The following is a 133,062-nucleotide window of genomic DNA, read 5'->3' as shown; positions in this document are numbered from 1 at the left end:
TTGGACCTGCGTAGAAATGGACCAAATGACGAACAATTGCTACGGTCCAGCGCTTGGCCCAGCGCTGGAAAAGGGGCCCCCGACAGCTGGGCCTCAGCAGACGTGGCCGTGTATCTAGGGTGTCCTGGCTCGCCGAGCTCACCGGAGGGCACCAAACTCACATGCACCCTTCAGCTCAGCCCCATGATCCGTTGTCGAATCATTCCCCCAGCGGAGAGAGGGAAGGGTGGGAGCCAGGGGTTGGGGTGGGGAGAGGAGACCGCGCCACTGCCCAGGGCAAAGGGACTGCTTGTGGCGCAAGGCACAGTTCACCTGCGGGACTCCACGCTGCAGGAGGCCACCGAGGCCTCAGCACCTCCAGGAGATGGCACCATGCAGCGGGGTTGTACAGCCCTGGGGGGAGCAGGGGTGCACGGCCCCAGGTGAGCATCTCACGCCCTCACTAGGGGCTGGCCCCATTGCAGCTGACTGGGAACAGGGGCAGCAACAACAGGGGCTCTGGACTGCCAGGGTTCGGGGCTGGCGTCAGGAGGGAACGTTTCCCCCACACACCATCAGGGCAGGAGCTGGGGGGTGAAGTCTTCATCAGGGCAGCATTGACAATCTCCATGGGCCAGTTGGCTGCTGGGGGTGACCCCCTGGTTTGATGTGGGGTAAGTCCCACAGCCCCTGCCCATAGGGCAGGGGGGAGCACCCTGGATGTGCTGCTAACCAAGCCCCGGCCCCTGGATCCTCCCCCACTGAGGCTTCCCCTGACCCTAGGCCTCTGGGGCTGGGGGAGCTTCCCTGGGTCCCATCCAGCCGTGGTTTTCTGGAGGCCGGGGGCTTAGCAGGGGCGGGGCTGTCGGATGAAATTCTCCGCTGGCATTGGGGCTGGTGCCGTCACATCGCAAAGGCAGCTGGGGGCTTGGACCTGGGCCCCGGCCTTGCTGCGCCAGGGCTGGGCAGACACCAAGCGAGATGCAGCCCTCACCCCTGGGAACCAGGCCCCCAGCTGAGATGGGGACGCTGGCCCCATCCAGCCAGAGTCCCGGCAGCAGCCCCCCATGCATGGGCACTGGGCAGGGGGTGCAGGGGCTCTCTGCAGATCCAGTCCCCACAGCTGGGTTCCCCTAAACCCTTCCAGGGCGACGTTCCCAAGCCAGGGCACTCAGGGCAGGGGGGATTGGCTGGGCCCTCTGTGAGCCCCCCGGCTCCCTCCCCAGCTATGTCCCAGCCCCTCAGAGGAGCGTAGTTTTCTCATGGTATATGGTGCCGACACTCCCACCCAGCCCTGGCCCCCGGGGAGCGCGAGGTCACCGGGATCTGGGCCTCCCCCACACCCATCTGGGAATCTCCAGAATTTCACTTCTCTGCCTGCAACTCTTGCCCTGGGAACATCTCAGGGTGTGTGTGTGGTGGGGGGGTTGACATCAGCCCAGCCTCCCCCACCCCCGCCCCTGCCCCAGAGCGCCCGGCCCTCTGCCCCTTGGCCAGACCCCAGCCAGGGGGCTGAAGGGACAGGACACTTCCCCCCGTCTGGGCTGGGTGGAGCAGGGTTTGGCTGGTGGGCCTGTTCCCACTCCCACGGGGGTGTTGGGGGGGGCTCCTCAGGCCAGTCCCCTGCTCTTGGGAAGAACTTGAGGGGTGAGGGCCTTTTGAGGGGGGACCTCGTTGGCAGGGGCAGGTGGGGGGACGCCCCACCATTTGCACAGACCCGGGGCCCATCCAGGTGGTGCTCAGAGGCACCCTCAGCCCCCCCCAACCCCCATCGCTGGGGCCTAGCTCAGGCTGCTGCCGCGGGCACTTGCTCGTGGGGCAGGCCCCTCGCTGGGGGAGGCTTTGGGGGGGTTTCCCTGGTGTCCCAGACCACGGGGGGCAGGCCTGATAGTGGGGAAGGGGGAACAATTGTCCTGGGCCCCAAGCTCAGGGCCCCCGATGTGCTGGGGCCCCACATCTCTTGCTGGGCTGGTGGAGTTTTATCAGCAAACAAATGTTCTGGTAACCCCCGGTGCCCCCCTCAGGTGTGGGGGGGGGCACAGATCGGGGGAGGTGGGGTCTGAGGTTGGGTCAGTGACTGTTTTAAGGAAGATGCAGGGCCGAGACTCAGGTAAGTCAGGCAAAGGATGTGAAAATCCCCCCCCCACCTCCCCCAGGTCTGCTGGTGCCCCTCACTCCCAACCCGCAGCCCCTGCTAGCCCAGCCCTGGGCTCCCCCCGGCTCTGCCGGTGCCCCTCACTCCCAACCCGCAGCCCCTGCTAGCCCAGCCCTGGGCTCTCCCTGGCTCTGCCGGTGCCCCTCACTCCCAACCCGCAGCCCCTGCTAGCCCAGCCCTGGGCTCCCCCCGGCTCTGCCGGTGCCCCTCACTCCCAACCCGCAGCCCCTGCTAGCCCAGCCCTGGGCTCTCCCTGGCTCTGCCGGTGCCCCTCACTCCCAACCCGCAGCCCCTGCTAGCCCAGCCCTGGGCTCCCCCCAGCTCTGCCGGTGCCCCTCACTCCCAACCCGCAGCCCCTGCTAGCCCAGCCCTGGGCTCTCCCTGGCTCTGCCGGTGCCCCTCACTCCCAACCCGCAGCCCCTGCTAGCCCAGCCCTGGGCTCCCCCCAGCTCTGCCGGTGCCCCTCACTCCCGACCCGCAGCCCCCGCTAGCCCAGCCCTGGGCTCCCCCCGGCTCTGCCGGTGCCCCTCACTCCCAACCCGCAGCCCCTGCTAGCCCAGCCCTGGGCTCTCCCTGGCTCTGCTGGTGCCCCTCACTCCCAACCTGCAGCCCCTGCTAGCCCAGCCCTGGGCTCCCCCCGGCTCTGCCGGTGCCCCTCCCTCCCGACCCGCAGCCCCTGCTAGCCCAGCCCTGGGCTCCCCCCGGCTCTGCCGGTGCCCCTCACTCCCAACCCGCAGCCCCTGCTAGCCCAGCCCTGGGCTCCCCCTGGCTCTGCTGGTGCCCCTCACTCCCAACCTGCAGCCCCCCCTTAGTCCATGCCGGGACATTGCTGCTGGACGGGCGGAGTGTTGATGACACAGAGAAACACCCACTGGTGACTCATGTCCCTGGTGCAGGATTTTCACCCCACTCACCCCCATTTCCCGCTCTTAAAGCGGCAGCTGGACTCTCCCCGCTCGACCCCACCCCCACGCCAGACACTCCGTCTAGAAGCTGCCCCCCAGTGCGGCGTAGGGGGAGGCTGTCCCTGGGGCAGCAGGGTGGGGTGGGGGGAACTGGAGGGTCCCTCGCTAGGACGGTGCCTGGCTGGCTTCCTGGCCCTGCTCTGGGCTGGAAAGTCCCAGTAATGGGAAGATTGCTGAGCCCCCAGCCTGTGCCAGCCGCGTCCCGAAAGCATCACCCCCTCTCCTACAGGTGGGGGAACCGAGCCACACGTCCAGGGTCACGCAGGGAGCCAGTGGCAGAGGGAGGGTTAGAACCCAGGTGTCCGGGGGCTCCCGGGACTGGTGGGGTGGGGCCAGAGGGCAAAGCAGCCCAAGTGAGGGGTGAGGCATTCCCCAAAGCCCATGTGGGGGGAGGGCATCTGGAAGAAACAGGCTGAGTTCCCGGGGGAGGGGGGAATGTGCCCACGGGTAGGTCCCTCCTCCCACGATGCCCGTGCCATGGTCCCCAGAGCTCTCAGAGCGACCCCCAGGCCAGGCATGGGCACCCCAGGCCCAGCTAACGCCAGCCCGGCCTAGGAGCGCCAGGGGGCAGCAGAGCGAGCTAACAGCTGAGAGAAAGGGAGGGGCGCCTGCTCTGATGTCATGGGCGGGGATGATGTCATAGCCCTGAGGATGATGTCACGGCCTGACTGAGCTGCAGCAAACTCGCCACCACACCCTTCACGGCTTCTTAGCCAATAGGCTCCCGGGATGAAGATTAACCCCGTCAGCTCTGCCCTACTTCCGTCTCCTGCCATCCCCACTTGGGCCCAGGGCCGAAGAACCAACCTGCCCCGGTGAGCGAGGCAGCGGGAGGGGGTCCAAGGGGGCTGGCTTCAGGGCAAGCAGGGCCTGGGGCTCCAGGCTGCTGCCCATTTCACAGCAGGAGGAAACTGAGGCAGCGAGAGGGGAAGTGACACACCTGAGATCACCGCAAGGGCGGCCCTGCCAGGGGCTATGTGAGTGGCTAGTGGACTCTGTTCTGGCCGTGCGGGGGGTGGGGGGGATCCAGAGGGCTGGGGGCAGGGGTGTGCCCTGTCCTGGCTTTCCTCCCCTCCACTGCCTGCACCCCTGGGGTGCCCAGGCCCCTCCCCCTACTGCCTGCTCCCCTGGGGTGTCCCAGGCCCCTCCCCCCACTGCCTGTACTCCTGGGGTGCTCCCTGCCCCCCAATGCCTGAATGGGGTGATCCCCCACTGCCCCTGGGGTAACCCCAGCGCCCCCCCCTTACTGCCCCCCGGCTCCTCTGCGGGTAGCGGATACCCCCGGGCCGCTCCCTCCCCGCCCCGCCCGAATCCCGCCGTCGGGGCGGGTCCGGGCAGCGGCCCGGGGCTCCCCGCACTCAGCCAGCGGAGCCGGTAGCAGCCCCGCACCGTGGCCCCGGAGCCCCGCGGGAGACGCCGTGAGGAAGCGGCCGGGCTCTGCCCCCCGGGGCTGGGTGGCAGGAGTTGGGCTGGGGCTCGGTGGCGATTTGTGGGGCAGAGATCGGAGCATGGGGGCTGGGAGTGGAGTCGGGGGCTGGGATCAGAGGGGGCTCCCTGGGGAGCTGGGAGTGGAGTGGGGGGCTGGCTGGGGGGCTGGCGGTTGGGAGTGGAGTGGGAGGCTGGTTCGGGGGTGGGGATCAGAGGGGAAATTGGCTGGGGGCTGGGAGTGGAGTCGGGGACTGGGATCAGAGGGGGCTCCCTGGGGAGCTGGGAGTGGAGTGGGGGGCTGGCTGGGGGGCTGGCGGTTGGGAGTGGAGTGGGGGGCTGGCTGGGGGGCTGGCGGTTGGGAGTGGAGTGGGAGGCTGGTTCGGGGGTGGGGATCAGAGGGGGAATTGGCTGGGGGCTGGGAGTGGAGTGGGGGGATGGCTGGGATCAGAGGGGGGACCGGCTGGGGGGCTGGGATCACAGGGGGCTGGCTGGGGAGCTGGGAGTGGAGTGGGGGGCTGGCTGGGGGGCTGGGATCACAGGGGGCTGGCTGGGGAGCTGGGAGTGGAGTGGGAGGCTGGTTCGGGGGTGGGGATCAGAGGGGAAATTGGCTGGGGGCTGGGAGTGGAGTGGGAGGCTGGCTGGGATCAGAGGGGGGACCGGCTGGGATCACAGGGGGCTGGCTGGGGAGCTGGGAGTGGAGTGGGGGGCTGGCTGGGGGGCTGGCGGTTGGGAGTGGAGTGGGGGGATGGCTGGGGGGCTGGGATCACAGGGGGCTGGCTGGGGAGCTGGGAGTGGAGTGGGAGGCTGGTTCGGGGGTGGGGATCAGAGGGGGAACTGGCTGGGGGCTGGGAGTGGAGTGGGGGGATGGCTGGGATCAGAGGGGGGACCGGCTGGGATCACAGGGGGCTGGCTGGGGAGCTGGGAGCTGGCTCGGGGGCGGGGAGTGACGTGGGGGACTGGCTGGCTTTGCTGATTGTGTTTATTAATTAGCAAATTAATTAGTGATGTGGGGGGAAGCAGAGTCAGATTCCTCCTTCACTCTGAGGGGCACAGGGTTGGTGACCCTGGGGCTGGGTCGGGGTCGCTCACTGGGGGAGTTTTACCCCGGTCCAGGTGCCTGCTGGGGGGGAGTGCGGGGGGGAGGGGTGTATGGTGTGCACAGTGTGTGTGTGTGTGTGTGTGTGTGTGTGTGTCAGGGTTATGTGTGGTGTGTATACATCAGGTGGTTGTGCATGAGGTGTGTGTCAGGGCTGTGCACGGTGTGTGTGTGTCAGGTGGTTGTGCATGGCAGTTGTGTGAGGTGTGTCAGGCGGTTGTGCACGGTGTTTGTGTGTCAGGGTTGCTGTACACGCTCTTGGCCAGCAGTTGCTCTTTGGTGGTAGTTTCTTGCCTGGGGGGTGTTATCCCCTTGCTCCCGGGGGCCCTGGGGAGGTGTATCCCGGTCTCTGGGCTCCTGGGCCCAACCCCCTTTTGGAGGTGGGGTGGGGGGCAGGGCAGCGTACCAGGGGCCCAACTCGTGTCCCCAGAGCAGTATGGCCCTGGTGGGCTGGACGGTCCAAGGGCCCTGGGGTGGGATATTGGGCTTCTGGGTGACTGGACCACTAGCCCCCTGCCTGCGGCTCTGCCACGCCCGGTGATTTTCCACCCTCTGCTCTGGGTCCTCCCAGCCCCAATCGCTGGCCTCTGGCTACAGATGGGGAAACTGAGGCCCAGAAAGGCATGAGGGAGTCACACAGGTCACACAGCAAGTCGGGGGCAGAGCTGGGGCTAGAACCCAGGAGTCCTGACTTTCCCTTCCCCCTCTCCCACTCTAGCCCAGCTCCCTCCCCTCCAGAGCTGGGGATAGAACCCAGGCGTCCTGGGCCCAGCCACTCTCATTCCTTGGCGTGAGATTTAACATGCTGCCAAGTGTCTGTCACATCCGACTTCCTGGGCGCCCTGCCCAGCCCGGCTGCCTGGGGCCCGGGGAAGCTGGTGGCGCCTGGGCTGCGTGATGGACGGGGCTGGGCTGCTGAGCCGGGGTGGAGGCTGCGGCTGGTATCTCAGCGGGTACCTGCCTCGTACAGGTACCATCCTGCACGCATCTTCAAAGGCAACTGATGGAGTGGGGCTGGCCCGGGGGTGCCAGGCTGGGCCGTGTGCCCGGGAGCCCTGCTGCATGGCTGCCCTGGGCACCTGGCTTGGGGAGGGAAGCCTGCACTGAGCCGGGCCTTGCTGGGAAGGAGCGCCGGGGACCCCAGGCAGCAGGACCTGGGGGCTGGAGAGGGAGGGACACTGGGTCCCTGCTCCCCTCCTGCCCCACTCGGGGCAACACCCCTACTTGATGGCCCCATCCCCCACTGTCCCCAGTAGACGGTGCCCCCAGGGCCGGGCTAGCAGGGGCTGCAGGTTGGGAGTGAGGGGCACTGGCAGAGCTGGAGGGAGCCCAGGGCTGGGCTAGCAGGGGCTGCGGGTCGGGAGTGAGGGGCACCGGCAGGACTGGGGGAGCCCAGGGCTGGGCTAGCAGGGGCTGAGGGTCGGGAGTGAGGGGCACTGGCAGGATTGGGGGAGCCCAGGGCTGGGCTAGCAGGGGCTGCGGGTCGGAACTGAGGGGCACCAGCAGGACTTGGGGAAGCCCAGGGCTGGGCTAGCAGGGGCTGTGGGTCGGGAGTGAGGGGCACCGGCAGGACTGGGGGAGCCCAGGGCTGGGCTAGCAGGGGCTGCGGGTTGGGAGTGAGGGGCACCGGCAGGGCTGGGGGAGCCCAGGGCTGGGCTAGCAGGGGCTGTGGGTCGGGAGTGAGGGGCACCGGCAGGATTGGGGGAGCCCAGGGCTGGGCTAGCAGGGGCTGCGGGTCGGGAGTGAGGGGCACCGGCAGGATTGGGGGAGCCCAGGGCTGGGCTAGCAGGGGCTGCGGGTCGGGAGTGAGGGGCACCGGCAGAGCTGGAGGGAGCTCAGGGCTGGGCTAGCAGGGGCTGCGGGTCGGGAGTGAGGGGCACCGGCAGGACTGGGGGAGCCCAGGGCTGGGCTAGCAGGGGCTGCGGGTCGGGAGTGAGGGGCACCGGCAGGGCTTGGGGTGGGGAGCCCAGGGCTGGACTAGCAGGGGGCTGCAGATCGGGAGTGAGGGGCACCGGCAGAGCTGGGGGTGGGGAGCTCAGGGCTGGGCTAGCAGGGGCTGCGGGTCGGGAGTGAGGGGCACCGGCAGAGCTGGGGGTGGGGAGCCAGGGCTGGGCTAGCAGGGGCTGCGGGTCGGGAGTGAGGGGCACCGGCAGAGCTGGGGGGGAAGCCCAGGGCTGGGCTAGCAGGGGCTGCGGGTCGGGAGTGAGGGGCACCGGCAGGGCTGGGGGAAGCCCAGGGCTGGGCTAGCAGGGGCTGCGGGTCGGGAGTGAGGGGCACCGGCAGGGCTGGGGGAAGCCCAGGGCTGGGCTAGCAGGGGCTGCGGGTCGGGAGTGAGGGGCACCGGCAGGGCTGGGGGAAGCCCAGGGCTGGGCTAGCAGGGGCTGCGGGTCGGGAGTGAGGGGCACCGGCAGGACTTGGGGAAGCCCAGGGCTGGGCTAGCAGGGGCTGCGGGTCGGGAGTGAGGGGCACCGGCAGGACTGGGGGAGCCAGGGCTGGGCTAGCAGGGGCTGCGGGTCGGGAGTGAGGGGCACCGGCAGAGCTGGGGGTGGGGAGCCCAGGGCTGGGCTAGCAGGGGCTGCGGGTCGGGAGTGAGGGGCACCGGCAGGGCTGGGGGAAGCCCAGGGCTGGGCTAGCAGGGGCTGCGGGTCGGGAGTGAGGGGCACCGGCAGGACTGGGGGAGCCCAGGGCTGGGCTAGCAGGGGCTGCGGGTCGGGAGTGAGGGGCACCGGCAGGATTGGGGGAGCCCAGGGCTGGGCTAGCAGGGGCTGCGGGTCGGGAGTGAGGGGCACCGGCAGAGCTGGGGGTGGGGAGCCCAGGGCTGGGCTAGCAGGGGCTGTGGGTCGGGAGTGAGGGGCACCGGCAGAGCTGGGGGGGAAGCCCAGGGCTGGGCTAGCAGGGGCTGCGGGTCGGGAGTGAAGGGCACCGGCAGGGCTGGGGGAAGCCCAGGGCTGGGCTAGCAGGGGCTGCGGGTCGGGAGTGAGGGGCACCGGCAGGGCTGGGGGAAGCCCAGGGCTGGGCTAGCAGGGGCTGCGGGTCGGGAGTGAGGGGCACCGGCAGGACTGGGGGAGCCCAGGGCTGGGCTAGCAGGGGCTGCGGGTCGGGAGTGAGGGGCACCGGCAGGGCTGGGGGAGGGGTGCGGAGTTTGCACACTCCCTGGCTGTCCAAGACTCCGACTAGAGTTACCCCGATGCCCAGGCGGGTACCTGGGTTTGGCAGCTGCCTCTGACTTCCCCCATGTGAGTGTGTGAAACCACAGCCCAGCGCTGTCCCCCTGCTCCGGCACAGCGCCTGCGTCTGTGTGTGTTATTGTGCATTTGGGCCTCTGACTGCGTGTGTGTGACTGCATGTGGTGTGCATATGTGTGTGTGTGTTGTGTATCCGTGTGTGCCTGCGTGTGACGGCGTGTCTGTGCGTGTGGGACTGCAGGGCCCCGTGTCTTCTGCCCTCCCCTCAGCTCATCTCTCACGTTGTCCCGTCCCTGGTGCCCCTCCCCCCGGGCTGTTCCCCGGGGTTCTCCCCCATTCTTGGGCCGGTAGGAGCTCTGGCCATAGGGCCAGGCCTGGGCAGGGCCCTTCGTCTGGGACCCGCTGCCTGGGGGGTCGGGGCCAGGACACCAGATTGGTTCCAAGGAAGCTGCCCCCCCCAGGCTGGTGTGCGCGCAGGGGGGGCAGCGAGGGCACCTGCACATGCAGTCCAGACGCCCATATGATGGGCTGGCTCCGGCTCGCTGCTCCCCTCCAGCTCTGGCTGCCTGGGCTCTGGGGGCACGGGAAAGGCGCTGAACCTCCCACCCCACCTGGGACAGGCAGCCCCCAGCCTGAGGGGAAAGCGGTGGTGATGGGGAGGATATTTACCCCATCCTGGCTGGTGTCAGTGCCGGGGGACGAGCCTGCCCCATGCTGCCCCCTGAGCCAGCCTGTTCCCTGCCCCACCCCTGGGCACTGATGTGGGGCTGGGAGGCCAGCTCAGGGTTTCCACAACCCCTCCCCTCCCCGGGGCTGCGTCAGAGCCAGGCCTGGGAACATTCGGCTCCCACCCACTGCCCGCCCTGGGGTGCCCATCTGTTCTCACGGGGTCCCCGGCGGGCTGGGCTGGGGCGGGAACTGAGTCCGTGAGCAGGAAAGGAAATGGCCCCTTCTCTGCGCGCCAGCGTGCACCCGCTGGGGATGTGCAGCCTGCGTGTGCTGCGGCCACGTCTCCGGCTGCTGGCCCGGCCCGGCTCCGTGTGCTCAGCACCTGCTAGGGACCCGCCTGCCCTCGGCCCCTCCTGGGGGCACCTGGCCTGGCTGGGCCCCACGCGCTGATGTAGCCCCAACCCCAGGGCAGGGAAGCCGCTGGGATCCAGAGCGTAAGGAACCCATGAGGCAAGGACTGGCCCAGCTTCTGGTGCCCCTCACTCCTGACCCGCAGCCCCTGCCAGCCCAGCCCTGGGCTCCTCACCCCCAGCTCTGCTGGTGCCCCTCACTCCTGACCCGCAGCCCCTGCTAGCCCAGCCCTGGGTTCCTCACCCCCCACCTCTGCTGGTGCCCCTCACTCCTGACCCGCAGCCCCTGCCAGCCCAGCCCTGGGTTCCTCACCCCCAAGCTCTGCTGGTGCCCCTCACTCCCGACCCGCCTGGGCTCTCCACCCCCAGCTCCGCCGGTGCCCCTCACTCCCAACCCACAGCCCCAGTCGGAGGTGAGGGTGAGGCAAGGTTCTCTCCAGCATGGAGAGTCTCTGCCCCAAATGGAGAGCGTGGGCAGGGGGGGCTGCAGCTCCCCGCCCCCTCAGCCTCCTCAGGCAGGAAGTGAAACAGCTTCTCCTGGAAACCTCCTGTCACACCTCCCGTCCCCCAGCTCCCAGCATGACGGGGTAGGGGCAGCCCCAGAGAAGCTGAGGGGGGAGGGGAGGGTCCATCTAAGGAAAGCAAAACTCCTGCAAGGTGGAGAACAGGGAGGTGAAGCTGGGTTCTAGGGGAGCCCCCAGCCCAGCTCTGCCGGTGCCCCTCCCTCCCGACCCGCAGTCCCTGCTAGCCCAGCCCTGGGCTTCCCCACCCCCAGCTCTGCCGGTGCCCCTCACTCCTGACCTGCAGCCCCTGCTAGCCCAGCCCTGGGCTCCCAACCCCCAGCTCTGCCGGTGCCCCTCACTCCCGACCTGCAGCCCCTGCTAGCCCAGCCCTGGGCTCCCCAACCCAGCTCTGCCGGTGCCCCTCACTCCTGACCTGCAGCCCCTGCTAGCCCAGCCCTGGGCTCCCCACCCTCAGCTCTGCCGGTGACCCTCACTCCCGACCTGCAGCCCCTGCTAACCCAGCCCTGGGCTCCCCACCCCCAGCTCTGCCGGTGCCCCTCCCTCCCGACCCGCAGCCCCTGCTGGCCCAGCCCTGGGCTCCCCCCATCAGCCCCTGGGTGCCGGGGCAGGTTCTGGATCCGCAGGCCAGGCTCGGGGGAGGAGCACGTGGTGACGAGGGGGCCTGTGCCGGAGGTGCTAACCCCGTCCCTAGCTGTCTCCCCGCCCCGCACTCCTGGCACCCTGGCGAAGATGGATCATGGCTGCAGCGAGGGACTGCCAGCTCCCTGCCCCCGCGCTCCCTGCCTTGCTGGGCCCTGGGGAGTTTCCAGGCCTCGCTCTTCCCCCCGGCCCCTAAGGGCTCCGCAGGGCCCGGCTCCCCCGGCTGCCCGCAGATCTTGCTTGTGGTGAGTCTGACTCAGAACAGAACAGGCTACGGCAGCCCCTGCCCCTGCCCCCGGCCCGGGGAGACTTGGCCAGCAGCCGCCAGGTTCCCTGCTCCCCCTCCCCCCGGCTGCCTGAGCATGCAGCCTCGTGCGCCGGAGACCCTACAAAAACAAACCAGGGCGAGTGGCCCCGTGCACCGCAGACCCTACAAAAACAAACCAGGGCGAGTGGCCCCGTGCGCCGGAGACCCTACAAAAACAAACCAGGGCAAGTGGCCCCGTGCACTGCAGACCCTACAAAAACAAACCAGGGCGAGCATGTGATGGGGCGGTGGGAATCAGCTTCGAGCCTCCTCAAGGTTATTGTAAGGAATTGTGTGTGCACGTCTGTGTGTGTGCGCGTGTTTGCTTGTGTGCGTGTCTGTGTGCACGTGTGTGTGCGTGCGCGTTTGCGTGTGCGGTGAATGGGGTGTGTGTGTGTCTCGCATGTGCCCATGTACTGGAAGGGGGTTCAGGGCTCTGCAGCCGTGTGTGCTGGCAGGTTTAACCCTCGCCAGCCTGGCTCTCTCTGGCTGGCTGGTATTTCTGGGCCTGTCCCAGGCGCAGGTGCTCGGTGGTTGCCCAGGCCCTGGCACGGTGCCCGCGGGGCGGCGGGAGTTCTCCAGAACCCCCGACGCTGTCAGGGGAATTCCCGGGGCTGCTGGGAACCAAAGACCTTTCGCCTGGCCAGGGCCCCTCCAGCCAGGCACAGTGTGGGGGGGCTGCAGGACACAGCCCAGGCCCCAGCGAGGGATTCCAGGGCTACCCTGCCCCACAGCTTGGCGGGAGGGACACACACCTGTCAGGGATGGCCTCGGTAATACTTGGTCCTGGCACGAGTGGCCTAGACGTCTCGAGGTCCCTTCCAGTCCTGTGATTCTGTGCCATGAGACCCCACCAGCTGCTCTGGCGGGATCTCCACCCTGCGACCCCCTGCAGCAGCGCAGTGCAGTGGCCACACCCTCGCCTGGGCCCATTTCCTCCCCCGCTCCCCGTGGGGGGCTGCTCGGCCTCCGTGCAGGCCAGGGCTGGGCCTTGGGCGTTCTCACACCTGTTCCTGCAGCGCCTGGCTGAGGCTGGGGCCGGATGTGCAAGGGGAGCTCCGCCCGTGCTGCCTGGGCCACAGGGCGGGTGGCTAGTGGAGAGTCCCCCCAGAGCCTGCCCGGTGCTTCACAAGGCTGGGTGGGGCTGGAGCTGCTGGGCCAGGCAGGTGATGTAGGGGGGGATTCGGGGCAGAGGGGATTCAGGGTGCAGGCCCCAGAGAGGCTGCCCGAGTTTCTCTCCCCGTCCCTGACTGTCTCCTGTCACTCCTGCTGCAGCGCTGGCTTTCAAGGGGGGCAGGGACCCCCCGGAGACCGAGCTGAGCCAGGACCCCAGCCCCACGGCTGCCCTCCTGCCGGCGCCTGGAGACCAAGGCAGAGCAGTGGGCGAAATGCACTAGAGACACAGCCACCCGGACCCCAACCAAGGTAAGTCCTCGCGGCAAACTCCACCTTCAGCACAAGCCTGGCCCCCTCCAAGGGGTGTCCCAGCCTGGGTCTGCCCCACAGCTCTGCTGGTGCCCCTCACTCCCAACCCGCAGCTCCTGCTAGCCCAGCCCTGGGCTCCCCACTCCCAGCTCTGCCGGTGCCCCTCACTCCTGACCCACAGCCCCTGCTAGCCCAGCCCTGGGCTGCCCACTCCCAGCTCTGCCGGTGCCCCTCACTCCTGACCCGCAGCCCCTGCTAGCCCAGCCCTGGGCTCCCCTCTCCCAGCTCTGCCGGTGCCCCTCACTCCTGACCCGCAACCCCTGCTAGCCCAGCCCTGGGCTCCCCACTCCCAGCTCTGCCGGTGCCCCTCACTCCTGACCTGCAGCCCCCCGCTAGCCCAGCCCTGGGCTCCCCCCTCCCAACTCTGCCCATGCCCCTCACTCCCAACCTGCAGCCCCCCCCAACCAGCCCTGGCTGCTGCTGTGGCTGGCGACACTGCTCTCTCTCCCCAGGTTGGACTCTGGAGCCCCCCAAAGCGCCAGCACCGTGGCCGGGTGCCCCGTCCTGCAAGTGCGGATCTCACGCCTTTGACTGCCTGAGGCAGCGTGCCCGGCTCCGGCTCCAGGGGGTCCTGGGGGGCATGGCCCAGCTCAGCCAGCATGAGGCCACTCACTGCCGGCCCCCAGCCCGCCCCACCCCCAGCCAGGTGCGGTGCAGCCGGTGCTGGGGGGCGGGGGGACCCCTGGGGCCTGGGCGCCGCAGGGAAGGTGGGGGAGGCTGAGCCCCGAGAGGAGCTGGGGGGCAGGGGGAGCCAAGGGGAAGCTGGGGTTGGGGTGCAGGGAGCTCTGGGGAGCACGGGCGGGAGGGGGAGCTCTGCCCAGGCCCTAACGATGGGGGTTTGTCTCGGGGCAGGCGGAGACGCGGCAGTTCAGGTGCCCGGCCTGTGGGAAGGGCTTCAAATACAAACACCACCTGAAAGAGCATGAACGAATCCACAGCGGTGAGACCCCCCCTGCTCCCCCCAACCCCCCCAACAACCCCCCCGCTGACAGAGCATCCACAGCGGTGAGACCCCTCCCTGCTCCCCCCAACACCCCCAACAACCCCCCCGCTGACAGAGCATCCACAGCGGTGAGACCGCCCCCCACTCTCCTCCGCCCCCCCAACCCCCAATAACCCCCCCACTGTCAGTGCATCCACAGTAGTGAGACCCCCCCTGCTCCCCTCCGTCCCCCCAACAACCCCCCGCTGACAGAGCATCCACAGTGGTGAGACCCCCCCTGCTCCCCCCAACACCCCCAACAACCCCCCGCTGACAGAGCATCCACAGTGGTGAGACCCCTCCCTGCTCCCCTCCGTCCCCCCAACCTCCTCAACAACCCCCCCGCTGTCAGTGCATCCACAGCAGTGAGACCCCCCTGCTCCCCCTCAACCCCCCAATAACCCCCCTGCTGTCAGAGCATCCACAGCGGTGAGACCCCCCCCCGCTCCCCCCAACCCCCCCCAGCAACCTCCCCACTGTCAGAGCATCCACAGTGGTGAGACTGCCCCCCACTCTCCTCCGCCCCCCCAAGCCCCCAATAACCCCCCCACTGTCAGAGCATCCACAGCAGCGAGACCCCCCCTGCTCCCCCTCAACCCCCCCACTGTCAGTGCATCCACAGCGGTGAGACCGCCCCCCGCTCTCCTCCGTCCCCCCAACAACTCCTCCGCTGTCAGAGCATCCACAGTGGTGAGACTCATAGACTCTAGGACTGGAAGGGACCTCGAGAGGTCATCCAGTCCAGTCCCCTGCCCTCGTGGCAGGACCAAATACTGTCTAGACCATCCCTGATAGACATTTATCTAACCTACTCTTAAATATCTCCAGAGATGGAGATTCCACAACTTCCCTAGGCAATCTATTCCAGTGTTTAACTACCCTGACAGTTAGGAACTTTTTTCCTAATGTCCAACCTAAATCTCCCTTGCTGCAGTTTAAGCCCATTGCTTCTTGTTCTATCATTGGAGGCTAAGGTGAACAAGTTTTCTCCCTCCTCCTGATGACACCCTTTTAGATACCTGAAAACTGCTATCAGGTCCCCTCTCAGTCTTCTCTTTTCCAAACTAAACAAACCCAATTCCTTCAGCCTTCCTTCATAGGTCATGTTCTCAAGACCTTTAATCATTCTTGTTGCTCTTCTCTGGACCCTCTCCAATTTCTCCACATCTTTCTTGAAATGCGGTGCCCAGAACTGGACACAATACTCCAGCTGAGGCCTGACCAGCGCAGAGTAGAGCGGAAGAATGACTTCTCGTGTCTTGTTTACAACACACCTGTTAATGCATCCCAGAATCACGTTTGCTTTTTTTGCAACAGTATCACACTGTTGACTCATATTAAGCTTGTGGTCCACTATGACCCCTAGATCTCTTTCTGCCATACTCCTTCCTAGACAGTCTCTTCCCATTCTGTATGTGTGAAACTGATTGTTCCTTCCTAAGTGGAGCACTTTGCATTTATCTTTATTGAACTTCATCCTGTTTACCTCAGACCATTTCTCCAATTTGGCCAGATCATTTTGAATTTTGACCCTGTCCTCCAAAGCAGTTGCAATCCCTCCCAGTTTGGTATCGTCCACAAACTTAATAAGCGTACTTTCTATGCCAACATCTAAATCGTTGATGAAGATATTGAACAGAACCGGTCCCAAAACAGACCCCTGCGGAACCCCACTTGTTATACCTTTCCAGCAGGATTGGGAGCCATTAACAACTACTCTCTGAGTACGGTTATCCAGCCAGTTGTGCACCCACCTTATAGTAGCCCCATCTAAATTGTACTTTCCTAGCTTATCTATAAGAATATCATGCGAGACTGTATCAAATGCCTTACTAAAGTCTAGGTATATCACATCCACCGCTTCTCCCTTATCCACAAGGCTCGTTAGCCTATCAAAGAACGCTATCAGATTAGTTTGACACGATTTGTTCTTTACAAATCCATGCTGGGCTATTCCCTATCACCTTACCACCTTCCAAGTGTTTGCAGATGATTTCTTTGATTACCTGCTCCATTATCTTCCCTGGCCCAGAAGTTAAACTAACTGGTCTGTAGTTTCCTGGGTTGTTTTTATTTCCCTTTTTATAGCTGGGCACTATATTTGCCCCCTTCCAGTCTTCTGGAATCTTCCCCGTCTCCCATGATTTCCCAAAGATAATAGCTAGAGGCTCAGATACCTCTTCCATTAACTCCTTGAGTATTCTAGGATGCATTTCATCAGGCCCTGGTGACTTGCAGGCATCTAACTTTTCTAAGTGATTTTTTACTTGCTCTTTCGTTATTTTCTCTTCTAAACCTACCCTCTTCCCGTAAGCATTCACTATACTAGACATTCCTTCAGACTTCTCAGTGAAGACCGAAACAAAGGAGTCATTAAGCATCTCTGCCATTTCCAAGTCTCCCGTTACTGTTCCCCCCTCCTCATTGAGCAGTGGGCCTACCCTGTCCTTGGTCTTCCTCTTGCTTCTAATGTATTGATAAAAAGTCTTCTTGTTTCCCTTTATTCCCATAGCTAGTTTGAGTTCATTTTGTGCCTTTGCTTTTCTAATTTTGCCTCTGCATTCCTGTGTTATTTGCCTATATTCATCCTTCGTGATCTGACCTAGTTTCCATTTTTTATATGACGCCTTTTTATTTTGTAGGCCCCCCCTGCTCCCCCTCAACCCCCCCAGCAACCTCCCCACTGTCCATGCATCCACAGCAGTGAGACCCCCCCGGTCTCCCCGTCCCCCAACCCCCCCCAACAACCCCCCTGCTGTCAGAGCATCCACAGCAGTGAGACCCCCTGCTCCCCTTTGTCCCCCAACCCCCCAATAATTCCTCCGCTGTCAACTGCATCCACAGCAGTGAGACCCCCCCTCCCCTCCGTCCCCCCAACCCCCCCAAACCCTCCCCCGCTGTCAGTGCATCCACAGCAGTGAGACCCCCCCTGCTCCCCCTCAACCCCCCCACTGTCAGTGCATTCACAGCAGTGAGACCCCCCCTGCTCCCCCTCAACCCCCCCACTGTCAGTGCATCCACAGCAGTGAGACGCCCCCCCGCTCTCCCCGTCCCCCAACCCCCCCAGCAGCCCCCCCGCTGACAGAGCATCCACAGCGGTGAGACCCCCTGTCCCCTCCGTCCCCCCAACCCCCCAATAACTCCCCCGCTGTCAACTGCATCCACAGCGGTGAGACCCCCTGTCCCTCCACTCTCCTCCCTCCCCCCACCACTGTCAGCGCATCCACAGAGCTGAGGGCCCCCCAGCCTCCCACGCAGCCGATGCCCCCCATGTCCCAGCGCTCGGGTGAAAGTAGGGGGCTGGGAACTCGGGGGGGGGGGGATGGGATGGGCCCCACGTCTGCGCGTCTTTTCTCACACCCTGCAGCTCTGAGTTCGTGTCCCTGTCCCCCCCCCACAGCACTGACCCCTGTCTCCGTCCCCCCAGGCGAGAAGCCCTACGAATGTGCCACCTGCCAGAAACGCTTCTCCCATTCCGGCTCCTACAGCTCCCACCTCAGCTCCCGCCGCTGCCTGCCCCCTGCCCCCCTGGCCCCATGGGAGAGCCGCCCGTGTGCTGCCAGGCTCCGGGGGGGCAGCACTGGGGGCTGTGGGGCCTACGGCAGAGACCTCCGCTCCCCGCACAGCCCTGGCCCAGCCTGGCCCCTTCTGGGCCCCCCTGACCTGAGAATGGAGGGACCCAGAGATGCCAATGTGCCAGGGCCTGGCCCTGACCGGGGCCCCCCCGAACCCCCCACCATGGAGCAGCCCTTGGACCTGTCTCTGCCCAAGCCAGGCAAGGAGCCAGAGCCCCTCTACCTGCCCACCTCCCTCTGCCCCGTCTTCCCAGCCTTCCTGCCCAGCACCCTCAGCCATCTCCTCCCGCACGGGGCCCCTTGGCTGCACGGGAACCCGGACCTGCCGGCCCCCCAGTTCCTGCCCTTTTTGTTGTGGCCGTACGGGGCGGAGTCAGAGCCAGCACTGCCCACGGGCCACTGGGAGCAACATGGGCCTCCGGTGAGAAACTGCCCTGGGAAGGTGGGGCTGCGGGTCGGGAGTGAGGGGCACCGGCAGAGCTGGGGGGGGGGAGCCCAGGGCTGGGCTAGCAGGGGCTGTGGGTCGGGAGTGAGGGGCACCGGCAGAGCTGGGGGTGGGGAGCCCAGGGCTGGGCTAGCAGGGGCTGCGGGTCGGGAGTGAGGGGCACTGGCAGAGCTGGCGGGGGGGGAGCCCAGGGCTGGGCTAGCAGGGGCTGCAGGTCGGGAGTGAGGGGCACCGGCAGAGCTGGGGGTGGGGAGCCCAGGGCTGGGCTAGCAGGGGCTGTGGGTCGGGAGTGAGGGCCACCGGCAGAGCTCGGGATGGGGAGCCCAGGGCTGGGTTAGCAGGGGGCTGCAGGTCGGGAGTGAGGGGCACCGGCAGAGCTGGGGGTGGGGAGCCCAGGGCTGGGCTAGCAGGGGCTGCGGGTCGGGAGTGAGGGGCACCGGCAGAGCTGGAGGTGGGGAGCCCAGGGTTGGGCTAGCAGGGGCTGCGGGTCGGGAGTGAGGGGCACCGGCAGGGCTGGGGGTGGGGAGCCCAGGGCTGGGCTAGCAGGGGCTGCAGGTCGGGAGTGAGGGGCACCGGCAGAGCTGGGGGTGGGGAGCCAGGGCTGGGCTAGCAGGGGCTGCGGGTCGGGAGTGAGAGGCACTGGCAGAGCTGGGGGTGGGGAGCCCAGGGCTGGGCTAGCAGGGGCTGCGGGTCGGGAGTGAGGGCCACCGGCAGAGCTCGGGATGGGGAGCCCAGGGCTGGGTTAGCAGGGGGCTGCAGGTCGGGAGTGAGGGGCACCGGCAGGGCTGGGGGTGGGGAGCCCAGGGCTGGGCTAGCAGGGGCTGCAGGTCGGGAGTGAGGGGCACCGGCAGAGCTGGGGGTGGGGAGCCAGGGCTGGGCAAGCAGGGGCTGCAGGTCGGGAGTGAGGGGCACCGGCAGAGCTGGAGGTGGGGAGCCCAGGGCTGGGCAAGCAGGGGCTGCAGGTCGGGAGTGAGGGGCACCGGCAGGGCTGGGGGGTGTTGCATTCCCTGGTTTGGCCTGTGCCGGCGGGGGTGGGGGCTGCAGAGCTCCCTGCCTCAGCCCCACTGATGGCCCCATTCCTGCCCCAGGGAGCTGGCGGGGCCGGGTGGCACCCCCTGCAGGCGGGCAGGGAGCCGGGGGCTGGCCGGAGGCGGTTACGCAGGACCCCCGACGGGCTGTATCTCTGCGAACTCTGCCCCAAAACCTTCCGGAAGAGCAGCTCCCTCCTGCGGCACCAGTACGAGCACACGGGTGAGCTGGGGGGCCCAGTGCTGGGGGTCCTGACTGGTGGGGATAGCAGGGGGGATCCTGGGGCCAGGGAGATGATGGGAGCCCAGTGGGGGGGGCTGGTGTTGGGGAGCTGGGTGGATCCGGAAGGATCCCGGCGGGGGCGCCCCAGGATTGGGGGGAGGGGGCTGGGGAGATGGGGGGGAGGGGTGGGATTGGGGAGCCAGGGGGATCCCAACAGGGAAGGTGAGGAGATCCCAGTGGGGGGCTGGGGGACCCCGTACTGACATGCCCGTGCCCGCAGGGAGGCGCCCGCACCGCTGCCCGCTCTGCCCCAAGGCCTTCAAGCACAAGCACCACCTGGCGGAACACGCCCGGCTGCATTCGGGGGAGCGCCCGTTCCGGTGCGCCCACTGCGCCCGCCGCTTCGCCCACTCCGGCTCCTACTCGCAGCACGTCAACCACCGGCAGGGCTGCTGCCGGGCCCGGGGCGCCCCCGCCCCCCGTGGGGAGACCCCCACCCCCAGCCACACGCCCCAGGGGGAGAGCCCTGCCCCCCATGGGGAGAGCCCTGCCCCCCACAGGGAGATCCTGGCCCCCGCCTCCCATGGGGAGACCCCCACCCTCAGCCACACACCCCAGGGGGAGAGCCCTGCCCCCCGCGGGGAGATCCTGGCCCCCGCCTCCCATGGGGAGACCCCCGCCCCCAGCCACACGCCCCAGGGGGAGAGCCCTGCCCCCCATGGGGAGAGCCCTGCCCCCCACAGGGAGATCCTGGCCCCCGCCTCCCATGGGGAGACCCCCACCCTCAGCCACACACCCCAGGGGGAGAGCCCTGCCCCCCGCGGGGAGATCCTGGCCCCCGCCTCCCATGGGGAGACCCCTGCCCCCCACAGGGAGAGCCCTGCCCCCCGCAGGGAGATCCTGGCCCCCGCCTCCCATGGGGAGACCCCCACCCTCAGCCACACACCCCAGGGGGAGAGCCCTGCCCCCCGCAGGGAGATCCTGGCCCCCGCCTCCCATGGGGAGACCCCCGCCCCCAGCCACACGCCCCAGGGGGAGAGCCCTGCCCCCCACAGGGAGATCCTGGCCCCCGCCTCCCATGGGGAGACCCCCACCCTCAGCCACACACCCCAGGGGAAGACTCCTGCCCCCCATGGGGAGACCCCCACCCTCAGCCACGCCCACCACAGGGAGACTCCTGCCCCCCAAGGGGGAAATCCTGGCTCCCTGTCACCAGGGCGACACCGCAGCCCCCATCCCTCCCAGGGAGATCCTGGCCCCCACCCACTGTCACCAGGGTGACACACCAGCCCCCATCTCCCATGGGGAGACCCCAGGCACCCCCATCCCTGTAGGGAGACCCCACCCCCCACTCCAGGAACCAGGACCTCAAGGGAGCCCCCACTGGGCTCCCACCCCCTGCGACTCTCCCGTCAGGCCCGGCCCCCCAGCGTCGGGGTGGGCAGCTGGCAGGCGCGTCCTGGGGCTAGCTGTGGCTCCCTCCCCCCCACCCATGGCGACGGCCCTGGCCTGCCACTCCTGGGCAGGCAGCGCGGGCACCCGCCCCAGAGCCCGCAGTTACTGCTGCTCGGCAGAGCCTGCAGCCACAAAGCTTCCCTGCCCTCCCGGTGCCCTCGCAGCCAGGCCCCAGTGCGAGTCCTGGCCCCCCCCAGACCCCGTTCCCGGCGCACCCAGGGAGTTTCGCTCTGCGGCCCCCGAAGGAGCCAGCCAGGACCCTGGCAGCACGTGGCACAACCTCTGGCTCGGGGGGGGAGTTGTTCTGATTGTAAACTGGGGAGAGAAATCAATAAATAAATAACCCCCCCCCCGGCATGGCTGGGTCCTTCGCAGAGTGGGGCTGATGCCCTCAGGACAGTGGGGAGTCGGGTGGGGGGCACTCATTGCGGGGGGCAATGGGGTTGGTGCCCCCATGGGACTCCTGGCTTCTATCCTCGGGGGGAGGAGTGGGTTAGAGGGGAAGCAATTGGGGGAGGGACTAGCAGCCTAACTGACCCCCCTCCACTGGCCCGTTGGCCCCCCCCAGCTCACAGTAATTAGGGTGACCCCTCCTCCCCCACCACGAATCACAGCACAGAGACGGGGGGCTCCCTGAGCAGCCATTTACTGCCTGGCTCCGGGCTCGAGAGTCCAGATCGAGGGTGCACTGGGCACGACAGACTCGGCAGGGCAGAGGGCACCGGGCACAGGCTGGCTCGGGGAACGGGGCCTTTCCCCTCCAGGGGCACCGGCGCCCACCTGGCGTATGGCCCAAGGGAGGGCTCCATTGTCTGAAGCCCGGGGGTGGGACGGGGCCCCAGGGCCATTGTCCTTGGCTGGCGCCGAGGCCAGGGTGTTCCAGATGGCGGCACTGTCCTGGTCTGGGGCAGGGGTGGGGGGCTCAGCTGGCGCCGAGGCCGGGGTGTTCCAGACGGTGCCCTGGTCCTGGTCTGGGGCAGGGGTGGGGGGCTCAGCTGGCGCTGGGGGCCGGGAAGATGCGCTGGAACTCGGCGAGCAGCAGCTCCACGGCCTGGTTCTGGTGGACCATGTCCACGGCCATGCTGGCCAGCTCCTTCTCGGGCCGCAGCAGCGTGGGGCCGAAGACGATGCCGATGTTCTGCCGGGTCATGCGGTTAGCGTCGGCGTACTCCATCACCCTGGGGGGCGGCAGAGAGGGGCCTCTCAATCCCAACCTGCAGCCCCCCATGTCCACTGGGGCCCAGTCCTGACCCGCTGCCCCCCCAGCCACTGGTACCCCTCAATCCTGACCTGCAGACCCCCAATCCTGACCTGCAGCCCCCCTGGCCACTGGGGTTCCCCAGTCCTGACCTGCAGTTCTCCCATGCCACCGGGGCCCCCCCGATCCTGACCTGCAGCCCCCCCGGCCACTGGGGCCCCTCAATCCCAACCTGCAGCCCCCCAAGGCCGCTGGTGCCCCTCAAGCCCAACCCTCTGCCTCTGCCGGCCGCTGGAACCCCCCCAATCCCAACCTGCAGCCCCCTCATGTCCACCAGGGCCCCTCAATCCCGACCTTCTGCTCTCCATGTCCGCCAGGGCCCCTCAATCCCAACCTGCAGCCCCTGGCTCTGTTCCCCACCCCAGGGATATTTGCCCCCCTAGATTTCCCAGCCCCCCCTTACTTGCGGAGGTGGGCCAGGATGTAGCGCAGGGTGGCATAGTTGGGTGGGGGCAGGCACTGGACCAGCTCGGCCAGGCACTGCACCCGCTCGTCGTAGGCCGGGAGCTCTGTGGGGAGAAGCGACGTGACTCTGCAGCTGGACGAGATGGGGGTCCAGGGCTGCCCCCCACCCCACCCACTGGAGTCTGTGGGCACTGGCCGCGCGAGGCAGCCTGGGCCCCTGGGGTTGGGTGGCCCACGGGGCATCAACCAGCACCCGCCTCTTCTGCCCCTAGCTGGGATTGGGGGACAGGACATGCGGCACAGGGGAGACCCCATGGTGGGGGGACTGGGCACTGTCTGGGCCCTGGGGGGGGGAGGCCCTGGGGGGGCATGTCCTTACTGACGGCAGCCACGAAGGCGTCGAAGAGGGCGAAGGGCACCAGGGGCTCGGGCAGCTCGCGGAAGAAGAGCTTGAGGGCGCCGGTCACAACGTGGACGTCGTCCCACTCGGGGTCAGCCAGGCTCAGCCGCTCCTCTGGGGGACATGAGCGGGTCAGCCTGGGGGGGCAGCGTGAGGAGCGCAGGGGGCACCACGAGGGGCGCAGGGCCAGCCCGGCTGCACTGGAGAGACCGAGCCAGCCCCATGGCGAGCGCCCAGGGTATGGACTACGGGGGCCATTGCACCCCCTCACCCAGTGCACCCTGAGGTCATGGACATCCCCATGATGAACACCCCCGCACCCCCTGAGTGCCGCGTGCCCTGCTGGTGATGCCAAGCGCCCCCACGTCGAACACCCCTGCGCCCCCCCCGAGCGCCGCATGTCCCGCCTGTGACGCCGGGCACCCCACGGGGCTCTGCGCACAGGCCCAGCCGCGGGCCCAGCACAGGGGGAGGGGACGCGCACACGATGCCCACCCGGCACGGCTCTACCTTGGCACGGCTGCTCTGGGAAGACGTAGCGCCCGTCTGAGGTCACTGCCCGCTCTGCAAAACAACGCACCCTGTCACTGCCCCACCTGGCTGCCCAAGGGGCAGGGCTTACGGGGAGGCCGGCTGGGTGGGGCCACTGCAGCCCCGGGGCAAAGGCCAAGGGCCACGGTGAGGGGCGGCCACCCCCCTGCAGGGAGCAGCTCCTGGGGCAACTGCCCCCTCTCGCCCCCCAGGCACAGACGCTCACCTCGGTCGACGGCAAAGCGCAGCTTCTGGATCACAGCCAGGTTCCCGCTCACTCGGTAGATCCCGTCCACGTCTAGGCCTGCGGCGTGGGGTGGGGGGGAAGAGAGGGTGAGACTCTGCTTGGGGCAGTTATGACTCCTGTCCCCCTCCTGCAGAACCCCATGTGCCCTCCACCTGCTCCCAGCGCCGTGGGACCTCGCCCAGCCCTTAGACCCTGCTCAGAGCTCCATGTGGCTCCTGCCCCTGCTTGGAGCCCCCCCCCGTGTGCCCCCTTGCCATCCCCCAGCCCCACTTGGAAGTCCCACGGGGGAGCATGTCTGCCCTCTGTGTCTCTTTCCCCTCCCTGGGTGCTGGTGGCGCTGGCTGGGCATGGGTGGAACGACCTGTGGGCTGGGGCACGAGGGGCTTTGGGACTCCCCCATATGTGGGGCCCATGCAGAAAGACACCCGCGAATGGCAGGCAGGGCCCCAGGGAGGGAGGGGCTCCACGCTGGGGGTGGGGGCCTGGCACACCGGCTCCTACCTCTCTTCTCCACGGCCTCCACGCAGAGCCGAACGAAGCGGGGCACCGTGTCATTCTCCCGCTGGCACAGGGCGTCCAGCCGGCAGCCGAAGACCTGGTCTGGAGAGAGGGCAGCGGTGGGTGCCAGGCCGGGACAGGGGCCCTCAGGGGTGCAGAAACAGACTGGGGGGGGCGCTCTCACCCCAAGGGCTGCCCAGCCCGTCCCCTCGCCCCACCAGCTGCAATCCCAACAGCTGCCACTGGGGGGTGCTGTGGGCACCAAGTTTCGGGTGACGGAAAAGGGGAGGCTGGGGGGTGGGGGGGCGCTGAGAACAGTGCCCAGCGGAGGAGGGGAGGCAGGGCTGAGTGGGGGCAGGGGGCAGTTTTTACAAATATGCAAGTTTCCTTATTAAATCATTTGCATCAAATATCCCCTAAGGCCATGCAGTCCTGTATCAGCGGGAGGGGGGAGGGGGGCAGGACATATGGGGTCCCCTCCTTGATTGAACCCCTTCTTCTACAGCTTCTGAAGTGTTGGGGGGCAGGGGGTGGGTTACAGAGGAGCTGGGGGAGATGAGGAGCAAGGGGTGCGGGTGTTGTGGGGGTGCAGGGGACTGGGGTGCAGAGGATGGGGAAGGAGTACATGCAATGGGGGACGGGGATGTGGTGGGGGCAGGGGGTGCGACGGTGAAGGGGGTCCCCACATCGAATGAGCCCCTTCTCCTGCAGGCTCTGCAGCGGTGGGGCAGGGGGCACAGGGGGAATGGGGCACAGGGGATGGGCTGCAGAGGGGTGGGGTGTGACGTTATTGACATGAACAGGGACCGTATAGCTCATGGTTGCAACCAAGGTGCTGTTAGCAAAAGGTTGGGGGAGGGGTCTCGGGAGGGGTCCGGGTACGCGTGTCTCGTTGTAGCTGACGTTAGGAGTATTGGCTCCGGACTGTCCGTATTTCAAACGTTCGCTCTGCTTCTGGGGGACACCCCAGACAAGTAGGTGTTAGTTCTGCCAAGCCTGCTTGATAGCCCATTAAGGACCATCAGCTACACAACTGACCCAAGTACCAGAGGGGTCCCCGTGATAGTCTGGATCTGTAAAAGCAGCAGAGAGTCCTGTGGCGCCTTATAGACTAACAGACGTTTTGGAGCATGAGCTTTCCTGGGTGAATACAGCAGATACGCCTTGTAACGCAGCAAAGTATGCAGGGACTGGCCCATGTGACTCCAGACTCCATTTTGCTATAATTTTCCACAGTAAAAACAAAGAGGTTCTTACACCTGGAAAAGACTATAAAGGCTGATGCCTCGTCTCCATCTGGTCTTCAATCCTGCTTCTTACCCCTAGAGGAACTTTGCTACAAACTGAAGCTCTGAACAAAGGACTGATGACCCATCCCAGCTGGGGATGTTCCAGAGACTTGATTTGAACCTGCAGTTTATTCCATCACTGCTACAAGCCTGAACTAAGAACTTTGCCATTGCTGTATGTAATTGTTTCCATTTAACCAATTCTAGCTCTCAGCTCTATCTTTTTCCCTTTATGAATAAACCTTTAGATTTTAAATTCTAAAGGATTGGCAACAGCGTGATTTGTGGTTAAGATCTAACTTGTATATTGACCTGGGTCTGGGGCTTGGGCCTTTGGGATCAGGAGAACTTTTTTCTTTTATTGGGGTGTTGGTTTTCATAACCATTCATCCCCAGGACGAGTGGCACTGGTGGTGATACTGGGAGACTGGAGTGTCTAAGGGAATTGCTTGTAACTTGTAGTTAGTTAGTCAGTGGGGTGAGACCGAAGTCCTCTTTGTCTGGCTGGTTTGGTTTGCCTTAGAGGTGGAAAAACCCCAGCCTTGGGCTGTAACTGCCCTGTTTGAGCAATTGGTCCTGAATTGGCACTCTCAGCTGGGTCCCACCAGAACCGCATCGTCACACCCCTGCAGGAACTTTGCTACCCGGAAGCCTGACAAAGACCTGATGACCTATCCGGGCTGGGGATGTGCCAGGGACTTGATTTGAACCTGCCGTTTAGCCCATCACTGCTACAGGCCTGAACCAAGAACTTGGCCATCATGGTACGTGACTGATTCCATTTCACCAAGTCTAGCTCGCACCTGTAGCTTTTCTCTTTTATGAATAAACCTTTCGATTTTAGATTCTAAAGACTTGGCAGCAGCGTGATTAGTGGGTAAGATCTGATCTGTGTATTGACCTGGGTCTGGGGCTTGGTCCTTTGGGATTGGAAGAACCTTTTTTCTTTGACTGGGGCATTGGTTTTCATAACCATTCGTCCCCATAGCAAGTGGCACTGGTGGTGATACTGGGAAACTGGAGCGTCTGAGGGAATTGCTGGGGTGACGGGTGGTTAGCCAGTGGGGTGAGAACGAAGTCCTCTCTGGCTGGCTGGTCTGGTGCCTTTGAGGTGGAAAACCCCCAGCCTGGGGCTGTAACTGCCCTGCTCTGAGCAATCTGTCCTGAGTTGGCTCTCTCAGTTGGGTCCCCGGAACCAGCATCGTTATGGGGGGGCAGGGAGAGCGATGGGAGAGAGGGTCCCATCCTCGGATTAGCCCCGTCTCCTGCAGACTCTGCAGCAGCGGTGGGATAGGGGATGGGATGCAGGGGGATGGGGGCAGGGGGAGTGACGGGGGAGGGGCGAGTGACGGGGGGTCCCTGCCTCGGATGAGCCCCATTTCCTGCAGGCTGTGGGGCGGGGGGAGCGATGGGGGGGGTCCCCACATCAGATGAGCCCCTTCTCCTGCAGGCTCCACAGTGGGGGGCAGCAGGGGGATGGGATGCAGGGGGTGGGGGGCAGTGGGGGTGGGGGGGTTCCCACCTTGGATGAGCCCCTTCTCCTGCAGGCTCTGCAGCGGGGGGTGGCAGGGGGATGAGATGCAGGGGGTGGGGGCAGTGGGGGTGGGGGGATGAGCCCCTTCTCCTACAGGCTCTGCAGCGGGGGGCGGCAGGGGGATGGGATGCAGGGGGTGGGGGTCAGTGGGGGTGGGGGGTCCCCACCTCGGATAAGCCCCTTCTCCTGCAGGCTCTGCAGCGGGGGGCAGCAGGGGGATGGGATGCAGGGGGTGGGGGGCAGTGCGGGTGGGGGGGTTCCCACCTCGGATGAGCACCTTCTCCTGCAGGCTCTGCAGTGGGGGGCGGCAGGGGGATGGGATGCAAGGGGTGGGGGGTAGTGGGGGTGGGAGGATGAGCCCCTTTTCCTGCAGGCTCTGAAGCGAGGGGCAGCAGGGGGACGGGATGCAGGGGGTGGGGAGCAGTGGGGGTGGGGGGATGAGCCCCTTCTCCTGCAGGCTCTGCAGTGGTGGGGTAGGGGATGGGATGCAGGGGGATGGGGGCAGGGGGAGTAACGGGGGAGGGGGGTGTGACGGGGGGGTCCCCGCCTCGGATGAGCCCCATTTCCTGCAGGCTGTGGGGCGGGGGGAGGGATGGGAGGTTCTCACCTTGGATGAGCCCCTTCTCCTGCAGGCTCTGCAGCGGGGGGCAGCAGGGGGATGGGATGCAGCGGGTGGGGGGGTTCCCACCTTGGATGAGCCCCTTCTCCTGCAGGCTCTGCAGCGGGGGGCGGCAGGGGGATGGGATGCAGGGGGTGGAGGGCAGTGGGGGGGGTTCCCACCTCGGATGAGCCCCTTCTCCTGCAGGCTCTGCAGCGGGGGGCGGCAGGGGGATGGGATGCAGGGGGTGGGGGGCAGTGGGGGGGGTGAGCCCCTTCTCCTGCAGGCTCTGCAGTGGGGGGCAGCAGGGGGATGGGATGCAGGGGGTGGGAGGCAGTGGGGGGGTTCCCACCTCGGATGAGCCCCTTCTCCTGCAGGCTCTGCAGCGGGGGGCGGCAGGGGGATGGGATGCAGGGGGTGGGGGGCAGTGGGGGGGGTTCCCACCTCGGATGAGCCCCTTCTCCTGCAGGCTCTGCAGCGGGGGGCGGCAGGGGGATGGGAAGCAGAGGGTGGGGGGCAGTGGGGCGGTTCCCACCTCGGATGAGCCCCTTCTCCTGCAGGCTCTGCAGCAGGGGGCAGCAGGGGGATGGGATGCAGGGGGTGGGAGGCAGTGGGGGGGTTCCCACCTCGGATGAGCCCCTTCTCCTGGAGGCTCTGCAGTGGGGGCCGCTTGACGATGAAGCGCCTGAGTTTGCTCTTGACTCGCTTCCTCTCGCTGCTGTCCGGGCCGCGGAGGGAGCCTGGAGGGGGGCACAGGGGTTGAAGCAGCCACAGACCCCCCAGGCCCGTTGCCCCCTCCCCTCCCCCAAGCCCAAGGCCAGCCCCCGCCCCCCATACAGAGGGCACCTACCGGAGGATTTCCAGCTGTCCTTCGGCCTCACTCCCTCGTCCTCCTCATCCCCACTCAGGTCCCCCAGCTCGGAGCTGCCCGCCCGGCGCAGCACGTAGCCCGGCTCGTCCAGAGGGTTCTCCTGGTCCTGGGGTGCAGGGGGACGCGTCAGCCCAGGCAGCAGCCAGTTGGGGATGGGAACTGCTCCCAGCCACGCAAGGGGACAGAGGGGGAGGGGCAGAGTGCTGGGCATTCCCCACGTTCGGGGCAACCCAGGGCTGGGCTGACAGGGGCTGCGGGTCGGGAGTGAGGGGCAGCAGCAGAGCTGGAGGGAGCCCAGGGGGCTGCGGGTCAGGAGTGAGGGGCACCAGCAGAGCTGGGGGTGGGGAGCCCAGGGCTGGGCTAGCAGGGGCTGCAGGTCGGGAGTGAGGGGCACCGGCAGAGCTGGGGGTGGGGAGCCCAGGGCTGGGCTAGCAGGGGCTGCGGGTCGGGAGTGAGGGGCACTGGCAGAGCTGGGGGTGGAGAGGCAGGGCTGGGCTAGCAGGGGCTGCGGGTTGGGAGTGAGGGGCACTGGCAAGGCTGGGTTTAGGGAGCCCAGGGCTGGGCTAGCAGGGGCTGCAGGTCAGGAGTGAGGGGCACCGGCAGGGCTGGGGGTGGGGAGCCCAGGGCTGGACTGGCAGGGGCTGCGGGTCGGGAATGAGGGGCACCGGCAGGGCTGGGGTTGGGGAGCCCAGGGCTGGGCTAGCAGGGGCTGCAGGTCGGGAGTGAGGGGCACCGGCAGGGCTGGGGGTGGGGAGCCCAGGGATGGGCTAGCAGGGGCTGCAGGTCGGGAGTGAGGGGCACCAGCAGAGCTAGGGGTGGGGAGCCCAGGGCTGGGCTGGCAGGGGCTGCGGGTCGGGAGTGAGGGGCACCGGCAGGGCTGGGGTTGGGGAGCCCAGGGCTGGGCTGGCAGAGGCTGCGGGTCGGGAGTGAGGGGCAGCAGCAGAGCTGGAGGGAGCTCAGGGGGCTGTGGGTCGGGAGTGAGGGGGACCGGCAGGGCGGGGGGGGGAGTTGGTGGGGGGCAGCTCCCTTATCCCCTCCCGTCCCCAGCTCTCCCATGGGTGGGGGCCCCCAATACCCAGGCATGGGCCGCGTTAACCCTCTGCCCGCCGGCACTCACCAGCCTACGGATGACGCCCTTGATAGTCTGGTGCCAGTCCTGGATCTCGGCCTCGCTGTCCGACTGCAGCAGGAACTCATTGCCAGTTACTGTGCGGAGCTGCCGGGGCGGCACGGGCAGGTCAGGGGGCCGGGCAGGGGCAGCCCCCTCCCCGCACGGCCCCCAAGGAAGAGGGGGGCTGGTCTCCAGGCAGAGCCCAGCAGGTCAGGGGGCCGGGCAGGGGCAGCCTCCTCCCTGCAGGGCCCCCCATGGGCAGTTGAGGGGAGCATCTCCCAGGCTGCTCTGGGGGCAGGGACAGTGGGGTGCTGGGGTTCAGGAGCCCCGGATTTCGGCAGTGGTGCCAGGAAAGGACACTGTGTACCAGGGGAGGTTCTGGGTCCCTGGGGGCGCCATTGCTGGGAGCCGGGGGGAGCTCTGGGTTCCTCGGGGGGATGGCTGGGAGCTGGGTGGGTTCTGGATCCCTGGGAGGGCATTGCTGGGAGCCGGGGGGGGCTCTGTGTTCCTGGGGGGGGTTGCTGGGAGTCCAGGAGGTTCTGGGTCCCTGGGAGGGCATGGCTGGGAGCTGAGGGGGGGCCTCTGGATACCTTGGCGGGGTTGCTGGAAGCAGGAGGGGGTTCTGGGTCCCTGGGGGGGGGTGGCTGGGAGCTGGAGGGGGTTGGGTCCCTGGGGGGGGCATTGCTGGGAGTCGGGCTCCCCACACACTCACATGAATGACGTTCTTCTTGCTGGACATGTCTCGTGCCCGCTCCAGCACGGCGCCCCGCAGGTCCACGCTGCTCTCGGGCCTGCTGCTGGCGGGTCTCTGGGGGGCAGTGGAGGGGGCGTCAGGGCAGCACCCACGGGCATCGCTCAGCCTCGGGGCTGCTGGGGGGTCTCTGGGGGCCAGGGGAGGGGGCATCAGGGCAGCACCCACGAGCATCGCTCAGCCTCAGGGCTGCTGGGGGGTCTCTGGGGGCCAGGGGAGGGGGCATCAGGGCAGCACCCACGGGCATCGCTCAGCCTTGGGGCTGCTGGCAGGTCTCTGGGGGGCAGTGGAGAGGGCGTCAGGGCAGCACCCACGAGCATCGCTCAGCCTCGGGGCTGCTGGGGGGTCTCTGGGGGGCAGTGGAGGGGGCGTCAGGGCAGCACCCACGAGCATCGCTCAGCCTCGGGGCTGCTGGGGGGTCTCTGGGGGCCAGGGGAGGGGGCGTCAGGGCAGCACCCACGGGCATCGCTCAGCCTCGGGGCTGCTGGGGGGTCTCTGGGGGCCAGGGGAGGGGGCGTCAGGGCAGCACCCACGGGCATCGCTCAGCCTCGGGGCTGCTGGGGGGTCTCTGGGGGGCAGTGGAGAGGGCGTCAGGGCAGCACCTACGGGCATCGCTCAGCCTCGGGGCTGCTGGGGGGTCTCTGGGGGGCCAGGGGAGGGGGCGTCAGGGCAGCACCCACAAGCATCGCTCAGCCTCGGGGCTGCTGGGGGGTCTCTGGGGGCCAGGGGAGGGGGCGTCAGGGCAGCACCCACGGGCATCGCTCAGCCTCGGGGCTGCTGGGGGGTCTCTGGGGGGCAGTGGAGGGGGCGTCAGGGCAGCACCCACGAGCATCGCTCAGCCTCGGGGCTGCTGGGGGGTCTCTGGGGGCCAGGGGAGGGGGCGTCAGGGCAGCACCCACGGGCATCGCTCAGCCTCGGGGCTGCTGGGGGGTCTCTGGGGGGCAGTGGAGAGGGCGTCAGGGCAGCACCAACGCGCATCGCTCAGCCTCGGGGCTGCTGGGGGGTCTCTGGGGGGCCAGGGGAGGGGGCGTCAGGGCAGCACCCACGAGCATCGCTCAGCCTCGGGGCTGAGGGGGGTCTCTGGGGGCCAGGGGAGGGGGCGTCAGGGCAGCACCCACGGGCATCGCTCAGCCTCGGGGCTGCTGGGGGGTCTCTGGGGGGCAGTGGAGGGGGCGTCAGGGCAGCACCCACGGGCATCGCTCAGCCTCAGGGCTGCTGGGGGGTCTCTGGGGGGCCAGGGGAGGGGGCGTCAGGGCAGCACCCACGAGCATTGCTCAGCCTTGGGGCTGAGGGGGGTCTCTGGGGGGCAGTGGAGGGGGCGTCAGGGCAGCACCTACGGGCATCGCTCAGCCTCAGGGCTGCTGGGGGGTCTCTGGGGGGCCAGGGGAGGGGGCGTCAGGGCAGCACCCACGAGCATCGCTCAGCCTCGGGGCTGCTGGGGGGTCTCTGGGGGGCAGTGGAGGGGGGTCAGGGCAGCACCCACGAGCATCGCTCAGCCTCAGGGCTGCTGGGGGGTCTCTGGGGGCCAGGGGAGGGGGCATCAGGGCAGCACCCACGGGCATCGCTCAGCCTCGGGGCTGCTGGGGGGTCTCTGGGGGGCCAGGGGAGGGGGCATAAGGGCAGCACCCACGGGCATCGCTCAGCCTCAGGGCTGCTGGGGGGTCTCTGGGGGGCCAGGGGAGGGGGCGTCAGGGCAGCACCCACGAGCATCGCTCAGCCTCGGGGCTGCTGGAGGGTCTCTGGGGGGCAGGGGAGGGGGCATCAGGGCAGCACCCACGGGCATCGCTCAGCCTCGGGGCTGCTGGGGGGTCTCTGGGGGGCCAGGGGAGGAGGCATCAGGGCAGCACCCATGGGCATCGCTCAGCCTTGGGGCTGAGGGGGGTCTCTGGGGGGCCAGGGGAGGGGGCGTCAGGGCAGCACCCACGGGCATCGCTCAGCCTCAGGGCTGCTGGGGGGTCTCTGGGGGGCCAGGGGAGGGGGTGTCAGGGCAGCACCCACGGGCATCGCTCAGCCTCAGGGCTACTGGGGGGGGCTCAGCCCAAAGTACCCCCTGGACTGCAGGGTGGGCTGCACGGGGGGGCATGGGGGCAGGCGGCCCCTTCTGAGGTGGCTCCCAGCCCCTGGGGTCTGGGACAGGTGTGACCCCCTCCCCGCTCACTCTCCCCACCCCCCAGCTCCCCACTCACCCAGCTGGCGGGGGCCGGACCCTTGAGATCCTTGTAGAAGACGAGGCTGTTCCCAGCCAGCACCACCCAGGAGACACCCCAGCTCTTCCTGCCAGAGAGAGGGGGCTGAGCCCAGCTGGGACAGCCCCCCCCTGCCCCTTGCTGCCCTGGAACCCCCCCCGGGAGCCTCAGCTCCCCCCCACGCCATGCCCTGAGCTCCCCCCTCCCTGGGCCCCGAGCTCCCCCACACACACGTGCTCAGGGCAGCTGAGAAAGGCCCCTTTGTCCGTTCATGCCCAGGACGTCCCTTGTCCAAACCCCCTGGGCTGTGAGAGGCCGAGTGGCTCCCCGCGCCCCACCACGGGGTCCCCCCTCCTGGGCCCCCAGGTGCCTCCCCCACCACAGGGAGCCCCCCTCCTGCCTCCCTCGCACCTCCCACACTACAGCTCCCTCCCTCCTGGCCCCCCAGGTGCCTCCCCCACCACAGGGAGCCCCCCTCCTGGCCCCCTCCCCCAGCCACAGGGACCCCCCCTCCTGCCTCCCTCGCACCTCCCACACTACAGCTCCCTCCCTCCTGGCCCCCCAGGTGCCTCCCCCACCACAGGGAGCCCCCCTCCTGGCCCCCCAGGTGCCTCCCCCACCACAGGGAGCCTCCCTCCTGCCCCCCTCCCCCACCACAGGGACCCCCCCTGACCTCCCAGGACACCTCCCCCCACCACAGAGACCCCCCTCCTGGCCCCCCAGGTGCCTCCCCCACCACAGGGAGCCCCCCTCCTGGCCCCCCAGGTGCCTCCCCCACCACAGGGAGCCTCCCTCCTGCCCCCCTCCCCCACCACAGGGACCCCCCCTGACCTCCCAGGACACCTCCCCCCGCCACAGAGACCCCCCCTCCTGCCCCCCCAGGTGCCTCCCCACCACAGGGACCCTCCCTCCTGCCTCCCTCGCACCTCCCACACTACAGCTCCCTCCCTCCTGGCCCCCCAGGTGCCTCCCCCACCACAGGGACCCCCCCTCCTGCCTCCCTCGCACCTCCCACACTACAGCTCCCTCCCTCCTGGCCCCCCAGGTGCCTCCCCCACCACAGGGAGCCCCCCTCCTGCCCCCCTCCCCCACCACAGGGACCCCCCCTGACCTCCCAGGACACCTCCCCCCGCCACAGGGACCCCCCTCCAGCCCCCCAGGTGCCTCCCCCACCACAGGGACCCTCCCTCCTGCCCCCCAGGATGCCTCCCCCCACCACAAGGACCCCCCATCCTGCTCCCCCAAGATGCCTCCCTCCCCGCCACAGGGACCCTTCTTTCTGCCCCCCCGGACGCCTCCCCCCATCACAGGGACCCCCCCTTCTGCCCCCAGGACGCCTCCCCCTGTCACAGGGACCCTCCCTCCTGCCCCCAGGACGCCTCCCCCTGTCACAGGGACCCTCCCTCCTGCCCCCCAGGAAGCCTTCCCCTGTCACAGGGACCCCCCCCCCCTGGATGCCTGCCACCTGCTGCAGGGACACCCCCCGACACACGTACCTGAGTTTCCGACCACCCTCTGCAATCTTGGTTTTGTTCAGCTGCCCGGCCTTCTCCACCTCCTGCCGCGGGGAGAGTCGTCAGCCCCCCGACCCCTCACAGCCCTGCCCCCCACTCTCTCCCTCTCCTCCACAGCCCCCTGGTCAACCCCACCCCTCACCCCCCACAGCCCTGCCTCCCGCTCCCTCCCCCCAACCTGAACCACCCAGCGGGGGCCCCAGGCTGCAGCCAACTCTTGAGAATTGAATCAATTTGGGGGTGACCAAGGGGATGGGGGCAGGGCCCATTTACCCCCCTCCCCCAGCCCTGGGAGCTGCTGGCTCAGAGCTTCCTGTGCAGTAACCGGGGTGGGGGGCACGGAAGCAGGAGGGGGCTGGGGGGTAACTCACATGGGGTAAGTCAGAGGGGTGAGGGGGGGAGCCCCCAGGGGAGGTGGAGGGCGGCCCGGTCCCCACCCAGTCCTCAAAGTTGTGCTGGGAGCGATTCCTGCGGTGAGACACCTGCGGAGAGAGTGAGAGAGCAGGGGAGATGAGGCACTGCCCCCCAACACCCTGCCCCCCACCCAGCCACTCAAAATCCACCCCCCCACCCTGCCCCCACCATGTCCCCCAACACCCAGCCCCCACCATGCTCCCCCCAATGCCCACCCCCCATGCACCCTGCAGTCCCAGAGACCGAACAGTCCGGACACCCCTCTCCTGACACGTGCCCCCCTGCCCCCCAGATGTGGCCCAAGGACCAGCCCTGCCCCCAACACACCGACCCCAGAGAAACAACAGAGCGCTGCCCCCAGCCCCCCCACGCGACCCCAGTTCCCTGTGGGCATCTCACCTTGGGTACGCGGGACTCTGGCAAGATCATGGATTTGGTGTAGCCGAGCCGAGCGGCCCAGACACTGCCCCCGCCCTGCGCCAGCGTCTCCCCCAGGTCAGCGGCTGCCGGGGACTCGGGGCTCAGGGCCTCCATGGGGAGCAAACTCTGCATGGGAGAGGGGAGCGAGTCAGGGAGTGCCCCCATCCCGCAGCATGGTGGTGCCCCTCACTCCCGACCCACAGCCCCTGCTCGCCCAGCCCTGGGCTCCCCCTCGCCAGCTCTGCCAGTGTCCCTCACTCCCGAACCGCAGCCCCTGCTAGCCCAACCCTGGGCTCCCCCCAGCTCTGCTGGTGCCCCTCACTCCCAATCCACAGCCCTGCTAGCCCAACCCTGGGCTCCCCCCAACTCTGCTGGTGCCCCTCACTCCCGAACCGCAGCCCCTGCTCTGGGCTGCCCCCAGCTCTGCTGCTGCCCCTCACTCCCGACCTGCAGCCCTGCTAGCCCAGTCCTGGGCTCCCCATCCCCAGCTCTGCTGGTGCCCCTCACTCCCGACCTGCAGCCCCCTGCTAGCCCAACCCTGGGCTCCCCACCCCCAGCTCTGCTGCTGACCCTCACTCCCGACCCGCAGCCCCTGCTAGCCCAGCCCTGGGCTCCCCCCAGCTCTGCTGCTGCCCCTCACTCCTGAACCGCAGCCCCTGCTCGCCCAGCTCTGGGCTCCCCCCAGCTCTGCTGCTGCCCCTCACTCCCGACCCACAGCCCTGCTAGCCCAGCCCTGGGCTCCCCCCAGCTCTGCTGCTGCCCCTCACTCCCGAACCGCAGCCCCTGCTAGCCCAGCCCTGGGCTCCCCCCTCCCACCCAGCTCTGCCAGGGCCCATCACTCCCGACACGCAGCCCGTGCTAGCCCATCCCTGGGCTCCCCCCAGCTCTTCCGGTGCCCCTCACTCCCGACCCACAGCCCCCTGCTAGCCCAGCCCTGGGCTCCCCCCAGCTCTGCCGGGGCCCCTCCTGACCTGCTCTGCTCTTGGTACCGCGCTCCTGGGACACTGTCGCAGCAGGAGACTCCTGGGTTTTGCCCATGGCCCCCCCAGCTCCCTTCCCTGCCTGGGGTGCTTCGTTAGAGCAATTAGTGCTGAGCCTTCTCAGGCACCTGGCGGGCAGCCCGGGTGCTTGGCTCAGCCAGGCTAGGGCATAGGAGGCCGGGCAGCACACCCAGCCCAGGGGGACAATGAGGCAGCCCCCCCTACCATCTCCCGGTGGCGCCGTGGAGGTTTCCAAGATTTGTCGCCTGTCTCCGGGTTGTAGAAGTAGCTGCGGCCAGTGCTGGGGTCGAGGTGGCGCTCCCAGGTGTCCAGCACCTGCAGCGGGGAGCCGCTGGGGTCGGGGGGCTCCCCCCTCACCCGCTTTATCTCCTCCAGGTTGCAGTAAATCGGGGTCTCCTCCATGGTGGTTCCAGGGGGCGGAACCTGCAGGGCATGCGGGGGGATGGTTACTGTCAGGGCTGCTGCCCCCAGGGGCTACAGAGGACCCCCCACCCCAATGTCAGGGTCGGGGGTGCACAGTCAGAGAGAATCCAGGATGCGTGGGAGCGGAGGGTCCAAAGTTCCTCACAGAGCTCCAAGGAGGGGCTGCGGGTCGGGAGTGAGGGACACCGGCAGAGATGGGGGGGGGCTGGCAGCTGGAAGGGGTCAGTCTCCTGGGCTGGGACTCAGGGGGAGCCCCCTGGGCTCTGCCCCCCCCCACCCAGATACACTTTGCTGATTGTCCCTGGTGGGTGCTAACCAGCCCTGTCCTATGCTGGGTTCCCGGCGACTAACAACCCACCTGTCACCCGCTGCCTGGGAGTCCCTGCCGGCCGCGGGGGGCGGGGGGGGCAGGGCCCTTGGGGGGAATGTCAGGTTCCCCCAGGGGAGCTCACGGCATGACTGAGGTCAGACCCATGAAGCGCCAAAGCCAAGCCGGTTCCTTGCCCAGGGGGAGTGAGCCCCAAGGGGGACCCCACCCCAGAGTCCTGGCTGGCTGCATCCGGAGCAGGTGCTGAGCACCGGGGCTGGGACACCCGCCCCCCTCTCCCTCCCGGCCCTGGGCGAAGCAGATAAACTTTTGCCTTAGCCAAGGTTGGGAACGGTTTCCCCAGAGCGGCTTGGAACAATGCCAGGGGCCCTGAGCCGCCTGTCAGCTGGTGCCCCCCGGCTCCCGCCCCCCCTCCTGAGCCCCCTGCTCCCCTCCATCCCGAGCCCTCTGTCCCCTACCCCTCGCTCTGCCCACTCCGCCCTACCACTTCCTGTGCCCCCCATCATCCCCACCCGCATACCCCCGGCCCCCTTGTCCCTGCTCAGCCCCTCTGTCCCCTACCCTGTGCCTCTCTGCACCTGGTTCCCTCGCTGCAGTGCCCTACCTCCCTCCCCATGACCCTCTCCTCTCCCTCCTGCCACCCAAGCCCCACTGCCCGCCCTCCCCTCAGGTCCCAAGCAGACACTCACAGCGTGGCGCTGCTGGTCAGCCTGTCAGTTCCCCCCCCGAGCACTCAACCCTGGCCCCCCGCAGCAGCTGGGCCTGCAGCTCTTGGGGAGCTGAGTCTGTAGTGTTGCTCCAGGCCGCACCCCGTGGGGCAGCCCCTCCCACAGCTCACCCCACATCCTGTGGGTTAGCACAGCCCTTGCACCTACACTTCCCTCTCTGTGGTCAGAGGAAGAAAGAGGAAGGCGGGTGGATGGGAGGGGGGAGGCTCCTAAATGAACCCAAGGCCAGAGCCAGGCACCAGGGAGCCCAGGGCAGAGCTAGCAGGGGGCTGCGGGTCAGGAGTGAGGGGCACCGGCAGAGCTGAGGGGGGAGCCCAGGGCTGGGCTAGCAGGGGCTGCAGGTCGGGAGTGAGGGGCACCGGCAGAGCTGGGGGGGGAGCCCAGGGCTGGGCTAGCAGGGGCTGCAGGTCGGGAGTGAGGGGCACCGGCAGAGCTGGGGGGCTGCCCATGCGCTGTGGGACTGCTCCACCCCTGCCTGTCGGCTCTGAGTGGGTGATGTGGAGAAGGGCAAGGCGGGATGGGGCGGGGAGCCAGATGCACACACCCCTGCCCCTCCCCCCGGAGGCCATACTCACTCCAGGGGGGCTGACCCCCTGCCCCACCGGCTCCGGGCACCGCTCCTGCTGGCATCTGGGGGCGAGCGCGTCCCTGCCGGGGCTCTGGGCCACGCCGGTGGTGCTGATGCTCCGGCTGACGGGGTGGGCAGGGCCGAGCTGGGGGCCGGGGTCCCAGGCTGGCAGGCTCAGGCTGTGGCAGGAGTGGTGGCCAGGCTCGGCAGGCTGGGCTGGGGGGCTGGACAGGTCCTGGAGGGATCGGTACCGCGGCTGCAGCCCTGGCAAGGGGGAGAGAACAGCTGGGTCAGAGCCCCTGGTGCGCCAGGGGGCAGCGGGGGGAGGGGAGGCGGCGCCTCGGCTTATGAACAGCACCTGGGCCGACAGAGGATCCCCCACTGCTCAGCTCAGAGCCTGGGACCCCCCCCCAGCTCTGGGCATGACCCCTCTGTCCCCCCGACTTCACAGCTCATTCGACAGAAGCCTCCTCTAGCGCCCCTGGCTGAGCCCCCCACCCAGCTCCCTGCAGCCCAGAGCCCCCTGCTGAGCCCCCCACCCAGCTCCCTGCAGCTCAGCACCCCCCGCTGAGCCCCCCACCCACTCCCTGCAGCCCAGCGCCCCCCGCTGAGCCCCCCACCCAGCTCCCTGCAGCCCAGCGCCCCCTGCTGAGCCCCCCACCCAGCTCCCTGCAGCCCAGAGCCCCCTGCTAAGCCCCCCACCCACTCCCTGCAGCCCAGGACCCCCTGCTGAGCCCCCCACCCACTCCCTGCAGCCCAGCGCCCCCTGCTGAGCCCCCCACCCAGCTCCCTGCAACCCAGCGCCCCCCGCTGAGCCCCCCACCCACTCCCTGCAGCCCAGCGCCCCCCGCTGAGCCCCCCACCCAGCTCCCTGCAGCCCAGCGCCCCCCGCTGAGCCCCCCACCCAGCTCCCTGCAGCCCAGCGCCCCCCGCTGAGCCCCCCACCCAGCTCCCTGCAGCCCAGAGCCCCCTGCTGAGCCCCCCGCCCAGCTCCCTGCAGCCCAGCGCCCCCCGCTGAGCCCCCCACCCAGCTCCCTGCAGCCCAGAGCCCCCTGCTGAGCCCCCCACCCAGCTCCCTGCAGCCCAGAGCCCCCCGCTGAGCCCCCCACCCCGCTCCCTGCAGCCCAGAGCCCCCCGCTGAGCCCCCACCCAGCTCCCTGCAGCCCAGCGCCCCCCGCTGAGCCCCCCACCCACTCCCTGCAGCCCAGAGCCCCCTGCTGAGCCCCCCACCCAGCTCCCTGCAGCCCAGCGCCCCCCGCTGAGACCCCCACCCAGCTCCCTGCAGCCCAGAGCCCCCCGCTGAGCCCCCACCCAGCTCCCTGCAGCCCAGCGCCCCCCGCTGAGCCCCCCACCCACTCCCTGCAGCCCAGAGCCCCCTGCTGAGCCCCCCACCCACTCCCTGCAGCCCAGAGCCCCCTGCTGAGCCCCCCACCCAGCTCGCTGCAGCCCAGAGCCCCCTGCTGAGCCCCCCACCCAGCTCCCTGCAGCCCAGAGCCCCCCGCTGAGCCCCCCACCCAGCACCCTGCAGCCCAGAGCCCCCCGCTGAGCCCCCCACCCCGCTCCCTGCAGCCCAGCGCCCCCCGCTGAGCCCCCCACCCAGCTCCCTGCAGCCCAGCGCCCCCTGCTGCCCCCCCGACCCACTCCCCACAGCCCAGCGCCCCCTGCTGACCCCGACCCACTCCCTGCAGCCCAGCGCCCCCTGCTGAGCCCCCCCAGCTCCCTGCAGCCCAGAGCCCCCTGCTGAGCCCCCCACCCACTCCCTGCAGCCCAGCGCCCCCCGCTGAGCCCCCCACCCAGCTCCCTGCAGCCCAGCGCCCCCCGCTGAGCCCCCCACCCGCTCCCTGCAGCCCAGCAGCCCCGCTGAGCCCCCCACCCACTCCCTGCAGCCCAGCGCCCCCCGCTGAGCCCTCCACCCAGCTCCCTGCAACCCAGCGCCCCCGCTGAGCCCCCCACCCAGCTCCCTGCAGCCCAGCGCCCCCCGCTGAGCCCCCCACCCAGCTCCCTGCAGCCCAGCGCCCCCTGCTGAGCCCCCCACCCAGCTCCCTGCAGCCCAGCGCCCCCTGCTGAGCCCCCCACCCAGCTCCCTGCAGCCCAGAGCCCCCTGCTGAGCCCCCCACCCAGCTCCCTGCAGCCCAGAGCCCCCCGCTGAGCCCCCCACCCGCTCCCTGCAGTCCAGAGCCCCCCGCTGAGCCCCACACCCCGCTCCCTGCAGCCCAGCGCCCCCTGCTGAGCCCCCCACCCAGCTCCCTGCAGCCCAGCGCCCCCCGCTGAGCCCTCCACCCAGCTCCCTGCAGCCCAGCGCCCCCCGCTGAGCCCCCCACCCAGCTCCCTGCAGCCCAGCGCCCCCTGCTGAGCCCCCCACCCAGCTCCCTGCAGCCCAGCGCCCCCTGCTGAGCCCCCCACCCAGCTCCCTGCAGCCCAGAGCCCCCTGCTGAGCCCCCCACCCACTCCCTGCAGCCCAGCAGCCCCTGCTGAGCCCCCCACCCAGCTCCCTGCAGCCCAGGACCCCCTGCTGAGCCCCCCACCCACTCCCTACAGCCCAGCGCCCCCTGCTGAGCCCCCCACCCAGCTCCCTGCAGCCCAGAGCCCCCTGCTGAGCCCCCCACCCAGCTCCCTGCAGCCCAGCGCCCCCCGCTGAGCCCCCCACCCAGCTCCCTGCAGCCCAGCGCCCCCTGCTGAGCCCCCCACCCAGCTCCCTGCAACCCAGCGCCCCCCGCTGAGCCCCCCACCCAGCTCCCTGCAGCCCAGCGCCCCCCGCTGAGCCCCCCACCCAGCTCCCTGCAGCCCAGCGCCCCCCGCTGAGCCCCCCACCCAGCTCCCTGCAGCCCAGCGCCCCCTGCTGAGCCCCCCCCCAGCTCCCTGCAGCCCAGCGCCCCCTGCTGAGCCCCCCACCCACTCCCTGCAGCCCAGAGCCCCCTGCTGAGCCCCCCACCCAGCTCCCTGCAGCCTAGTGCCCCCTGCTGAGCCCCCCACCCAGCTCCCTGCAGCCCAGAGCCCCCTGCTGAGCCCCCCACCCAGCTCCCTGCAGCCTAGTGCCCCCTGCTGAGCCCCCCACCCAGCTCCCTGCAGCCCAGCGCCCCCTGCTGAGCCCCCCACCCAGGTCCCTGCAGCCCAGCGCCCCCTGCTGAGCCCCCCACCCAGGTCCCTGCAGCCCAGTGCCCCCTGCTGAGCCCCCCACCCAGCTCCCTGCAGCCTAGTGCCCCCTGCTGAGCCCCCCACCCAGGTCCCTGCAGCCCAGTGCCCCTGCTGAGCCCCCTACCCAGGTCCCTGCAGCCTAGTGCCCCCTGCTGAGCCCCCTACCCAGGTCCCTGCAGCCTAGTGCCCCCTGCTGAGCCCCCTACCCAGGTCCCTGCAGCCTAGTGCCCCCTGCTGAGCCCCCCACCCGCTCCCTGCAGCACAGAGACCCCCAGCACCACACTGGGGCCAGCATCCCCTGCTGAACCCCCTGCGACAAAGCAGGAATTTTGTAACATTTCCAGGAAGCCTGTGCGTGCCTCAGTTTCCGCCCTGTTCCCCGGGGTGGCAAAGGGCCATTTGCTCCCAGGGCAGGCGAAGAGGTGGAGGTGCGGGTGGCGACCGGTTGGCCTGGTCTTAATCCCAGGAGCGGCTGCGAATACAATGGCCACCCCAATTGCCCAGACACTGATACCTAGCAACCCAGGACAGAGATCTGTTCCCCGCCTCTCCGCAGGGGGGCTGAGCGGGCGAGGGGCTGGAGAAGGGCTGGCTATTGCGGAGGAGGTGGGCTCTGAGCAAGGGGACGGAGTGTCAGAGCTGGAACAAGGGGGTTCCCCACAGCCGAGTGCTGGGGTGCCCAGAGCCTTCGTCCCTCGGCGCTAGCCCAGGGCTTCCCGGGCCAGGGTCCCGCTGACATACCCGCTGTGGGAGTGCCCCTGCAGCTGGCGGGCGAGGGGCACAGAGCGGACTAGTCACCCTCAGGGGTCTGTCTCAGTGAGACTCACTGGCCGAGCTCCTGGTGGGACACGGGGGCTGATGGCCAGGGGGCCAGTCTAAGGAGGCAGGGAAGCCACGTTGGAGACCCTGGATGGAGAGCGACACCCCGAGGGGGTCTGGCTTCTCCCAGAGACCAGACCTGATCCTGTGGATCTGTGACACCCTCAGGCCAGTCCCTGCAGCCCAGTACCCGCTCGTGCCAAGTTGGGAGGGGAGCCCTCACGCCGATCCCTGGCAGACACTCACCCGGGGACGGGTGCTGCCCAGTGCCAGTGGCTGCCAGCAGCGAGGCGCTCAGCCATGGGCCACCCTGCACGTGAGGGGCCACCTCCGCCACGTAGGTGGCCGGCACGAAGATGGGCCGTGCCCTCCGGGGATCGCTGAGCCGCCGCACCTGCCACCAGTCCTCGTTGGACTTGTGCAGCAGCAGGAAGCGCTCGCCCTCCGCGATGGCCACCTGGCGCCCGTCCTCCGCCTCGTACTGGTAGTCGTAGAGGGCTCGCAGTGCCACGGCCGAGGAGGAGCCTGATGAGGGGCCAGCCCGGCGCCAGGACCGGCCTTCCAGCCGCCACCGCCCTGACAGCATCTCAGCGAGGGGGAGAGCGGCTGGCCGCTCAGTGTGCGCCGCGAGCCCAGCCCAGCCACGGCCCAGCACCGTCATCTGGAAGGAGAAGGCAGGGGACCAGGCTGAGACACGGGGTGTCGGCCCCAATGGCACAGGGAAAGGGGGACCAGCTGGCTCAGGGTGCGGGGAATGGGGGCTTCCCCCTCTGGGACGCACGGTGCCGGTGTGTGCCCAGGCGGCCTGACCCACTCCTCCCCCTAGTCCCAGACCTCCTGGCCTCAGGCCTGCTGCTGGACCAGCCGGGAGGGAGACGGGGGGGCACTGCACAGACTGGGACATGGCTGCTTGCCCTACCCCCCCCAGAGGACATGTCCAAGCCAGTGCTCAATGCCCTGGTAGCGGCCAGCGGGTGAGGCCACATGGCTACAGGAAGCCCAGACGCTGCTACAACAGGAAGCCAGCCAGCTCTGCGGCTTTCCAGCCAGTGGCTCATTGCAGGCGGCCATGTACAGCTCGAGGTGACTGGTTCTGGGGGGTGGGGGGGGCAGGGCCCTGGCATGTCCTCCCCTCCCTGGACCAGGCAGCCTTGGGCAGAGGAGAGCAGAAGCGGCTCTTGCCCAGGGCCCGAACCAGCAACTGTATGGTGGAGACACAGCCCTGGGGATCCTCTCTCCTCCCCTGGGTGACCCCAATATTTCCCCCAGAGGCGGGACCCTGGGGGGCATCTTCCAGGCCCCTTCCTCCACCCGTGCGCCCTGGGCCGTGGGGATGGAGGTGGAGCCGAGAACCGGCATGGCAAGGGGGCTTGGCCCATGCTCTGTGCCCATGTGTCCGTTGCATGTGCCCAGAGCCACAGGGGCAGGCATCTGCATGGGGCTGGGCAGAGGAGGGGGCCAGCTGCCCTGAACCCAAGGCGAGGACGTGGCCAGGAGGGACCTCAGGCTCCGGGACGGGCTAGGCTGGAGGTTTTGGCGCGGCGCGCAGGGACTCACCACTGCCGGGGTGCTGCCATGGGGGTGGCCTGCAGAACCTGGGGGAAAAGGAGAAAAGCAGGCACTGAAGGGTACCAGGGTGCTGAGCTGGGTGCATCCATTACCAAGGGCAAAGGCCGGGGCTGTGCTTACAAAACTGGCGCCCCTGGGACGAAGTGGGAATTGACCTGGGAAGGTTGCAGAGGAGTTTTGCTGGGACTGGCTGCATTGGGGATGGGAGAATTTCCCTGAGGGAGGATACCTGAGCAGGTAACAGGAGAACCCAGGAGGGGGGTTGGAGGCCAGGTGACACCCTCTGCCTGGGACACTGGACAAAGGGTGGGGAGGAGCCGGGGGGAGGCTGAGATGGCTGGAGGAGGTTTCATTTGGGAGTTGGCTGGGGAAATGGAGGGGAGCTCAGATGGGCTCTGGCTTCCCAACGGGGCTCTGGCCTCCCTGCCACCCCCCTCCCAAGATGGACCTAACTGAGGGGTCCTGTTGTCTGTACCTACAAGACCCGTGTTGGACTGAGTTCCTGTCATCCAATAAACCTTCTGTGTTACTGGCTGGCTCAGAGTCACGGTGAATCGCAGGAAGATGGGGGTGCAGGGCCCTGACTCCTCCACACTCTGTGATACCCCTGCCAGCCCAGGCTCTCAAAGCCCAGTCAGCAGGTCAGCCTCGCCCCACTGACAGAGCGGGAACCTGGGGCACGGCAGGGAGATACCCCCAAGGCAGAGTTACCAGCAGAGCCAGGCATGGAACCCAGGAGTCCTGACTCCCAGCCCTCTGCTCTAACCACTAGATCCCCTCTCAGAGCTGGGGATGGAACCCAGGAGTCCTGGCTCCTGACTGCCCATTCTGCATGTCACTATAGGAAGGGGGAGCCAGACACAGCGTGCCTGTCGGGATCTCCAGCGGCGGGACTGGTGTTTGCTCTGCGCTGCGTGGGGCCAGTCCACGCCCTACCCTGTGCAGCCAAGAACCCAGGTGCCAGTTGGCACCAAGGAAGGCTATTAAGGCCTGGAATGACTGGCCAAGGACCAGGTGGGGGTATGTGTGTGTTCTTGGTGTCCGTCTCTGAGATGCTTCAGCTGGGTGGAGGAGCGGCTGGGGGTCTTGAAGTCAGGGACCCCGAAAAGGCAGCCGCTGGCCCAGCCTCACTCCCCTCCCCCCACCCTCGAGGCAGCACAAAGGACCTGGTTTTAATTGTTTTCGTACAGTCACACACACACACACCCCGACGTGCAGAGCGCAGGTACCGCATTTCCGCTCGGCGAGGGGCACCGGCTTCCTGTGAGCTGAGCTGCGGCGTGAGCAGAGTGAGTCTCTGTCTCCAGCGCCCTGGGGCTCAGCCCATGCTCAGCCCAGATGGGAAGGAGAGAACTGGGTCAGGGGAAGACCCATGTGAGAGGAGAGTCCTGTTCCCTCTAACCCACCTCCCTGCCGGGGCCTCATCAGACTCCACCCCACCCCCCAGGACAAACCTCAATTTGACGGGATGCAGCTAGCTCTGGGTGGTGCCTACATTGCAGCCAGCAATGAGGATTAACAGCCCTTCAAGACTCTAAATCCCCCAGGCCCTTTCTGCTTCTTTATCACTGATTCCAAAATATGCCATGCCCCCCTTTGGCCAGGGGGCTATTCCCTGGGGACCCCTTCAATCTAGTCACTCTGGGGGACTGCATCTGACAGCCGAGCCTCATCAATTACCCCTGCCTCTGTCCAGTTCTGTCCCTTCCCCTCGCCCCGAAGCTGCTAGTTCAGAAATGGACTGTCCTTGACCAGTGATCAGTTAAACAGGACCCTCGGCCCTGCACGAAACCAACGGCAGTCCATCGAAAATGCAGCCCCGCAGCTGAGGAGCTGAGCAAACGTTAGCCAAATCCAACAGGAGCCGCAGGGAGGCGTGATGCCTTGGGCAATCAGAGACATGCCCACTGAGACGGAGGGAGGCTGCTGTGGGGATGGGATACAGGGCAGGGATCTAGGAGATCAGGGTTCCTCTGCCGCTGACTTGCTGGTGATCTTGGGCAAGTCATTTCATCTACCCCTGGCCTCAGTTTCTCCATCTGGAAAATGGGGATCTGCATCTCCCACAAACAACACACCTGGATTTTCCTCCTTCTCTCTCTTACCAATCGCGTGCCCCCCTCGTGGGCGTTGGGAAGCCTGGGGGCCTCGTCCTAGAGCAGCCACTTCTGAGGTACAAAAACATAGGATAGGTGGGGTCATCCTGAGCCTCTAAAACTGGACAGCCGGCATTTCCCAGGACAGCTACCTCCAGAAACGGCCCATCCTGGGAAAATCTGGACAGGCAGCAGCCCTGCCTAGTCCGCCCCTTTTGACCATTCCTAGGAGTAAAGAGTCCCACCTACCACCCCTCTGTTTTATTCTCCATCCCTGCAGCCCGGACAGCCTGGGTGCCCGGACAGCCCGGCTTAGCCTGGGTGGCTCCCTCAGATGTTGTTCTGAAAGCTGCACTTCCTTGCGTGCGGGGGGCAGTGTGGAGACAGACATGTGGTTTGAATCGCCGGCTCAGCACTTTTCCTCTTGCAAAGTTGTGCCTCAGACAACCTGCAGCCATGCGTGGCACCAGCCCGGCGGTGGCTATGTGTGGCTCCTGCCCAATCATGGCTGTGCATGGTTCCAGCCGGACGATGCCCATGCGTGGCCATAGTAGTAGGATTTAGCCCGGCAGTGGCTCTCTGGACCTGTATGGGATGCCCAGGCAGCACCACCCGTGTTGCGTTGACAGGGTTTTTCCCAGGGTTTTTCCCACTGGTGCATGATCTCGGAGGGAGCCTTGCAGAGATGCCCCCCTCCCTACGTATCTTTCTAGGGAGCCCCATGGCTCTGAGCAGCATCTCACGAGGGCTTCAGTGCCAGGAGTGTGGGTACCTTCTCCCTGGCTAAGAGGCTGGGCAAAAAAGTTCTTCCCTCTCCCATTAGGCCCCTTACCTGGCCGCTCACTGTCCAGTCGCTCCCCTCACTGCGGGACCTCCTGCAACTTTGCTGACAGCTTCTCAGCAGCGGCTGCCAAAGGAGGAGGGTCCTGGGACAGCACAGGCCCACGTCAGCAGCTGTAGTGACACCTCCCCAGCCATGTGACAGGCAGCCAGGGCTGGCCCTGGGCACAGAGCTTGGCTGCTGCTGGGGGCACCAGGACTCCTGGGTTCTATTCCTGGCTGTGGGAAGGGAGCAGGGCCTAGTGGATGAGAGTGGTGGGAGGGACTGGGGCTCAGGACTCCTGGATTGTGTTCCTGGTTGTGGGGTCTGGTGGTTAGAGCAGGGGGAGGGGCGCCAGATCTCCTGGGTTCTGTTCCCAGTTCTGGAAGGAGGTGTGCTCTAGCAGCAAGAACAGAGGACTGGATTCGGGATTCCTGGGTCCCATCTGTTGCTCTGTCACTGACTCGCAGGGTGAGCGGTGGGCGCTCTCCACTCAGGCTGTGCCAGGGAAGGTGATGCTATCCAGCGGCGCCAGGCTGACACTGAGCCGAGTGTGCATCCGGCAGTGGAGTCCGGTGCGTATTGTCGCTCGTTGCTCTCTTGTGCCATGCTGCTGTGGTTGGTCTGTGCGGTGGCTGAGCTCTGGAGCACACGCTGGCCTCCTCACAACCCCAGTGAGCATGCTGGGGTGCGCCCAAGCGCTGCAAGTCCGAGGGTTTGGAGGTCTCCATCCTCGTCTTGTCTGTTACGAAGGAAGCTGGTAGCCCCAATCTGAACTTTCCTGGATTTTCCCAGCAAACTCCACAGCCCACACCGAAAGGAAGGGTGGGCCAGCGGTGGGGCACATACATAACCTGGGTTCAAGGCCCTGCTCTGGCAGCTTCACTGGGTGACTATGGGCACATCACGTTGTGTCTTTGTGCCTCAGTTTCCCTTCTGTGTAACAATGGGGCCAGAGAAGGGTTAAACCCTAGACAGATCAATCCAGCCCAGGTCCCTGGGAACGCTGTGAGGTCTTGACGTCATGACATCGTCTCCTACATCAGACGTGCTATGACATCACCAGAGGCGGCACGCGAAGGTGAGGGCGAAGGCGGGTGTGAGGTCAGAAATGGCGTGAGTGTCACGCGTGATGTGGGGTGCAATCCCGTGACGTCATGGCTTTCCGTCAGGCCGCCCCGCCCCCCGTGACAATGCTCCCATGATGTCATGGCGTGTGCTGGTGACATCACAGCATGGTGCTGTGACGTTCCCACGGCCATTCTGCATGGGGTAATAAGGTGTGTGTGTGTGAAATGAGATTAATGGTGGGGGGGGGTCTGCCCCGTCCCATGGTAACCATAGTAACCTTGGCCATCCGAGCCCAGTTTCCTGGTAACCATAGCAACCATGGCCAGGACCCCTCTCCTTGGTAACCACCAGCCTAGCGGCCCTTTCACGACACTTCCGCGCTGCGCCGCGGTGCATTGTGGGGCTCGTAGTCCCGCCGCGGCCGGCGGGACTACAGGCCCCAGGCGCCCCGGGGCGGCCCGGCGGCCCCGTTGCATCAGCGGGCGGCGGGGAGCGTGGCCGGGCGAGGATGCGGCTCTACCTGAGCGAGGGCAGCACCCAGGGCCTCAAGGTGCTGGCGGCGGCCGGGGCCAGCGGGGCCCGCGTGCGGCTGGAGCGGGTCCCCCCGGACGGTGAGTGGGGCGGGGCCCCCCGGCAACCCCCCACCCCCCACTGCGCCCCCCACCCCGGCCCCCCCTGCGCCCCCCTCCCCGGCGCCCCCAGCAACCCCCCACCTCCCCCTGCGCCCCCCACCCCGGCCCCCCCGCCTCCTCCCCAGCGCCCCCCCAGCGCCCCAGGCAACCTCCCACCCCCCACTGCGCCCCCCACCCCGGCCCCCCCTGCGCCCCCTGCTCGCCCTCTTGGCCCCCAAACTCCCTCCTGCCCCTTGACCCCCCAGCGCCCCCCTCCCTACCCCCACCATCTCCCCAGCAACCCCCATCTCCAGCCCCACCTGCCTCCTCCTCGGCACCCCCGTCCTGCCCCTCGCCCCCTGCGCGTTGGCACCCCTGCGTGCCCCTTGGCCCCCCCAATCCCTCCTGTCCCTTTCCTGCCCCAGCCTCTCTGCCCGCCCCCCCTACTTCCTTCCCAAGCCCCACCTGCCTCCTCCCCGGCCCCCCCGCACCCCCATCTCAACATGCCCCAATGCCCCCCTCACAAGCCCACCTGCCTGCCCCTTGGTCCCCCCCAGATTCCCCTTCCCTGGTGCAGATCCCTGAACCGCCACATGCTCGACCTGCTGTCCTGTCCCTGGGACCCCCCTGGCTCAGCACCCCCCCAGTCCCCATCTGCCCCAGTGCCCTGCCTCCCAATTCCCCTTCCCCTCCAACCCCAGCCTTCTAGTGCTCCACTCCCTTGGTGGTCGTCCCCCTTTTCTCCCCCTCTGCCCCCCCCTTCCAGCCTGGGCCCCCCCGGGCTTCTTCCTCCTCCTCCTCTCCCCATGGCCCCCAGGACCCCTCCCGTCCAACCTCCCCCTGTTCTCCCAGGGAACTGTGCCTCCCACTCCCCCAGGATTACTCCTGACGGTGCCCCTGTGCCCCCTCCCCATGTCATCCCCCCTTTCTGCCCAGGGCACGTCCCCTGTGTCCCCTCAGGAGACCTCCCCACCTGCCCATGGCTCCCTCACAGTGCTCCCCTCCCACCTGGAGCCCCCACAGGTCCTGGCCAGATGTGTCCTCCCACATGTGTAAAGACCCCCCCACCTGCATCATGGACCATCTTCTATGACCCCCTTCCTGGTGTCATCTCGCCCTTCTCAGGGACCCGTCTCTACTGCCCCTTTTTCCCTAGCCCAGGGGCTCTCAAACTTTTCCACTGGTGACCCCTTTCACACAGCAAGTCTCTGAGTGCGACCCCCCCCTTATAAATTAGGAACACATTTTTGTATATTTAACACCATTATAAATGCTGGAAACAAAGCGGGGTTTGGGGTGGAGGTTGACAGCTTGCGACCCCCCATGTAATAATTTCACGGCCCCTTGAGGGGTCCCGACCCCCAGTTTGAGAACCCCTGCCCTAGCTCCTTTTTGTCTGGGGTCACCTCCCTCAGGGCCCCTCAATCCCCCCGGTTGTGCCTTAGCTCCCCCAGGGCCCATGCCCCTCAATCCTCCCCTCTCCCTAGGCCCCGGTCTCCTTGGCTTAGGCTCCAGTGCCCTAATGCCACATGCTTTCCCCTCTGCAGGTCACGTGGTCCCTTTTCTCACCCACCCGCGGGTGCCAGCCCTGCACCTGGACAGCGGCACTGTCCTCTTCTCCCCAAATGCCATCTGTCAGTAAGTGTCCCCTGCTGGTTTCTGGGCTGGCGGGTCTCCCCGGCCCGGTGCAAGGTCGTGCCAGTGCTCTCTGAGGACACGCTGTCCTGCGGCTGGGAACGGGCCCCAAAAGCGACTCCCCGGTGCCTGCTGCAGTCGGACGAGGAACTTGGCATCGTGCTGTTCTCGGGTCCTGGCCGGTTCTTGGGCATTCAGCGTTCAGGGCTGGGTCCCGCCCCAGGATCTCATGCCTGGCAATCCTCTGGTTTTGCTGAAGTATTTCCTGCAGCTTTTAGGGCCGGGGGGGAATGGTTCCTGGCCGCAGCTGGGGAGTGGGTCTGGTGCAGAGTTTCTCAAATGCGGGGTCTGGCCACCGGGGGGCAGAACAGACCCAGAGGGGGATCGGCAGGGGTGGGTTGCAAAGTATCAATCTGTTCCCCTTCCTCCCCGTTGCTCCAGGATGTGCCTCTGGAGACAGGTGGGGCACAACATTGCAGGAGCAAGGTGAGCTCTCCACCCACCTTGGGCAGGAGGGGGGCAGGTGGGGCTTCTGCTGCCACCCCAGGCCCCCGTTGCATCCCCCCCATGGCCCCTGGCTCCCGCTTTCTCCCCCTCTCGCTTTCCCCCAGGCTTAATCTGTCCTGGGGCTTGCTGAAAAAAGGGATATTAAACAGGCAAGTATCACTTTTCCAGGAGACTTACTACATGAAGAAATGACCAGGATTTGGGGGTGTGGATGTGCAAGTTTGTTTCTCCTGACGTTAATGAAGTGTTTTAGGAAAATGTGTCAGTGCGGCCACCAGCGAGAGTGGGAGGCCACCAAAAAATATGCTAAGTCCCCTGCCTAGTGGTTAGAGCAAAGGGATGTTGGAACTCCTGGGTCTGTTCCCAGCTGTGCCAGTGACGTGCTGTGTGAGTGAGGGGAAGTCAACGCTCCGGTGATGGGCGCTGAGTGGAGTTACCTGGGCTGCCAAATCCCTTGGGCTGGATCTGCCACATGCGTTCAGCCCTGCCCTTCCTTCCTGCCCTGCAGGTACTTCTTCCTCTTAGCTGGAGAGGAGCCCAACGATCTCACCAATCAGTGGCTTGAATGGGAAGCAACGGAGCTGCAGGTGGGTCACCTGGAGAAGCGCAACTTGGCAGCAACACGCGTGTCCGATGCACAGGCTTTCTCCGACGAGGCTAAACCTTTGTCTCTGTCCTTAGCCGGCCGTGTCCACAGCCCTATATTGCCACCTGGTGCAAGGAAAGAAAGGAGGAGAGGTTCTGGGGGCCATCAGGAAAACGTTAACCTACATTGATCAAAGCTTGACCAGCAAAGCCACTCCTTACCTGGCCGGGGTGAGTAATATATGGACCGAGGCCTGCTGAGCTGAAGTGCCTTGTCTCTCCCACAGGAAGGGCATGGCCGGGTTGGGAATAGAACCCAGGAGTCCTGGCTTTTGGTCCCCTGATCTTTGGAATCGCTTAAATCGTTAGCCCAGGGAGCCCCGACTTCACCCTCGAAAGGGCAGCTGGCCAGGTGCTCAAAGTCACGTGAAGGAAGCAGCTTGTAGCTTCTGTCTCTGATGTGGTGAGCTCATCCCAGCATGCAATGCTAGCGTCTCACTCGGAGCTGCAGGGGCGTACCGCTCTCCTGCAATAAACATGGTTCTACAAAGACCCCCGGCGTCCGGCTCCCCGCTGCTCTCGCCTTCACGCGCTCTGCTTTCTTCTAGGAGGCAGAATCAGTAGCCGACATTGTCCTCTGGGCTACCCTGTTCCCTGTGCTGCGGGATGAATCCTGCCTGCCAGGTAAGAGCTGCTGCTGGGGGCTGTGGTGCTGGCACCCCGAGGGTCTGCTCAGGACCGGGTGCCTGCGCCCACCTGGGGTGACGCCTTTCTCCTCTTTTGAAGACGAGCTGCAGGCTCTGAGGAGCTGGTTCCAGACCATGAACCTCTCGGAGCCCTGCAGAAGTGCCGCGGTGTCCGTGCTGACACCCAAGGGAGCCCAGGCATTCAAAGTCTATCTGCAGAAACAGCCAGGGCCCACCCTGCACTGGGAGAAGCCAGCAGCTAATGAGCCAGAGGTACTGTCCCCCCTTAGCTCTGGCACGGCTGCCCCTCGGCCCGGCCTGGGGCTGGCTGCGCTTGGTGGACCTGGGGGCTGAGCTAGGCTGGGGATTCTTGCAGTTCTTCAGAGCATGGAAACCCTCTTGAGAGAGGTGCTATACGGAGCCTCTCTGGCCCTGCCCGCTCAGCCATGGACCGATGCTGCTGCCGTTCTGTGCCCGGCCCAGGGGATCAGGCTGCAGCCTGACCCTGGGGGGTAAGGTGGGGGGTATCACTGCTGATCAGAGAAACCCACAGGCCTTTAAACAGCGGCTGTTCTGAGCTCTGGGCCCCGAACCCAAGTGTGTGTCATATAACCAGCCCCCGGGGACAGCTGAACTGAAACACGACTGGGAACAGCAAGACTTATGGTGGGTGTGCGGACGCCTGCTTTGCAGGAGGAGAAACTCCGAGCCCCCTGCCTTGGAGCAGTGCCCGTCCTTCCCCTGGGTGTGGGGATACTCTCCAGTCCCACACTGGGGTGCAGGGCTCCAGCTGGCAGCTTTCTCTGCTGGTGGCGTTGCCTTGAGCGTCTGCGGCCCTAGCGCCAAGCGCAGCTACTGCCCCACCTTGCTCACTCAGCGTCCCTCCCGCTAGGAAGAGGAATTGGCCGAGCGCTCGTTGTCGGAGGAAGAAATCGCAGCTGCCGCGGAAGCCTGGGCCAGAGGCCCGGCAACCCTGCCCGAACGCTGGCAGCCGCCGAGCCCTGTGTGAGTGCCGCGGGGTGTGGAGAAGGGAGCTGAGCCGGGGGCTGGAGGGTGCGGGACTGGCTGCTGAGCTCACCCATGGCGGGTGGTGTTGCTGTGTAAGGGTCCGGCTCTGTCGCCCGTGAAAGTTGTCATGGACTTTGGGGCAGACAAGGCCCTGCACCCCCGGCTTCCTGCGATTCACCGTGACTCTCAACCTGCCAGTAAAACAGAAGGTTTATTTAGCCGACAGGAACACAGTTCAAGACCGGCCTTGCAGGTACAGAGAACAGGACCCCCTCAGTCAGGTCCATCTTGGGGGCCAGGGGAGGCCAGGAGGTCTGTCTGGGCTCCCCTCTATTTTCCCAGCCAGCTCCAAACTGAAACTCTCCAGCCCACACCCCTCCCCCCCCCACTACTCGCCTTTGTCTCTTTCCTGGGCCAGGAGGTCACTGACCTCTTTGTTCTCCAACACCTTCAGTTGTCGCCTTGCAAAGGAGGGGCCCAGGCCATCAGGAGACAGGGTATCGGCCATTTTCTGTGCAGACACCATCACACTGGTCCCCTAGAGCTCTGCAACAATCATACACCCCATGACACTCGGGAAATGTATAGGGGAAACTGAGGCACCCACACAGCACTCAGAGAAAACATTAACAATATTCCCACTTCGTCACAAAAGGCCCTTTGGCTGGCCCGTGATCGCTAGGGGAGTGATGAGAGGGGGTCCCTCGTCCTGTTCTCTCCCTGGGCAGCATACCCAGCCCCTGCTGGTTTGGGGGCAAGGGCCCAGCCATCTGCCCCCAGCCTGCAGGCCAGGATCCCCCTCCCTGGGCGGCTCATGGCCCTTCTCTCCCCAGGCTGCCTGTGGAGGGCAGAAGGAACGTCCTGATTACCAGTGCCTTGCCCTACGTCAACAACGTGCCCCACCTGGGGAACATCATCGGCTGCGTCCTCAGTGCCGACGTCTTCGCCAGGTATGGCGGCCTGGGGCAGGTCCCAGCGGTTTGGCAGTTTTGGCCGGGAGTCTTGGCCAGCCCCCAGCGCAGCCCTGCTGGGCTCCCAGAGAAAGGGGAATGCAGGGTCTTCCCAGTTGGAGCAGCTGTGTCCCAGCCTGGAGGAGGACGAGGGCTGGGCTGGCAGAGGGGGGCCACGCTGCTGTGTAGGCATAACTGGCACCCATGGGCCTGGGTATGGCAGGCACTTGGGGTACCGGGGACTGGTAGGTCTGTCTGTCCCCTTGGGTCAGTGGGAGAGAAGGGTGCCCAAGGACAGAGCTTAGAGGCCACTTCCCAGAGCCTGCCCCACCATCCCCCACCCCAGGGGTCCAGCGCAGCAGCCCTCAAACCCCATGGGCCTCTGCAGCCCCCAAGGGCAGCGGGGCGCAAGGCCCCTCCAGGGGATCTAAGGCTCCCCCCTTCGGCCAGGTACTGCCGCCTGCGGAACTGGAACACACTGTACGTGTGCGGCACGGACGAGTACGGCACAGCCACGGAGACCAAGGCCCTGGAGGAGGGGCTGACGCCCCAGCAGATCTGCGACAAGTACAACGCCATCCACGTCCAGATCTACCGCTGGTTCGACATCTCCTTTGACTACTTTGGCCGGACCACCACGACCCACCAGACCACGTAGGTGTCGCGCCGGCCGGGGGTGTCACCAGGGCGGGGCCCAGGAGAGCGGGGCTGGACTGGGGCGGGCGTGCGGGAGCGGCAAGACCCAGGGAGGGAGGAGGATGCGGAGTGGGGGACGTTCCCCATGGGGCTGCCATGGCTCCGTCAGGACACTGCAGTTGTCTCCCGGGCCTGGTGTGTTGGGCATTGTTCCCCCTCCAGACCAAGGTGCGAGCTGCCCCCCGCATTCCTTGAGCAGCTGTTGCGGTCTGGGGGCGATGACTGGCAGGCGGCGGGGCCCCAGTGTAGCCCTTGCTGTTCTCCCATCATCCCCTGGCTTGTCTCAGAATAGCCCAGGACATCTTCCAGCGCCTGCTGGCGTGCAACATGCTGCTGACGGACACCGTGGACCAGCTGCGGTGCGAGCGCTGCCAGCGCTTCTTGGCCGACCGCTTTGTGGAGGGCACCTGCCCCTTCTGCAACTATGAGGAGGCCCGGGGCGACCAGTGCGACAAGTGCGGGAAACTCATCAATGCGGTGGAGCTCAAGGTACCGCGGTCAGCGGGGGGCCAGGCAGGGCTGGCGTGGGGGAGTCGGGCATGGCAGGAGACGGGCAGCAAGCGCTTGGCCGCTGTCTGGCCCCCCAGCGTGACGCTCCCCAAGGACCCTGGGAAGGCGGCTCTTTGATTGTGCCCATCGGCCCATGAACCCCTGCCTCGTGCGCTGCGGTCTCTGCATTCTCCCCCTCCCCCTCCCCCGTGCTTCACAGGCCGTGTGCTTCCTCCCCCCAGAAACCTCAGTGCAAAGTGTGCAAAGACTCCCCGGTGGTGAAATCCTCGCAGCATCTCTTCCTGAACCTGCCCCAGGTGAGTGCTGGGAGGGGATGGGAAGGAGTCTGGAGCAGGGGGTGGAGGAACCCGCCCCCCCCCCCCCCCCCCAAAATAAAAAAATCTGCGACAGCGAGTTCTAGCTCCAGCTTGTTTCTCGTCCCCCGGCAGCTGGAGGAGCGCCTGGAGAAGTGGCTGGAGCAGTCGTGGGCCACGGGCAACTGGACGGCCAACTCCCGCTTCATCACCCGCTCCTGGATCCGCGATGGCCTCAAGCCCCGCTGCATCACCCGTGACCTGAAATGGGGGACGCCCGTCCCCCTGGACGGCTTCCGTGACAAGGTGAGCTGGGCCGCTGGGCGGACGGGGCTGGAGCAGCTCAGCCTGGGACCCCCTGCTGCCTGCTCTGTCACCGGGAGCATCCTCTGCCCTGGCGCTCCACCGGGGCGTCTGCCTTGCAGCTGTGGGCCTGCTCTGGGGCGGGCCAGCCTGGGATGTGCTGCCCCTGAGGAACCGCCCTGCTTCATCCCACATATATGCCCTGGGCAAGGGCAGCGGGCTCTGCCTCAGAGACTGACCTGACCAAAGGTGAGTGAGCCCCTGTGCCGCTCTGTCCCTGTCCCCCCAGGTGTTCTACGTCTGGTTCGATGCCCCAATCGGCTATCTGTCCATCACGGCCAACTACACAGACCAGTGGGAGAGATGGTGGAAGAACCCGCAGCAGGTGAGGTGCCGTCGAGCCCGGGCCCCTCGGAGGGTTGGGATCTGGCCCCACCTTGTGGGGGGGGGGTCAGGACTCTTGGGTTCTGCTCCGGATCTGCAGCCTGTCCCCTCCCCCACTTGTGGTGCCATGGCTAGAAAATGCTCTAGGACGGGGGTGGGGACGTTGTGGCCCAAGGGCCACATCTGGGTAGGGAAATCGTATGGGGGGCTATGAATGCTCACGAAATTGGAGTTGGGGTGTGGGCTCTGGGGTGGGGTCAGAAATGAGTTCAGGGTGCAGGAGGGGGCTCCGGGCTGGGACTGAGGGGTTCGGAGGGTAGGAGGGGGATCAGGGCTGGGGAAGGGAGTTGGAGCATGGGGAGAGGCAATGGGGTGCAGGCTCCGGGCGGCACTTATCTCAAGCAGCTCCCAGAAGCCGCGGCATGTCTTCTCTCCAGCTCCTACGCAGAGGCACAGCCAGGCGGCTGTGCGCTGCCCCATCTGCAGGCACCACCCTCTAGTTCCCATTGATCGCGGTTCCCAGCCAATGGGAGCTGCAGGGGCAGCGTGCAGAGCGGAGCCCCTTGGGTGCCCATACGCGTAGGAGCCGGAGGGGGGACATGCCCCTGCTTCTGGGAGCCGCACGGAGTGGGAAGCTCCGGACCCCACTCCCTGGCGGGAGCTCGAGGCCAGATGAAAACAGCTGGAGGGCCGGCCAGGCCATAGTTTGCCCACCCCTGCTCTAGGAGGCGGAGTGGGAGCCCATCCGGGACTCATTAGGTCTGGAATGGGCAGAACTTGCCAATGAGATGAGATGGGGCAAGGGAGGGGCAGCGCCCACGGTGCCACCTAGCTCCAGGGTGCATGGGGGCCGGGGGCCAGGCTGCCTCTGAGGGTGGGACTGAGCCCCCCCCCCCCCCAAGCCGTGCCACTGGGCTCAGCACCGCTAGGACTGACACCCCCCGACCCCCCACATCTTCAGGTCCAGCTCTACAACTTCATGGCCAAGGACAACGTCCCCTTCCACAGCGTCATCTTCCCCTGCACGCTGCTCGGTGCTGAGGATAACTACACGCTGGTCAACCACCTTGTCGCCACGGGTACCGTGGGGCGGGAGGTGGCTGATTACTAGGGGGCAGTGCAGGGCAGGCCAGGGAGGGACTGGGGACAGTGCCGGGAGGGGGCGGGAGGCAGGGCAGGGTTGGTTGCTAGGGGGCAGTGCTGGGTGGGCCAGAGCAGGGTTGGTTGCTAGGGGGCAGTGCGGGGGGAGGCAGAGCAGGGTTGGTTGCTAGGGGGCAGTGCGGGGGGAGGCAGAGCAGGGTTGGTTGCTAGGGGGCAGTGTGGGGAGGCAGAGCAGGGTTGGTTGCTAGGGGGCAGTGATGGGTGGGCCAGGGCGGGTTTGGTTGCTAGGGGGCAGTGCAGGGGGAGGCAGAGCAGGGTTGGTTGCTAGGGGGCAGTGTGGGGAGGCAGAGCAGGGTTGGTTGCTAGGAGGCAGTGATGGGTGGGCCAGGGCGGGTTTGGTTGCTAGGAGGCAGTGCGGGGGGCAGAGCAGGGTTGGTTGCTAGGGGGCAGTGCTGGGTGGGCCAGAGCAGGGTTGGTTGCTAGGGGGCAGTGCAGGGTGGGTAGAGCAGGGTTGGTTGCTAGGGGGCACTGTGGGGGGGCAGAGCAGGGTTGGTTGCTAGGAGGCAGTGTGGGTTGGCCAGAGCAGGGTTGGTTGCTAGGAGGCAGTGTGGGTGGGCCAGAGCAGGGTTGGTTGCTAGGGGGCAGTGCAGGGTGGGTAGAGCAGGGTTGGTTGCTAGGAGGCAGTGCGGGGGGAGGCAGAGCAGGGTTGGTTGCTAGGAGGCAGTGTGGGGGGAGGCAGAGCAGGGTTGGTTGCTAGGGGGCAGTGATGGGTGGGCCAGGGCGGGTTTGGTTGCTAGGGGGCAGTGCAGGGGGGGCAGAGCAGGGTTGGTTGCTAGGAGGCAGTGCGGGGGGGGCAGAGCAGGGTTGGTTGCTAGGGGGCAGTGTGGGGGGGGCAGAGCAGGGTTGGTTGCTAGGGGGCAGTATGGGGGGGCAGAGCAGGGTTGGTTGCTAGGGGGCAGTGCAGGGTGGGTAGAGCAGGGTTGGTTGCTAGGGGGCAGTGCGGGGGGAGGCAGAGCAGGGTTGGTTGCTAGGAGGCAGTGTGGGGGGAGGCAGAGCAGGGTTGGTTGCTAGGGGGCAGTGATGGGTGGGCCAGGGCGGGTTTGGTTGCTAGGGGGCAGTGCAGGGGGGGCAGAGCAGGGTTGGTTGCTAGGAGGCAGTGCGGGGGGGGCAGAGCAGGGTTGGTTGCTAGGAGGCAGTGTGGGGTGGGCAGAGCAGGGTTGGTTGCTAGGGGGCAGTATGGGGGGGCAGAGCAGGGTTGGTTGCTAGGGGGCAGTGTGGGGGGGGCGAGGGAGGAGTTAGGCCATGGGGGCTGCAGGCTGGGGGGCAGGCTCGGGGAGGATGACGTGCAGACTCCAGTCTCTCGCGCTGTCCCCAGAGTACCTGAACTACGAGGACGGGAAGTTCTCCAAGAGCCGCGGCGTGGGGGTGTTTGGGGACATGGCCCAGGACACGGGGATCCCCGCTGACATCTGGCGCTTCTACCTGCTCTTCCTGCGCCCCGAGGGGCAGGACAGCGCCTTCTCCTGGACCGACCTCATGCTGAAGAACAACTCAGAGCTGCTCAACAACCTGGGCAATTTCGTCAACAGGTACCAGGCGGGCCTCGCGGGGGGCGCCGGGGCAGGCTGTGGATGTGGAAGGAGATGGGCCAGGCTTGGCGTGGGTGGGATGTGGCTCACACTCTCTCCCCCCTCAGGGCCGGGATGTTCGTCTGTAAGTTCTTCGGTGGGCGCGTCCCCCCCATGGAGCTGGGCGCGGACGACAAGCGGCTGCTGGCTCATGTCACCCTGGAGCTGCGCCAGTACAACCAGCTGCTGGAGAAGATCCGGTGCGTCCCGGGGGCTGAGGGGCACCGGCAGGCTGGCTCTGGCCATGCCCTGCCCAGCTGTGGTCAGCGTGGGGGGGCCGGGGGGGGCACAGAGTGGCCAGCCCCCAGAGGCCCTGTGTTGGTTTGCTCCAGGAGGGTGTGGCCTGGGGGGTATATGGGGCAGTAGCTGGCAGAAGAGGCGTCCATGCCCCATGCAGCCAGGGACAGCGAGCTGGTGAGATTCCTTCCCCCAGCTCATCACGGTGTGTGGCTGGCAGGTCTCACCCACATGCTCAGGTTCCAGCTGGTCACCATAAGTGGGGTCGGGAAGGAATTCCCCCCCTGGTCAGATTGGCCGAGATTTTCGCCTCCCCCTGCAGCGAGGGGCCCAGGCAGATTTGAACTGGCATCAATGATGCCTTCTCTGGATGCTGGGCTCTGGAACCCAGGATTGGAGGTCGGGGGGGGGGCCTTAGAGGTGCAGGGCGGACTAGGTGATCACCCTGCTCCATGCTGGCTGCAGTCTGAGTCCATGTCCCCCCCGCAGGATCCGGGATGCCCTGCGCTGCATCCTGAGTATTTCTCGCTATGGCAACCAGTACATCCAGGTGAACGAACCTTGGAAACGGATCAAGGGTCACGACGCTGACAGGTAGGGGGCAGGGCCAGACCCACCTACCAGCTCACCCCTGGGGGGCAGAGGAACCCCCGGTGGGGGGGAATTGGGGCTGCCTGGCTCAGCGAGGGGGGGTAGCTGTTCCACTGGCTTAGCCAAGTCCTAGTGACCAGGTGAATGCGCCAAACTCACCCCCGCCCCCCGATATGGGATCCCCTCCCCCACACATTCCCTGCTAGTCCAGTCTGCCTATTGTGCTGATTCTGGCCATTGGTTTTGTGGCTGGGAGCCAGGCCGATGCCCCCAAAACACTGTGATTGCTGGAATCTGCGCCCTGCTCTGACGTGGGGTGGTCCCATTTTCCAGGACTCGGGCAGGCACGGTGACAGGCGTGGCTGTCAATATCGCCGCCCTGATCTCAGTCATGCTGCAGCCCTACATGCCAGGCATCAGCGCCACCATCCAGCGCCAGCTGTGTGTGCCACAGGCCTGCAACGTGCTGACGGACACCTTCCTCTGCCTCTTGCCCCCCGGGCACCAGATCGGCACGGTAGGCGCACAGCCAGGGCCTGGCACAGGGGATTGGCGGAGTCTGGAGGGAGGCAGAGGGAAGGTGGTGGGCAGGCTGGACATTAACTTTTCCCCCTCCCCTGCCAGGTGACACCCCTGTTCCAGAAGCTGGAGAACGAGCAGATTGAAGCCCTGCGGAAGCAGTTTGGAGGAGGGCAGGTGAGCCCTAATCTTGACCCCCATCCCCTGCTTGTGGAATCTTTGGTACCTTGGGGCCTGCTCATACGGAGAGCCATTTCTTGGGGGCTGGGGCAGGCCCCCCAGCTCCTGTGTGACCCACTGCTGGCAGGGAGCCTGTGAATCCCTCTGGCCCCGGGGGAGGGTAGGAAGCCCTTGCTTGCCTTGCGCAGCCTCATGCTTTGTGCTCTTGCTACCTGTCCTCATCTGCTGTCTCCTCTCTCCTTTCCCAGCCTGAAGACTCCACCTTGGAGCTGCAGGTAACGCTGGCCCTGCTCTCTGGGGCACACCTGTGGCTTGTCAGGGGACCAGAGGGGGGGCGGGGGCATGAGTGACCTGTCCCTGCCTTTTCTTCCACACCCCCAGTGCCGTGCGCCCCAGCCCTGCAGGAATTACGCATGCGTGGTGCCCTCACCGATGCTATGGAGGCACTGCCCCTACCTGCTGCCTGGCTCCACCGGGGGGAATTCTCCCTCAACCCCCAGGGAGGGGGCTCAGCTAGGCCTGGCAAAGGCTGGCAGAGCCTGCTGTGTTGGGACTCCCTGACTTCCCTTTCCCTCCGCAGGTACAGGCTGCCCGCGTGGCCTCGGCCGACGTGACACCCCCTGGGCCTGGGGGAGGCGCTGTGCTGGCAGGGGACCCCCAGAAGGTCAAGGAGTTGGCCGAGGAGGTGTCCAAACAGGTGAGTGGCACCTCTGCTTGTGCTCAGGGCAGGCTGCACTCCTGGCAGGGCGAAGCCCCCCAAGCCCTGCGGTTCAGATTCTCCCCTGCCTGGGGCAGGGAGGGAGTCAGAGCACTGCGCTAACCGTTGCCCTCTGTGCCCAGGCCGACCATGTGCGCCAGCTGAAGGCCAGCAAGGCAGAGAAGGGGCAGATCGACGGCGAGGTTGCCAAGCTGCTGGAACTGAAGAAGCAGCTGGCGCTGGCTGAGGGGAAGACCCCTGAGCTGCCGGCCCCCAAGGGGAAGAGGAAATAACTCCTGCGTGGCAGCCCCATTGGCAGCACTGGTTCTCCCCATGCTGGGAGAGCTGCACCTGCCCCCTCCAGCCCCAGAAGAAATACCTGTGAGCAACCCAGGCTGTGGGGCCCGGCCCAGCCCAGCCCAGCCTCCCCTTTGGGCCCCTCCTGCAGCAACTATGCCGAGTGCAAGGGGCCCCTGACCCGCCTCCCGCTGTTCCCAGCCCACACAAGGACCCGCAGAGCCGATCGGGCAGATGGGCTGTAATGGAGGACTATGTGGGGACGTACAATAAAGGGTTTGCTAGACATGCTGTGACGCTCGTTACAACAGCCCTTTCTGCAGCTGCGGGAGTCACCAGCCCTCGTTAAATAGCAGTTCATCATGTGCAGGGTTGTGCCAGCTGGCCTGTGAGAACGTGGCCGAGTGCTTCGAGCCCCAAGCACCACGCTGGCACAACCAGGAGTGGGAGCTCCCGCCCGCAGCACCAGCAGCCGTAGGGCCCCCGGGGCTGTGGTCTGAGTCAGTCTGCCCTGGGCAGCCACTGGTCCATTCAGCCTCAGGTCCAGTCCTGGCTCTGCACAGCTGTCTTGTGGCAAGTGGGGCCCAGCTGCCCACTGTGAGTCCAACAGGCACAGGACCCTGCAGCCCCTTGGGCTCAGTTCAGCCCTACACTTTCTGCAGGTTCACCATGCGCTCGATCAGCGCCGCCCTGGTGGCCTCCACCTCCGCACTCAGCCGCTCAATCTCCTGCTTGAGCCGCTCGTTCTCGGCCACCAGCTCTGTCACCCTCCTCTCATTCTGCTCCTTCTCCCCGCACCGCTTCTTGCCCTGCCCCTGGGGCTGGCTGCTTCTCTTCCTCTTCACTGCCCCCTCCTCGTCCTCCGTGCAGGTCTGAGCCGGGGAGCTCTGGCTGGAGTCGGATTCAGGGAGCCCCACCAGCTCCTCGGCCGTTCCGCTCAGCAGCTCCAGCAGCTCGGCTGTCAAGCTGGCATCCAGCTCGCAGCTCTCGGGGGCATCGCCTGTCGGCTCCACCAAGGGGGCTGGGCAATCCAAGCCCCATAGTAGGGCTGTGGCATCAAGCGTGGCAAGGTCCTTCTGCAGAGAGAGTGAGTCAGTGGGGCTAAGGGGCAAGCCAGGCTAGTGGGCCCCCCTGCCTGCCCCTTACTCACCTGTTCCACTCCCTCGGGGGGCAGGGACGTCCCCCCATGCTCATCTGAGGACAGCACCTCCTGCAGGTCCTCGTACCAGGCCTCCAGCTCCCAGCTGGGCAGGGAGGCGGGCACTGGCTCAGCTGCCATCGTCAGGTCTGGGCCAGGCAGTCTCCCTGGCGAAAGAGGGAGAAAACCATTAGCAGCAGGCCCAAAACCGGGCCCAGGGGGCACTGTGCAAAGCTCCCCTCTGCAACCCTACAATAAAACAAAGCAGCAGCTGCGGGAAGAGCTGAAAGGGGCCCTGGGAGAGGCTCTAAGGGCCAACACCACGTCTCACAGTCATGCCAGGGGGGCCAGCGGCTTTAGCCCAGGGCAGAGAGCAGCATGTCTCAGCCTGATGCCCTGGCAGGAGCAGCTGTGGGTAGGTGGAGGGCTGCCCCCTTGGGTGTCCCCACAGCCTGACTGAGTGGGGCAGGCCAGCTCTCTCCAGCACAGCGAGCAGGAAAGCTCCCTTTCACTGCTGCAGAGGGAGCTTGGGGGCTGGGATCTGGCCCCATGGGACCTCCATCTCAGCTGCATCCCACCCTAACACGTACCGACCAGCCCCAGGCCTCACCTGCTCTCACGTGTGGTGATGTATGAAGACGCACTTTCGTCTAGAAGACTGGGGGAAAAGCAAAGACGGAATCAGACAAGGCAGCGGTTTGGCAAAACCCCCCCGGGCCCCATGAAGCCAGAACCAGGCAGCACTAGCGGAGATGGAAAGGAAAGTGCGACCCAAAGAAATCTACAGGGAACTGCTGGTTGCCCTCCTCTCCAGCCCGGTGTGACCCCCAGGACCCCTCCCCGCCTGGAACTGCTGCCTGCTCCAGCCCGGTGTGACCCCCAGGACCCCTCCCCGCCTGGAACTGCTGCCTGCTCCAGCCTGGTGTGACCCCCAGGACCCCTCCCTGCCTGGAACTGCTGCCTGCTCCAGCCCGGTGTGACCCCCAGGACCCCTCCCTGCCGGGAACTGCTGCCTGCTCCAGCCTGGTGTGACCCCACGACCCCTCCCCGCCAGGAACTGCTGCCTGCTCCAGCCTGGTGTGACCCCACGACCCCTCCCCGCCGGGAACTGCTGCCTGCTCCAGCCTGGTGTGACCCCACGACCCCTCCCTGCCTGGAACTGCTGCCTGCTCCAGCCTGGTGTGACCCCACGACCCCTCCCCGCCGGGAACTGCTGCCTGCTCCAGCCTGGTGTGACCCCACGACCCCTCCCCGCCGGGAACTGCTGCCTGCTCCAGCCTGGTGTGACCCCACGACCCCTCCCCGCCAGGAACTGCTGCCTGCTCCAGCCTGGTGTGACCCCCAGGACCCCTCCCTGCCTGGAACTGCTGCCTGCTCCAGCCCGGTGTGACCCCCAGGACCCCTCCCTGCCGGGAACTGCTGCCTGCTCCAGCCTGGTGTGACCCCACGACCCCTCCCCGCCGGGAACTGCTGCCTGCTCCAGCCTGGTGTGACCCCACGACCCCTCCCCGCCGGGAACTGCTGCCTGCTCCAGCCTGGTGTGACCCCACGACCCCTCCCCGCCGGGAACTGCTGCCTGCTCCAGCCCGGTGTGACCCCCAGGACCCCTCCCTGCCAGGAACTGCTGCCTGCTCCAGCCCGGTGTCATCCCCCACGACCCCTCCCCGCCAGGAACTGCTGCCTGCTCCAGCCTGGTGTGACCCCACGACCCCTCCCCGCCAGGAACTGCTGCCTGCTCCAGCCTGGTGTGACCCCAGGACCCCTCCCTGCCTGGAACTGCTGCCTGCTCCAAGCACTGGCTATTTTTAGCCTATGATGTTGGGGAACTTCCAAGCAATGAGCCAACCAGCCTGTGTGCCTCGCCGTGGCCCTCTCCCAGCCAGCTGCTTCCACCCCACTGCTGGGGGAAGAGCCAGGATCTCCTCCCAAGTGCTAGAAGTGCAGACATCAGAGGCAGTGCTGCTGAAAGCCACCCTGAGCCTGGGCTTTGCAGCTGGAATCAAAAGCCAAGAGGAACTGGATTCTCTTGCTCATAGAACAAAGCTCTGCAGCCTCAGGCTGAGCTGGTCTGGGCGCCTGGGGAGAGAAGCTGCCTCCTCTAACTGCACCCGTCCCCATGGTATCTCAGCCTCTTGGTTGTTGTAGGGCAAGATCCCCACTCCTTCCAGTGCCCCCACAGGGGCTCCTGGCCCTCCCTATGGGGGTTCCCTGGCCAGTTAAAGCAGCATTTCAGAGCAGTGCTTCCCTGGTAACCCCCAGAGAAACTCCAAGGGCTTTCGTCAGCCATCCCGCGGTGTGCTTCTGGGGCAACTGATGCAAGAAGGCAGCTGAGGTAGGGGCCCAGAACCAGCTTGGGCCCTGGCTGCATGGAGCCACTACCAAGATCCCAGAGGAATGGGAGCAGAGGCTGGGTGGTCCAGGCAGGAGCGCCTAGTATCTCAGTAGCACTAGGGAAGGAAGTTGTGTTCCCCTCAAACCCGTTACCCTGCAGGGCTGCACACGGCCAAGGATCTCCTGGAGCAGGAGAGACTGGGCTCCCCAGGCCAGTACTCGAGCCCTCGGCCCTGCTGCTCATCTCAGGCAAGTCTAACATGCCCCTCACCCTGGCCTCTAAGTGCCACAGCAGGGTCACAGGGAATTCACAGCGGGAATCTGGCACTTGTATCAGTTCCCCAGATGCCAGCAGCTACTCCCTCCCTGCATTTCAACCTGTGTGGGGCAGGGGCATTTTGGTTAGGGGCCTGCCCGCCGGTGCACCATGGTAAGGACACAGTGCAGCGGTCAGCAGGGAACGGCTGAGCTTATGCAAGGTCAGAGCTAGGAACAGAAGGCAGGAGTCCTGGCTCAGGCAGTTTCCTCCCTCCCCTCACTGGGACAGAACCAGCGTGGCTGGTACTCCCCTCCCAGAGCTAGAGAGAACCCAGGAGTCCGGGATTCTCCCCCCCCCCGAACCCAGGAGTCTGGACCCCCTCCCGTAGAACCCTGGAGCCGCCTCCAACTCCCCCCCATAGAACCCAGGAGTCCGGGCTCCCCGCCCCCCCCATAGAACCCAGGAGTCCGGGCTCCCCGCCCAGAACCCAGGAGTCCGGGCTCCCCGCCTCCCACTCCCCCCATATAGAACCCAGGAGTCCGGGCTCCCCGCCCCCCCATAGAACCCAGGAGTCCGGGCTCCCCGCCCAGAACCCAGGAGTCCGGGCTCCCCGCCTCCCACTCCCCCCATATAGAACCCAGGAGTCCGGGCTCCCCGCCCCCCCATAGAACCCAGGAGTCCGGGCTGCCCCTGTAGCCCTGCCCCAGGGCGGCTGGCCAGTGGGCTGGTGACGAGGCCCCGGCCCCCCCCGCACCTTCCTGCGCGGCCCCTGCTCCCCCTGGCCCCGGCTCCCGCGCTGCCTCCGGCTCATCCTCGCCCGCATCTTCTCCTGCTGCTGCCGGCCTGCAACCGCCGCCTCCACCGCCGCGCGCCCTTTAAGTCCGCATGACGCAACCCTTGCACCAGCTCTAGCCAATCGGCGGTGCCCCCTTGATTACGTAGCCTTCGCCGCCGGCCAATCGGGCTGGCGGGCCACGCCCCCTGACGGTGACAGCGCGAGCGCCCGCCGCGTCGCACCCGGAAGTGGCTCCCGCTGGGTCACGAGTCTTAAAGGGTGAGTCACGCGGCGGGTGATGCAACGTCTGGCAACGGGGGCCGGGCGCGCGGCGGGCCGCTCCGAGCGCCGCCGTGACGTCACGCCACGCCCCACCCGCCAGCCCCTTAAAGGGCCAGACCCGGGGGGGGGCAGGGCCAGCTCCCGCGCCAGCCCCCCCAGGGTAACCCCCCGGCAGGCCCCTCCGGCCAGGGACCCCCCAGGGTAACCCCCCCTCCAGCCCCCCCGGCCAGGGACCCCCCGGGGCCAGCTCCCGCCCCCAACCCCCCCAGGGTAACTCCCCGACTGCCCCCCCGGCCAGCGCCAGCCCCCCCAGGGTAACCCCCCGACAGCCCCCCCGGCCAGGGACCCAGCTCCCGCCCCCAACCCCCCAGGGTAAACACCCTCCAGCCCCCCCAAGGTAACCCCCCGACAGCCTCCCCTGCCAGCTCCCCAGACCAGGGACCCCCGGGGCCACATCCCCTCTCCCGGGGCCAGTCCCCCCCCGAGCCCCTCTCCAGGGACCCCCCAGAGTAACACCCCAGCCAGTCCCCTCCAGGGTAACCCCCCGGCAGGCCCCTCCGGCCAGGGACCCCCCAGGGTAACCCCCCCTCCAGCCCCCCCGGCCAGGGAACCCCCGGGGCCAGCTCCCGCCCCCAGCCCCCCAGGGTAAACACCCGACAGCCCCCCCGGCCAGGGACCCCCCCTGGGCCAGCTCCCGCCCCCAGCCCCCTCCAGGGACCCCCCAGAGTAACACCCCAGCCAGTCCCCTCCAGCCCCCCCAAGGTAACCCCCCGACAGCCTCCCCTGCCAGCTCCCCAGCCCAGGGACCCCTGGGGCCACATCCCCTCTCCCGGGGCCAGCCCCCCCCCGAGCCCCCATCCAGGGACCCCCCAGGATAACACCCTCTTCCACGGCCAGCCCCCCAAGGTAACCCCCGGGGTAATCCCCAGATAATCCCCCCAGCCAGCTCCCCCAGACCAGGGACCCCCTGAGGCCACATCCCCCCCCTCCCGGGGCCAGCCCCCCCCAAAATCCCTCCCAGAGACCCCCCAGGGTAGCACCCCCTCCCAGGGCCAGCCCCCCCACAAAGCCTCCATCCCAGGGACCCCCCAGGGTAGCGCCCCCTCCTGGGGCCAGCCACCTCAAGAGCCTCCCATCCCAGGGCCCCCCCCCCAGAGAAATGCCCCCTCCTGGGTCCAGGCCCCACCATCCCAGGGACCCCCCTGAGGCAACACCCCTTTCCAGGGCCTCCCCCAGACCACGGATCCCTGGGGTAACTCGCCCCCAAGCCAGACAGCCCCACTGAGGCTCCCCCCATGCCAAAGATCCCCCAAGACAAGGGCCTGCAGCCCCTGGGGAGGGGCAGACAAGGATCCTCCAGGCCAGAGACCCCCCCAGGGCAAGAGCCCCCAAACCTGTGGGACCTCAGGGGAGCCCTGGGGCAAGGACTCCAGCAGGATCATCTCAGCGAGGGGATCAGAGACCCCCCCACACCAGGGGAGCCCTGGGGGGAGGTGCTGGGGCAGTCTGAACCCCCGTGAGTTAGAGCTGGGGGGTCTGCCCCCCCCACCCCCAGTGTGCCAGGTGCCCCCGGGCCCTTCCCCAGGTGCCACGGCTTGCAGAGCCCCATTGGGGCCCCTGCCATCTGGGGAGGGGGCTGCCCCAGCGGTGCCCCCCCCGGCTCCCCACCCCCAGTGTCCGGGGGCCGCCCCGGCGGTGCCCCACCCCCAATGTCTGGGGGCCGGTGCCCCCCCCGGTTCCCCACCCCCAATGTCTGGGGGCCGCCCCGGCCGTGCCCCCCCCGCTCCCACTCCCCTCCCGGGGCCCTGGAACAGCCGGGGGGGGGGGACCCGACCCCAGGAGCCACCCCGGGTTTTCCCCGGAGCCCGGTGCATGCCGGGATAGGAACCCTCCGCCCTGGGGCGCGGGGCATGCTGGGAACGGAATCCCCAGGGCTGCCCCTGGCCCCCACTGCGCATGCCCGGGAGGAAGCTCCCTGCGCTGCCCCCTCCTCTTCCTGGCACGGGCTCCGCTCCGGAGGGGGGAGGGGCCGCCGCGAGACCCCCCCGCCCCGCCATGAGCCGAGGTAGGGCCCGGCCCCCCCCCCGCGGGGCTCCGGCTGCTTCCGGCCCGGCCCGGGGGGTCCCGTGTGCCCGGCGCTGCAGGGACACGGGCCGGGGGGGTCCGGGGGCAGCGAGCCCCGCCCGGGGGGTCCGTGTGCCCGGCGCTGCAGGGACACGGGCCGGGGGGGCCGGGGGCAGCGAGCCCGGCCCGGGGGGTCCCGTGTGCCCGGCGCTGCAGGGACATGGGCCGGGGGGGCCGGGGGCAGCGAGCCCAGCCCGGGGGGTCCGTGTGCCCGGCGCTGCAGGGACACGGGCCGGGGGGGTCTGGGGCAGCGAGCCCCGCCCGGGGGGTCTCGTGTGCCCGGCGCTGCAGGGACACGGGCTGGGGGGTCCGGGGGCAGCGAGCCCGGTCCGGGGGGTCTCGTGTGCCCGGCGCTACAGGGACACGGGCCGGGGGGGTCCGGGGGCAGCGAGCCCCGCCCGGGGGGTCCGTGTGCCCGGCGCTACAGGGACACGGGCCGGGGGGGCCGGGGGCAGCGAGCCCGGCCCGGGGGGTCTCGTGTGCCCGGCGCTGCAGGGACACGGGCCGGGGGGGCCGGGGGCAGCGAGCCCAGCCCGGGGGGTCCCGTGTGCCCGGCGCTGCAGGGACACGGGCCAGGGGGGCCGGGGGCAGCGAGCCCCGCCCGGGGGGTCCCGTGTGCCCGGCGCTGCAGGGACACGGGCCGGGGGGTCCGGGGGCAGCGAGCCCCGCCCGGGGGGTCTCGTGTGCCCGGCGCTGCAGGGACACGGGCCGGGGGGGCCGGGGGCAGCGAGCCCAGCCCGGGGGGTCCGTGTGCCCGGCGCTGCAGGGACACGGGCCGGGGGGTCCGGGGGCAGCGAGCCCGGCCTGGGGGGTCTCGTGTGCCCGGCGCTGCAGGGACACGGGCCGGGGGGGCCGGGGGCAGCGAGCCCCGCCGGGGGGGTCCCGTGTGCCCGGCGCTGCAGGGACACGGGCCGGGGGGGTCCGGGGGCAGCGAGCCCGGCCCGGCGGGTCCGTGTGCCCGGCGCTGCAGGGACACGGTCCGGGGGCGGCGAGCCCGGCCCGGCGGGTCCGTGTGCCCGGCGCTGCAGGGACACGGGCAAGGGGGGTCCGGGGGCAGCGAGCCCAGCCCGGGGGGTCCGTGTGCCCGGCGCTGCAGGGACACGGGCCGGGGGGTCCGGGGGCAGCGAGCCCCGCCCTGGGGGTCCGTGTGCCCGGTGCTGCAGGGACACGGGGCGGGGGCAGCGAGCCCGGCCCGGCGGGTCCGTGTGCCCGGCGCTGCAGGGACACGGGCCGGGGGGGTCCGGGGGCAGCGAGCCCGGCCCGGGGGGTCCGTGTGCCCGGCGCTGCAGGGACACGGTCTGGGGGCAGCGAGCCCGGCCCAGCGGGTCCGTGTGCCCGGCGCTGCAGGGACACGGGCCGGGGGGGTCCGGGGGCAGCGAGCCCCGCCCGGGGGGTCTGTGTGCCCGGCGCTGCAGGGACACGGGCTGGGGGGTCCGGGGGCAGCGAGCCCGGTCCAGGGACACAGTCCGGGGGCAGCGAGCCCGGCCCAGCGGGTCTGTGTGCCCGGCGCTGCAGGGACACGGGCCGGGGGGGTCCGGGGGCAGTGAGCCCGGCCCGGGGGGTCCGTGTGCCCGGCGCTGCAGGGACACGGGGCAGGTGCAGCCTGGGGGTCCCCGCATGCCGGATGGTCCCGGGGTCACAGCAGGCTGCTGGGACTCGGGACCCCAGGCTGCCGGCCCTGGCTTTGTCCCGTCTCGCCGGATGGTGGCTGGTGCCTGTGAGATGGGGGGAGGGCCCCAGGACCCATAGCCAGGCAGCCCTATGGGGGAGTGGAGCCTAGTGCAGATGGCCCTGGGCCTCCCTCCTGCCACCTGCATAGATTGGAAATTCCCTGGGGGCCGGGTTGCAGCTGTGCATGTACAGTGCCTGGCACGGGGCATCAATGCCATCCCAGCCTTCTCCCCAGCTCCCCCCTCCTTGGGGCTGGGGGGTGGGTGCATTTGTCCGGCTGCGCGGGCGACTCTCTCTAGGGTACCGGGCCCAGCCGCAGCTGCCAGACCCCGGCTTGGCGCTGCCACCCTGGGTCTGAGCTGGGGGCCTGCAGCATGGGGCTAAGGGCTGCTGGGCTGGGACCCCGTCGCTCCTGGCCTGCAGGAGGCGGGAGTCCCGCAGCTGGTTCAGAGAGGAGACAGCAGCCCTGGACCTTTGGGGTCTGCTTATTTAGCAGCTTCAGCCCTGTTTTCTCTCGCTCCCGGGTACAGCGGTGCCGCGGGCAGATAGTGCCCCTCCCTGGGCCTTGCTGGGTGCTGACAGACGCTGTCCCTGCAGGACCCTGGGACCCCACAACCAGCCTCTGCTGTCCCCATACGAGTCACTGGGCCTGACACTGAAATGCAGCCACCTCTGGGGTGGGATGTGGCAGCTGTTTTAACCCTCCCCATGTGGGGGTGGGGCGGGAAATACTATTAATTGAGTCTTCCTGTGTTTTTATCCTATGGATCAGCCTCAGAAATATGGACTTCCAGGGCCCCAATCCTGGCAGCGTCCCTTGGCGTGGGGGGCATCATTTCTGGGGCGCAATTAGGTTGGGTACATGCCACGTCTTTCAGGCTGTGCCGAATCCCAAAGGCAGAGCTGGCCTCCCCTCCCAGGCCCCTCTCCTCGGCATTTGGGCAGAGAGAGCCGCACGCCGCATGAGTGTCCCGGCTTCCCGCCTCTGAGCTCTGTGTCTCCCAGCCCCTCGGTTTGCATTTTGAGCCCCAGAGCTAGCGAGAGAATCCCACCCCGTCGCAGCCCCGGGAGCCTGGGGTAAACCCTGTCTCTCCTGCTGCTGCCCAGCCTCAGGCGGCTCGGATGGACCTGACTGGCTCACTGTGGGGGCCAGTTTTGGAGGTTTCTGGTGCATTTCACAGCAGAAACGCTGCTGAGCTGTGGCCCTCGGGAGGCAGGTGCTGGGCTCGCCGGGGAGCCCCAGTCCTCCCGCAGTTGGACCCCGCAGCACCAGGGCGGCTCCCTGAGGCCACTCGAGTGACACCTTCCCATTGCGGGAGAAGACACGGCCCCTACATTGACCTGGGCGCCTCTTTAGCTCACCTAGGTGAGGGACAGGAGCCAGGATCCTGGGTCTAACCCTAGCTGTGGGATTGGGGGACTAGTGGTTAGAGCAGGGGGCTGGAGCCAGGATTCCTGGGTTCTCTCCGCAGCTCTGACTGTCTGTGTGCCATCTGACTAAGCCCCTTCTCTGTCTGTGTCCCCATCTGCAGCCCGGGGGTAGCAGTGAGTGTCCCTGTGCCCGGGACTCAGCGCTGCCCTATGCCTAGGAGCTGAGCCCGCCAGGCACAGGCCTGGGCTCAGACCTCGGCAGGGAGGAGCCAGGTCTCTGCCCCGTGGGTCATGGGGGCTGTTCACCCTGCTGTGGCCGGCACTGAGGCCGGACCCTCCTTCCCTTCTTCCAGGCGTGGGCTAGTATCGGCCGTGGCGAACTCGCAGCTGTGGAGGACGGAGCCGCCGGCGCTTCCCGGGCAAGGGAGCCCGCCATGAGCGCAGGAGGGCAGCGTGCGCGCACTTAACGCCAGCATGTTCGCAGCCATGAGCAGGTAGGAGCCAGGCCCGGCCCCCGCGCCGGGGCCTGGGGGGGATTAAAGGAGCCAGCAGCTGTTTGCCTGCTCGCTGCAGGGCCCAGGCAGCGGTTAATAGGTCAGGCGCAGCCGGGGATTAACGGGGGCTGGAATTACAGGACTCTAGGGTCTGGGGGAGCATGGGGATGAGAACATGCAGGCTTCTGACGCCCCTCACTCCCGACCCACAACCCCTGCCAGCCCAGCCCTGGGCTCCCCCCAGCTCTGCCGGTGCCCCTCACTTCTAACCCGCAGCCCCTGCCAGCCCAGGCCTGGGCTCCCCACCCCCAGCTCTGCCGGTGCCCCTCACTCCCGACCCACAACCCCTGCCAGCCCAGCCCTGGGCTCCCCCCAGCTCTGCCGGTGCCCCTCACTCCCGACCCACAACCCCTGCCAGCCCAGCCCTGGGCACCCCCCAGCTCTGCCGGTGCCCCTCACTTCTAACCCGCAGCACCTGCCAGCCCAGCCCTGGGCTCCCCACCCCCAGCTCTGCTGCTGCCCCTCACTCCTGACCTGCAGCCCCTGCCAGCCCAGCCCTGGGCTCCCCACCCCCAGCTCTGCCGGTGCCCCTCACTTCTAACCCGCAGCACCTGCCAGCCCAGCCCTGGGCTCTCCCCCAGCTCTGCTGGTGCCCCTCACTCCTGACCCGCAGCCCCTGCTAGCCCATCCCTGGGCTCCCCACCCCCAGCTCTGCCTGTGCCCCTCACTCCCAACCCGCAGCCCCTGCTAGCCCAGCCCTGGGCTCCCCACCCCCAGCTCTGCCGGTGCCCCTCACTCCCGACCCGCAGCCCCCTAGGCGTCCCTGTGAGCAACTCCCTGGCTGTTCCCTGAGGGGAGCAGGGGGACCCCTTTCCTTGCTCAGATGGTTCCTGCTCCCGGGAGTCTTTGGGCAGCTGGATCCAGCCCCGCCCCATTCCATAGCCCCTCCCACTTAACCCCTCCCACTGGGCCCCATAACGCCTCCCCTTGGTGCTTGGGGGGGCGGTCTATCCCCCCCGCTAACCCGGCACCTCGGCAGGTATCCGAGCGAGGCTGGGGCACAATGAATGGTGGTGATGAGCCCGCTGGTGGAGATCCAGGTGGGTGCCCGGTGGCTGTGCCTGTGGGCTGGCAGCGGAAGGTGGAGGAGGGCGCCGTGCGCTATATCAGGTAGGGCTTCCCCTCGGCGGTGGCACCGCAGCCCCCCCCCCCCCCCCGGGACGGGCCCGGCAGCCTGCCCTGACCCCCTCCGTCCTCTCTCAGTCCTAGTGGCACGAGTCTCACCTCGCTGGAGCAGACCCGCGCCTACCTCCTGACAGACGGCACCTGCAAGTGCGGCCTGGAGTGTCCGCTCAACGTGCACAGGGTACTGCAGGGACCAGGGGCCGGGCAGGCTGGGGGCCAGGGGGCTTGGAGCCCGGGCAGGAGGACCTGGGGCTCAGGCAGGCCGGGGGCCAGGGGGCTTGGAGCCCGGGCTCGGGGCCAGGGGGCTTGGAGTCCGGGCGGGAGGACCTGGGGCTCAGGCAGGCTGGGGGCCAGGGGGCTTGGAGCCCGGGCAGGAGGACCTGGGGCTCAGGCAGGCTGGGGGCCAGGGGGCTTGGAGCCCAGGCAGGAGGACCTGGGGCTCAGGCAGGCTGGGGGCCAGGGGGCTTGGAGTCCGGGCGGGAGGACCTGGGGCTCAGGCAGGCTGGGGGCCAGGGGGCTTGGAGCCCAGGCTGGGGGTCAGGGGGCTTGGATCCCGGGCGGGAGGACCTGAAGCTCAGGCAGGCTGGGGGCCAGGGGGCTTGGAGCCCAGGCAGGAGGACCTGGGGCTCAGGCAGGCTGGGGGCATGATGCCCCTGGGGATCTCATCCTCCAGCTTTCCACTGACTGGGGGCTGCAGCCTGGGGGGACCCAACTCCAGTCCTGGGGGGTTTTGCCCCATGTGAAGGGGCCTGGGACGGGCACTACCAGGAGACACTGCCCTGGGCTCGGCTTCCTTGTCCTCCTTGGCAGCTGCTGCAGGTCAGGAGTGAGGGTCAGAATGGGCAGGGGCTGGGGACGTCCCCCCCCCCCCCCCAGGTCTGCCGGTGCCCCTCACTCCCGACCTGCAGCCGCCTGCTAGCCCAGCCCTGGGTTCCCCTCCCCCCGAGCTCTCCCAGTGCCCCCCAGTCCCCAGGATGCGGCTGTGACGTCCTCTTCTCCCCCCGGCAGGTTTTCAACTTCAGCCCGGTGGCCGTGGTGGTGCCGCGGGGAGGGGCCGGGGCCCAGGGTGACCAGGACATGACCAAGCTGTGCAACCACCGCCGGAAAACCGTCGCCATGGCCACCCTGTACCGCAGCATGGAGAGCGCCGCGCCCCTGGGCCTGCCGCACCTGGGCCCAGGTAACAGACAGCCCGGGCCCCTCCTCCCCCTTAGCCTGTCTGTGCTTCCCCCCCCAAGAGCCCCTCATCTCCCCCGGGCCCCTCCTCCCCCTTAGCCAGTCTGTGCTCCCCCCCCTCAGAGCCCCTCATCTCCCCCGGGCCCCTGCTCCCCCTTAGCCAGTCTGAGCCCCCCCAGAGCCCCTCATCTCCCCCAGGCCCCTGCTCCCCCTTAGCCAGTCTGTGCCCCCCTCAGAGCCCCTCCTCTCCCCCGGGCCCCTCCTCCCCCTTAGCCAGTCTGAGCCCCCCCAGAGCCCCTCATCTCCCCCAGGCCCCTGCTCCCCCTTAGCCTGTCTGTGCCCCCCCAGAGCCCCTCCTCCCCAGGCCCCTGCTCCCCCTCAGCCTGCCTGTGCCCCCCCCCAGAGCCCCTCCTCTCCCCCAGGCCCCTGCTCCCCCTTAGCCTGTCTGTGCCCCCTCCAGAGCCCCTCCTCTCCCCCGGGCCCCTCCTCCCCCTTAGCCAGTCTGTGCCCCCCCAGAGCTCCTCCTCCCCCCGTCCCCGGACTCCTCCTCCCCCTCAGCCTGCCTGTGCCCCCCCCCCCAGAACCCCTCCTCTCCCCTGGGCCCCTCCTCCCCCTTAGCCAGTCTGAGCCCCCCAGAGCTGCTGCTCCTCCCCCCCAGGCTCCTCCCTCCGTCAGCCTGTCTGTGCCCCCCCAGAGCCCCTCCTCTCCCTCAGCCTGTCTGTGCCCCCCTAAAGCCCATCCTCTCCCCCGGGACCCTCCTCCCCCTTAGCCAGTCTGAGCCCCCCAGAGCTGCTCCTCCCCCCCATACCCCTCCCTCCGTCAGCCTGTCTGTGCCCCCCCAGAGCCCATCCTCTCCCCCTCAGCCAGTCTGTGCCCCCCAGAGCTGCTCCTCCCCCCCAGCCTGTCTGTGCCCTCCTGGCCCATCCTCCCCCTTGGCCCATCTGTGCCCACCCTCCCCCCGGGCCTGTCTGGACTCCCCCAAGGCCCATCCTTCACTCCTGCTCCTCCCCTGGCGCTGAGCCCCCCCACGTTTGTTGCAGGGGCCGGACTGAGCCAGATGTATCACTCGGGCATCGCCAGCCGCCAGCAGCCAGCGCCTTTCGGCAGAGCGCCCGGCCCGGAGGGCGAGGGTCCCGGCAAGCCCCAGCCCGTGGAGAAGGCCCCAGCAGATCCCTGCCTGGCCTGCCCCAGAGACCGTCCCACCGGCACCCGGCCCAGCCAGGCGTCGTCCTTCCCACGTCACCACAGCGCCCTCTTCGGGGACGTCTTCCCGGCCAGGACGCCCTGCGTCAGCTCCTCCGACGGCGCCTACCCTGGGCGCCCGGCCTTCCCCCTGCAGAGCTTTGGCCTGGAGCCCCTGGACGCGGCCCCCCGGCCCTTCCCCCTCGGCTCCCCCGCCGGCCTCCCCTTCCCCCCACCGGACGAGGTGGTGCCACCTGCTGCCCCCAGCCCACTGGGGAAGCCTCCGGTCCCCGCCACGGCGCCCCCCGAGGGGGCCCCCGCCTGGAGCAGCCGCGCCTGCCCACTGCCCGCAGGCGCCTCCCTCGGCAGGCTGGCAGCCTCCACCACGCTCTCCTCCGTCTCGTCGCCAGGGGGCAACGCCGAGCTGTCCCCCCAATGCTCCTGCCCCTCCTCCACCTTCTCCGAGCCTGGGGGGCCCCCCCAGCCCTGCAAGGACGAGGCGCCGCCCAGCAATGCCTTAGCCAACCAAAGCAGCAATAACCCACCAGTGCCCTTAGGCGCCGTGCCCGAGGGCAGGGGGCCGCCCGGCTTCCTGGGCTTGCCCCTGAGCCAGCTGCTTCAGCAGCCGGGTGCCCCCTCCTTCCCCGCCAGCAGCCTGCTGAGCGCGGCTGCCAAGGCCCAGCTGGCCAGCCAGCAGCGCGCCGACGAGCCCCCCTCTAGCACTTTACCCGGGCGCCTGCTGGGCTCCAACGTGCTGCTCTCCGTGGTGGGCGGGCGGGCGCTGCCCAAGCCCCGGCGCCAGCGCCGCGCGCCCACCGTGCTGCGCCTGCTGAAGGACTCGGGGCAGGGCCCTGCCGGGCCGGAGGAGGCCCCCGCCCACCGGGCCCGGCCGCCCCCGGGGGGCGCCCCACCACCCGGAGAGGCCAAGGGCAGCCCCCTGGCCCCTCTCGCCCCCAGCCAGCCGCTGTCGTCCCTGCTGAGCCTGCTGGGTGCCCAGCCCCCTGGCCTGCCCCCGCTGCCCCTGGGCGACAGCCCCCCCAGCCTCCTGCCCTCCTTCCAGGATGTCAACAGCCAGCTCCTCAGCCTCTTCAGCCAGCTGGCCTCCGCCTCCTCCGACCTGGCCTCAGGGAGCACCCCCCAGCCGAAAGCGCCCGCCCCCAGCAGCCCCGCAGGTAGGGACCCACGGGGGGAGGGGCGCCAGCTGAGCTGGCTCGTGGGAACCCAGGCAGGGCTTTGGCTGAAGATGCCAGAGCCTCACGGTGGGGGTGGGGGGCAGCACCCGCCCGTCCCCTCTGACCCAGCCCTTCTCCCTTGCAGGTGCCACCGTCTTGCCAGCCGCCACCAAAGCAGCCTCGGGCTCCGGCCCCTGCAGCGGCGCCGGGGAGGGCAGCCTGGGGGGCCAGCGGGGCCTGCCACCCCTGGCCCCCGAGCCCTTCCCCTTCCTGGGCCAGGAGCAGGTGCTGCCCTTCGGGGGCTTCCTGCCCCCTGGCCTCCTCCAGGGCGGCTTCCTCGGCTCCTTGCCCTTCTCCCTGGCCCTGAGCCAGCCGCAGCTGCTGGGCTGCCCGGGGCAGGGGGAGGCGCCACTGCCCACCCTGGGCCTGCCGGGCGAGCCCGAGGGGCAGGTGCTGCAGACCCTGCTCATGGCCTCGCTGCTGCAGAGCCAGCCTCAGTCGCCCCTGCTGCCCCTGGGGGGCCTCGGCCTGGACCTGCTCCAGCAGCCCGGCGGCCTCCTCCCGGCCCTGCTGCCCCTGCCTGACCCGCCCTGCCAGGGGGACCTCCCAGACGGGCCCCTGCAGCCTCTGCTCTTCCCGGCGCTGCCCAGCTCACCCGCCGTCTTAGCTTTAAACTCGGCTCTGCTGGCAGCCGGCCTGGCAGCCCCCGACGCCCAGGTAAGGCCGGGCCCCGGGGTGGGTGTCTCAGTGCTGGGGGGGGGTGGCAGGGAAAGAAGCACTCGGCCCCCCCGTGGTCATCCAGCAGGGGGCACGTCTGGGGGTGTGGGGGCATCACCTCAGCCCTGCTCTGTTTGGGGGGCTGGGGCTGTGGGGGGCTGGGGGAGGCGGGCGTTATCCCAGCCCTGCTCTCGGACCTGATGCTACGTTCTTTCTCCCAGCCTGGCGTCGCCGGCTCTCCCATGGCACCTACCTCGACCAACACGACGCCCGCGACTACTGAGGCCCCTGAGCCCCCTGGCGCCTTCGGCAGCGCCCCAGTGCCCCCCAGCTCCTCCGGGAGGCTCCACCCGCTGCTGCCCCCGCTGGTCAGCCCGCTGCTGAGTGCTGCGCTGCTGGGTGAGTGGGGCCACGTTCGCTGGGGGGGTCCCCACCCAGGACTCTGCCCCTCACTGACTCTCTTCCCCCCCAGCTGACCTGTCGGCGCTGGGCCCCCTGGGGGCCGCCGGGGGCCCCATGCTCCAGAGCCAGCCGCAGCTGCTGCCTCCTGCCCTGCCAGCGCCCCTGGGCTTCCAGCTCTTCCAGGGCCAGCCCCCCGTGCTGAGCCCACTGGGCAGCTCCAGCCCCCTGGCCTGCCTCCTGCAGGTGAGTGCTGGGCTGCGTGGGGAGGAGGGGGGGGCTGTGTTTTGAGGATGGCGGTTTCGGCAGCTCTGGGTGGGACATGTGAGGCAAATAATTTAGCATATGCAGCCAGCTAGGCCATTAGCTGAAGCCCCTCCCAACAGTGGACGGTTTGGGGGCAGGTAGAGGGGTGGGGTCCCCCTTCCTGCCAGAGCCTCAGGAGGGGGGAGTGCTGGGCCTGCCCCCCTCACGGCTCTTCCGTCTCCTCCCCTGGCAGCTCAGCCCTGGGTTCAGCGCCCCCGAGAAGCTGGCGCCGGCACCGAGCGAAGGCCCCTCCTCGAACCCGCCCAGCGTCCCGGAGCCCGAGCCGCCGGCCCCCTTCACCCCCTTCTGCATGGACGCTGCCCCGCCTGCCCTGCCAAGTGCCTTAGACTCCCCTGCAGTGCCCAGGGCCACAGACTGCCTGGCCACAGGCCCCCTGGAGCCGGCCAGGCCAGGCCAGCAGGGAGCGCTGGGCTTTGCCACCCCCGTGGGCCAGCTGGAGAGAGGCGCCGCAGGACCCCCCTGCTCCAGGACCCCCCTGAAACGGGCCCGGCACAGCGGGGAGGGGCTCAATGGCAACATGGCCCCCCGCAGAACCAAGAGCGCCCGCCGTGGGGCCAGGCGAGGCCGTGGGGCCTGGGGGAGCCGGCGGCACTTCAATGGGCAGGCGAGTGAGCCGGGCGAGAAGCCAGCACCCTCGGGGCACCTACCCCACCCGGCCTGGAGGTGCAATGGTGAGATCCCGGTGCCAGGCACGGCCAGCCCACTTGCCCCCAGCAAAGCAGAGGAGATAAAGGTATGGAACGGGAGGGCCCCTCTGGGCAGGGCAGGGGCCCGGGCGGAGCCTGGGGGGGAGCTAGCGCTGTGCCCGACCCAGCCACGTCCTTTGTCTTTGCAGGGGAACCCTGGGAGGCTGCGCCCGTCCCGCCGGGGCCGGAGGAGGAAGGTCAGGTGAGTGTGGGGGAAACCTGGGATCCCATGCCCCCCCCCCCATCCTCCCAGGCAGGTGCAGTCTGCTCCATTCCCTCCCCCCTGACGTGCTCTGTCTTTGCAGCGCCCCCCAGCCTAGCACCCGCCTGGAGACACCGCGAGCGAGGGGCCCAACTGCTGAGCCAGGCTCCGTCCCCACTGTAAGTGCCACCGCTGGGCGGGGGGTGGGACAGGAATAGGTGACCCCCAGGGGCATCTGTGCCCCTCTGTCTGTCTCATTCAATGGGCGAGGGGCTGAGCCCAGAACAAGCCCGGGTCCTGACTCCTCTCCCCAGGGCGGGTAAGTTTGCCCCAGTTCGGGGCATCGATCTAGCAGCACCCTCCCTTCTCACCCCACAGGAGGATGGTGCCCCCGGGCGGCGCCCCCGGCCTGGCCGCCCCGCCAAGAACCGCCGCAGGAAGCTGGTGACGTAGCCTTGGCCCAGAGGTACCCAGGGGAGGTGAAGCTGAGCGAGGCCCAGCCACCCACAGCCAGGAACGAGCCCCCGCTGGGGGGGCCCTGTGGACAGTGGGGGGCCCGGAGCAGGTGCCGTTGCTGGCAATGGGCACTTCCCGCTCCACCCAGCAGGAGGCAGTGCTGGGCCGCGGCCTGCCAAAGCACTTCTGAAGCCATTTTGCAATGCAGTGACATGCCAGGGAGCCGTGGCAGCGCTACGGGGGGGCACGAGCCTGTGCTGTCCCTAGACTGGGGCCAGGGCTCCCAGCTGCTGCCATTCTGCCCCCCCACCGGCATCAAGGCTGGGGGGGAGGGCTCCTCCCCTACCTCAGGCCTGCGGGTCTCAGCAGGGCCAGGAACGCCTCAGGGGTTAGCTTACCGCACGTCCCGCTCACCAAAAACCTCCCTGTGCCCCTCGCCAGGGGGCAGCCCCCCCGGGCAATGGTACAAAGCAATAATCGTGGCCCCAGCCCGGGCAGGGGCAGGGCCTGGGACGCCGGCTCAGCCATGGGGCACCGGGGGGGCCAGGCCCCAGCCTCCTTTCTCCTTGTTTTGAACTCCTCCGAGAACACTCAGGTCCGGCGGCTGGCGGGGCCCGGCCGCGTCGCCAGCGCCACCCACCCACCCACACTACGCGCTCCCAGGCTGCTGGTGGGAATTATGCAAAGCGGGGGCTGGGCCCTGCCCCCCCTCACCGACAGTTGCTTTTGTAGACGCTGGAACCGGCGCTTTTCCATGGGAGCCACTTAATTTAACAGCTGGGGGCCAAGCGCCGCTGGCTCTTCCGCGGGGATTTGGGGTGTTTTGTATCAATTATTAAAATGTGTATTTAAAAGCCTGTGGTGTGTGGTGAGTGCCGAGCCCCCCCCCCGCAGGAAGGGGCAGGGCCAGGCTTGCGAGCAGACAGTGTTTAATAGTAAATCATTGTACAGCTTGATGAGCACAAGCCCCACCCTCTAGGAAGTCACCTAGAGTTGGGGGGAGGAGAGTCTCCTTCCTCCCTTCATGCCCTGGGCTCTACCCCTCACCCCAGGTCATGGGAGCAGCAGCAGAGCCCCCTCCCCCCCAGAAGGGCAGTGGCCAGGGCAGGGGAGCCGCTGGTCCCCCCCAAGCAGTGGGTGTGGGTGTAGCAGGGAGGGGGCTGCGGGGCTCACTGGGACAGCTGCTTCACCCGCGCGTCCATGCTGGCGAAGTTCTCCTCCACGGCCACCAGGTTCTCCTTCATGGTCTTCTGGACCTGCAGGACAGAGAGCGGGTAGCGCAAGGGGCAGCATGGGGACCCTCAGGCTCTGGCAGCTGCACAGCCCCGGGGGGGGGGGGGGGGTTCATTCACTCCCAGGCTGGGGGGAAGGGGTGTTGCCAGGATGCCCACCTGTGTCAGCAGCGTGGCGTTGTCCTTCAGGGCGTTGGCGATCATCTGCTGGGTGGTGTCCAGGTGGGTCAGGAGCTGCCCGAACTGCATGGCTGGAAGGGACAAGAGCCAAGAGGCAGCAGCTCAGAGCCTCCCTGAGGCACACGGGCACCTGTCTACCTGCACCAGCTGGGCACAGAGCCCGTTTCCCCCCTGCCCCTCACCTTGTTCATGCAGCTGCTTGACCGTGGCCAGTCTCTGCACCAGCGCGGGCAGGGTGGTGGCCATGGGACTCCAGCGCTGCATGACCTCATAGAGCTGATGCACCTGGTGACACCAGAGGGAAGACGGGTGTTAGTGCCAGGCCGAGGAAGGGGTGGCCGCAAGGCCCACACTGACCCCCCCCCCCCAGTCATGGGCAGCCCAACGTACCAGGCGTCACGTGCTGTCCCCTCTCCCCTTCACCAGCCCCAGATCCTGTGCCACCCTAGTCCCCCTCTGCTGGTGCCGCTGCTCAAAGTACATCAACCAAGCAGGGGGCGTGGTGCCACCGGCCAGGCCAGGCCCTAGCTGGGTTCAGGGGCTGGGGGGCCCCAGGAGGGGTGGGGGTGCAGATGACTGCAGCCCTGGTCCTGAGGGTGCCCACTCGCCGGGCAGCGCTGTCTGCCAGGGGATTGGCAGGACTGCAGCGCAGGGAGGCTGGGACCTGACCTTGCTCTGGGTGTCTGCATCCTCCACGGCCACCTTGTGCTTGGCGATTTCATTCACCTTCCCCAGGACGCTCTGGGGGAGAAAAGGAGACGTGAGGATCCTAGGGCAGCGGTCGCCCCCCTCCCACCCACTAGCTGGCAGCAAAGCCCCCTGCAGCGCAGCCCTGCCAGTGGCTGGGCCAGAAGCCAGGATGGTACCAGTTCACCAGGGACAAGGTGAGTCCCTCTGTGCCATGCACCCACCCACTGCTGGGACCATGATCAGACAAGCCTGGGGCAAGGCGCTGCCCCGTGCTCCTGGACCCCCAGAACCTGGTCAGCGGAGGGGAAGCATCTGCCAGGTGCCCTCGGTGCAGACACCCAGCACAGCCGGGTCCTTCCCAGCCCCAGGCGCTGGATCCCACCAGCAGGGCAGAGCCGGCCGGGCTGGCGGCACCGGGCTCCTGCTTCCAGTACCCCCCAGCTCGCAGGGGACGCAGGAGAGCGCACAGGGCGCCGGAGAGGGAGCCCAGGGCAAGCGGCTGCCCAGGTGCGACAGAAGCAGGCTGTCGCCAGGAGATGGGGGGCCTGCCAGCTTGTCCTCCCCCCTCGGCTGCTCACCTGCAGTCTTGCCTCCACCTGGTCCAGCACAGCCACGTCCAAGGTGCTGACTTTGGCCTGCAGGATCTCCACCGTTTCCTGCGGGAGGGAGGAAGGGGGTGAAAGACACAAATGCCGAAGTTCACTGCCTGCGCCATGCCCAGCAGAACCCACCCCAGCCAGGCCGTGCTGAGCATTCCCAGGGACCCAGCATCCTCTGGGGCTGGGCTCGGGCGCCCCACTTGAGAACAGGGGAAGCCACATGGCACCCTGGGAGGCTGCATCATTGCATCCCCCCCAGACCAACCTCGGAAACGCTGCTTCCAGCATGGGAAGGGGGCTTGGCCCCACAGCCCCCCAGGGTTTCCATGGTACACCAGCTAGGCTGTTACAAATCCCCATCCCCGCACTCAGGCTTACCATAAGGCTGGCTCCCTGCAGCCCAGCCGCCAGGGGATTCTAGGGAGAGAGAGAATGCAAGCGTGTGGGTCCAGGAACCTGGGTTTCAGAACAGCCCGGCCCTGGGCACTACGCCCACGCCAGGCCCGGCGGGGGCTGGGCAGCCTTATCCCTCTGCAGCGGTGCTCACCTGGCTGTCCTGCTCACAACACACCGTGGCTTCCAGCTCGCTCAGCCGCTTCTCCAGCTCCGCTAGCTAGATCAACAAGCGAGAGGAGGGGTCAGCGATTCCCCTAACTTCCCCGACCCACAAGGCTGGCACCATGGGCCCTGCGGGTGCCCAGCTCCTAGCCAGGGCACGTGGTGCCAGAACAGCGCCTCGCTGCAGGGCTCCCTCGCTGCCCAGAAAGCCCAGGCAGGCAGCCAGGTGGCCGCTCAGAGCTTTGCGCCAGTCTGTCGAGACACGAGCTGTGCCCGTGCCAGCCAAGCAGCGAGAGACGCCCGGGCTGCCCACGCCCAGCCGCCGGTGGGTGCGATCCAGCCACCAGGACAGTTCAGCAGAGTTCCTGGCTGCAGCTCACTCCTGTGCTAAGCTGCGGCACCCCCCAGGGTGGGAGCCGGCTTCCTTCTCCCAGCTGCCCGCAGACCCTTTGTGACAGCCTCCCAAAGCCCTCCCAGCACAAAGCCCTCCCCAACAGGCCCCCACGGGAAGCCGGGCAAGGGAGCCAGGCAGGAAATAGCCGTCTGCACAGGGCCCCTCCGTGCCCTGCCCCACAACAGAGGGGCCCTGCCCCACAGATCTTCCGGGTGAGGTTACTATGGGTTCAGGAGCAGGTTTTCAAACAGCAACTTGGCTGGTATTTTCCAATATTAACACCTCCCTCCCCCAGGGGACAAGTAAATAAGCATTAGATGGGGGAAACTGAGGCATGCCAGCTAAGTGACATAAGAGCTAAAGTCTCCAGACCAGAGCCAGGGGTAGATCCCAGGAGTTCCCGGCGTCCAGCTCTGCTGTCGCGTGGCCACTGCTGCCTGGCAGACAACTCCAAACCCAGAGCTGCCCCAGACTCACCTTTGCAGCCTGAGAGAATTTGTCTTGTTCAGGTCTCGAGTGCAGCTCGTAGGTCACCATATTCCCCGCAGGCGCAGGGGCCTTCGATGGGCTCTTCCCTGCCCTGGCGGTGCCCCTGGCGCTCTTAGCTGCCTCCAGCTGAATGAGCAGGCGCCTGGTAAACAGAAAAGACGCTGCTGGTTTCCAGGGCCTGCGAGTGGTGGGCGCCAGCTGGGAAGTAACAGGGCCCTGCTGCTCCACGCTGCCAGTTTCCCGAGGGGTTAATGGGGACCGGGAGACGCCAGCCTCATGGCCACAGCGACCAACAGTCCAGGCTGCAGTGATGCCCACTAATGCCCCTCGCCACGACCACCCCTGGGGCTCTCCGAGGCAGCGACAGGCAGGACTGCTCCATATCTCATCCATCGGTCCCCGTCCCCACCATGGAGAAGAGCCAAGCTGTCGGGCAGCTCCGGGAGCCGAGGGGCGGCTGGGGGCCAGCCGGTCTCTGATTTCCGATCAGCGGCGCCGAGGTCAGGAGAGGACGCTCCCTCTCAGCCCAAGTCCCACACACCTGCCCAGGGGTCAGCAGGTCTCACTGGGGCTGAATTCTCCCAGGCACCATATGACCTTGGGCACTTGCCAGAGCAGGGCAGACCGGGGATTTATGGGGAGAAGTCGCCACAAGGGGGGTTGAGCCCCAGGGTGGGGCCGTCCCAGCTCCACTTGCTCCCTGGCTGAGGGACACGGGCCAGGGAAGCAGCCGCCGACCCGAGCTGCAGCTGCTCCCCCAGCTCACTTGGCGAGGGCTCCGTCGGGGTCCGTCAGGTTGATGGCTGCATCCGGCCCCAGGAGTTTCTCCAAGTGCGTGGAGACCAGCTGCTGCTTCAGCGCCACGACCTGCTTGGCGAGCGCCACGGGGCTCAGCTTCTCCTCCGCCGCTGACTCCTTCGCAGTGCTCTGCAGAGGGAGACGCTGCTGCGTTACAGCCAAGGCGTGGGGCTCTGTGGTCACGGGGACCCACCGCCTCCCAGCTGAAGGCTCTGACAATTCAGCCCCTGACGAGTCTGCTCCCAAACAGCGGCACAGCCGTAGATCTCAAAGGGCTCCCGGTTTGACATGGGGAAACTGAGGCACAGAGGAGTGGAGTGACTTGGCCAAGGTCAGTGGCAGAGCTGGGCACAGAACCCAGGTTTTCTGAGTCCCAGTCCAGTGCTCTGCCCACTAGACCCCACTGCCTCCCACCAGACCGAAGGGCGATGGTCCAGACATCTAACCCGATGGGGGCGACGTGGGCCACCCAAGGTGACTCCTACCTGTATCTTCTCCACCTCTGTGCTCAGCTCGTGAACCTCATGGAGCAGCCGCTGGTACTTCTGCCGGGGCGTCTCTTTCACACCAATGCCTTCCCCTAGCTAACAACACAGAGGGGTTCAGGTTACATGTCCCCTCCGCTCTGGTTCAACGAATTCTAACCCTGCAACAGGGAATCAGCTTCTGCACTGGGCTCCCTCTGTGGGCCCAGGGCCAGCGGGCTGGGGTTGGGTGCCTCTCTCCCGGAAAGCCAGCCTCTGAGCTGAGGAAGACCTGAGCGAGCCAGACAAGGCCATGAGGCTGGAGCGGTCGGTCGGCGTTCCTCGGGGGGCTGCCACTTGGCAGCATGTGGCTGGTGGGGGAGCTGCCGGCTCAGATCTCAGTGGAAATTGCATTATTTCTAGTCTGGAATCCAGCTGGCATCACGGGCGTCTTGTTCTCCGGGGAGGCCAGCTGGTCTCCGGCCAGGGCTTTGGGTTTACCATTAGCAGGGACCTTTCGTCCTACCCAGCATGCTTGACACGGGGAGGCGCAGGGGATCCCACCGCAGCCTAGTCCTCCCAGGCCGTCTATCCAAATCAAAGCACCATCTGGCCTTCACTTCGGGTCTGCTGCTTGTGCCAGGGGACGCTGCAGGCGCCAGGCCTGCGATGCCCGGGCAGAGCACAAGGCAGCGTGACTGTGCCTGTGGGCACCATCTCTTGCAGAAATGCCAAATTCACACCAAGGCTCCTCCTGGGGGCAACACGCCACCCACCAGCAGCTCCTCTGTCTAATGCCAGGAGGGGTCCTGATGCCCTGCCCAGGGTGACCATACCTCCTGCTTCTCAGCCCCCCGGGAGAGGCTGTGAACAGCAGCCCCTCCCAGAGTGCACTCCCCAGCGGGCGACACTCGCTCAGGCAGAGGGAGGACAGCCAGGGTGTTCCCACGGCTGGGTTTTATTCCCAGGGAGGGGCATTGCCTCCCACCCCAGGCCAGTGACAAGCACAGCCAAAGCCTTCGAGAAACCGGCTACATGCGGGCAGGGTCATTAGCCCGTCACACTCGCTTTGGGCCCAGAGGTCCTGGAGTCCGGTCCCTGGCCAGGCAGCCAGCAGGGGAGGGAGTGGCGAGACCCCTCGGGGGGGGGGCGGTGACGGACCCCAGCTTGGCCTCCAGGACCCTGGGGCTCAGGGGACGGTTTAACTTCCCTTTGGGGGAAGCACGGGAGGAGCAATGTGCCGATTTCAGCTGCTCTCTCTCCTGAGCGTGCCCAGTCCCCTCCTCCCCCTGCGCACCTCAAGGCGGGAGGGCCACAGAACCAGGCCGGTTACTCACAATTTCAAACTCCCCCGACTCGTAGCCCGTCCGCTTGGCTTTGCTGATCCGATCTGAGAAATCTGCACAGCGAGAGGAGAGAGCGGTTTGCTCCGGGGACGTTAAACCAGGCCCTGGCTGGGCATGCCCCCCCCCCAAGGAACCCCTCCATTGTGCACACTCAGGGCACCCCGGCTCTCGGCACGGACCAGGGGCAGCTGGGGCGGGGCAGGAGGCAGCAGCTTGTGCTGCTCTGGGCCCCCCCACAAACCAATCAAAGGGCACAACAGCACGTCCCCGGTTCACTTCTGCCACCAGCCAGTCGCTCCGGCTGCTGCCTCCCCTCCCCCTGCGCCCAAGCGATGTAGGATACGGCCCCCCCCGGCCAGCCTTACCGAGCCCTTTGGTGCCCACTCTCTTGTCCTTAAACTTGTCATAGGCAGCGTTGGGATTGACGATGATGTGCTCCACGCTGGTGCTCGTCAGCTCCTCCTGTGCAGACAGGCCAGTGTTAGAGACCCCAGGGCCACCCGGCCCCGTCCCAACCCCCTCCCCCCAAAACAGCCGAGAGCACTTCCCTAAGGACACCCCCGCCCTCCGACGGCCCCTTAGCGCTGCAGGAGGCACAGGGCTGCCTTGGCCTCGCCCCGGGGGAAGCTGCAAGGAGCAGAGCCCACCAGATGTTAATAACTTGGCCAGGTCACCGGGGGGGCTCCCTTTAAATAGCCCCTGGTGACAGGAGTGCAAATGTCCACAGCTTCAAAGCCTTCAGCTCAGGCCCTGCCTCTGGCCCAGGCCTTCGGGGGCTGTTCCAAAGTCCCTGCAGATAAAGGGGGACTCTGGTATCACTGGGGCGGGGGGGGATAGCTACAGGATAACATTAACATGCTCCTCGGGTCTCGTTAGCGCCAGCCAGTCCTGGGAAGCCTCACCAGGAGCCCTGGGCCACGAGAGGACCGCAGGGAGCGGCCCCGGGGGCGTGGGCTTGCAGGCCCGGTTCTTTTGTAAAGGCTGACACGGAAATCGATACGGAAAATCGTTTTCTGCTGACCGGCCGTTTTGAGCGACAGGAGGCTCAGGGAGGGTTTTACCCGCAAAGACGCTGCGCTGGGATCCGGGGGCTCCCAACGAACCGCACCTTCTCCTGGCAGAGAGGGAGAAAAGCTGCCAGGCCGCGACCCCCAGGCCACCCGCACCCCCTCCTGCCAGCAAACCGCAGTGCAATGAAGAGGAGACGCAGACGGTCAATGCAGCGGGACGTGGCCTCCCGAGGGCTAGAGGAGCCTCTTGTGCCGCATCCCCCGTGCTGCTGGCAGCACCTCTGCCAGCAGGGGTCACTCACCCCAGCCCGTCTTGCCCTCTCTCTCACTAGGGGTCCCTGCACAATTCTCCTCCCGGGCCGGTACTGCTCCGAGCTCACTGGAGAGAGCAATGGGAGTCGCTCTGCGGTAGCGGGCCCTGCGTGGGGCCCTGTGGCCGCAGGGAGCAGTCCCAGTTGCAAGGAACGTTTAGGTAGGATCCCCCTCTCCAGGCCCCGCTGCCGGCCCTGGGCCTGTACAGGCGACGGGGATGGCTCAGTTTGAACAGGTGGCTAGATCGCCCTGAAGCCGTGAAAAGGGAGAAAAGCTGGGGCTGCGACCCGAGGGCTCGCCCCCGAGCAGCCCCGGCCTGGAGAGTCCCAGGCCAAGCTGAGCTGGGCAGGGTGACGGAAATGGCCTGCCGGGAGCTGCACAGAGAGGGCTGCCCCCATGGCAGAGCAGGAGGGAATCCCCGGCAAACCCCTCCGGCTGCTCCTCCTGTCTCCCAGCACAGGACTTGATCTCGGCGTACAGAGCCCAGCCCTCGACTCACACCTAACGGCCCGCGGAGGGACGGCCCTGGATGATGAGTCTGACTTCTGCACTGGGAACAGGCCCGTCTCTGGCAATCGGCCTGGCTCACCTGGCTAGCGGAACAGGGCAGCCCCTGGGCATGGAGCTCTCCAGGGGTTAGGAGATGGGGCAGCCCAGCTTTACCAGGCCCCGGGGGGGAGGAGAGGGGCACTAGACGCAGGCATGGGTCTCGGCTCAGACGCAGGCCTCCTGCACCTCGGAGGAGGGATTTGTGCAGGGCTCGGGGCTGCTGACCTGGATTCGCTCAGTGCTCAGAGGGTGAGTCAGTCACCAGGCAGCTTCAGAGCATCAGGCCCAGAGCAGAGCCTCTCCCGCGCACAGAGAACGTTAGTGCCAGGCAGAAACTCGCCCGTGCTAGGGGTTAGTGCTAGGAGAACACCAAAGGCAGGTTAATCACAGTTAAAGAGAAACCTTTTGTCTTTATCTCTCACCCGGGGCTTCCTGGTCGGGGGCCTGTGTCCCAGGCTCCTGCCCTGCTCTGCACTCCACGGTAACTAACCGGCTTGTAAAAACCCCTAACATTGAACAAAGGGTCTAACGAGGCAGCTGGGACCACCGACGTCGGTTAAAAACCCAAACTGTCCCTGCCGGGGAATTGTCCCTCCACGCTCACCCGCTGACGTTCAGAACCTGCCAGGGCACCTACGGGTTTTAGGGCATTTCGAACTCAGCCCTGGCAAATCTTGCTGGGCTGAAATACACGGGTGTGGAGCAAGGTGGTTACCCTGGTCCTGCCCTGGGGGAAGGCTGTGGCTGGGAGCTGCTAAGCTGGGCTGATTGGGGAAGTAGCTGCAGCTCGGCCATGCCCCAATCAGGCCACAGCTGGCTGGTATAAAAAGGTTGTAAGCCAGGAGCCCAGCCAGTCTCCCTCTGCCTGTAGAGGGAGAAGGGCCTGGCTGCAGGGAGCTGGAGACAGGGTACCTGAGTGGAGCAGGGCTGGGGAAAGGCAGAGGAGCTGGGGAGCTCCAGCCTGGAAAGCCCCAGGCTGTGGCCTAGCACAAGGCCAGCAGGTACTGGGGGTTGCAGAGGGCAGCCCTGGGGTAGGCCAAGGCAGCAGGTCCAAACCCCCCTTGCCGGTGATGAGTGGCTGAATATAGCAGCCTGCCCCAGGGCGCGGGGCTAGACGATGCCTGGCAGTAGCCTCATCCTGAGGCAAGGTGGGGATAGTGGGTGGGGGATCCCTGGGGAGGGGGAGACCCTGATGCTAAAAGGAGTTACTGCCAGGGGGCAGCACCCCCGATAAAGGGGCACTGGGTCCTGGGAGGGACACAAGGCCCAAGAGGCAGCGGATCACTGGCCTGCAGAGGGCGCTCCGGAGCTGGAATGAGCTAATTCCCAAAGTCACCAGCAGGAGGCGCCGCAGGGGTGTCTGCTCTTCTACAGGGTAGTTTTCAGGTGAGGCGGGAGCGTCCCAGTTTGAGACGCTTGCCGGCGTTGGGTTATGCCACATGGGCTGAAGGCTTTCAAGCTGGCACCTTTTTAAACAGCCAAGTTATTAATATTGGAAAAATCTGCTCCTGAGCATCGTGAAGCTCTCTGGGGCAGGGGCCACCTCTCGGTCCCAGCACAGCGGGGGCCCGGGCCATGCCTGGGGAGTCAAGGGCCAGCCATCAGTTTCAGTCCCTCAGGATGGATTCACCCACTGGACCCGATGTGAACCAAGCAGCTGTTAAAACGAAGGGGAAACGCCTCCCAGCTAACCACGGCTGCTTTCTACCGCCAGCCCGTCCTGGAGGATGGGGTGCACAATCCGGGTTTGCTCTGTTTTAAAGGCCGTTACAAAATTCAGCCTCCAGCACGTCGGGCTGCGATGAATGGCTGGGGTGCGTTTGCCACTCCGGGGAAAAGAGGCCTCGTGATTACCAGCTGGGCAGGCGCCGGTAACGACTTTACTGACCCAGGGCCTAAAGCAGGAGGTGGCTGGGCTCGTTTTGCGCCTGCTGGTACAATGGCCCCAGGATTCAGCCATCTGAGATTATTAACAGCAAATTGGAGCTTTTGTGCCGTCCAGGGCGGGGGCTCCCAAACTGCAGGCCGCACGTGAGCCTGACGGGCCATCGATTTACTTCAGAGCGATTTCTGAAGGCAGAACATGAATTGTGAGCGTTTGGGAGCCGCAGGTCTCGGGCTGGGGAGTAATAATGCCCAGGGGTTAGAAGTGATCGGAACAGCCTGGCTACGGGACCCCCCCCCTGCTTTCACCAAGGGGCAATGGGGGAGGCAGCTATCAAGTTTTGCTCTGGTGCCCGAGGGAAGCCTCTTTCGAGGGTCGGTAAAGACAAAAGGTTACAGCAGCTGCTCGCTCAGCCCAACATTCAAGCAGACGAGGGGTCAGGCTCCTTACCAGCTCCTTGCGATTTCCCAGAGGTGAGAAAGTCAAAGAAAAGTTAGGAGGGCAGGGAATGGGGGGGAGGGGAGAGAAAAAGACAAAAATTGTATTAGAAGCTGGTCACATGCACGACACACCGGTTTTCACAGTCCCCACGCACGGAACCCCCCCATCTTGCAAAGCTAGCAGCCGCCCTATGGCAGGGGAGGTCGTTAGCACCACGGCCGCTTTCCTAGGAGATACGAGGTTATGGGGAGCTTCGGAGACAGCAAACGTGGAGCAGGATTCAGCCAACGGCACCTGTGTGTTAGTCATAGCGTGACCAGATGTCCCGATTTTATAGGGACAGTCCCAATTATGAGTCTTTTTCTTATATAAGCTCCTATTATTCCCCACCCCCGTCCCAATTTTTCATACTTGCTGTCTGGTCACCCTAGTCAGTCACTCCGGCAGAGCGCGCCCAGGGGCTCTGTCATCTCCCGCTGCAGGGACCCAGTGAATGTAGCTGCTTGTCAGGCTTCTGAACGGCCGGCCGTTCCCGGGCTGGCGTGTGCATGGACAGGGGCTTAGATCACTGGGCTGCAATGGCAGATGGTGCCCCATGGGCAGCGGGACAGGAAGGAGCATTTGAGGGGGGGCTGTGGAAAAGTCTGACGGGCCGCACAGAGGCAGCTCTCTCCCCTCTCAGCTCAGGGAAATGCAGACAAAATCCCGCTTTCGCTGAACAGATTGTGGCAGAGGAGACGCCCTCGAAGGCAAGCGCCTGGCTGCAAGGACGTGGCAAGGAGAGGCTTTCGACAGCAGCCCCTGCGCCTAGGCAGGCAGCTAGCATTCAGGCGGGCTGCCATTTTCAAAGCCGTTACTAGCAAAGGGAATCGGGCAGCAGGGAAAGTCTCCGCCTCGCCACCCCCGTCATCTCTAGGGGGCCATTTCTGAAGCTGTGGTCTGGAGGACATGCTCCTGCCAGCCCCAGGAAAGCCAGGCAGGGAGCTGCTGGTGCCCGGGGCCCAGCATCTCTGCACCCCCTGCTTTCTCGTCCGCTGCCCTCCCGACGGCTGTTCCCCTAGGGCAGCAGGAGGCCGGGTGTGGTCTAGAGGTCACAACAGACCTGGGTTAAAGCCCTGCCTAACCCTTCACTGAGTGACTGGGAGCCAAGCCGCTGGCCTCCTTCCACCTCAGCCAACCAACCAGGCAGCTGGGTGAAACCCAAGATGGGGCCTCGGTGAACGCCAAGCGGTGCCCCTGAATCAAGCTGGCCTGGGGAAGCGCCAAAGGGGGGTGCATTTGCCTGACCGCTAAGGAGATGCTTTCTTCTGGCTACTAGTTCCACTAGCCGGCTCGCGTGCGGCTGGTCAAGGGGGGTAGGCATTACCTGCTCTACAAGCCACTGGAATTGGAGCACAGCACGAGACAGGACCCAGAATCGCCTCGCACCTGGACTGCCCAGAGGTACTGCTTCACCCTGGGGAGGCTGGCAGGGGTTTCATGCCAGGTTTCTCTTTCCAGTGCCCTGACCACCTGCCTTCTGCAGAAGGGGGGCAGCTCTGCCATCCCCCAGCCCAGCACCCTTCAGGTGTATCCGGTGCCCGCTGCCGGGGTAGGAGCAGGTCTACAGAAAAGATGAAGAGGACACCCGGGAGGGCTTCCAACCCGCCCTGTGCGCCAGCTTCACCCCAGCAGAGTCCCCAGCTCATGAGAACACCCTGGAAACACAACATCGGAGAACCGGAGACAGCCAAAGTCTGGAATGGCGCTAGCGGCCGTCTGCTGAAGACCAAATCCCCGTGGCAAGGGGCCAGCTGTCCCCCAGCCCTCAGCTAAGCACCTCCAACGGTTCGGGCTTAAAGCCACGTTCTTTAGACTTTTAGCTAGATGCTAAAGACAAGTCCCCATGGGCTCAATGAATAGAGCTGCCGACCCAGCGGATGTGCCAGCCTCGGGAGCGGCTCAGGCCCCAAGCTCCGGCCCTGGGGGAGCTGGCATGCGGGAGCACTGGCCTGGCAGTTCCTGCTGGGTGGCAGCGAGGCTGCGCGCTGACAGGTCTCCCCATGGACAGGTGGACGGCAGCATTCACAGGGGAGAGGGCTCAGGCTAGTCGGTATCCAAGGACATCCTCAGGGAACAGGAAAGCACCCCTCCTGCCACCAGCTGGGGAGGGGAAGCTGGGGCCCCATCCTGAGACACTGGGGACGGGGAGCTGAGAGGGAAACTGACTTGACCACGTGGAAGGAGAAAGCGACAGCAGGTCCCTGCCCAGCTCCATGCTGCTGCTGGGGGCACCAGGCTGCTTGCACACGCTGCAGTGAGCCAGGCAGGGGAGCTTCGCTCGCTTAGCCGCACTCACACCTGGCGTTGCCTCTTCACGCACGCAGGGGAGTCGAGCAAGGAGCCCGAGGCCACCTTGGATCCGCACGCTGAGCGCCCAGGAGGGCAGGGGCTGCTCGGCCAAACCAAAGCGGGCGGGGGAGTCAGAGCTCAGCAGCACTTAGCCATGGCTTAAAATCGGGTGGTTCCGCCTGGCACCTGGGGCCCATTGCAGAGTGGGGGCTGCGCTGAGACCCCATCCACTGAGGAACTGGGAACAGGCTCCAGCTTTCAGCAAGCGAATCAGAGGTGCCCCGAGGCACCTTTTGCAGTGTGTTTTGGGCCACCCCGGACCACAACCCCTCCCAGAGGTAACAACAGGGGTGATGCACCCAACACTCCCAATTCCCCCAAAATGTCCCACAGGGCTAATGGAGGGAGGTATGAAAGGGGGCGCTGACTTGCCTACAGTCACACAGTCTGAGAGCTGTGAGCACCCGGCTCCTGGGCCCAGCTGTTCTAACCAGTAGACCAGACTCTCCCCCAGAATCAGTGGCTACCATCTGGAGGTTTGGGGGCGGGGGCGAGGGGTTTTAGTTGTAAAGATGTTGGAACAACAAAATCCAGGCACGCTCCTCAGGAGAGGAGACTTCTGCCTGAGGCCAGAGCGGCACAGGCTCAGGGATGGCCCCAGTGGAAATGACATGCGGAGAAACACCCGCCATCTCCAGGAACCACCCAGAGTGGCGGTGCAGGAAAGGCCGCAGCCAGAGCTGCATTTACCCAACCGCTGCAGAACAAAGCGGAGGATCGTGCGTCATTTCTTGAGGGAGGAGGGGATTAAGAGCACCTTTTCTCCTCCTCGGGGCAAGCCTGCTCCCATGGCTGCCGTGAAAAGGGGGGGGAAATGAAAGGGAAGCTAGTCCAAAAGGATACAGTGCGTCTTTCACCTCCAGAGCGCCGCTCCAGGAACTTACACACCCAGAGAGACCATCGCCATTAAAACAACAGTGCAATCAGCGGATTGGAAAGCACTGCCCATGAAAGCAGGCCCTACACGGCGCCTCAATCATTCAGATGATTCCCCTAGAGATTCGGGTGCCCAGACGGGGCATGCCGGGATACCCGGGATCTACCGCTGCTCATTTCCCAGGCTAGAAGTCACACTAATCCCTTAGCTGGATGTCATTAAACCACCCGATTGACTGGTCGTTCTGATGGTCAGAAATAAACACAGGTCCTTTTCGCTCAGCAAGAACCACCCTCAATGCGGGGCCATCACAGGCCCCAGCTGGCCACTTTCAGGATCACAAATTGAGCCACAGATTAATTAAAAAAAAAAGGACCCTGTGTCCTGCCCCAGCTGTCACCTGGGCTCCCCCTGGCAGCATCTGGAGAGCAGAATTGTTAAGTAGGCCTCAGTCTGATTTGTTTCACCAGAAGATGGGACTTCGGGGGGGGAGGAGGGGGGAAGAGGGTTCGTTCTCTAGTACCATGTTGCCAGACAACAGTCTTTGCCTTTACCAGTAAAGCAGCCTGCAGGCGCCAGGTCCCAGCATACCACGTTAGTTTGACCTAAGCAGTCTGGTTGTATTGTCATAACAATGCCCGGCTGCCTCCAGACACAGAGAGCCAAGCCCCAAGCATCTTACTAACACGGTACAGGCATGACGCCCAAGGGGGTAGGATGAGGAAAGCCAGGGCCAGCAGCCGACGGGGCGAGGGCTAGCGCCCGGCCAGGGCCAGCAGCTGACAGGGCTATGGGGCGAGGGCTAGCGCCTGGCCAGGGCCAGCAGCCGTTGGCTGACAGGATCACTTGGAGAAGACTAGCACACAGCCCTTGGGGCTCCACGGCCAGGGTGCATTCATGGAGGCTGCATGGCAGGAGAGGGATTTAAATGAGAGGGCAGTTGGGTGGGGTAGCCGGGAGGGAAGCAGTAGGAGACTAGACCCCAGGTCCAGGGCGTCTAAGTGCTGAGAAGCTTGAACTTGATGAAGTGAGGGGGTGGGGGGCACATGGCCCAATCCTCAGGAGAGGAGGATGGTTAGTTTGCATGGTCGGGAGGAGAAGTGTTCCGGGAGGGTGCAAGGGTCAGAGAAGAGGAGACTGCAGTAGCCATGGCAGGTGGTGGAGGGGGACCTGGGCTAGAGCTCTGGCTGGGTGCCATCTTTGAAAGCCTGCATTTCATCCTGGGTCCTGCACACCCCTGTGTATTCCAGCAGGACAGCGAGTCTGCTCCGTTTCATGCCAGTTACCCCGGGGCGCCTGCCATGCAGCCAGCAGAGCCCTCGGCAGGGCACCGGGCCGGTGCACTAGCCCAGAGTTAGGCTCCTCTTTTGTTCTTCCCACTCCGGGCGAGGAATCCCCCCCTAACCAAACCTTCCTCCTGCTAAAACCAACGTCCAATTCCTTGTTTTCCTCTGCTCTGGCTACACGCCTTAGGGCGGGGAGAGAGAACGCTGCCCCAGGCCACATGCCAATTTCAAACCCACACCTTGATTAACCCAACAATCGAAATCAGGCCCCAGTGAGTTCAACAAGTTGGGGGGGAGGTTAATGACTGGAATTTAAAACTCTTTGCAACATTCACAACAAAGCACGGTGCAGATTTACCCGCATGCAAAATCAAATTCCAAAGCATGCAAAAGAGAAGCGCTGTAATGGTCTTACTTGTGCAAACTAGAATCCAGGCAAGGTAGTGAAAAGGCGGGGGGGGAAGAGCATGAGGAAAACTCAAGTAAGTTCAACTGCGCAACAGTCAATCAACACAATAAAGCAGTATTAGCCGGTGCCCCAAAACGGGAGGGGTCGTCTGAGGAGCTGCAGGGAGAGCGCAGGCGTGACGGCCCCGCCCTACGGTCTGCGCTTGAATGCACTCCCTACCATACCCGAAGTGCACTGGAAATTCTTCAGCTTAATTAATTCATGTTGCCATTAGAAGACGCCAGTCGCAGACACACAGCACACGCCCAGAGAAGCAAGGCTGCTGCTGGTTTCTCTGAAGCAAGCAGGCCGAGGTGCCATTCCGGGCATACAGAGCTCACAGCAGCTGCTGCCAACTGACTTGGGCCAAGGCTGCTGTTTGCCTTAAATTTGTGGCTGGCAGGGGAGGAAAAAACCCCTAAGCTGGCTGACAGTCCCCAATTCAGACACTGTTTGTGGCATTTTAACCTGGGGCAATTCATTTTAAAGTGAGTTCAACACTAATTATTTTCTTTTTTTTAATCTAGTCTCTCTTTTAAGCCCTTTGAGCAGAAAATAATAACGCTGTAGCATACGCCAGCAGGGCACTGCCGCGGTGCGTGTTACTGCATGAGATGCTGCCAACTTCATCCTGCCAATGGCCCTGGGTTAATACGGAGAAAGAGATGTCTCATGTCTGCTCAGGCTCCCGGCTTTGGAATATTAGTTAGAACATTGGACTGAAATTGCTTTAAAGGGACGGCAGAAATATAATTCCACCGAACCGAGATCTAGTCTCAGCGATAACGTTGCAGCTTTTAGGTCCAGAGGTAGCGAGAACCGTCCAGGGAAGATCTATTTACCAAGAGACCAGCTCTGCAGCGCTCTGGGTAACATGCATGCGGGGCTCAAAATGGGCAAGGTGAGACGGAAGAACGTGAACAAGGCATCCGTGCCCTAAAACCTCTGGGCTTTAATCGCTAAGTCTGGAGCTCAGAAGAACATGCGCCTGTTCCTAAGGATAAAAGCAGCCTGAAGGCTTCAGAGTCAAGCATGTCTGGCCTATGGGGACTGGAGATTGAACTCCTGCACCCAGGAATAGCCTAGAGTACAGAGCACCAGGGCAAAGCAGCCCCATGCTTCATGCAGCCTCTCAGCTGGAACAAGGGCAGATTTGGATCCAAAAGCTAATAAAAATGAGCCAGCGCCATGACTGAGCTTTGCAAGATTGTTCAATTCCCGCTGCAAACCACCAAACCTGGCAAGCGGTGAAGCCAGCAAAAGGCTCGTAGCTTGTTCTGGGAAGGATCATCTTGGAGAAAAGGACATTAGACTTAGCAATTAAAAACCAAATTAGCCCCACGGCAGCAGGGGTAACACGTGGAGGCTGGATCAGATTATGCTGCCGGGAAAATGAATTTCACAAGCCAATTAAAAGCTACACAGACACTAATATAAAAATGGTCACATTAGGCAGGCAGGTGCCCTCTTCAGGGTGAAAACGAGTCGCTAGCCCTGGGTTTGGGCAGAGACGTCTGAGCTTGTGTTGTTTTAATACAGGAGGGTCATTTACAAGTCGGGTCTCTAGTCTACAATGCAGGGGCTGGGTCCGTAGTCAGATTATTGCAATGTTATTGGCATAACCAGTCCCTGGGTGTAGCCCCCTCTGACCCAGCTCCCAGGGTAGACTAGCGTCTCCCGCTGATCACCTGGAAAGGGCCATGGGGCTGGGCACAGGCTCAGCTTTACCCCCTTAGGGCAGGCTGTGGGAGACCGCATTAGTATGGGGGAAATTGGCTATAGGCAGGAGGCCATTGAAGAGAGACAGGGACACCCAGTGGGGCATGATCTCAAACCCATTTCTGAAAGCCAAGGCAGCAACACAGGCGGGGCAAGAGCAGCCCAAAACCGCTGTGCTTTTACGTGGGAAGCTCCCACTTCAGAGTCAACAGCAGAGCTCTGTGGAGTTCTTTACAACGGGGATGTGCCCAGGTGCGAAGCTGCAGGCCTGGGAAAACAGCCATCGCACACGGGCCAGCATCCACACCAGGCCCTTCGGTGCCAGTTTCACACACATCACGGCAGAGGGAACCTGGGAGAAGCGGGCTGTTTCTTTGGCGAAATCCTGCTCTCAGGTAGGATCATGTGACAGGGCCAGGGTGGCTGGACAGCCACGGGCTGCAGAGGAATTGCCTGCCCTGCACATCGGGTACGGAGCAGTGTCAGGGCCTGCTCGGTATTTCACTCGCCTGGTTTCTGACCAGCCTCCAGAAGTGTGGTGAGTTTACACCGTCCATTTACCCCAGCCTCCTGACTGCACTAACTCAAACGGCTAACATGCTAGCAGCAATCCTGAGCTCCACACACAAACACAGACACTGTTACCACACTGCCGGACACAGCACCACGCAGGTAGGCCAACGATAACTGAGTGTGCCAAGCCAAGCCCGCTCCCAGCCACCCTGCCATGGCGTTTCCATTTGGAGCCTCACTGCAGAGCACGTTGTCCAGAGAAAGCTTGAGTGACTCAAATCCTCTCGCCAAAGGCAAGCGACAAAATCAATGTGGGGACACCTTGCTGGGCACCCACTGCTCCCATTCACCTGACTGCCACGTAACCTGGCACACACAGGGACAGGGCTTCTTCAGTGCTGCCCCCATATGCCACGCGGATCCCAGGGCTCGAGGAAATTCCAGCACAACAGAGTAGCAGAGTCGGGCTAAGCAAGAAGGGCACCTGACTGAGAGTCTAAAGGCCGAGCCGTGGGGTCCAACAGCGCTTGCGTTCAGTGTACATGTGTGACAGAGTGGGGGATTTGCTTGATTTTTCCTTGTTTTCCAATGGTTTGCATGCAGAGGGGGTGGGACTGTTTCCCTGGGGGTTACTGGTTTAATGAGGTGAGGGAGTTTGTTGCTACAGAGGACCGGCGAGGGAACTTGGGACCCCAGCCAATGGCCTGGAGGACGGATACCTCAGCGACTGGTGTCCTGGCGACCTGGTGATCCAGAGGCCCAGCTCAGGAGTCGCAGCTGGTTCTGGCCAGTGGGAGAACAATGGGCTGTGGGGACAGGACCCCGGTGACCTGACCAGCCAGTCCCCGCCGGACGGGTCAGAGGACAGAAGAGGAGGCTCAGGTGATCCTGTTTACCTGGTGTGACAAAGTGGGACTGTTCTTAATGTTTCCTCTGAACACTGTAGGGGTGCCTCAGTTTCCCCTATGCATTTCTTAAATCTCGAGGTAGTGGGATAAGGGGGGTATAATTGTTGCAGCCCAAAGAGCCAGTGTACATAAATGGCCGACACTCTGTCTCCTGGCAACTGATGGCCTGGGCCCTTCCCCCCTGCAAGGGGGTAGCTAAAGGTGTTGGAGAACAAAGGAATCAGGTGACCTCCTGGCCCGGAAAAGGAACAAAGCCCAGGAGAAGGGGCTGGAGAGTCAGTTTGGAGCTGGCTGGGGATGAGGAGTGAAGTGCAGACGTGGGTGTCTGGCTCACTGCCCCCCAGAATGGACCCAGCTGAGGGGTCCCATTCACTGTACCTACAAGCTCTGTTTTAGCCCGTGTTCCTGTCATCTAATAAACCTCTGTTTTACTAGCTGGCTGAGAGTCACGTCTGACTGCGAAGTGGGGGTGCAGGACCCTCTGGCTTCCCCAGGCCCCCGCCTGGGTGGGCTCGCTGTGGGAAGCGCACGGAGGAACAGAGGATGCTGAATGCTCCAAGGTCAGACCCAGGAAGGTGAAGCCGTGTGAGCTTCTTGCCCTGGAGCCAGTCTGCTCCGAGAGAGGAGACTTCCCCAGAGTCCTGGCTGGCTTCGTAAGGAGCAGCTCCAGAGCGTCGCCCGAGGACTCCGACACCTGGACAGAAGACAATGGACAGAGGTAGGGCTTGGGGCAGGTGATATTGGATGCCCAGCTGGGAAGCAGGGGGGCTCTGGGCTGGAGAGGGGGAGCAGGCAGAGCCCACCTGGATGCAGGGGGACTGGGATGTGCTGTGTTGAGGGAGGTCAGGCCTGAGCCCTGAAAGTTTCCTGTGCTGTGTTCAGATGCTCAATAAACCCTCCTGTTTTACGCTGGCTGAGAGTCGCTCCGGTCTAGAGATCATGGTTGCATTACTCCTCCTGGGAGTGTAGGCCTTGGGGGTGCAGAGCGAGGGGACTCCTGAGGAGGCCCACGGTGAGAGACAGGGGTGCTAAGGCTCAGAGAGGGGCGGCTCCAGGAGGTGGAGGGGCCTGACCCCCGAGAAGGGCTGTCACAATGAAAGGGGCACCCCCCACGGAGCTCATGGGGATAAGAGTGGGCACGACCTGTGAGTCCGTGACAACGTGATGGAGGGGAACGACTCGCAGCCCGAGAAGATGGTAGGACAGCCATGAAGCTAAGGAAGGGGGAAACCCTGGCGCAAAGAGGCAATTGAGCAAACCCCTAAGTGAGGTCCCTTCATTGCAGAGATCCAAGACTGAGCTGGAGAAAGTAGGAAGGGCACTGAGGAGAACACGCTGGACTGCAAAAGCTAAACCTCTGACTGGATGAGGGAAGCGATTCGTTACGTTGGAGGCTGGTGGAGGATGCGTACACTCCTTCGTTTCCCCCCCGCACCGTGTATCTGCAAGCCAGCCTTGTCTTCACAGCTCCACTCTCCTGCTTACGTTAAACCCTCAGGTAGGCCGTGAGAGCTGCAGAGAAGGGAACCCCCTAGCTTCCTTGTGGGTGCTACAGAACACGGCCACTCAGGGTGTTCGCATTACCGCCCCCACGTTGGAGAACATTCTTTTAACGCCCCTTCTGTCTATTCCTGTGAATCAGCCAAACCCTTGCATCTGAGGAAGTGGGTATTCACCCAAGAAAGCTCATGCTCCAAAAAGCCAAACCCTTGACGCTGATTTGAGCAGAAAGACTCATGTCTCCCACAAGTGCTGACCCACTTTCCAGGTTTGTTGCAGAAGCGTCTCCAACTTGGGTTGCTGCTTTTAAGCTCTTTTTCAATCAAAACCAGGCAATTTTCCTCCCAGCTCCTGGTCTAGTCACTTGCACCGGAAATGCCAGCAAGATTCCAAATGCTAGAGCCCGTAATCCTTCTCACGCTCATCCGTGCGCCAGAGCCAGGCACAGCTCCAGGCTGCAGAAAGATGCCACAACCCCAGGCCGTGCCATGGCAGCTACTCCTTGACTAAACTGTGCCCTGCTAAAGGCTTCTGACTCCGAGGCCTGAGACTTGGGAGGAAAAGGACTTCAAAAGCAGGGCAGAGCACTAAAAAGAACACGAGTCCCAGCTGGCGATAGGTCACAATAAATCACCCATATGATATTAGTCTTTGCTCAGCAAGGAAAATGCACCCCTTCTCTCTCAAGCTAGCAAGTGCTCTTTGGAGGGCACCTATCGCCATTGGATTGCAACACATTTTGTAAATGCTACCCTGGGTGGTGGGAAAGGATCCTTTCCATTTTACAGCTGGGAAAACTGAGGCCCAGAAAGGGCCAGCGACTTGCCCCCAGCCTCTCAGTCCCATCAGGGTGGATCCGCCCCACCCCTGGGTATGTGAGCATTGATCTGAAGGCAGGGATCACTCAGCCCTGGCCTTCACTGCTCCTCTGTCACCATCTTTCATCACCTTCAGCACACAGCTGGGGCAAAAGAAGCTGCTCCTGGCAGGTAGGCAGCCAGCATGCGGGGAGTCGCGTTTCAAAGTGGTGCACAGCTCAGCCTGCAACCCACAGCACCGCACCGACCACGTCCGGTTAATGAGACTGTCTCCAGGGCACTCCCATTCCTGCTGCTATTTTGAGATGCTTTACATCCTGCAGGATGAAACCCTGAGTCTCTAGTGTTCCCTCAATGCTGGCAGCCCGCATTTCCTGGGCGTTTTACTCAGCTCCTTCCCAACCCTGAACACTCCCTTTTCTAAAGCAAGACGCCATGAGGCTAATGTACCTTCTGCAATTCTCCCGCAGAAGCATCAGCAGACCCTGCACTCCGCACAGCAATGAGATGTTAGACAATTTGTTTTTACAAGGGGCTCAGGCCAAACTAGGTGCAAGACACAAACACCACAAGTTTAACGGACGCTTTCAGTCGGCGTTTTCCCCTGGGCAGCCTCACGCAGGCTACAAATCCAAGGTGTGGATTTCCTCAGGCACGGGAGTGCATCTGGCATCCCCGAAGAACGGCCGGCAGTGTCAGAGCTGCTCTCGGATCAGAAAGAGAACCCATTCTAATCAGGACCAGGTTTGGCCAGTTGCCACTCCTAGTCCTCAAAGCCTCATCTACACCAGGGCTTTTGGCAAACATTTTCTATGCGAGGAAGCAACGCCAGGAGCGCTGACAGAGCCTGCCTCCATGTTTAATACCATGTTGCTTAGCCCTGGCGCTGCGCAGCTAGACGATAAGGCATTTAAAGCGTCAGCAGTCACAGCAGCCTGGCTTACTCCAACACTTCCCCAAAATAAAATGCCAAGATGTCAACTGATTTTTAACCCACTCCCACCCCGCTATCTTGCATTTAGCCAAACAAACATGGTGAGCACCTCATGTCAAAGGGAGAATAGACCCTTTCTGATGACCGAGCTCAACTGGATTTAAAGCAGATAATCTCTCCAGTTGCCACTAGACCCAATTCCAGTTTGGAAGAAAGTGATGAGGAAAAGCAAAGGGCCTCTTCAGAGATTGCGGACCCCAAAGCCTTACACAAGTTATCCTTTGGGATGATGAAAAGGACTAGGATTTAACAGCTGTTTATGGGGGCAGCATTTCTAGAAGAGAACTGTCACACCTCCCTTGCTAGGAACTATTCTGAAAACAGCACCATTTTATGAAGCTTTCTGCTGCCCAGATCTGCTGGAGTTCGCATCCAATATGGTACAGTTACGCGAGTCATTTGGACAAAAGCAGCTTTGGAAATGACTTGGGATTGGCACACCCACTTATCACTGCCCTCTCACCACAACGCTAGTCAGAGAGCTGTTGCATTCCACACGACCTTACCGCATCGAACTCCGCCTGGTCGTCTTCTGGGAGATCGCTAGTCTCGTAAACATCTGGCTCGTTCCTGGCCTGGAAGCACAAATGCGTTATAGTCAGGACAGCTGGCAGTTCTGGACAGACGCGTCTCTTATTGCAAAGAATAGCACCCAAAGTGAGTGCTCGCCTCACACCGCCAGGCACACAGAGAACGCAGCTGCTTTCAGGAAGTATATTACAGAGACAAGGTGGGTGAGGGAATCTCTTTTATTGGATCAACTTCTGTCGGTGAGAGAGAGAAGCTTTCGAGCTTCCGCAGAGCTCTTCTTCAGGTCTGGGAACGTACTCAGAGTGTCACAGCTAAACACAAGGTAGAACAGATTGCTTAGCATGAGTAGTCAGCACTTATTTCAAGGGACCATTCAAGGTGAGGTGGCCAGTGTCTCTATTAAGTTGGTGACTTTTAGCATCTAGCAAATATGAATTTAAGCTCCCAGGTTCCTCATTTGTAGATTCTGTGCAGGTTTCCCTCAAGGACGAGGCCTGAGAGGTCAGATCTGGAGTGATCGCTCTGGGAAAAAAAGTGTTCACCCACAGGTGAGATGGCGAGTCATTTATCATTTTTCCAGGCCAGTTCATTTGAGAGTGTAGTGACTGTGTCGTTTCACCCACATAGTTGCTACTGGGGCATTTGGCGCACTGGGCAAGGTACACCGCATGTTGCGATAGGCATGTATAGGACCCATGGATCTTAAAAGGTGGGTTGTAGGGGTACTGAACATCCAGGAAGTACGTGGCTTCCTTCACAAAGGGAAGCGGTTCCTAAGATTTTGGGGGAAGGCCTCAACTGTGCCAGCTGGTGCCTGGCACTGCCAATCATTCATCTGTGCACGTTCTGAAGTTTGGGCCAACCCAAATAGAGACACATCCCCATCAAGGCTTTGTTAGAGGGCATGTAACCCTGTAACGAGGACATGCAGATTTGCATGACAAACACATCTTAGCAACAGCATCCTATCTTTCCCACCCATGACATCACCCCAGAGCTAGACTAAGCAACGTCCGCAGTTCAGTACATGTCTCTGCAGGCAGCAGTCCCTAGCGGTTATCCAGCGCTTTTCATCTCGAAACCTCAAAGCACTTTGCAAAGGAGGGCAGGGTACCGATGGGAAACAGAGGCACAGAGGGGAAAGTGATTTGCCCAAGGACGCTCAGCAGGCCAGTGGCAGAGCCAGGAACAGAGCCCAAATCTCCTGGGTCCCAGTCCAGTGCTCTAGCCGTGTGGCCACCCTGCCCCCTGATGAGACGTGGAACACGCTGCAGGTGCTCAGGGTCCATTTACCTTGTACAAAGGAGTCTCCAAAATGCCAGCGCAGGAACCACGAGCGCCGGCATCTGGGGAGGTGGGAAGGGAGACCCAGGAAACCGGCTCCCACAAGAATGGGGGAAGCCCCAGAGCTTGGCGGGGAGCGGGGCCGGAAATCAGGTGCCAGGGGAAGTGCTGGGCCCCGTGAGAACAAGACAGAGCAGCGCTCGGGCCAGCGCTGGGCAGGGACTTCACCCCCCCACTTGCATCAAACCGCAACGCCCCATTTGGGAATCCCCCCACACACCGGGGTTCGGTGGGGAGCACCCAACAACGCAGAGGGGGCTCCAGGGACAGAAGTGACCCCCTCCCCCCACAGCCCCCCAACCACCAGTTACCCCACCCCTTCCCCACCCCCTCACTTACTCCCCCACACCCCCCAGTTACCCCCACCACCACCCCACTGTCTCCCCCCAACAGCCCCCAACCACCCTTCCCCCTGTTACCCCACCCCTCCCCCATAGCCCCCCAGTTATCCTCATCTCGCCCACTTCCTCCCCCCCACAGCCCCCCAGTTACCCCCCCACCCCATTGTCTCTCCCCCACAGCCCCCCACCACCCTCCCCCCAGTTACCCCACCCCCCCCATTTCCTCCCCCTGTCACCCACCACCCCATTGTCTCTCCCCCACAGCCCCCCACCGCCCTCCCCCCAGTTACCCCACCCCCACAGCCCTCCAGTTATCCCCACCCCCCCATTTCCTCCCCCTGTCACCCACCCCCCCACAGGCCCCCAACCACCCTCCCCCCATTACCCCACAGCCCCCCAAGTCCCCTCCCCCCGTTACCCCCCCACAGCCCCCCAGTTACCCCACCCCCCATTTCCTCCCCCTGTCACCTACCACCCCACTGTCTCCCCCCACAGCCCCCCAAGTCCCCTCCCCCCGTTACCCCACCCCTCCCCCCACGGCCCCCCAGTTATCCCCACCCCCCACTCCCGCAGCCCCTCAGTCCCCCCCACCCCCCCGTTATCCCGCCCCTCCCCCCACGTCCCCGCACTCACGATGCCGGGCAGCTCCGCGTACTTGGGCTCGGCCATGGCGGCGCCGGGTCGGGGCCTCAGCTGGACTCGCCGGGGCCGGGACTCAGGGAGGAGCCGCCAATCTCGCGAGAGCTTCAGGGAGGGCGGGGGGCGACGAGATCCCGGCCGCGCGGGGCAGCCTGGGAGTTGTAGTCTGGGGCGGAAGTGGGGCTGGAGGGGGTCACATGGGGCTGGGGTTCAGGGTCGGGGAGGGGGAGATGTGGGGCTGCAGTGTGGGGTTTGGAGGGGTTGGGATGTGGGGCTGGAGGGGGTATGTGGGGCTGGGGTGCAGGGTCGGGGGGGGTATTTGGGGCTGGGTGTGGGGCTGTGGTGTTGGGCTGGATGAGGGTATGTGGGGCTGGGCTGTGGGGCTGGAGAGGGTATGTGGGGCTGGGATGCAGGGTCGGGGAGGTATGAGGGGCTGCAGATGGGGAGATGTGGGGCTGTGATGTTGGGCTGGCTGAGGGTATGTGGGGCTGGGCTGTGGGGCTGGAGGAGGTATGTGGGGCTGTGGTGTGGTGGGGGGGCTGGGAGTCCATGGGGCTGGCGAGGGGGGTGTGGGCCGCGTGGGTTGGGGATGCAGATATGTTTGGGTGGAGGGTGGAGGTATATAGTGTAGGGTGGATTTGGGGAAGGGGTCTGTAACAGGTGCAGTATTTGGGATTGGGGTGTTGGGGTGGGGAGAAGGTTTAGGGGCATTAGGTGGGGCTAGAAAAGAAAGTCTGACTGTGTAAGGAGGGTGGCCATGACGCGCCGAGGAAGGGAAGTTGGTGCAGGGCTGGGGAGTGTAGGAAAGGGGGTTGAGAAAGGATTGTGGGGTGGGCAGGAGGGGTCTGTGATTGGCATGGGCCGGGGTTGTGCCAGGCTGGCTGAAGAAGGGCCATGGAGTGGATCTGAGGAGGGGGTGGTGGGGGTGGAGATTGGGACTAGGGAGGCTGTCAGGACCTGGGGAAAATGCTGCTGTATTCACATCCTGGGAACCACCGTGAAAGTGGGGCTCAGCACCATCCCCACTGGACCTTTACTGGGATACACCCCCCCCCCCCCCCCCCGTGCAATAGCAGCTGTGGCACCGGGGCGCCTGCAAAGGCCCCATTCTCGCCTTCCTCCCCCAGAAAAACATCCCAAACCCTGTTACACCAAACTGATCCTGTGGCCAGTGCACCATCTCCCAGCCTGGTCATTGCACCAAGCTGCAAGCTGCTGCTGCTAGACCTGGATGGAGGAGACGGGGCTGAGCCTGCCTTCGAACTGGACCCTTTGGAGAGGCCTGCCTGGGCTGGGTATAGCAACCACTCTAGGATTGTACCCGCCCTGGGTCTCAGCACCCCATTCTCTGCTGTACTCTGCATCCCACTGATTGCAACGGGGCTTCTCGGGGCTCTGCCTCTTCGGACATCAAGCTCTTGCTGCCAGTCCCAGGGCAAAATCTATCTCATCTCTCCACCCCAAATCTGTCTGTCCCATACCTTCCCCCGTCTCATCTATCTATCCCGGGACCCATTGTGGTGTCTGCATTCCCATTTGCTCGGTACCCTTCCCTCTTCCACAAGGCGGGTGGGGGTTATTTCATTGGTTGCCTTTGTAGCAGAAGGGAAGGCTTTGCCAGCTGGTTCCTTCTGATCCCAAATCTAATCTTCCAGTCCCTGCCTCTTTCACTCCAGGTTTTTTGCACTGTACCCCCGGGAGGGCGGGGCGGGAGGGCGCAGCAAGAGGGGCTGAGTGCCTTGCAATATTAGAAAGCAAACAAAGAACCACCTGGTCCCCTCTCTCTCCACCAGTCAGCGGGGCCTGGGATGGGGGCAGCGGGAACTGGACTGTACCAAGACAAAGCTCTGAGGTGAAGTGCAGAAGCTGCTAGAATTGGGAGTTCAGGCCACCAGCTCCCTACACAATTGATCCCCCACAGCTGCGTTTCACCGGAGAGGTTGCAATGCAAAGCCCGGCTCTCGCTAGGGTGATCAGAAAGCAAATTGTGAAAAATTGGGATGGGGGGGGGGTAATAGGAGCCTATATAAGAAAAAGACCCAACATTTGGGACTTTCCCTATACAATCGGGACATCCGGTCACCCTAAGCTTTCCTGTCTTTTTGCAGATTGCTTCCCATCCGCACCCCTGACTTCCTTCCTGCCCCCATGTTGCTGACAAAGAGCCATGAAAGTGACTCAGCATCTTCAGGCCTCCTGCATGTCACAGACCCTCCAGACTCAAACCCAGACCCCCGGGGGGGGCCTGTAAGCGGCAGATCCATTGGGTGACACCCCCCCCCAAGCCAAGCCTGTACCCACACGCAGCATCCAGCTCAGCTCCACTGGCTCTGATGCAGGGCCTGCCCCATATTCTAGCTGCTGCTTCCTCAGGTTTCAGCATGACTCGGATTCCTGCAGCTTACCCACCCACCTTCCAGTAAAAGGATGCAGCAGCTCTGCTCGCTGGGTCCCCATATCCTGCAGGCTGGCGACACCCTTTGCTGACTGGCTCAGAGGTGTTTTGTTTTGAAGACAAAGAACTATGAGTTCTCCTAATGCCTTTCCCTTGGTCTGCCAGGGGGCAAAGGTTCCCTGTCTTAATTTTGTCCCTTTATTCTTAACGATGATCTCTTGGGCGCCCTCCATGCTTCCTTGACCCCCTGGGGGATTGTCCTGTGCCTGGTATAGGGAAAGTACATTGTCCTCCTTCCCACGGTATCTGAGTTTAATCCACATGCCCCTGAGAGGCAGGGCAGGACTATTATCCCCATTGTACAGATGGGGAAACTGAGGCATGGCATGGCTACCTGACTTGCTCAGGGAGTCTGTGCTGAAGCAGGGCACTGAATTCAGGTCTGACCCACTGGATCATCCCTCCTCCCTAATGTGCCCCTTTATCTGTCTGCTGGCCAAGTTACACGCATTCCTCTCCTCTAACCCCTGCCCATAAACGAACCCCTCCAGCCCCTGATCACCCTTACTGCTCGTCTCTGAACTCCCCTGAAGAACTGTAGCTCATCTGAGCTTACACATGTGTACACAGAGACACACATGCCAACACAGACAAATTAATGTACGCACAGACATGCATGCACACACGGAAACACGTACACAGAGACATGCATGCTCACACAGATAAATGAAGGCACACATGGACATGTGTACACAGAAACAGGCACGCACACATACACATGAATGCACATGGACATGTGAAAGCTCACATAGACACATGCACACAGAGACATGTGAATGCACACACAGACACATGCACACACAGGCATGCAGGCATACATGGACACGTGAATGTACACACAGACACATGAATGCACACATGGACACAGGTGTACACAGAGACACACATGCACACACGGACATGTGAATGGCACACATGGACACACACATGCACACAGATAAACTGGTGCACATACAGCATGCACACAAATACACGTGTGGGTGCACATGTGCAGATGCGTGCACCCACATGTGTACACACATGCCCGCACACGTACATGCATGTCCACACACACATACACGAGGCCCCACATATTTCCAAGGCCCTCAGACCCTTTTCTGCCAGGTGCTAACAAGGAAGCAACATGATCAGTCCCACTGAGAAGGCCCAGAGCTGGGCTTGGAGCTGTGGCTGTATCTGGGCCAGGCCCGGCCTCAGGCTTCAGCCCTGGAATTTGGCTTCCTTCGCCCTTTGTCTCCCTTAAAGCAGCAGCTAAACAAGGGAGAGGGGAGTCCGAATGCAAAGGGGCCAGGTCCTTGGCACAGCTCCAGCAAAGTGAACCGCTGCCGGGCAGCATCAGCTGGCCCAGAGGGGGATTCTTGGGGCTCATTGAGCGTTTAAGGCCGGGAAGGACCGTTTGATCATCTGAGCTCCTGGACAGCACAGTTTGGAGAATGCCTCCCGGTGACCCCTGCCTTGAGCCAAGGAACTTCCAGCGGGGCACTGATGGCTTCCTTTGGCACTCGCCGGGTTACCCTGGTGCCCAAGGCCAAGAGCAGAGAGGAAGGGCTGGCTGTGGGCCTGTGGGTGCCCAGGGACCCCGCCAGGGCTGCTTGGCTCCCTTGTGCCCCATCTCCGTCTGACATGTGCGGCTTCTGCCCAGCTAAGCGGCCTCCAGGCCGAGTGTGGGAAGGAGGAGGGTTGGGCTCCTTCATGACTCTCAGTCCCAGGCCCCCCTCTTGAGCTCAGCCCCCCCCATCCTCCCAGCACTGGGACACCTTGGGATCAAGGGAGGGTGGGTCTGCTGCTTAGAGTAAGGACTCCTGGGTTCTCTCCCCAGCTTTGGAAGGGGAATGAGGTCCAGTGATCAGAGCAGGGGGCCGGGAGCCAGGACTCCTGGGTTCTCTCTCCAGCTCTGGGAGGGTGGTGGGGTCCAGTGGTCAGAGCAGGGGGCTGGGAGCCAGGACTCCTGGGTTCTCTCTCCAGCTCTGGGAGGGGAGTGGGGTCCAGTGGTCAGAGCAAGGGGCTGGGAGCCAGGACTCCTGGGTTCTCTCCCCAGCTCTGGGAGGGGTGCTGGGATCCAGGACTCCTGGGTTCATTGGGTGATCGTGGGTGATTCACTCACCCTCTACTTTCTCCCTCCCCACCATGGGTCTGGTGCTGGTTCCCCCAGCAAGTTGCCAGTCTCAGCGCTCAAGACACCCCCCCCTCGTAAAGCGGGCTGGGGGCAGGGCGGGATTTCCTCAGCCTGGCCTTCAGGACCCAGCGGTCTGGGGTCGGGAGCGGGGACAAAGGGACGGAGGCGGGCGGGAGCCTGGGGCCAGGGCAGGGGGCGCGGGCCTGGCTCCAGAGACCCCTCCCCCGGCCTCTGGCTCCCAGCCGGGCCCTGCCACCTTAAGCGATCCGGGCTGCTCCACCTTAAGGGCTGGCGCCGTGGCTAAGCCCAGCCCGGTGCTTGCGGCGGGCGCCGGGGCCGGGGGCTGGCGCAGGAGCGGGACCCGGCGCGGCTCATACGGGCGAGGCGAGGCCGGACCAGCGGGAGCGTCTCCAGCACCCGCCCCGCGCAGCAGGCAGAGACCGAGCAGGATCCCCACGGCCCCCCCCGTGCCAGCCCAGCGCCCCACGGCACTGCGCCCCGCGGCACTGTGCCCCCCAACACCCCACGGCCCTGCGCCCCACGGCCCCCCCAGTGCCAGCCCAGCGCCCCACGGCACTGTGCCCCCCAACACCCACGGCCCTGCGCCCCACGGCCCCCCCAGTGCCAGCCCAGCACCCCCCGGCACTGCGCCCCACGGCACTGTGCCCCCCAACACCCCACGGCCCTGCGCCCCACGGCCCCCCCGGTGCCAGCCCAGCGCCCCACGGCCCTGCGCCCCCCAACTCAGCGCCCAGCATGGCCGAGCCCAGCACCGAATGCAGCATCAAGGTGCTGTGCCGATTCCGGCCCCTGAACCAGGCGGAGATCCTGCGGGGGGACAAATTCATCCCCCTCTTCCAAGGGGACGACAGCGTCATGCTCGGGGTAAGTGCCCCCCCCCGCCGGTGCGCCCCCCCCCAACTTCCCTCCCCCCGCTGCGGCATCGGCCCCGGGCGGCCCGGGCGGGAGGAAGGGGGCCCCCGTGCCCAGCACACAAAAAGCTGGGGAGTTGTGGGGGGTCCCCCCAGCCTCCCCAAAGCTCTGTCAGCCCGAACTCTGCGGCTGTCAGGAAGGGGGGGCAAGGGGGTGGCAGGTGGTGGTGGGGGGTGTATTGCGGATCCTCCATCCCAGCGGAGGCAATTGGGTGTGGCCAGCAGGGCTGGGGATTTGGCTACTGGTGCATGACCCATAGAAAATAGGAATCGCTGGCTTCCACCCCCCCCCCCGGGATGGGGACCCCCCCTTGCATCCAGCCCCTCCAGCTGACTCATCCCCCCCCTTCTGTCCATCTGTCTGTCCCTAGCCCGCAAAGCGGCTGCCTCACCCCTCCTCGACCTTGCGAGGGTGACAGGTGAAAGCCCCACCCTGCTGGACAGGCCTGCAGCCCCGCGATGATGCCAGCTTGCCCCGGTGCCCCTGCGGGGCTGGCAGAGCCGGGGGGAGGGGGGCAAATGGTGCAAGTCGTGTAGGGGGTGCAGGTTGTTTGCTTCATAGTGTCCATGCCCCTGCTGCGTTCTGTCCGCAGCTGCCCACCTGGCTGGGTGGTCAGGGAGCCTGGGATCCCGGCCTCCATAGGCCAGGCGAGGGCAGAGCAGGGCCCCAGGTCCCGGGGTGGGGTTGTCAAAATCTGCCCCTTGGTTTAGCCAAGAGTGAGGGTCGTGCTTAGCCCGGGCTGCCTCAGCAGGGTCTGATATTGGGACGGGTGTTACAGACGCTCCAGCTGAGATGGGGGGGGGTCATCACACTGGGGCAGACCCTAACCGAGATCAGGGGCCTGCCCCTGTCAGACCGGGCACTGCAGGGACAGAGTGAGAGACAGTCCCTGCCTCCCAGAGCTCCCAGGCTAAGTAGACAAGAGGTTGAAAGGGAAACTGAGTCACCGAGCAGGGGAGGGGAACCCAAGGGCAGGGGCAGAGCTGGGGTTAGAGGCCAGCTGTCCTGCATCCCAGTTGGGTGCTCTAGCCATTAGACAACGCTGCCTCCCATAGCCTGTGTCCCCCAGTCTGGCTCTTTCACCCCCCCCCCCCCCCCCGCTGTCTGACCAGAGCTGGGGGGCGTCTGTGCTGAGCGAAGGCAGGCTCCTGCACTTTTCTCCTCCCGGCATAAAGGCCCTTTCCTGTCCATCCACGCGCCCAGCAGCGATGCCACCCGCCGGCGTGTGGCTCTGTCAGCCCCGCAGCGCCTCCCCTCCATTGTGCCCGGCTCCAGACAACAACAGGATGGTCCTTCCCCTCCCCCCATTTCCTGCTCTCCTTCCCGTCTGAGGCTGGGGAACGCGGTGGCGGTGGAACCCACTGGAGTCCACGGAGTCCCCTTGGCGGGGGCCTCGCTGCCAGCTGGGGAGGGGAAGCTCTCTGGTCAGGGATTAGGCTGCGGCTCCCAGATTAAGGAGCTTGGCTGGTGACTGCCCTGCAGCAGCTGGTCCTGCAGCTGGTCCCGAATCCCCCCTCTCGCTGCGGGGTCACAGGCTCCCACTGGGCTTAGGGCCCCCGGGGGGTTTGCATGGGGCCTGAGGTGGGAGAGGGGGGTGAGGCAAGGCCGAATGGTTCAGGGAGGCCACCTGCAGGGCAGGAGGCTCTCACGCCTGCAGGTACAAGATTGTGGGGCAGGGGAGCAGAGGGACGAGGGGTTTGCGACTGGGATTGGCACAAGAGCCCAAGGGCGGTTGAGTACCCTACTGCGTAGCCATTACACAGCCCCCGTCACCGGAGTGTCTGAGCCTGCCAGTCTGGAGGGGCTTTATCCTCAGCAGCTCATGCGCCGGCCCTCGCAGGTGACCCTACAATAACAAACCTAGTCATTTTGGGTGACCCTACAATAACAAGCCAAGGCTTCTGGAAGACCCTACAAAAACAAAGTGGCTCTCACAATAACAACCCAGCCGTTTTGGGTGACCGTACAAAAACAACCCAGCCCATGTGGGTAACCATATCATAACAACCCAGCCCTCATGGCAAAAAGCCAGCCCCTGCAGGTGACCCTACAATAATAGGCCAGTGCCGGTACACAGTGCAGGGGGCTGAGTGGATTCATTATTATGTGTTGAGCCCTGGCCAGGTGCATGATGGGAGTCAGTCCCAGGTTGGCAGCCCCCCAATGTCCTGGCAGGTTTGGGTGCCCCCTAGAGGATGTATACGGGACTAGCTGCTTCAGGCTGGTGCTGAAGGTCACAGGTTCTAGTCCCGGTCCCTCCGGAGGGCTGCAGGGTAGGAGAGGGGTCTGTGGCTTGCGGCCCAGGTGTGGGCAGTTTGCAGAACCCTAGCACGGACTGGGTGATCTGGGAGCTGCCAGCACCCGCCTGGGGTGAACCTTTCTCTGGCTTGTTCTGGTTCCCGAGCTGCTGGCTTGTGAGAGCCCTGGGCATCTGGAGCCCTAGCCAGAGGTGACAGGAGCTGGGCGTGGGCTGTGTCTCCCTGTGGGCCCCAGCTCTGGCATCGGGGCTGCAGGTGGACCAATGAGTGGCACAAATACTCTGCCCCCCCTGGATGGCACTGCTGGCATAAGGGGTTTCTTAGCCAAGCAGGGAGGGATGGGGGTTGGGCTCTGGGGGGCCTGAGTGATGGAGGAACAGGGCCGCGGGCTAGACTGGGTGTTTGGAGAGGGCTCCTTGGTGGGGGCGGGTACGTCTCAGCTCTGTCTGTGCGGCATTCCAAGGACACAAGTGGGATGAGTTTGCTGGGCCTTGGCCAAGTTCCCCATTCAGGCACGTCACCGCTTCCCCTCTGGGCTTGGCTTCGTTGGCATCTCTGCCCTGGAGTGAGCCAGACTGTGGGAGAAGGGGGCATTGGCAGGGGAGCTCAGGGCTGGGCTAACAGGGGCTGCGGGTCAGGAGTGAGGGGTACCAGCAGAGCTGGGGGGAGCCCAGGGCTGGGCTGACAGGGGCTGTGGGTCAGGAGTGAGGGGCACCAGCAGAGCTGGGGGGAGCCCAGGGCTGGGCTGACAGGGGCTGTGGGTCAGGAGTGAGGGGCACCAGCAGAGCTGGGGAGCAGCTGGCATGGCACCTACCCAGCTCTGTGCCTGGCTCCTGTATCAATAATGTCCCGTGTCTCTCTTGAACTGGGGGTGGGATCTGGCCCCTCCAAGAAGTCGGTCGGTCCCCAAACTCCTCCTCCGGGGCATCCCAACCCTGCCTCCCACGCCATGTGGGGAGCTGCCGTCCTGTCTTGGCAGAGCTGGGCCTAGGCCGGGACGTCTCCAGCACCTGGACAGCTCCCGACGCCTGCCTGGCCTCCTGCCTCCGCCTCCAGTGAGGGAGGTGGACTGGAGCCTGTCTGAGGCCTGTGTCCCATGCAGAACAGGGTGAGGGTGGGTACAAGCCTCACTCAGGAGGCCAAGACCCCCCCCATGCTGCCTCATCCCTCCTCCCCACATGGTACTTGTGGGGGGGTCCCTCTGGCCTGGGAGGGGTGAGCTCATTCCTATTGAATGTTGCCAACCCCCCAGCCCCCTCCCGCTGGCGCCCTGCCAGTCCCCCCCCCCCAGGTTAACCATGCTGCAGGGAGGGGCTGTCTTGGCTCCGGGTAATGGGCTGGGGCTGGGGGGGGGGTTGGATGGGGGAGCAGATGGTCTCCCTCCCAGGGGGTGTCGATCCGCTGTCCCACACCCCATTCCTCCTGCTGGGTCTGGAGCTTCATTCCCCCCCAGCACCCAGGAGGCTCTACCGGGTGGGGGCATCCCTGAGCCCCTGGCTGTGACCCCTCCCACCATGTTCTGCTCTGGCAGGACGCCCTGACTCTGGTGCTCCCAGCCTGGCGGGAGCCCCCAGCCCCCAGCGGTGGGCACAGGCTCGGGGCAGCAAGCCAGGAAACAAGACTTCCTGCTGGGCCTGGCAGTGGGAGAAGGGAGGAGGGGGTGCTCTATCTCTGTGTGTTGGCACCAGTCTCACCCCCTCAGTGCCGGGCGGGGGCTCGGCCTGGGGGCCCGCGGGGTGAACTCTCTGGCAGGGGGTGGAGGGTCTCTGCCTGGGGACTGACCCACTCCATTTGCTTCCCCCCAGGGCAAGCCCTACGTCTTCGACCGCGTCTTCCCCCCCAACACCACCCAGGAGCAGGTGTACCATGCCTGCGCCATGCAGATCGTCAAGGGTGAGCCGGGGAGGGGCAGGGGGAGAGACTGGAGTTTAGCAGTGTGGGGGGGGCAGATCCAGGCTGCAGAGGGCGGTGCAGGGTGAGGAGGGGCTGGGGGGCAGTGGGAGTGAGGATGGGGTGGGTGTGGGGGGGAAGGGGAGTGGGGGAGTAAAGGGTGGGGGAGGAGGGGGGGCAGGGGAGAAGAGGGGAAGGTGTGGGGGGAGGGTGCCCTCGCTTACCCCCGTCTCTTGTAGATGTGCTGGCCGGGTACAACGGCACCATCTTTGCCTACGGGCAGACGTCGTCGGGGAAGACCCACACCATGGAGGTGAGACAGGCGGGGCAGGGTGATGCCCCCCTGGGGCGAGGAGCTGGTGCTGGGGGGTGGGGGGGCTCAGTTAGCCCCTTGGCCTCCCCTAAAAGCTGCCGGGAGAGAGGGTTCTGGAGGAGGGCCCCCTCCCCGGGGAGACTGGACCCCACGGCTGATCCCCCCTCCTTGCTCCCAGGGGAAGCTGCACGACCCCCAGCTGATGGGCATCATCCCGCGCATCGCCCGTGACATCTTCAACCACATCTACGCCATGGATGAGAACCTGGAGTTCCACATCAAGGTCAGGGGGCCTCTGGGGTCCGGGCTGGCGGGGGCTCTGGAGTGAGAGCTGTGGAGGGGGTCCAGGGGGGGCTCTGGGGTGGGAGCTGTGGGGGAGGGGGTTCGGGGGGCTCTGGGGTGGGAGCTGTGGGGGAGGGGGTTCGGGGGGCTCTGTGGTGGGAGTCATGGGGGATCAGAGCCATGGGGGGGCTCTGGAGTCAGAGCTGTGGGCAGGGGGTCCTCTGGGATTGGTGCTGATGGGAGACTCAGGGGATTTGAAGAGAGCCTCAGATTGGGGTGAGGGGAAGCACTGGGGATCTTTGGGGTGGAAGAGGATGGGGAGGTTTATGGGGGCCTGAGGGAGCTGCCGGTGGTGATCCTGGGGGTCCCTATGGGCTCATCTCCCCCCACCCCCCAGTCTGTGCTCACGTGGCTCCGTCTCACTCTTTCCCAGGTTTCTTACTTTGAAATTTACCTGGACAAAATCCGGGACCTGCTGGATGGTGAGTGATGCCCCCAGGAGAGTGGGGAGGGGGGCACAGATGGGGTCGCTGAGGGGGTCGGGGGTGTGTGCAGAGGTGGCTGGTATTTCTCTTCCTGAGTGGCTGAGCTGGGAGAGCAGGCCAGGGGGTGCTATTGGGGGTCCTGTGTGATCCCCCCAGCCCCTGCTGCCCCCAACTCCTGGGTCCCCCTTCCCGATCCCCCAGCCCCTGCTGCCCCCCACCTTCAAGGGCCCCTCCCTGATCCCCCACCCCGGGCCATCCCCCCGCCATTCCAGCTCAGCTTTTTCTTTCCCCAGTGACCAAGACCAACCTGTCGGTGCATGAGGACAAGAACCGGGTTCCCTACGTCAAGGTGAGGGGGGAGGGGTCCCCTCGTGTGGGGGGGGCTGTGGAGGTGGGGGGGAAGGGACCTAGAGGGTTGGAAGAGAATCACCTGCTGCATGAGAGGAAGTGGAAGGGGGCTGTGGGGAGCAGAGCAGAGGACCCCTGTGGAGGCTGTGGGGTAGGGTGAAGAGCCCCCAGTATGAGATGGGGGGCCTGAGGAGGAGCTGGGGGGGTGCCTTGAGGGTGGGGGTTGGGGGCGAGGAGCCCCTTATGTGAAGCGGTGGGGGTGGGGGACTGGGGGGGTGACGGCCCCCCTGTGTGAGGCTTCCAGGGAGGGCCACCCTGAGGGATGCTGTGGGGTGGGGGGGTAAGGATGCCCCCCCACCTGAGGCTGACCCCCTCCACCCCCCCGCAGGGCTGCACAGAGCGCTTTGTCTCCAGCCCGGAGGAGATCCTGGACGTGATCGACGAGGGCAAATCCAACCGCCATGTGGCTGTCACCAGTGAGCAGCTGGGGCACCAGCCTGGGGGGTGGCCTGGGGTCACCATCAGCCCTGGCCCCCAGGAGTCGGGGGGCTGGGCGAGCGGATGGGAGCTGGGGCCCTGCTGACTCAGGGCTGGGCAATGGCACATGGTGCCCGGGGTGGGGGCTCTGTGCCCGGGGGGGCTGGTGCCAGCAGGTCTCCCACCCCTGCGTCTCCCCCCAGACATGAACGAGCACAGCTCCCGCAGCCACAGCATCTTCCTCATCAACATCAAGCAGGAGAACATGGAGACGGAGCAGAAGCTCAGTGGAAAGCTCTACCTGGTGGACCTGGCTGGCAGCGAGAAGGTGCCAGGGACGGGGGGGCATGCAGAGTGTCTGGGGGTGGGCAGGGCTGGGACCCCTCTCCCCTGCACGAGTCCTCCAGAGGCACCGCCCCACCCTGCTTTGGGGTCTCTGCCCGGACGGCTGGGTCCCTGGGGAGAAGGCCCTGCTCCCACGGGGCTCCTGGCTCATCCCTGCAGCTGAGACCCCTTTCAGAGGGCAATGCCCTGCAGTGGGTTGGGAGTCCCCCCTCCACCCCAGTAACCAACACCCGCTCTGCCGGCAGGTCAGCAAGACGGGGGCCGAAGGGGCCGTGCTGGACGAGGCCAAGAACATCAACAAGTCGCTGTCTGCCCTGGGCAACGTCATCTCGGCCCTGGCTGAGGGAACGGTGAGAGACGCCCCCCCAGGCTCCTTGGTGGGGGGGGAATCCCCCTGTCCCCCACCCCAGAGCTGGAGTTCAGGGTCTCCCTCTCGCTCCAACCCTGACAGGCTCCTGCGCCTTCTCCTCACCTCCTCTGGAGGACCTGAGCCTGGCTACCTCCTGAGCCCTGGGCACTTCTCTTCCTCCCAGGGCACCCATCCCCTCCGTGCCCCAGGGTGCCCCTCCCATAGCCCTCCTCTGCCCTGGGCATCCCTCCCCCCGGGCACCTGTCCCACCCCCACCAGCCCTTCTGTGCCCCAGGGTGCCCCTCTCACCCCAGGGCACCCCTTCCATAGCCCTCCTCTGCCCTGGGCATCCCTCCCCCATAGCCCCTCTGTGCCCCAGGGTGCCCCTTCCACCCCAGGGCACCCCTCTCATAGCCCTGGGCATTTCTCCCGCCTAGGGCACCCGTCCCCCCCAGTCCCTCTGTGCCCCAGGGTGCCCCTTCCACCCAGGGTGTCCCTCCTATAGCCTTCCTCTGCCCTGGGCATCCATCCCCCATAAGGCACCCATCCCAGCCCCTCTGTGCCCCAGGGTGCCCCTCCCGTAGCCCTCCTCTGCCCTGGGAACCCCTCCCCCCGGGCACCCGTCCCACCCGCACCAGCCCCTCCGTGCCCCAGGGTGCCCCTCCCATAGCCCTCCTCTGCCCTGGGCATCCCTCCCCCCGGGCTCCCGTCCCACCCCCACCAGCCCCTCTGTGCACCAAGGCACCCCTCCCCCTGGGCACCCATCTCTCCCCCCCCCAGCCCCTCTGTGCCCCAGGGTGCCCCTCCCATTCCAGGACACCCCTCCCATAACCTCCTCTCTGTGCCCCTCCCACCTGCCCCAAGTGCCCCCATGATGTTCCGGGGTGACCCAGGGTTTCAGGGGCGACTCACTCCCACCTGGTCACAGCCTGAGAGTGCCCTGGCTGTACCCGCCGGGGGAGACCCGCCCAGGCCCTGCCGGCCGCTGGTGGCCCACATGCTCGGCTGTGGGCTCTGCGAGCCCCCCTTGCCCTCTGCAGGCTGGCGAGTCCCCCAGCCACAGGGAGTGCCCGGGTCTGCTGGGCAGTCACCCACCAGGGTCAGAAACCAGTTACAGACCCATCCCGCTTTGTCCCAGTGCCACCCTAACTCCCCGCCCGCGCCCCTTGCAGAAGAGCTACGTGCCCTATCGGGACAGCAAGATGACACGGATCCTGCAGGACTCGCTGGGCGGGAACTGCCGCACGACCATGTTCATCTGCTGCTCGCCCTCCAGCTACAACGACGCCGAGACCAAGTCCACCCTCATGTTCGGCCAACGGTACCAGAACAACGTCTGTGGCGCTGCCCGTCTGCTACCCTGGGGGTCCCTCTCCCTCTGGTGCCAGCTGGCACCCATCTGCTACTCTGGGGGTCCCCCCTCCTGGTGCCAGCTGATGGCCACCTGCTACCCTGGGGGGTCTCCCTGCTCGCTGGGCCCGCAGGCCCCCTCCCTGTGGGGCTGCCCACCCGCTACCCCTGGTGCAACTCCCCCACCCTCCTGTGTGTGTGCTGGACTCTGGCACTGTGAATCCCCCTGGGGAGGGGCTGGGAGCAACAGGCTGGATTCCCACCCCCACCCCACCGCAGCTGGTCACAGTCATACCCGACCCGGAAGGGAGCCTGGAGTGGCCCTAAATCCTCTCAGGAGCTGCCAGGGCAGGAGCCGGGAGAGGCTGAGGGCTGGTCTGGGGTTGCTTGGTTCCCTATGTTGGGGTGTCCCGGATCCAGGGGGTGGGCAGAGCCGAGGTGGGGGGAGAACCAAGGGGGGTGCTAGGAGGAGTTCAGGGAGAACCACAGCTGGAGAGATCATTGTGGCTTGGGGATCGACCCCGGGGGGCTCTGGCCCAGAGAGGCAGTGCTGGCAAATGGAGAGTCGGGGGTGGGGTTGGAGAGTGGGGCTGGTTCGTGGGCCCGTGTGAAAGGGGCCTCACCCCCATCTCCCGCCTCCCCTCCAGGGCCAAGACCATCAAGAACACGGCATCGGTGAACCTGGAGCTGACGGCCGAGCAGTGGAAGAAGAAGTATGAGAAGGAGAAGGAGAAGAACAAGACGCTGAAGGAGACGATCGGGAAGCTGGAGGCAGAGCTGAGCCGCTGGAGGAACGGTGAGGCCAGGCCGGGGGACCCAGGCATCCGGGTGGGAAGGGGAGCTCACCCTGTCCTGTGGGGAAAAAGCTTTGCTCTCCAGGGCTGAGTTTCTGGCCATCCCCGGGGGCCGGTGGAGGGGTCCCTGTTGTCCCTGTTTTGGCTTCAGGGAATTACCCTGCGCCCCCCATACTCCCCCCCAGGGGAGAACGTGCCGGAGACGGAGCAGCTGAGCGAGGAGGAGAAGCCGGCGCCCGACACCTGTGACGAGACGCCCGTCAACGACAACGCCTCATCCATCGTCATCCGCATCTCCGAGGAGGAACGGCACAAGTACGAGGAGGAGATCCGCAAACTGTACAAGCAGCTGGACGACAAGGTCAGCCAGGATGCTGCCCCCCGCAGTGCCCACTGCCCCCCCCAGTGCCTGCTGCCCCTCCCATTTGCCCCCTATTACTGTGGCCAGCCCCCTCCATTCCTGCAGCCCCAGGAGATGTCAGTGCACACACAGACCTCTGGGTGCACTATGCCCCCCCCGGGCTCCCACCCCAGGCTTACCAAGACCCCCCCCCACCCCAAACCTGCCAGCCAGTACAGGCCAGAGAGCCTTCCTGCCTGACACCTCATGTTTCCAGCCCCATCTCTGTCCTCTGAGCCCAGGGGTGCCGTGCAGCAGATCGGAGGGCGCCCGTGGGGCAGAGGGCTCTGACCCTCCTCCCATCTCTTCCTTCCCCCCCAGGACGATGAGATCAACCAGCAGAGCCAGCTGATGGAGAAGCTCTCGCAGCAGATGCTGGAACAGGAGGAGGTGAGAGGCCAGGAGGCCCCAGGCTGGGGCGGAGAGAGGGGGCTGGACCCCAGGGGAGCCCCCTCTTCTCCTGGGGGGGCGCTTGCCTGGGGCTCCCTGCCTGACCAGCTGTGCCCACCCCCCCCCAGCTGCTGGTGTCGACGCGTGGGGACAACGAGAAGGTGCAGCGGGAGCTGGGCCGGCTGCAGGCGGAGAACGACTCGGCCAAGGAGGAGGTGCGCGAGGTGCTGCAGGCGCTGGAGGAGCTGGCCCTCAACTATGACCAGAAGGTGCAGGAGGCGGAGGAGAAGGGGCAGCAGAACCAGCTGCTGGTGGACGAGCTGTCCCAGAAAGTGGTGAGCGGGCGGCGCTGGAGGGGGGCTGGGGGCGGGGGTGGTGCTGATCTGGGGCTCACCCAGACTGGGCTCTGAGCGGCTCCCCCCTCCCCACCCCAGAGCACCCTGCTGGCCCTAGAGACGGAGCTGCAGCGGCTGCAAGAGTTCGGTGCCCACCAGCGCAAGCGCGTGGCCGAGGTCCTCAACGGGCTCATGAAGGATCTGAGCGAATTCAGCGTCATCGTGGGGAACGGGGAGATCAAGCTGGTGAGGGGGGGCAGGGAGGGGGTGGGGTGGAAGGAAGGGAGGCGAATGGAGGAGGGGGCAGAGGGTGGCTCTCAGCGGGGTGGGGGAAGTGGGGCGGGATGGGGATGTGGGCAGGGGGTGGTTCTCAGCGTGGTGGGGGACGGGGTGGGGGAAGGGGACCGGGGGCAGCTCTCAGCAGGGTGGGGATGGGGGCAGGGGGCGGGGTGGGGATCGGGGTGGGGGAAGGGGGCGGCTCTCAGCTCCCTGCCCCCCCAGCCGGTGGAGATCAGCGGGGCCATCGAGGAAGAATTCACGGTCGCCCGGCTCTACATCAGTAAGATCAAAGCGGAGGTGAAGGGGGGTGGTGAAGCGATGCCGCCAGCTGGAGGCGCTGCAGGTCGAGTGCCAGCGGAAGATGGCCGTGACGGGCCGGGAGCTGGCCGCCTGCCAGCTGCTCATCTCCCAGGTGAGGGGCGGGAGCCGCGGGACGGCAGAATGGGGGTGGTGCCGTGCTGGGGGTTGTGGGTAGGGCCTGTGGGCTGGCTCCTGGGCTGGGGCCGGGTGTGTTGGGGATGGGGGGCCGGGGCCGGGTGGGATGGGGCTGTGGGTAGATGTGATGGGGCCGGGTGGGATGGGGATGGGGGGCTGAGGGCGGGTGGGATTGGGATGGGGCCATGGGTGGAGGTGATGGGGCCATGGGGCTGGGGCCAGATGCAATGGGGGTGGGGCTGTGGGGCTGAGGGTGGGTGGGATTGGGATGGGGCCATGGGTGGATGTGATGGGGCCGTGGGGCTGGGGGCAAATGCAGTGGGGCTGGGGCCGTGGGGCTGCCCGCAGGCTCAGCCCCCCCTCCCCGCAGCACGAGGCCAAGATCCGGTCGCTGAGCGAGTACATGCACAGCGTGGAGTTGAAGAAGCGTCAGCTAGAGGAGTCGTACGACGCCCTGAGCGAGGAGCTGGCCAAGCTGCAGGCCCAAGGTGCGTGTGGGGGTCCTGCCCCTCCTGGGCGGGGGGCTGTGGGGCGGGGAGCCAGGGTCCCCTAACCCTCTGCTGCTGGCCCTGCAGAGACCGTGCACGAGGCAGCCCGGAAGGACCAGGAGCAGGACCTGATCCAGGACGCCGACGAGGTCAAGGTGTGTGGGGGCGGGCAGAGCCGGAGCTCTCTGGGGGGAGGCTCTGTGCCCTTTGCTGGGGGGATGGCAGGGGGTCTCTGTGCCGGGGGAGGGGCTCTCTTCCTCCCACCTGCCTTTGCCCCTCATCCTTCCCCACTCACCAGAGGACCAGAATATTGGAGGGGGGGCAGGGCGGTGAGAAATCTGGGGCCCTAGGATGTGGGTGATGGGGAGCCCAGTGGGGGGAAATCTAGGGCCTGTTTGGTGGGGTGGGGGCAGCGAGCTTGGCTAGGCAGTCTAGGACCCCCAGGCAGGTGGCCCAGTGTGGGGGATGTGGGGCCCCAAGGGCAGGAGGGGGGATCCAGTGTGGGGGATATGGGGTCCCAAGGGCAAGAGGGGGGGCCTGGCGGAGGGGGATGTGGGGAGCCCGGTGGGGTGGTCTGGGCCCCCGGGGGTGGGTTGGGGGGATGTAGGGCCCTGTCTCTAACCGTGGCCCTTGTTTTGCAGAGGGCCCTGGAGCTGCAGCTGGAGGGGCACCGGGAAGCCCACCACAAGCACCTGGCCCGGCTGCGTGATGAGATCAACGAGAAGCAGAAGGTCATCGATGAGCTGAAGGAGTGAGTGACGCCCCGGCCTGCAGACACCCTGCAGGGGGAGCGGGGGGCTGTCCCGGATGGGGCAGGGGCTCAGGATCAAGGGGGGGCTGGATGGTGACTGCGCCTGTCTCTGTTCCGCTGCAGCCTGAACCAGAAGCTGCAGCTGGAGCTGGAGCAGCTCCGGGCCGACTACGAGAAACTCAAGAACGAGGAGCAGGAGAAAACCATCAAACTGCAGGAGCTGACGTGAGGCCCCCCCCCAACTCGCTGCAGCCCCCTTCCCCCAGTCCTGGGGCTGAGATTCCAGCCCACGTGCAGCCAATTCAGCCCCCCCAGTCCCAGGACCGGCTCCAACCCCAGGGGGGAATGTGGGGCCTGACCCCCGTCTCCTCTGCCCTCCCCCAGATTTCTGTACGAGCGCCACGAGCAGTCGAAGCAGGATCTCAAGGGGCTGGAAGAGACTGTCGTAAGTATCGGGGAGCTCCCCAAAGCGGGGGGCGGGGGTGGGGGGGGAACCTGACCTGACCTCAGCTCCGTCTGTCTGTCTCTGCCCCAGGCCCGGGAACTCCAGACCCTCCACAACCTGCGCAAGCTTTTTGTTCAAGACGTCACGACTCGAGTCAAGAAAGTGAGTGGAGTCCAGCCTGAGCCCTGCGCCCGGCCCTGCCCCCCGAGCCGGTGCCAGGCCCCCCGGCCCCAGTCCTGCCCTGCCTCTGTCCCTCAAGCCGGTGCAAGGACCCCCATCCACACTACAGCCCTGCCCCAACCTTCCTGGGCCGGTGCCAGTCCTGGCGTCCCCAGCCCTGTGCCCCGCTGAGCTGGTGCCAGCCCCCTCCCCGAACTCTCCCCTGCCAGTTTCACCATGTGTCCATGCTTCACCCCGGTGCCCCCCTCCCTGTGCCCCTCAGAGCGCAGAGATGGAACCCGAGGACAGTGGGGGGGCCCATTCTCAGAAGCAGAAGATTTCCTTTCTTGAGAACAACCTGGAGCAGCTTACAAAGGTTCACAAACAGGTAGGCGGGGGCCAAGCGCCTGGGTTGGGGGACAGCTGGAGCAGGAGTGGGGGGCTGGAACGAAGCCAGCGTGGAGGGGTGGGGAGGGCTCAGCTGGAACTGGCTGGGGTGGGGGGCGCTCTCTGTGAGCAGGGTGCCAGAGGGACATGCCCCCTGCCCTGGGGGTACACTCTCTGTGCCGCTGCCTGGCACCAGGCAAGCCCATTGGGGGGCTGGAGGGAGGTCACAGGACCCCACCTCGTCATTGGCATCGTCTGTTTTTATTTTCTGATCCATGTGTGTTGTGCACTGCTCACAAACCTCCATGCCCATCCTGAGCCCCCTTCCCCTGCTGCTCAGCTTGGGCTGACCCCTGCAGTCCATGCCCCCCCCAGACAGTGCTGCCAGTGCCCTGACCCCACCAGCCCCTGGCTGGGTCTGACCCCAGCTAGCGCCGTCTGCAGCCACCTCCTCTGGGGCACCCCCCACCCTGGGGCCTTAGGGCTGAGAACGCCAGACTCATCACCACCTGTCGTGCATTCTGGGTGGAGGAGCTGCTCCCGGAGGGGGCACCCCGCTGAGGAGATCAGGCAACGCTCCCCGCCTTGTTCCTCTATGAGAGGCCCCCTTCCCGGTGGTGGGGGGCAGGGGGGCTGTCTGGGCCGGCTGGCACTGGGGTGTACGGGAGCGGATCCTGGGGAGTGCATGCCCAGCTCCTAGAGCGGGGAGCACGAATGTGGGCTTTGGACGTGTTTTCCCCCCCCCCAGCTCTGCCTTGACTCCCATCCCTGTCAGCCCCCGCCTAGGCCTCTGCCTCCCCCACATCCCGTCTGGCCCTGCCCAGCCCTCTCCTCCCCCCCAGCCCGACTTGTGTCCGTCTCCATCCATTCTCAATGTCTCTCCAGCTCCCCCTCCCGTGGTGCCTTGGCGTCCAGTCCCCCTGCATCCCTGCGCTGGGGGGGGCGGCATATCTCCCCATTGTGGCGGAGAGGGTGTCAGGCTGCTGCCGCACAGCAGGGGCCACCTTCCTGGTCCCCTGTGTCCCTGGGGGGCGGGGGGAGTAGCACAGCGCCATAGGGGAGGGGGTGCAGCCACTTGCCCAGGCTGAGCATAACCTGGCCCTGCCCACGGAGCCCTCCCCAGTCTCCTGCCCGCTGCTGCTGGGCACCCGGGCCGATGCCCTGGGGCCCGTGGGAGACAGATGGGGTGTGGGGCTGCCCCCAGGTGCCGCGCTGTGTTGAGTCACTGCTCTGTGTCCCCTTTCGCTGCCTCTCCCTAGCTGGATCTCTGGGTCTCCAAGGTACCGTACCCCCCCCCTCCCGCCTGCTCCCTCGCCGGGCAGGCAGGGCTGGGCCGGGCAGGAAATGTTTGCAGAGCTCACTTGAGGGTTCAGACGTGGCACCTCCCTCCCTCCCGAAAACCTCCCCTCCCCTAGCCGCAGTCAGGACAGTCTCTCCATGCCAGGGACAGGGCCTGCCAGGAGCTGGGCACTTTCCCTCCCCTGACAGCATCCCTGAGTGCTGCTTTCTCCCTGTTCCCCTGGAGGCAGGGGGCTGGGGCAGCACCCAGGATGGGCCATGCAGGATAGGGAGGGTCTGTGCCCCCTCCCCATGGGCACCCCTCAGGCAGGCCGGGTTGGGGCCTCACAATGGAGCGAGATAAATAGTCGTGTCTGCCAGGGGTCTGTTCCGGGCCCCGTCCTATTCAACAGATTCATAACTGATCTGGAAAAAGGGGTAGACACGGAGGTGGGAAAATTTGTAGCTGATACAAAACTACTCACGATAGTTAAGTCCCAGGCAGACTGCGAAGGGCCACAAAGGGATCTCGCAAAACTGGGTGACTGGGCAGCAAAATGGAGGATGAAATTCAATGCTGATAAATGCAAAGTAATCCCAACTGTACATATAAAAGGATGGAGTCTCAATTAGCGGTTACCACTCAGGAAAGATCGTGGAGTCGCTGTGGAGAGTTCTCTGAAAACATCCACTCAATGTGCAGCGGCAGGTCAAAAAAGCGAACAGAATATTGGGAATCGTTAAGAAAGGGACAGATAAGACAGAAAATATCATGTTGCCTCTATATAAATCTGTGGTAACGCCCACATCTTGAATGCTGCGTGCAGATGTGGTCGCCCATCTCAAAACAGATATCTTGGAATTGGAAAAGGTTCAGAAAAGGGCAACAAAAATGATTAGGGGTTTGGAACGGCTGCTGTGTGAGGACAGATTAATTAGACTGGGACTTTTCAGCTTGGAAAAGAGATGGCTGAGGGAGGGATATGATAGAGGTCTATAAAATCATGACCGGTGTGGAGAAAGTAAATAAGGAAGTGTTATTTACCCCTTCCCATAAACACAAGAACTAGGGGCCACCAAATAAAATTAATAGGCTGCAGGTTTAAAACAGACAAAAGGAAGTATTTCTTCACATAATACACAGTCAACCTGTGGAACTCCTTGCCACAGGATGTTGTGAAGACCAAGACTATAACAGGGTTCAATAAAGAACTAGAGAAGTTCCTGGAGGACAGGTCCATCAACAGCTATTAGCCAGGCTGGGCAGGGATGGTGTCCCTAGCTTCTGTTTGCCAGCAGCTGGGAATGGGCGACAGGGGATGGATCACATGATGATTCCCTGATCTGTTCATTCCCTCTGGGGCACCTGGTATTGGCCACTGTCGGCAGACAGGACACTGGGCTGGATGGACCTTTGCTCTGACCCAGTCTGGCCGCTCTTATGTTCTCTGCTGCGTGATCTCAAACACTTTCCTGCCCGCCCCTCGCCCGCGGCGGCTGTGCCAGACGGCGACTGTCTCTCTCCATTCCGCTGCAGCTTGCCTCCCGCTTCCACGCTCCCCTCTGCCACGCGCTCGGCTTCTGCTCTCCTGCACCACTGCCGCCTGCATGCCACACGCCTGGCGGCATGGCCTGCTGGGGGCTTGTGCCTGGCAGAGCTGGGGGGGGGCGTGAGGTCGGCCTGGAGACGGTAGGTACCTGCCCCCCACCTCCCTGTGGGCCCCCTGGCTCTCCAGCCTTTCAGCCAATGTGTGCCCTGCGCCATGCAGCCTTGAGCCTGGCTCCACATGGGGAGGGGCAAGGAAAGGGGCATGAATTTGGCCAAGTCTCTGTGGGCACAGGAGAGAGAGCACCAATGGGGAGGCGCCCCATGCCTCTAGACAGGGGGCATGACCCCCATTCCCTTCCCCATGCTGGCCCCCCTTGCTGAAGGGGTCCCGACCTCAACACGCTAGCAGGGCTGAGAGAAGGAGGGCAGGTTGCTGGAGACCCTGGCCCTCTACAAGGCCCCCTCCCTAGGGCCATCGGTCACGGCTCCCACTGCCTTCTGCGTGGGAAACCCAGTTCCCCACCGCTCCCCAGTGCAAGTGATGTAGCACGAGATGAATTGATCTGTGGAACTGCCTGCCTCAGGAGGGTGCTGAGCCTGAGAGCTTAGGGGGCTTCAGAGCTAGGAGCAGGGGGTGCATGAGCACATCCCAGAGATGGAGTGAGAGAGGCTTCAAACCCTCCAGCCCCAAATTGATGGGGTGGGGGTCTCCCTCCAGGGGAGGTGACCCCTCTAGCCTGCTTCTAGGGGGTGCTGGCTCCTTTCCCTGAAGCAGGCCACTGGCCCTGGGGCAGAGGGGCAGGAGACGAGTTGAGATGTGCTGTGGCTCCCTGCATAGGGCGAGGTGGGAGCCGACTGCTTCCCGGGATGTGGGGGGGAAGGACTCAGGGCGGGGGGTCTCGTCTCACCTCCGCCGACACCCCCTCGTCTCTCCGGCGCCCCCAGCTGGTTCGTGACAATGCAGATCTGCGCTGTGAGCTTCCTAAGCTGGAGAAGCGGCTTCGGGCTACGGCTGAGAGAGTTAAGGCCCTGGAGGGTGCACTGAGGGAGGCCAAGGAGGGGGCCATGAAGGACAAGCGGCGCTACCAGCAGGAGGTGGATCGCATCAAGGAGGCCGTGCGCTACAAGAACTCCAGCAAGCGCGCCCACTCGGCGCAGATCGGTGAGCGCCCACCCGGGCTCAGTGGGGTCCCTGCCCGCTTTCCATGCAGATGGGGGCAGGCCTTGGTGACTCCTAGGGCATGAGGGATGGGCACTGGCAGACCCTCGAGCCAGCATGGTGTAACCCCCGTTCTCTGGGGGACATGCGCTCCCCCCAGCCGGCCCGTCTCAACGCCACATCTGCACTGGGGGGGTCCCAGGGGCTGCGGGGTTCCCAGGGGCCGTGATTCAATGGAGGTTTCTTCCTTTCAGCCAAGCCGGTGCGGCCGGGGCACTACCCGGCCTCGCCCACCAACCCCTACGGCGCCCGCAACTCCGACTGCGTCAGCTACACCAACAGCCTCTTCCAGAACTACCAGGCGGCCTACGGGCAGGGCTCTGCCCCAGACGCCTAGTGAGTGCTGGGGATGGGGGGACGGGGAACCCCCGCTGCGGGGGCAGCCACGCATGTGCCCAACCCCCCCCCCCCGGCATACTCTGCCTCAGCCCGGCCAAGTGCCTTATCGGGTGCCGGTTACAGAGGATCTAGGCTGTGAGCCTGGCATGGATCCCAACCCGTAGCGGGGGTGGGCACTACCAGCCCTTGAGGCAGGGATCCTCCATTCGTCACCCCTGGTACGTGTGGGGCCTGGGGCTGCCGGTCCCTGGGCCATGGCCCCCCCGCGAGTGGCTGTCCGTGCTGCGGTTCTGACAGCTCCGTCTCTCTGGGTCTCCCCTTGCTCAGTTTTGCCAACTCCTCGTCTTGCAGCGGCACAGGCTCCTCCAGCGGCCCCCTGGCCCCCTACGAGAAGCTGAGCGTGGATAACGGTGAGAGGGGCCCAGCCTGCATGGGGGTGGGGGGCACTGGGGGCAGGGGAGAAGGGCAATCCTGATGGGGGAGCCGGGAGCTTGGAGCCTTTGAATGCGTCGGCTTCAGCTGGGCGGGGCGGCTGGGTGGAGGCTGAGGCTGGGGTGGGATGGGGCTGGAGGTGGCCAACTGCTGGGGACCAGAACCTGCAGCCCATCAGAGATCCCTGATAGCCAGGGCCCATCCTGGGAGAACATCCCAGGGCCCCTACCCTCAGGGGACCCCTCTATGGGGCTGGCTGCCAGGATGATGGGGGGGCCAGGCCTCCCCCTGACTCTGCACTTTCCTTTCCATGTCTGCCGGGCTGTAGGGAACGTCACAGACATCAACGATAACAGGTAAGGCCAGGGGCCCCCGTGGTGGGGCTGGGGCCTGGCTCAGGGAGTGGCCAGCAACCCACATGGCGAGGTTGGAACCGGGCATCCCCCAGCGAAGGGGCATCACAGGGAGGGCATCGTCCACACCCCAGACAGCCCTGGGTTCAGGCCGTTTGCCCCAGGGTTGGAGCAGCCAGGCCCTGGCCTGGGGAGGGGGTTGGCACTGGGGGGAGGGAGGAAAGGGGCCTCCCGGGGCACAGCTGGGGGCAGAGCTAAGCCCTCTCTCTGCCCGCAGAAGTGAGCTGCCCTGCAGCTGCCAGGCTGATGAACAAGCTAAGCTGTTCCCCCTCCACCAGGAGACGGCAGCCAGCTAATAGCGCAGCTGGTGAGTGCCCCACCCTGCCGGGTAACGCCTGGACCTGCACCCCCCGCCCGGCCGGGTACCGCCTCGCCCTGCAGGCTTCTGCCCCTGCACCCCCTCACCCGGGCGGGTACTGCCTGGACCTGCACCCCCAGCCCAGCCGGGTACCGCCTCGCCCTGCAGGCCTCTGCTCCTGCACCCCCTTACCCGGCCGGGTACTGCCTGGACCTGCACCCCCAGCCCGGCCGGGTACCGCCTCGCCCTGCAGGCCTCTGCCTCTGCACCCCCTCACCCGGCCGGGTACCGCCCTGCCCCATGGGCCTCTGCCCCTGCACCCCCCTACCTGGCTGGGTACTGCCCTGCCTCATGGGCCTCTGCCTCTGTACCCCCTCACCCGGCCGGGTACTGCCTGGACCTGCACCCTCCGCCCGGCCGGGTACCGCCTCGCCCTGCAGGCCTCTGCCTCTGTACCCCCTCACCCGGCCGGGTACTGCCCTGCCCCATGGGCCTCTGCCCCTGCCCTCCCGCCCTGCTGGGTACCAGCCCTCAGGCCTCTGCCCCTGCACCCACCACCCGGCTGGGTACCGCTCTGCCCCATGGGCCTCTGCCATGTACCCCCCACCCAGCTGGGTACCACCCTGCCCCATGGGCCTCTGCCCCTGCACCCTCCACCCGACCGGGTACCACCCTGCCCCATGGGATCTGCCCCTGCCCTGCTGGGTACTGGCCCTCAGGCCTCTGCCCCTGCACCCCCCCACCCAGCCGGATAATGTCCTGCCCCATGGGCCTCTGCCTCTGCCCTCCCGCCCTGCTGGGTACCGGCCCACGGGTCTCTGCCCCTGCACCCCCAACCCGACTGGGTAACGCCCTGCCCCATGGGCCTCTGCTCCTGCCCTCCCACCCTGCTGGGTACTGGCTCATGGGCCTCTGCTCCTGCATCCCCACCCCTTAGCCCTGCCCTGCGAGGTATCAGCCCATGGGCCTCTGCTCCTGCCCCACCAGCCCTGCCGGGTACTACCCTGCGGGCCTCTGCCCCTGCACCCCCTGCCCTGCCCTGCCAGGTACTGCCCCATGGGCCTCTGCCCCTATCCCCATTAGGGATTCCCTGCTGTCTGCATCCTCCCAGGGGAATCCCCCCATTGCACCTGCCCTCCGCCCCCTGCCGTAGCAGTGTTGCTGCCCCCCAAAGACTTTCAGTATCGCATGCACCACCTTCCCACAGCATCACGCTGGCACTGCCCCGCCAGCCCCACGATATCGTGCCTGCATCCCTGGGTGCATTCCCCTCCTGTCTCCCGCACTAACCCTCCCCCCTTGTGTGTTGCCCTGGGGGTCCTACCATGAAAACTGCTGGGGGGTTGCCCCTCCTCCTCCTGCCTCCCACGTCAAGCCGGCCTTCCCCAGCACCCCGTTAGCGGGCAGGGCGGGACCCCTGCCCGGCATAGTGCTGGTGGGTGAGCAAGGCTCAGCCCGGGGCAGGTCCTTGCCGCCTGGGGTGGCCTGAGATCTCACCCCCCTCCCTTCTTCTCTTGTAGTTTCTAACTGGGCTGGAGGCCTCTGCTCAGCATGCTGCTCTCTGGCTTCCCGGGGCCTCTCTACTAACCCCCGTCTGTCCGTCCGTCCGTCCGCGTGTCTGCCTGTCCTGCTCTCTCGTCTCCTGTGTCGTTCCCCAGCTGCTGCATTCGCTGTCTCGCGCTCTCTCTCTGTCCTTGCAAGCTCTTTGGTGTCATAGCTTGCCCGTCGGGCCTGGGGCTGGCGTTCCAGCCGGGCTCGGCATAGGAGCTGGCGCGGTGGCACCTCCGGCCCGGCCCAACCCACCTTGATTTTAAAATGCCTTAAGCAGACGCCACGAGGAATGTCCGGCATTGAACCCAGGCCCGGGACAAGCCCCTCTGCACCCTGCAGAGAGGGGGTATTAGCCATTTCACCCCACACCCCATCATCCGCCTCCCAGCCCTGGGCTCCCAGAGCCCGTGGCACCACCAGGCGCTGCCCTTCCCCCTGCTATACCGGGACCTGCTGAGGCAGAGGGGCGCCCTACACGTAACCAGCAGTAGGGCTGCCTGGCCAGGCCCTGGGAGCCTGCTTTCTCGTCTCAAGGGGTGAGCGGCCCCCTGGTTCCCAGCCTGCCGTCCCGCTGGGGTGGAAGGGGCCCCGCAGCGCATGCAGGTCAGTGCCTCAGGCTCTTTCCTCTGTCCCTGTTCCCCCCAAGCTCGCCCAGCTGCCAGCACTGCCCCGGCCCAGCCTGGCATCTGGACTTGGGGCTGCAGCGGCTAGCGAGTGGCCGGCCGTCCCTTGCACCTGTAGCCGTGCTGGGGAGACAGCTGCTCAGCCCAGGCCGAGTCCCCAGCCTCACCCAGCGTCAGACTAACCCCAGAGAGCCGTGTCCCCAGCACAACCACTGGGGGGCCGGCTTAGCTCTCGTTCCCAGAGTGGGGTTGGTCCTGGGCAGGGCAGAGGTGCCTGTGCTGGCGCTCGGGGCTGCACTCTGCATCCTGCCCCCAGGAGGAGTCCCACCCCCCCGGCACTGCCTGAGCTGGACCCCTTTTTGCCCCAGGATCCTGTCTCCTCCTTAGCCTCGCTCCCCAGGCTACTGTTCCCGGGGTGTGTGTGCGCCCCAATCGTCTCCTCTGGGTGCCTTCCAGCTCAAGGTGGGCTCCCCTCAGAGCTGGCAGGTGGAGGGCTTTGGGGGCAGAGCCGCTGTGCTAGGAAATGGGGGGACACTGCCGTGGTTGTGAAATCTGCCTGGGGGCTTTGCCCCTCCTCCTCGATGCCCATTATACAGCTTAGCCTACGGGGGCCGGGCATCCTGCCCGGTGCTGTTCTGGACAAACCGAAGCTGCTAAACCCACCTTGGTGTCTTTTCTTTTTCCTGGGCCGGCAGGCAGCCGCCTCTAGCTTGTGTGTGTGTCCCCCAACCTCCCGTCGCCACGGCCGCTACACCCAGAGCAGAGCAGGCCGGGGGGACCCTTGGCCCAACGCTGGGGTCACTGCCCCACTCCTGTGAGGCGGGAACACGCAGGCCCCACCCACTCCCCCTCTGCTCACATCACACCAAAATGTTGCATGTTGGAGTAAAAAGTGTTTATTTAAGAAAATCAATAAAGAGATGAGAATGAGCAAGCAGCCTGGTGTTTGGGGACTGGGGGAGAGCACGGACATGGGACAGGAGAAAGAAACTCTTGGGGGTAGGCAATTGGTTTGTGCAGCACCTTGCACAGCGGCATGGTCCACAAGGGGGGCTCCTCTATGGGACAGGGATGGGAATAACCTTTGCTAGCCCATGGGCCTGTTATCCTGCCTTGACCTGGGAGGTGGGAGCTAGCTGGGCAGGGGACTTTTGAGGATTGAAGAATAGGGAAATGTAACATCTCTCCCCTCACACACATCCTAGTGTTGGGCATGAAAGCTTTCTCCTGAAGGCGGTATGGTGGGTGGGCGGGTGGGAGGGAAGAAACCTGATGCCCAGAAAAGCCAATCTTGGCAGGCCAAAGCTAGGACAGAACTGACCTCCTGCCCCTCTACTGGCCCTGAGCCTGGCGCCTCCTAGCCCACTGTTTACAGCTATTTCACTTTGTACATCAAAGAACCACAGAGCCAGACGCAGCCTCCCAGGGCAGGAGCAACCCTTGCGTGCTGTAGAAGAGCATGACCTCTCCTGCCAGTTTTGTGCCACTTGCCGTGGGAGTGATGCTAACCCACAGCCCACAGGTGCCTGCCCACGGAACCATCCCTGAGCTCTGGTTTCTGATCCCCACGCAGGGCTGTAACTGTGCACGGGGGTGGATGTGCCCAAGAGAACCCCAAGCCCAGTTTGCTGCAGAGGAGAGATGAAAGGGAAACTGAGGGAAGGGATGCAGTGAATGGATGGTGGCTGGGGGGCTTCCCCTTGGGGTGTGATGCTGTGCTGGGTGTCGGGCATGTCTGGGAGCCAGAATGACATCAGGAATCTCTTGGCTCTGATCCACCCCAGCTGGGGTTATGTGACCTGCCTCAGCTCCCAGCTAATAGGTGGGAGCTCTCAGGCCAGGTCTCAGGAGAGGTTGTGCCCTTGTGACACACACACATACAGGTGGCTTGTGGGCCCAACACCTGCTAGCCCTGAAGGCTAAACCTTCTCCCCCTCTTGGGGCACAAGAGGGGAATGAAGTTGTGACCTCTACTCTGTGCTGGTTAGGCCTCAGCTGGAGTATTGTGTCCAGTTCTGGGCACCGCATTTCAAGAAAGATGTGGAGAAATTGGAGAGGGTCCAGAGAAGAGCAACAAGAATGATTAAAAGTCTAGAGAACATGACTATGAAGGAAGGCTGAAAGAATTGGGTTTGTTTAGTTTGGAAAAGAGAAGACTGAGAGGGGACATGATAGCAGTTTTCAGGTATCTCAAAGGGTGTCATAAGGCGGTGGGAGAAAACTTGTTCATCTTAGCCTCTAAGGAGAGAACAAGAAGCAATGGGCTTAAACTGCAGCAAGGGAGGTTTAGGTTGAACATTAGGAAAAAGTTCCTGTCAGGTTGGTTGAACACTGGAATAAATCGCCCAGGGAGGTTGTGGAATCTCCATCTCTGGAGATATTTAAGAGTAGGTTAGATAAATGTCTATCCGGGATGGTCTAGACAGTATTTGGTCCTGCCATGAGGGCAGGGGACTGGACTCGATGGCCTCTCGAGGTGCCTTCCAGTCCTAGAATCTATAAACCTTTACCCCTTGTTTTGCAGCAGGTGCCCCCTAGGATCATGGCCTTTACCTACTACTCTGCCTGAGTGGAGTCACAGATCAAAGAGCTTAGGGACCATTTGACCCTCCTGTGTAACACAAGTCATTTAACTTCATCCAGTTCCCCCTGCATTGAGTCCAAGAATTCGTGTTTGACTAAAATACCTCCCAGACAAGCCTCCAGCCTGAATCTGGGGACACCAAGAGATGGGAGAATCCACCACTTGGGAGGTGATTCCAATGGTTAAACACCCATCCAGTTAAACGTGTGTCATTTTTAATGTGATTTCCTCTGGCTTCAGTTTCCAACCATTGATTCTCGTCCTGCCTTTCTCTGCTAGGGCAAAGAGCCTTGCAGGACCCGGGGTTTTCTCCCTGTGAAGATACTTAGATGTTCAAATTGGGTCCCCTCTCAATCTCCTTTCTGATAAGTGAAATGGGCTGAGCTTTTGGTGTCTCTCACTGTCCGGCATTTTCTGCAGCCTGCAAATCAGTTTTGTGGCTCTTTTCTGCACCCTTGACAACTGTCCAACACCCTTTTTAAAATGGGGATCCCAGCTCTAGCTGCAGTATCCAGCAGCGCTCGCTCTCCCCGATGCAAACAGAGATAAAATCCCC

At 65.4% G+C, this 133,062-nt stretch overlaps 7 protein-coding genes across 15 annotated transcripts; 4 read left to right on the top strand and 3 right to left on the bottom strand.

Moving 5' to 3' along the window:
• Positions 1–13,432: 13,432 nt before the first annotated feature.
• Positions 13,433–20,376, top strand: LOC115647637 (skin secretory protein xP2-like). Its single transcript, XM_030554333.1, has 5 exons — positions 13,433–13,488; positions 13,695–13,782; positions 17,252–17,820; positions 18,933–19,095; positions 19,376–20,376. Exons 3-5 carry the CDS (start codon positions 17,494–17,496, stop codon positions 20,374–20,376), a joined length of 1,491 nt encoding a protein of 496 aa, XP_030410193.1. The 5' UTR covers positions 13,433–13,488; positions 13,695–13,782; positions 17,252–17,493.
• Positions 20,377–21,188: 812 nt separating this feature from the next.
• On the bottom strand, positions 21,189–46,154 carry ARHGAP9 (Rho GTPase activating protein 9). 5 transcript variants are annotated; one of them, XM_030554608.1, is made up of 20 exons: positions 46,077–46,149; positions 45,227–45,316; positions 43,137–43,174; positions 41,826–42,240; positions 37,633–37,889; positions 35,783–36,001; positions 34,557–34,703; positions 34,115–34,225; positions 33,726–33,787; positions 32,230–32,317; positions 30,005–30,100; positions 29,299–29,397; positions 28,161–28,287; positions 27,937–28,050; positions 23,893–23,991; positions 23,371–23,448; positions 23,124–23,177; positions 22,593–22,727; positions 22,212–22,317; positions 21,189–21,728 (listed from the first exon to the last, which is right to left on the bottom strand). In XM_030554608.1, the coding sequence occupies exons 4-20, from the start codon at positions 42,238–42,240 to the stop codon at positions 21,542–21,544; spliced, it is 2,394 nt and encodes a 797-aa protein (XP_030410468.1). In that variant the 5' UTR covers positions 43,137–43,174; positions 45,227–45,316; positions 46,077–46,149; the 3' UTR covers positions 21,189–21,541. The 5 variants fall into 5 exon arrangements, with proteins under 5 accessions (XP_030410468.1, XP_030410467.1, XP_030410465.1 ...); XM_030554607.1 differs by lacking the exon at positions 45,227–45,316 and having other exon boundaries at positions 46,077–46,154; XM_030554605.1 differs by lacking the exons at positions 45,227–45,316; positions 46,077–46,149 and adding an exon at positions 45,494–45,677.
• A 1,472-nt stretch (positions 46,155–47,626) lies between these two features.
• MARS1 (methionyl-tRNA synthetase 1) lies at positions 47,627–60,839 on the top strand. 3 transcript variants are annotated; one of them, XM_030554601.1, is made up of 22 exons: positions 47,628–47,746; positions 49,294–49,384; positions 50,397–50,475; positions 50,570–50,704; positions 51,082–51,157; positions 51,260–51,432; positions 52,052–52,164; positions 53,001–53,117; positions 53,568–53,771; positions 54,101–54,302; positions 54,545–54,619; positions 54,752–54,922; positions 55,209–55,304; positions 56,265–56,382; positions 57,780–57,993; positions 58,101–58,232; positions 58,759–58,863; positions 59,194–59,377; positions 59,485–59,556; positions 59,808–59,834; positions 60,140–60,256; positions 60,400–60,839. In XM_030554601.1, the coding sequence occupies exons 1-22, from the start codon at positions 47,644–47,646 to the stop codon at positions 60,547–60,549; spliced, it is 2,754 nt and encodes a 917-aa protein (XP_030410461.1). In that variant the 5' UTR covers positions 47,628–47,643; the 3' UTR covers positions 60,550–60,839. The 3 variants fall into 3 exon arrangements, with proteins under 3 accessions (XP_030410463.1, XP_030410461.1, XP_030410462.1); XM_030554602.1 differs by lacking the exon at positions 59,808–59,834 and having other exon boundaries at positions 47,629–47,746; XM_030554603.1 differs by lacking the exons at positions 59,194–59,377; positions 59,808–59,834; positions 60,140–60,256; positions 60,400–60,839 and having other exon boundaries at positions 47,627–47,746.
• Positions 60,780–65,302, bottom strand: DDIT3 (DNA damage inducible transcript 3). The gene is made up of 4 exons (XM_030554640.1): positions 65,036–65,302; positions 62,302–62,349; positions 61,704–61,858; positions 60,780–61,629 (listed from the first exon to the last, which is right to left on the bottom strand). The coding sequence occupies exons 3-4, from the start codon at positions 61,830–61,832 to the stop codon at positions 61,201–61,203; spliced, it is 558 nt and encodes a 185-aa protein (XP_030410500.1). The 5' UTR covers positions 61,833–61,858; positions 62,302–62,349; positions 65,036–65,302; the 3' UTR covers positions 60,780–61,200.
• Positions 65,303–68,978: 3,676 nt separating this feature from the next.
• MBD6 (methyl-CpG binding domain protein 6) lies at positions 68,979–79,356 on the top strand. Its single transcript, XM_030554332.1, has 12 exons — positions 68,979–70,998; positions 72,038–72,168; positions 72,262–72,364; positions 73,192–73,363; positions 74,400–75,713; positions 75,859–76,430; positions 76,652–76,829; positions 76,903–77,075; positions 77,329–77,889; positions 77,992–78,044; positions 78,148–78,223; positions 78,423–79,356. Exons 2-12 carry the CDS (start codon positions 72,062–72,064, stop codon positions 78,495–78,497), a joined length of 3,384 nt encoding a protein of 1,127 aa, XP_030410192.1. The 5' UTR covers positions 68,979–70,998; positions 72,038–72,061; the 3' UTR covers positions 78,498–79,356.
• Positions 79,357–79,412: 56 nt separating this feature from the next.
• DCTN2 (dynactin subunit 2) lies at positions 79,413–103,857 on the bottom strand. Of its 3 annotated transcripts, XM_030554622.1 has the most exons (16): positions 103,751–103,857; positions 101,408–101,476; positions 94,417–94,425; positions 89,457–89,462; positions 85,616–85,712; positions 85,242–85,303; positions 83,926–84,024; positions 83,409–83,569; positions 82,631–82,784; positions 81,749–81,814; positions 81,580–81,618; positions 81,181–81,258; positions 80,582–80,653; positions 80,095–80,197; positions 79,892–79,983; positions 79,413–79,756 (listed from the first exon to the last, which is right to left on the bottom strand). In XM_030554622.1, the coding sequence occupies exons 1-16, from the start codon at positions 103,784–103,786 to the stop codon at positions 79,670–79,672; spliced, it is 1,230 nt and encodes a 409-aa protein (XP_030410482.1). In that variant the 5' UTR covers positions 103,787–103,857; the 3' UTR covers positions 79,413–79,669. The 3 variants fall into 3 exon arrangements, with proteins under 3 accessions (XP_030410482.1, XP_030410483.1, XP_030410484.1); XM_030554623.1 differs by lacking the exon at positions 94,417–94,425 and having other exon boundaries at positions 79,670–79,756; XM_030554624.1 differs by lacking the exons at positions 89,457–89,462; positions 94,417–94,425 and having other exon boundaries at positions 79,670–79,756.
• A 5,156-nt stretch (positions 103,858–109,013) lies between these two features.
• On the top strand, positions 109,014–130,852 carry KIF5A (kinesin family member 5A). The gene is given in 30 exon segments (XM_030554600.1): positions 109,014–109,212; positions 113,324–113,411; positions 113,648–113,721; positions 113,900–114,004; positions 114,437–114,485; positions 114,782–114,837; positions 115,225–115,312; positions 115,517–115,641; positions 115,904–116,008; positions 117,180–117,328; positions 118,005–118,153; positions 118,337–118,512; positions 118,873–118,941; positions 119,070–119,276; positions 119,376–119,522; positions 119,778–119,858; positions 119,860–119,967; positions 120,361–120,478; positions 120,566–120,633; positions 121,120–121,229; positions 121,353–121,454; positions 121,614–121,674; positions 121,765–121,836; positions 122,117–122,221; positions 125,993–126,209; positions 126,461–126,602; positions 126,933–127,015; positions 127,366–127,393; positions 127,668–127,757; positions 129,269–130,852. Coding segments are annotated over 29 exon segments (3,090 nt in total). The 5' UTR covers positions 109,014–109,083; the 3' UTR covers positions 127,747–127,757; positions 129,269–130,852.
• The last annotated feature ends 2,210 nt before the right edge of the window (positions 130,853–133,062 follow it).

This window comes from Gopherus evgoodei, chromosome 3 (genome assembly GCF_007399415.2).
Source record: "Gopherus evgoodei ecotype Sinaloan lineage chromosome 3, rGopEvg1_v1.p, whole genome shotgun sequence".
NCBI lineage: Eukaryota > Metazoa > Chordata > Testudines > Testudinidae > Gopherus > Gopherus evgoodei.
Note: the sequence above shows the minus strand (reverse complement) of the source record. Positions and strands in the feature narration are given on the sequence as shown.

Coding starts and splice junctions, on each gene's coding strand:
- LOC115647637 (XM_030554333.1), top strand. CDS start 17,494: ATGGAGGGACCCAGAGATGCCAATGTGCCAGGGCCTGGCCCTGACCGG. Junction 17,821..18,932: donor GGGAGCAACATGGGCCTCCG/GTGAGAAACTGC, acceptor TTCCTGCCCCAG/GGAGCTGGCGGGGCCGGGTG. Junction 19,096..19,375: donor GCACCAGTACGAGCACACGG/GTGAGCTGGGGG, acceptor CCGTGCCCGCAG/GGAGGCGCCCGCACCGCTGC.
- ARHGAP9 (XM_030554605.1), bottom strand. CDS start 45,635: ATGTCTGTCTCCACACTGCCCCCCGCACGCAAGGAAGTGCAGCTTTCA. Junction 28,288..29,298: donor AGGGCGTCATCCGTAGGCTG/GTGAGTGCCGGC, acceptor CCTGCACCCCAG/GACCAGGAGAACCCTCTGGA. Junction 23,178..23,370: donor GCGCTTTGCCGTCGACCGAG/GTGAGCGTCTGT, acceptor GTTGTTTTGCAG/AGCGGGCAGTGACCTCAGAC.
- MARS1 (XM_030554601.1), top strand. CDS start 47,644: ATGCGGCTCTACCTGAGCGAGGGCAGCACCCAGGGCCTCAAGGTGCTG. Junction 51,433..52,051: donor CAGCAGCTAATGAGCCAGAG/GTACTGTCCCCC, acceptor CCCTCCCGCTAG/GAAGAGGAATTGGCCGAGCG. Junction 59,378..59,484: donor CCGGGCACCAGATCGGCACG/GTAGGCGCACAG, acceptor CTCCCCTGCCAG/GTGACACCCCTGTTCCAGAA.
- DDIT3 (XM_030554640.1), bottom strand. CDS start 61,832: ATGGCAGCTGAGCCAGTGCCCGCCTCCCTGCCCAGCTGGGAGCTGGAG. Junction 61,630..61,703: donor CCCCCGAGGGAGTGGAACAG/GTGAGTAAGGGG, acceptor CTCTCTCTGCAG/AAGGACCTTGCCACGCTTGA.
- MBD6 (XM_030554332.1), top strand. CDS start 72,062: ATGAATGGTGGTGATGAGCCCGCTGGTGGAGATCCAGGTGGGTGCCCG. Junction 73,364..74,399: donor CCTGCCGCACCTGGGCCCAG/GTAACAGACAGC, acceptor CGTTTGTTGCAG/GGGCCGGACTGAGCCAGATG. Junction 78,224..78,422: donor AGCCAGGCTCCGTCCCCACT/GTAAGTGCCACC, acceptor CTCACCCCACAG/GAGGATGGTGCCCCCGGGCG.
- DCTN2 (XM_030554622.1), bottom strand. CDS start 103,786: ATGGCCGAGCCCAAGTACGCGGAGCTGCCCGGCATC. Junction 101,477..103,750: donor ACGCGGAGCTGCCCGGCATC/GTGAGTGCGGGG, acceptor TTGTGCTTCCAG/GCCAGGAACGAGCCAGATGT. Junction 81,815..82,630: donor AATTCTCTCAGGCTGCAAAG/GTGAGTCTGGGG, acceptor TTGTTGATCTAG/CTAGCGGAGCTGGAGAAGCG.